The 144,179-nt window shown below is 42.8% G+C and overlaps 4 protein-coding genes and 1 long non-coding RNA gene across 6 annotated transcripts; 4 read left to right on the top strand and 1 right to left on the bottom strand.

Moving 5' to 3' along the window:
• The first annotated feature begins 11,513 nt into the window (after positions 1-11,513).
• On the top strand, positions 11,514-61,610 carry znrf2b (zinc and ring finger 2b). The gene is made up of 5 exons (XM_026183373.1): positions 11,514-12,531; positions 43,158-43,253; positions 56,022-56,127; positions 57,931-58,004; positions 58,079-61,610. The coding sequence occupies exons 1-4, from the start codon at positions 12,141-12,143 to the stop codon at positions 57,986-57,988; spliced, it is 651 nt and encodes a 216-aa protein (XP_026039158.1). The 5' UTR covers positions 11,514-12,140; the 3' UTR covers positions 57,989-58,004; positions 58,079-61,610.
• A 1,654-nt stretch (positions 61,611-63,264) lies between these two features.
• On the bottom strand, positions 63,265-75,922 carry nod1 (nucleotide-binding oligomerization domain containing 1). Its single transcript, XM_026183372.1, has 13 exons — positions 75,733-75,922; positions 75,539-75,622; positions 74,262-74,460; positions 73,646-73,820; positions 69,606-71,418; positions 69,451-69,534; positions 67,105-67,188; positions 66,934-67,017; positions 66,574-66,657; positions 66,405-66,488; positions 66,134-66,217; positions 65,947-66,030; positions 63,265-63,835 (listed from the first exon to the last, which is right to left on the bottom strand). The coding sequence occupies exons 3-13, from the start codon at positions 74,436-74,438 to the stop codon at positions 63,763-63,765; spliced, it is 2,826 nt and encodes a 941-aa protein (XP_026039157.1). The 5' UTR covers positions 74,439-74,460; positions 75,539-75,622; positions 75,733-75,922; the 3' UTR covers positions 63,265-63,762.
• Positions 75,923-85,863: 9,941 nt separating this feature from the next.
• Positions 85,864-86,559, top strand: LOC113031441 (uncharacterized). The gene is made up of 4 exons (XR_003273741.1): positions 85,864-85,929; positions 86,020-86,046; positions 86,138-86,279; positions 86,498-86,559. It is a non-coding gene; the product is annotated as an uncharacterized LOC113031441 (long non-coding RNA).
• Positions 86,560-108,171: 21,612 nt separating this feature from the next.
• Positions 108,172-124,577, top strand: LOC113031609 (uncharacterized). The gene is made up of 8 exons (XM_026183836.1): positions 108,172-108,640; positions 115,754-115,880; positions 116,705-117,365; positions 117,570-117,693; positions 118,091-118,263; positions 120,872-121,009; positions 121,126-121,343; positions 122,643-124,577. The coding sequence occupies exons 1-8, from the start codon at positions 108,636-108,638 to the stop codon at positions 123,798-123,800; spliced, it is 2,604 nt and encodes an 867-aa protein (XP_026039621.1). The 5' UTR covers positions 108,172-108,635; the 3' UTR covers positions 123,801-124,577.
• A 912-nt stretch (positions 124,578-125,489) lies between these two features.
• LOC113031610 (dysbindin-A-like) lies at positions 125,490-136,629 on the top strand. 2 transcript variants are annotated; one of them, XM_026183838.1, is made up of 10 exons: positions 125,490-125,757; positions 127,069-127,122; positions 128,071-128,121; positions 128,270-128,330; positions 130,644-130,776; positions 131,327-131,459; positions 131,793-131,815; positions 131,928-132,074; positions 134,532-134,657; positions 135,853-136,629. In XM_026183838.1, the coding sequence occupies exons 2-10, from the start codon at positions 127,106-127,108 to the stop codon at positions 136,119-136,121; spliced, it is 960 nt and encodes a 319-aa protein (XP_026039623.1). In that variant the 5' UTR covers positions 125,490-125,757; positions 127,069-127,105; the 3' UTR covers positions 136,122-136,629. The 2 variants fall into 2 exon arrangements, with proteins under 2 accessions (XP_026039623.1, XP_026039622.1); XM_026183837.1 differs by lacking the exon at positions 125,490-125,757 and adding an exon at positions 126,070-126,268.
• Positions 136,630-144,179: the final 7,550 nt, after the last annotated feature.

Here is a 144,179-nt window from a genome sequence, read left to right on the forward strand (position 1 = left end):
ATTGTCAGATTTATTTATATAGTGCTAAATCACAACAACAGTCAGCTTGGAGATATAAACGCGGACGCATACATAAGATATGATAAGGTACATTTTATTTATTCCAAAGTCGGGAACTATTTATTTTCAAAAGAGCTTTAATATTACCCAGCCTCTTACCCAAACTGGTCTCCTGAAACAACTAGAAACTGAAGGGCACATTAATGCAAGTGTAGCCTAAAAGCAAAGGACAGATAGGTTGTCTGGCTAAAAGCCTTATCAAAACCTCAGAAATGTGTATCCATCCATTCTCTTCTGCTTGTGCTTGTCAGGGTTGTGGGGAGGCGGGGGGCTGGAGCCTATCCCAGAGGCAGGGTGCATCCTGGCATTGACAGACTTGGTCACCGGTCTGTTGCAGGGTAACACATAGAGACAGACGGCCATTCACACTCACAATTTAGCAATGTGGAGTGACCAATTAAGCACACAGCCCACTAACTGCATGTCTGTGGACTGTGGGAGGAAGCACCTGGAGAGAACCCACACAAACACAGGGAGAGCATGCAAACTCCCCCTGGCCAGGGGTGGAATCAAACTCGGGAGCTTCTTGCTGTGAGGCAGCAGTGCTCATCACCATGCTGCCAACATGCTCTGTAGTGAATGTCATATGATGCTGTTACACTACTTTCATTTGTAGGTTTAAGATTCAGTTTTCCATGAATATGGACGTGAAATCATTTTAGAATAATAGTGACCGCACAGCCGTTTTGTTGATTTGAGTGGAAGCCATGCACCGTGTGCGTTGTGTTTGACTCTCGCTGCTGCACACAATAACACCATCACCACGGTGACAGATGCTTAGCAGTAACTGGTGTGCTACTGTACTTTGTCACTGGGGCATGGCTAAACACAGACAGAGGCATTCTTTTGTTTCGTGCCAGTCTTCGAGCTTGTTTTAATTAAAGCAACACTGCCACCTGGTGGTGACTTAAAGTATAGCACGCACATTTCCACTGACTGTGCTCAGGAGATTCTCATAGCCTCGAGGAGATATTTCCACACTGGCTGGATGAGCTGCATTCAGGTGTTGTCTGCTCTCTCTGGCATTGTCTCCACGATTACTGGCTGGAGCCTGGAGGATGTTTTTCTTCCTGTCTGAGACTTTGTCCTCAGGCTGGACCTGTGAGAGGACGCAGCTGCAGGAGAAGACATGGGTACGGGTGGTGGAGAGGGTACCTGTCTTAATACTTTGGATTACAACTGTCAAAAACAGAAAAGAAGAAAAGAAAATGTGCTTCCTTTTTTTCTTTTAACTCAAAGGTGACATGAATCGATTTAGAGTATTTCGATTATATAACCCAACCTTTAGCTCCGCTTTGGTTCACATCAGTTTGATGCTGTGGTGACACAGGAGTGGGGATTCATATATAAAATCAAAATTGCAAGTTTTCACAGAAACACAGGAGTGAAATAAGTGGTAGCACTATGTGCTGACTTCACCCTCAACAATTTGAAGTGCAGGTTTATCTTTTTTCCACTTTGACTGTCAGTATGAAACAAATCCCAGCCGAACCTGGAAGCACCAAAGCCTTTGTCTACTTTATGGCTAAAGTATAAATAAGACAGCAACCTTCTTGAAACTGGGAAAAAAATGTGGTTGTCCGGTGACTGAACTGAATTATTTTCACGTTAGATTGCAGGCTGTTGTGGAGTGGACCAAAAAGTTGCAGGAAATTGCTTGCAAAATGTTGTAATTCATTGGAGTCAGTGTGTGTTAATAAGCCGATATCATCTGCAATCTTTGCAATAGTGGATTCAACTCAACTGGTCGGATTTCCTCCATCAAAGTGAGCTCATTTTGTCATTTTGCAGCTCAATCGCTGTTTTGGAGCAATTGTTTCAAATCCATGAAGTTCTGCCTGGACTCTGAATGTAAACACTGAATGTGAATTTCTGTTTAAAGTGAAATCCTGTGTTTTTAGGCAGTAACAGATTTTCAGTTTTCACCCATTTATCACAGTAAATCTCCAAATTATCACAAACAAATTGCATCTAATTGCCAGCGTGAACGCTTTCATTCCCTGGTAAGAGTTTAAATGAGGTGAGATTTGATCAGGTAAAGGATTAGAAGTACTGCTGCTGGGTGAGCTGCAGTGTCTTCTTTAGGCCAGCAGGGGTAAGTAATAGAAAAGTGCCTGCTCAGTTTTATTCTAGGAACATCAACAATAAGAATCACAATACAGCACAGATTTCACTTTAACTCCCAGCGGAGACAAAGGCTTCCATTGTGTGATGCATGAATGATGCAATGTTGTGCTGTTGTGTGATGCAACTTGAAATTCCTGCCTCAGTAAAGTTGCGCTCTGTTCCTGATTAGGTGAAAGATTTGAAAAGAGGTATCTGCACTCGCTTCACGATCTCGAAGCGTTGCTGCTCGGTTCAGTCAAAGAGCGGATAGGATCACACGGATGTGAGGATTCACAGAAACCCGCTTCCACGCCGCTCCATATGATGAAACGCTGGGTTATTTAATGTCTTCCTGATACCTTGATCCTACTTTTCTTTCTGTTCCAAATGCTTATCATCAGTGGAGACGCAAATATTTGAATTCCACGGCTCCATTCACACACCATTAGGCCATGATTTTTCCATTCAGCATGGATGCTGCACTCTATTAATGCATGTATACTCTTTAAAAAAGTGCATATTTGTTAAGTATTAAAACATGTGTGTGTGTGTGTGTGTTTAAGGTGTGGGTTAGAATATACAGAGAGGAATAAAAGTGTTGTGACAGCTGTACTGGATCATGTAGGCACAGCATCACATTCATATATGGAAGTAACAAAACAGGATGACTGACTCCAGAACAGTTTCCAGGAGGTTTGCTGCTGGTGATGGTGGCAGCCCTGGACATTTGGGGAGGGAAGGCTTTTACTGTTACTGTGAAACGCCTTGGTCTGTAAGTAAGGGAAACCTTAGATTAGCAAATGCTACAGCTGAACATCACTGTACCAACGTGACACATTCTACCCTAAAAGTTTGTGAACTCTTGAGAATTTTCTGTTTCTGCATAATAAGAACCAAATAAAAAACGGCAGTTTTAACACAATACAGCCATTATTGGAATCCTGAAACCTTCCACCTCTATTGTTGTTTTCTTGGAAAAGGTCAGGCTGAAATACTGCTTATTGTCACTTTATACACTGAAAGAAACCTGTTTACACAACAGCTTTGTATCCTGTTTGTCTGGTCCGATGTAAAAGTGTCCTTTGGGAGTGCAAACCAGACCCTGACTCATTCTAAAATGAGAAAGGATGGAGGTTTTCAACCATTCTTTCAAGGAAAACTCTTTTCCAGAAACTTCCCTACTGGTAGCAGTCCTTCCATTGCATTGCCATTTGTATTTGCACCTGTTAAAATCACTGAAAGAGAAAATTAGCCAATTAGTCCACTGATAAAGCAAAAATGTGATGGTCTCAATATTCCAACAAGTGTTTTTATTGAAGCCTAGACTTTGTAACTAGTCTATCAGTGGTACAGGTGATCACACATGCTGTTTCATGCCTTCAGTTACAAAATAACTTTCGTGAGGAAGCCTTGAGTTGAGTCCTTTGACATTTTGGTGGTTAGAAACCAGGAACGATGATACAGCAGCAACTTTCTTAATCTGAAGGTAGACCCACCTCCAGGGCTGCGCTGGGACAAAACATCGGCCCGGGCATTTTGACCAGAGACCGGCCCACCAGGTATTAAAGCCATAAAGCCTTTGAATGATAACAAACACTGTTGTGACAGTGATGTACAGTCTTGTTGGTATATGTATGATTTCTATACATTTTACACATTTTACAGATAAACACTTTGGTTTTAAGTTTCAGATAATATTTGATATATTTGCTAGATCCGCCCCTGCACAGTTACCAGCTGTCAGCTACCTAAAAAAGGATCCTGGTGTTATTTGTCTCTCAGAAACAGTTCATAACTTCAACTCATCCATGTCACCTAAAAGGTAAACCTGTTTCTCCATCACCTGTTCAGCTCTGATGATCCAGTAAGGACATCTCCTGGTTTCATCTTCATGTTTCCCTCTCACCAGATAACCAAACCGACATCATGACCAGCAGCTTTACAGCTGTGGCTCCAGCAAACATCAGCTGATACTAGAAATTAATATTAAATAAATTCTAACAACAGCTGATCAAACCTGCTGCTGTTGTTTAGCGCGACATTCGCTGGTTTCCTCTTTCTGGCACAAAGTGGGCGATAAACAAACAAGAGAGAAAAGCCGATCAGCTGATCATTGATCAGTTTCATGATTGAGTATAGCAACAGGAGAGGGAGGGGCAGAGAATGAGAGGAGAAGAGGCAGCTGTGCAGCAAAGACAGAGAATAACTCCAGCTTTGTGTCTTTTTCCATTCTAGCTGAAGTCCGGGACAAACTGTTCCTTTTCACCTCGTTTTCTTCTTCTGTTTGTCTGTGATAGGACAGCTTTCAGAGCATTGCCCAAGCAAGAGGGAGGGTGCATCCCATGTCGATCACGACCAATTGGCCAATCCACCACCTTTCATTGTTTATACCAAAACAAAAACATTGGCCCATAAAAACGAAAAATCACCATCGGTCCACAGCTGTGTCCACCTCTAAATACAACTCGCTTTATCCTGTAAAATCAATTTTAAGGTTTAATCACCAAGATTTGAACCCCTGAACTCATCAGCAAAGTATTTCTGAGGTCATAGATCCAGAGAACTGAGGGCTGTACATCCCTCTACAACCATGCTGGCCAATAGAAATACTGCAGGTTTAACACACTTCCAATTTAGCTTTACATAAGCGACACCCACCTTCTATATACAGTCTAATTTGTACAGTACCACATAATGCATCACTGCAGTGTGCATCAACATTAATCTGGTGCATTATCAGGTAAAGAATGGGATGTAATCCACGTGTGCATATTTCTATATGGAGTGTGATTCATAAATGGAACATGGTGTGCATATGTGCATAGGCATGCTTGATCCATAACATTTTTAACACGTTTAGCTTGGAGCACAATAATACTACCACCCTGAAAGTTTATGGAAACAATCCCATTACGGCAATTTGCTGCATGGCTGCTACACTTCCTCATCCTCCTCTTCATTATGCAGGTGGAGATGGATGCTGTGGCCACTGATCAACCGTCGGTCCGGCCTATTGATTAAGAGGATTAATGCGGTTGAGGTTGAAAACATGACTCACCTTCCATGCTCTGTGCATAAAGAGACCGCTGTTGTGGGCAGAAGCATATTCGACACTCGAGGCTTTCAGAAAACCTCAACAAATCGCCCCTAATGTGTTTTCAGAAGATGCACTCGCCACCATTACATTTACATTCATTTGGTGGTTTAGGTCTCTCGAAAACAAACCGCAGCACTGTTAACCACACAAATCAAGCACTTGAAGGGAAGTCGAATCTTTGCACAGCTCTTCTGCTTTCAGTTCAACTGAAACCAATCAGAACAACTGCAAACGCTGTATCCTGGTAGAATTACCCGAGACTCAACATTTGTTGCTCCGTTTCAGTGGAAACCAGAATCAACTGTCTGGAATCAAAATCATATGAAAAGTCAAAGTTAAGATCATTCCCTTTTTTTGGTGTCTTAACAGCATGTTTCAATTCATTTCAATTTTATCTACACACAGTCAGTTATAGTGCAATAGAACTATACACTGCCAAACAACAACCTTTTTTCCATCGACCACCCAACAGAGATCCTTTATGGTTGTTTAGAGGATGTATAGTTTGTGCCATTCCTCTCCTTCCTGCTCTAATGTCACTGGTATGTGTCTGTGCGCTGTCAGTTCTGCACGGAAGCTGAGAAACGCCATGAAGAAACAGGCTGAAGAGAACAAAGTGTCACAATATAAACACGACCATCCACAATCCTGACAGCTGTAACAGGGAGCGTGGCAGGGTACACCCTGAACAGGTTCCCAGACTGTCTCAGGGCGAACACACAGAGACAACCACTCACACCCGCAGCCATACTAGCACCAACTAGCCGAACACATATGTCTTTGAATTGTGATGAAGCCAGAGAACCCAAGAGGAGAAAATGGAAACGCCACACAGAAGGACCCCGGCCGACCTTCCTGCAATGAGCCAACATCACTTACCATCACACGATCATGTCACCATGCAGCTTGAACGAACTACACTTAGTCATTCGTGGTAAATGTTAACGTCCGGCGCCGAATCAAATGTCAACAAACAGAATGTAGTTTTATCCAAAACACTGTTGCATGCATGCACCCTGATCACCAATCATCTCAAAGACAGGAAGTCAACAGATAATTCTGGTTTGTTTCCATTCAGCGTGGCTTTTAAGGTTCGCAGGGTTGATCTGAAATGAAACAGAGGGACTGATTGCTTTCTCGGTGCAAAATTCAGCAAGACCAAGAGCCACCATATCTACTGCCATGTCAAAATAACCTGAAGGTTCCTTTAAACCAAGAGTATCAAACTCACTGTACAGCCCAGCTTAATCTGTGCAAGCACAATGTAAGAGTGTATGGTATTCATTTTATTTCTGTTTTCATTTTTGTGATTCAAACTATTAAAATCAAGAAGTACAAAAAACAAACTTACTCCACTGTAGTAATGCTAGCTTGACCACACCAGGAACAGAAGTGTTTTTGTTCATTTCTTTAGCCTGTGGGTCATGTGTTTGACACTCCTGTGCTATAAATTATTTGAATGTAAATAATAAATAGTCTACTGCATTTTTAAAGGAGCCTGTATGAACTTATATATCTGCCTGCTCTTGAATCTTTGTGTTTTCACTTTGCTTCCGCAGGTTTACGTTCCTGAACATCTGCAGGTAATTCCTGGCAAATAACTTAAATTGTATGACACACGACTGTTTCTGCGCTATGACCACAGTCTAATTGTATCTGTACAGTGAGAGCTGTGAGGGCGGACATGAAGCAAGCTAATTACAGAAAAAGCGTCTCAGTGGCAAACACCACCTGCATGCTGCTGCAAACGTGAGCGAGGGATTCACAAGGAAGACCATAAATGTACCACGACACTCTCAGGTTGTTAATGACGTTGCTGCGCTGCTGCTGACGTCGCCCGACGTGTTAGTCCTAAATTTATTAAAGCCTTCTTTTGTTTACGCCGTCAGACCCAAAACAAGCTCATTGGTTTTCAAAATAAAAGCACCACTTCCGCGTGTTATGCCTAGGCTGAACAGAATAAACAGTTCTGTAGTTCTTATTCTGTGGAAGTGTCATAGTGTCGTGTGACTGTCTACACTGTAATATGGGAAATGTTTAGTACATGAAGATGACACTGCTATGACGTGTGTGCTGTATTATTTCACTAAAGCAGAAGATTCAGTCTCAGCTGGCTGATTTAATCTCTTTAATTGACAGCTGATAGCTCAGCAGATAGCACACATGCACAACATCACATACTGTAGTATATTGGGCAGACTTGCACACTGTATAATGCTGCAAATATGTCTTTAGAATTTGATAAGTTAACTTTTCTTAAGAACATTTAAACATGTAAAATAACCTTAGAAATAACGATCACAACAACAACAGCAATAATAAAAGAAGAACGCCTTATAGCTTCTGACTTTTTTATTTGGCATGTGCAGAAGGGATTTGTCAAATTAGCTTGAAATTATAGTAAAAATGCATTTTAATCACTACATGAGTCTCAGCTTAGGCGTGTTTCTAGCAAACACACAAAAGGAAATAATGAGCACAGCTTAGCCACATTAAGTCAAACATGAACTTTTAGTCTTTGCACCTGCCATTAGATAAATGTTCTCTGCTTAGGAAAATCAAAGATGCACCACTTTACTTCTTAATATCCAGGCAAAAAAATACTGATAACTCAAAGTAAGTACAATCAATATTATTTCATTCAAACTAGCCAGAAGAACTGCAAATAGTGTATCCAGGTAGAATTACCTGAGACTGAGTATATACTGCTAGAAAAAAAACAGTTAAATCACACATCAGATGAGCTTCAGTCCCTTTAGGGCCGGATTCAAAATCAAACTAAAAGCTAAGATTATTCAAGTGTCCCCTTCTTTTTTGTTGTTGTGATTTTTTAGCAGTGTATTTCAATTTTATCTACACACACACTAACAGTTATACTCTCATAGAACTATAACCTCCGAATTTACAACATCAGTCACCTCAAGGCACTTTGTACTATAAGACAAAGACCCTACAATAGAAAGAGACTCAAACAACAACCGTTTTTTCCATCAACCACCCAACAGAGATCCTTCGTGGTTATTTAGAGGATGCTGTATAGTGTCCTGCTCCTTGCATCTAATTTCACTGGTATGTGTCTGTGTGCTGTGCCAAAATGCCACTCCCGGTCAGCTGTGGAAGCTGAGAAAGGCCACGATGAAAAAGCCTCAGGAGAAGTCAGTGATACAACATAAACACTAACATCCACATTCAAAATTACAACAATAAAACAGGTAAAATTGTCTAACACACAGTCACATCAAAAGAGGAATGGGTTCCCTGTCACGATTTCACAAGGTCACGTCTTTTAAAGTCTGCAGGTGAATCATGTGGGAAAAAAGATCAATGTAGCCACCATGACATCACTCACATGACTGTGACCTCTAGATTTGAAATCATTATCATTCATGGTTTGGCTGACAGCATGTCGTGTGACTGCTGTGACCCTGTTTAGACAATAGGGTACCAAACTAAGTTTATTTAACGCTGCCAATCTTAGTTCACAAGCTGCACCCAAAACCTGTGTGGACGCCTCACACAGACACACATCCCTCAGTCGCTTACAGAGTTCCCAGGCTCCGGTTGCCTAGGTAACCTTCTAATGTATTTACTACCAGGTCATATGTCGATCAGCGGTGTATGTCACCCTCATTCGTAGTTGCTTCAATCACACACCTGAAAGCTGGGAAAAGTTGGCTTCTTTGGTGCCACTTTATTCCCTTTACCTGCAGTTATTTTGCTGAAGCTTTTATTTTTATTGTCTCATCACTTCCTTTTTTTTTTTTTTTTTGGCCTGTCCCGTTTGGCTCTTTTGCATCAGAATTGTTGTCTAAAGGCAAAGAAAGATGCCCAACGGATTTACTTTACCAAATTGACCATCCCAGCCTTGCCATAATGGTCCATTTGATTCACCTTTTATTGTTTATTTTATTTTCACTTACTGAATACGGGACAGACTTGACTGGGGGAAAGAAGGGGAGAAAGAAAGAGGGAAAGAGAAACAGCTGAGAAGAGGGACGGGGGAGAAGGGCAAAAGACAAAAACCAACAGAACGGGCAGAGAAAAAAAATGCATATATCAATCACCTGGGTCACCTGCTGAGAAAGAAAAAAGAAAGCAAGCAGAAGAGAACAAGAGTAATAGAATAAACAACATCACAATGATATATGGGAATATGACAGTAAATACTAAATATTAAACATTATTGTGCAGCACATAAGATCAACAGATGTGGGGGGGCCACAGCCCCGTCCTCCAGGGCATGAAGCAGGTATGGAGGAGATCAAAACTCCAGACATCCAGAGGCCCCCAGAATACAAGAGACCAAGGAAGACCAACAGAGGGGCAGCCGCGCCACTGTCCCAGAAAGAGCTGAGGAGAGCCCCAGATGAGGGCTCACTCAGCAGCCGCGGAGCAGAAGCCAGGGGGAGTTGCAGTGACGCGCCCGTGAGCTCCGCCGGCAGCCAGCCGTGCCTGAGTGACCGAGCCCCAGGCCGAGGGGCCGGGGGCACCCCACCTCCGAAGTGGCCCGAGCGAGCCCCAGGCTCCAGGCCCCGATAAGCGGCCGCCAAGGAGTGAGCCGGTGTGTACCTGGACGCCCATCCCCGGACACAAAGAACCACCAAGTGTCTCATCACTTCCAATGTGGATGCAGCTTAAGTAACCGGCCAGTAAAATTCTAGAATTTCACTCACCAAAACTGTAGCACTTATTTTCTGAATGTTGTAAACCGGGCTTCCTTTCACTTGTGAACACATTTCACCTCTCATTGAAGAGGATTCTTCAGTTCTAAAACCAGATTATGGAGTCCCAGTGATCTAGTTGGGTGAATCTGATCAGGCCTAGTGCACACCTGACACAAAAGGCAGCTACGCCCCTTCATCCAGGATCAATGAAGGGTCAGGCATCAGGCAGAAATCACAACAATTTCATTATGTGATGTGAAACTGTAAGTGCAGAGTGTACATGACTCTTACAGAAGGCAACACTATATTCACATTAAATGTGTGCTTAATATGTTGTATGTTACTAACTAGATTGTAATGTAATTTAAGGGTCTTTCAGGCTTTATGTGTGACGTGCTGGAAAGGCGAGTATATGCTTTAGAGCTACGTTGCATATTTTACTTTCTCTGCATTATAGCACACATTGCAAGTGACATGAAGATGAGTTGTTTGGTGTGAAAACAAGGCTCAGTGTGAAATAAACAGTAAACGCTTCAACTTGCCACATATCAAAATTCATGTCTTTGTCTGGAATTCAGTCTAATAAAATACAACCCTGGCTTATTTAACTGAATTGCTGAGTCATAAACATAAGAAACTTGGAAATAGATAATGAGGAAAGTAACATTTCAAGCAGAAATATTTGTTTTATTTTTTTTCCAAGTATCACTCTATTAGTGTTCATCTTCAAAGTAAATACTTAAAAATAAATACAAAGCTTGGATAAAACCTGGGGGTACTGGTTACTCTTGCAGTTTTTCTAGAAACAAACCTGTCGAAGCATTATCTAAACTTTCATTTGAATAAGAATATGTTAACCCCAAAGGGGTCACTTTAAAAAAACTGCTATATCACTGACACGTGCCACATGCCCATTTAAGCAGGTTACAAAAGTAGGCAAAACTCTCATTTTGTTGCACTCTGACTCTATCTCTGAAAAAATGCCATCATCTGCCGTCATCTCTGATGAACTTCAGGATTCTCTGCTTCTAGTGAGTTCCTGTTAGTTTGCCCCAAACCAAGAGATGAGGATGGAAAGGACCAGTTGTGAAATATAACTTTAATTCCACTGATGAATCTAAATATGTTCTTTGAGAAAGAGGGGATCTGTGAGTTTCACGTGGTTGCCGGTAGGTAGCATAACAACAGCGGTGGCTGCAGTGACTCCTGACATGCTCTCAAAAGTTCTAAGTTTGGACATATGCTGTGTGTCCAGAGGGGGATACATCGAGCGCTTGCGGACGTTGTAAGTTCTGTATGTAAGCACCTCTTGAAATCGGATGATTCTTTTTGATACACTCAGTCTATAGTGTTACAGATAACGCTACTCAGAAGTACATACAGCATGTAAAATCAACATTAGAGTTTTACATTAACTAATCAGTCATTATAACATAACTTGTGTGATTCTGAATAAGAAGTACTTTTATTTGAGATACCTGAAATGTATATTATTATTTGTGCTTACTTATTTAAATGCATAAATTGCCACTTTGTGGCTATTTAATAACATTAAACTACTGCTAAAGAGGCTTTGGTGCCTGGTGCCTCTGTGATGTGCAGTGGGGAGTTAAACTCGGCAGAGGCTTTATTTTGAAACTTCTGGGCGGAAGTCCCCGTGAGCCTGCCTAGCTTGGCAGCTAGCCTGCGCAGCAAGTCTCCTTGCCGCCGCCGCTAAAACGGTTCAGTGCAGGACTTTCTCCTCCATCACTTCCTTCTACTGAGCAATGTGTTGTGAGGCAGGGGGGTGTGAGGAGCGCCACTCTTCACTGCTTCACGCGGCTCGGGAGCCATGGCGGAGGGGGTACTGAGGACGACCCAGCGGCCGGAGCACAGCGGGTCACCAGGAGCGGCTCAGCGCACAAGGAAGGACCCACGTTCTCACCTGCAGCTCAGCCTCTAGAACCGTTACTGACGGAATACAATGGTGACGTCTGCTAAACTTTTCCGCACATCCCCAGCTTTGGTCACGCGCGGCCGCTTTAACTTTTCACCAACTGGCAGTTGTCGATTCTCGATGGTATCGTAGCGACGCGGAGTTTGGTGTGCTTTTCTCTTCTTCCAGGACCTGTGTCCTGTAAAGCCATCTGCCTCGGGCGGAAATCTGGCGTACTGTCCCGCAGCGAGCTCGCACAGCGCCTCGTTAATATTTCATAGCCGAATCAGAGGTTAACATGGGGGCAAAGCAGAGCAGCCCCACTGCTAACCCAGCTGCTAACGGACGGACCAGAGCCTACTCCGGCTCGGACCTGCCCTCCAGCACGTCCGGCAGCAGCGCTGGCAGGACTGCCGCCCGGGGGGCGAGGTACCACGGTGCGTCCGGAGCCTCCGGACCCAGCACCAGCCAGCAGATCGGAGCCAGGGCCAGGTCTGTTGGGGGCTCGAGTTTAAGACCCCACTCTGGCATTAACATTCCCAACAGCGGCGGGGGCTACAGCTCCCCGGAGTCCGGCGGCAGCAGCCCAGAGGAGGCGGCGGACAGGGAGCGCTCGGGCGGAGGGCAAGAAGTTCCCCGGCTGTTGATTGGATCATTACCAGCACACCTTTCGCCTCATCTGTTCGGAGGTAAGAGCGCAGAGCCGCTCCGCTGCTGCGGTGACGCTGACGCACGGCTGTTTACAGCAGGGTACAGCGGAGAGGTTAGGACGGGGGGCAGTGGTAATCAAACAGGGTTCATTGATCGCTAGAAACGTAGTATTACAGTCAGCTGGTACTACACGAAGCATAACTGATGTGGGCCAGTTAGCGTTATGCCAAGGTGCTCCTCAATCCGAGGGAGAGTCAAATGATCGCAGAGGCGATGAACACACACCGTGTTCGTTACCTCATCGAAACTTTACAAGATTAACGAAAACCAGAGGTCAGCTCCTTCCAAGAAAAATGATCAGACTAAACGTGGAGCAGGTTTAAGTGAATGTGAAGCTCAAATAAAACATGTTTGTTTGGTTACTTTTGCAGTCGCTCTAGAAGCAAGACTCAAATAAATGCCCACATCTGTCTTGGTAAAGTTATCTTTGAATTATAAGTGACAGGAGCAATAATTTGCCCTAATAATAATAAATGATGACATTAATTGAGCTGCATTGATGTTACAAACTGTTCCTCTGGTGTTACTGTTGAGTCTTCAGTATTGAATGTTTGTAATGAATGAAAAAGATGCATTCAAAGGTTTGATTCCAATATGCGATGAACAGGTGAATCCAAAAGTTACGGTCAGGTGGAACATTAAGTGGTCGTCATTAGAGTGAGGAAGAATTATCAGAGATGGGCTTATTGTGTGTCAGTCACAAGTCGTTACCCAGTATTGTCAGTGGTGCCTGTGAATGTGAAGCCTGCCAACTAAATCCTCCCATTATCAGCTAACATTAGAAACCATCAGCAGATACCTGCAGACTAGCTAAGTATGTGTGTAGCCATCAAGATGTCACCCACTGGTTAGTGATGTCCAGTTAGGAAGCCTAAAGCTGCTTGCCATGTGAGGAGGGAGGGGTGGACATTTATTGGCTGATTACATGTCAGTCATGGGTGTTTTGGACCAGGGTTGGGAATGCTGGTTAAAGCTGGCGATGTTGGGCCAGACTAATACAGGGGTTTTAAGAGCGATAGCATTTCAGTATTCCGATACGTTGGGTGTCTTCTTCTCTTTCTGTCAGACACATGAAGCACACAGACACACAAACCATAAACATATTTGCCTAACATTTGTAATAGCCATGAAGTTATGCCCGTGATTGCAGTTATTTATTTACTCGTTTATGCTCTGCCCAGCTCTACAAAAAAATCACAACTTTTTATTCAGAATGATACAAAATCAAAGTTTGAGGCTCTGGAAGGTGTTTCCAAAGGTCACGGCCAACCACTGTTTTCTCAGCAGTGCTGTTAAACCACAGGTATTTGACTGTGTGGCCATTAAAAAAGTGCTGCTTTTTGGCATTTCTGTGTTCACCTTCTAAACTGTCTGCGGTGATCTGACCAGCTCCCCAAACGACTTGTTAAGACTAGTTAATGTGATCCGTGGCACACATCAAACTGTGCAGCTAGCATTTCCTTTTACTGTAAGGGCCAACATGGAGGAAGTTGGTCACCCAGCTGTAACTTCACTGCCAAATATGTTTCTGAACAGTCTTGTGTTTGTGTCACAGTTTTGACTGAGCACAAGTTAGAAAGCTGACTGCAGTTCTCTGAACAGTGTCAGCGTTAATGGTTTTCTGAAGTAAAACGGCGCCTTATTCTAAGCTCGACGTTGTTACAGTGATAATAGAAAAATGATCAAAAAGCGATCCACAGCCTAGCTTAGCTTCAAAGCAGCGCTATGAATTAGACACAGACAGCGATGAAGATGCTGGCCCCTGAGTGAGCGGCTCCTGCTGGCTTTAATAACAAATAATGTGTGATGGTGATGATGACTCATTTGAGCCAAGTGCTAAGATAAACAGCGCGAGCCTCCTTGTGAATGTGCTCTTCTTGGTTTCATTGATCTGCTGTGAGGGCTGTAGTGACTAATCTTCAAGCGCTCTAATGCTTCGTGACCTGAGATTGATCGGGGAACTGGGGCAGAGGTCAGATACACAGCTCGGCATGTGGCACAGAGGGAGTCGGTCTGGGAGCTGATCGTCAGCGCAGGTGAGGATCGGCTGGGTGATGCTCTCGGTGAAAACGATTCGCATGGCGCAGCACATCATCCAGCACGAGCACAGTGAGTGTGTGTGCTTGTGTCTGTTCACAGAAGGAAGACAGAAACGCTGAGTTCATTCGGGGAAGACAATAGAGCCATTTGAGATGCATTGCCCTTCTCCTGGAGAGTATTTAGCAGCAGGCGGTTCAGGCTGGACAGTTTCCAGAAGGCATCATTTTTATATTTATTTACTAGCGTTTGCTGTTGTGTTTGCTGTCTGTCAGAACAGTGACAGGTTTTATGCCTTGATCTGATCATTTTATAATCTATAGCTTAAGCACGCTCACAGAATCTGAAGATGTTAAGACAGATCAAACCAATCCAGGCGAAAATAACCTCAAGTAAAATAAAATCATTCATCTGTCTGATAAAAGTACCTTTTAAGAAGATATTTAAAAGAAGTCCCAGACTCAGCTGGTCTCGTGTCCTCAGGCAGGCCCGGGGGCTCCGGCTGCAAATGCTCTGATAAAAGACCTCTGCCTCAGGACTACTCACCACATGCTGGCTTGTCGTCTTGTGTGTGTGAGGTCAGAAATGTTGGACTGAAAAAGGCCAAGGAGGAAGTAATAACGTGGTTGACACTGAGAGCCGGAAAGTTTAACGTCAGTGATATAAGCAGATCAATGCATGTTAAGTTCATGCAGCTTAAATCATTGCTGCTGTGAAGGTGTGTGAAACGCTCTCTGTATGTTTAACAGTCAAAATAGATCCTGTCTGTGAAACAGATGTTTGTGGTGTGCTGCTCAGAAGTGTTCAGATGATTCGGCTGGTGAGTCACGTAATGAGCGCTGAGCCCCGGAGGGCAAAAACAACACTGCAACTTGTTGGACCCTGACAGTTTGTAGAAGCTGAAGCATGCCAACATTTCATTGGTTTCATTCTTATCACCTCTGAAACGGAGGGAAAAACCGATGTGATAAAACTCGCAGGTATCGTTTGATCCAGGTGCAACTGTTGCTCTCCACTCTCTGTGTTTGTGCAACACTTTGCATTTTATCATTATTATTCATCTCTGACACTTTTCCACAGTGTGTCTTTTGTGCTGTTTATTCCCCTCAGCTGATCACAGCAGATGGCCCCGCCCCTCCCTGAGTGGTTCTTCTGGAGGTTTTTCCTGTTAAAAGGGAGTTTTTTCTTCCCACTGTTGCCAGGTGCTTGTTCATAGGAGGTGGGCATTTACTCAGTATTATTGTAGATAGAGCAGGGCGATATGGCCAAAAATTTTATCACGATATATATTTGAAACTTTGCGATAACGATATAACTGACGATGTAATTGATGCGAGACAAAATACAATTCCACAACTTTACTAGCGCAAAAAAACCATCCATTTATTTTCACTTAAACAAGCAGCTGTTTTTTATGTCAATTAAAGCTTTATAAACATTTAACAGTGCGAATGCAAATTCCTTACTGAAAGTTTAACCAAAAGGCATTTCCAGTAGAAATGGGCTGACATGTCCTGAGCATAACAACAACAATCTTTATTTATAGAGCACATTTAAAAGCCTTGGGCATACCAAAGTGCTTTACATAAAACAATAAAAAATAAAACAGTTCACACATTAACATCAAATACATAAGAGTAACGGATTATGTTCACAGATAAAAGCCACCAATAAGAGTAAACTGCAGCACATAGGTTATAGCAAGGTAAGACTGTACCACCATGATAAAAGACACCAATAATGGAAAGATAGCAGAGAATTTAATACAATACAATACAATAGAAGAAGAAGAAGAAGAAAGTGTGTACATTATTGTACTTTATTGAGCCCCGTGGGGAAATTGCTCTCTGCATTTAACCCATTCACTCAGTGAAGCAGTGGGCAGCCAAATAGGTCAATAGGTCACTGCAAGCAAGCCAGCATTTAACTGGTAGAAAAGGCAAGTTTAAAAAGATATGTTTTTAGCTGTGATTTAAAAGAATGAATAGAATCAGACGCCCGGATGCCAATCGGGAGATTGTTCCACAGCTCCGGTGCAACTAGAGCAAACGATCGATCACCTCTAGATTTCAGTCGAGATCTGGGCTGAACCAACAGTAACTGTGAGGATGACCTTAAAGCCCTAGCAGGAGCATATGGGTTTAAAAGTTCCTTAAGATAGCTTGGTGCAGTGTTATTGGTAATTTTAAAAGTAAACAACAAAATTTTAAATTGAATACGATATTTGACAGGCAACCAGTGCAGATCAGCAAGGACAGGAGTAATGTGGGCAAACTTCTTGGTTTTAGTTAGAATGCGTGCTGCAGCATTCTGAACTGTCTGTAATCTATGTAAAAGGCAAGAGTGGAGACCACAATAAAGTGAATTGCAGTAATCAAGCCTTGACGTTACAAAGGCGTGGATGAGCTTTTCTAGGTCTTTATACGGGATATAGTGCCTGGTCTTAGAAATAAGGCGAAGCTGGTAAAAACTGGATCTGACAACAGCAGACACTTGTTTATCAAGTTTAAATGAGCTGTCAAATAAGACACCCAGATTCCTAACAGTGTCAGAGAAAGAACTAGTGAGAAAACCAAAGGCATCCCGAAGTTTGGCACGAAGGGCATTACTACCAAAAATCATAATTTTGGTTTTCTTATCATTAAGGATAAGAGTATTTGCCAAAAGCCATTTCTTGACCTCACACATGCATTCTCGAAAGCTATTCAAAGACAGAGCAAGATCATCGTTTAACTCGAAATAGATCTGGATATCATCCGCATAATAGTGAAAAGCAATGTGGTATTTCTCAAAGATAGCACTTAAGGGAAGCATGTACAATGAGAAAAGGGTAGGGCCTAACACAGATCCCTGGGGGACACCACAGCAAACAGGTACAGCCGAAGAAGAGGATGTGGCCAAATGTACCGAAGAGAGCCGATTGGAGAGGTAAGATTTAAACCAATCCAAGGCAGTGCCCTTAATGCCTACAGTGTGCTCTAGTCTCGCCAATAGGATGTTGTGGTCAACCATGTCAAATGCCGATGAAAGATCCAATAGCACTAGGACAGAGGGGCGTCCATTGTCAGCCATTAGTAAAAGATCATTGAAAACACGAAGCATCGCTTATTCAGTGCTGTGATGTTGTTTGAAGGCCGATTGAAATTTATCATTTATATTATTCTCATCCAGGAAGGTCTGCAATTGAAGCAGGACCACCTTCTCAAGAATTTTAGCCAGGAAGGGAAGCTTAGAAATCGGTCTATAGTTGGCAAAATCACTATGATCAAGGTTCCTTTTTTTTAGAACAGGTTGAATTATAGCATGTTTGAAAGCTGAAGGTACATAGCCAGAAAGCAAGGAAAAGTTCAATATGGACAATAAACAAGGTCCAATTGCATTAAAACAATCCTTGACTATACGGGATGGAAGAACATGTCCTGAGCATAACCATGTATAATATCCACTGACGTTAAAAAGAGGTGCTTTGCAACATTAAACTGCAGTGTGCCAAATACGTCAAATACGTATTTTTCAGACCATAAGGTGCACGGGATTATAAGGCACAAGAAACAAAGCAGTCAGATAAATCAAACTTTATTAAACTCATTCTTCTTGCTTCCTCCACTTCTGTGCCATTGATTCATTAATGCTGGATTCTATCACAGCTGCTCTATTCCCATGTTGTTGCAGTATATTAATGACTAACCTCGTATTGTGGATGGATTATCTCAGTTGTTCTCCTGACTGAAGTTTGGTCCGTTTACAGCATCCTGCCATGCGATTGCATTTGTCTCTAACCATCAGGAACCTTCATGTTAACTTTTATCGAGTGGAAAAAAGTTAGCATTCATCCTGCAGCTTCACTGTTTATGCTATGCTAACATAGCTGTGTCGCTAGCGATCACGTAGCACATCATTATATACCAGCTAGCCCAACTTCAGTATCCCTACAAACGTCACTGCTGTTTAATTTCCTGTCTTCATTTATGTTGGAAGTGATAGCAGAGCTGTACGTTTGAATTTTTTCAGAAATCTCTCAGTCAGAACATGCAATATCATGCTTAGGTAACTAGCAAAACTAGCAAGCTAACTTCCGCTAACTTCCTGCTAACTTCTAACTCCGTTAAATGTAATAAATTCTGTTTTCATGGATGCCTGGATGTTAAACTTCATAGTTACACCTGGTAAAGCAGCAACACTGTGATGCTGCAGTGTTCGTTTGACTTTGGGACATGAAGCGGACAGAGTCTTGGACCCAGATTTACGAGCACCTTAGTCCGACAAATACGGCAATAACGACGGCCCGCTTGCATATTGTACAAAAAAAAAAGTGCTTTGTTGTGTATCTGATAGACAAACACCAAACCAGTTCCACATCACTGGAGCTGCACCATTTTTACAAACTAATTCTGGTTCATCCGTTTCACTCAACGATCGGCTTTCCCCCTTCTCATTCTCCGTTGCCGCCATGCTTTTTCGGCCATGTGCGTATGAAAACATGCGCGTTTTACTCATATTCTATTGCGATATTTTATTTTCTTATTGTTGCCTAACATTGTACTGGTATTACCGTGAACGGTATGATATGGCTCAGCCCTAGTTGTAGAGTCTTTACCTTACAGTATAAAGTACTTTGAAGCAACCCTTGTTTTGATTTGACACTATATAAATCAAACTGAATGAAACAAATCTGCACTTCAACATCTAGAGAATGTTTACACTGCTACCAGTACAAAGGTACAGTGTGTATTTTGGATCTGGACGGGTCAGTAACAATCCTGCTATTTCAGACTAAAGGCCAAGCGTTTTAGTGTAGTCCAAGTAAAAAAATATGGAGGTGGAAATGATCAGACTCACTTTAAACAATCTGATTATAACAGCCTTTAATGTAAATCAATGTTTTTATTTGATTTGAAAGAGGAAAAACTGAGCAACTGAATTTGACAGTGTCAGAAAACAACCCCTCCTGTGGACACGTTACTGTCTGAAAGCCTGGCGTTGGCACATTTGTCACTGACATTTACACTAATGCTGGTAAACCTGCTGTCAGCTGATCCACCCACATGGTGGTTCCACCTATCAGACTCTATTTAATAATAATATTATTGATTATTATTTAATCTGATTAATAGTAGAGTTAGTAATCACATTATAAGCATATTAAAAGTGTGTTGCAATAATATTTAAAGAGACAGCAGTTATAGTCGAGGCTGTTTTTAAACACTGGATCCAAGAATTTACCTGAGACTGTAAGCAGCAGGTGGATAACATGATGGATGATTTTGTATCTAAACATGAACGATAATATTAATGTTACCGGTGGAAAAGTCTGCATTAAACAGATAAATACGAGGAGAGGGTTCACAGATTATACGTTTCCATCTTCTTTAAGTTGCCGATCTGTTAGTGAATGGGAGCTATCAAATGTTTACAAGGTATGAAACATATCTATATGCATAAATTATTATCAAATAAACCAAGAGATAAAACACTGCAACTTCACACATTCGTAGTAATACAAGAAGCATATCTTTTTACATGAGACTCCCTCAACTTTTGACACATAGCACCAGTGTGTTTCACCATTCTAAGCTTTAGCTTTGACAAAGGCTTTTTCTCCTCAAGACAGCATGCCACTCTGTCTCTCCATCCATTGACCAATGTGCTGAGGATGGAAATGCTGAGAGTCATAATGCCAGGGTACTGAATGAACTGAATCAGGATGTTTTGGTCATTGTGTTTGACAGTGCTCTTCATGAAAAGACCAAATGGAGGAACATCCTCTGGAAGAATAGTACACATCCTTCCTGTAGTGGTGCAAAGACTGGGAGATTTCATGGCAGGAAGCAGAGAAACACTTCTTTGAAACCTGTCGTGTCTGCATTGAAATTTCTACTGCAAGTTAGCGCTGTTCCATATCATTTCATCCATAATACTGAATATAAACTTTTACATGATATAAAAGTTTCTTATCAATATATTAATTACAGAGTGACCATGTGTTTACGTTCTCTGGATGCACAAACACAAACAGATAGCAGACAAGTCCATGCATGTCAGTCAGCAGCGGCTCTGATGAATTATTAAACTACTCCAAGAACTTCCAACAAAGCACAAAGATTTGTGCACAATATGGAAGAAAATTGTTCACGTTAAAGATGGAAACTTGTTTCATCCACTGAGGTGGAATCGCTGTCAGGTCCAACCAGGAGGATACGCCAGCAAGCTGGTGATCGTGATAGAACTTGGAGGCTGTCTCACCACCTCTACCTACACCTACTACCAGCTGTGTCTGCATCAGTGCTTCAGACTGCGATCGTATATTTCAGTTATTAGGAAAGAGGAGGTGATTGTTGCATGATGTGAGTGGATGACATGTGGGCTTTGCATAACATGCTGTGGTGTTTACCTGCAGTTCATTCAGAGCAGCAATCAGACCTACATCACAGGAGCAGATTGAACCTGTTAAAGAAAGAACTCCCTCATTATCATCCACAGGGAGAACATGTTCATGTATCAGAGAATTTGAACTGATTTATTTGGACTCGCAGGTTTTAGTTCAAAATAGAAGAGAGTCGAAGAGAAAGAAAAACAGCACACACACTGTGGTGATCATTGCTTTCTGCACAGGCTTGGCTCATTTTAAATGAGTCTGAGCCAACCCGCCTTCCCACCGACTTCCTACTTGAATTTGTCTGTGAGCGGGAGGAGCGAAACAAACGGTACAGTATCTGTAAAACCTGTGAACCAAACGTTTACCATTTCGGTACATTTTTCGTAGTACCTTTAGTCTTTATTATTTTGGCGCTGTATGTGAGTGCATGTGAGCGTGTTTACTAAAACAAACACATTCATGCACCGAGCACCACACACACGTGTCAGGTTGTGTGCACAGGTTGTTAGTGCGAGTGTGAGTCAGCAGACAGGAGTGTAATAATTAACTTGGCTCGTTCAGTATCCTTCTTCTATGATGGCCGCATGCATGGATCAGTAGTGTGCACACACATGCACACACATTTAAACTTGTCTGCAGGCTGTGTTAGCAGGTGGCGTGATGGCTTTATTAAAGGTGCTGGATCTTCATTTAAAGAACAGACTGGTGGATATGCAGCAGAGCAGCTTTGCCACACTCAAGCCAAAAACAGTGTGGAAGAGTCTGTTTTTGCTGAAGAGTATGCAACGCTGACAGAAATGTAATGCAAATGAGGAAGAGAGCTTTAAATAACATGGTCTGATGAGCAGCATAACACATTCATGCTGTTTGTCTCAAACACAAACGGATGTGTTTGTTTCTTAGTGTCAGAACCACAGACTGTATATAAAAGATGGACATAGCTGCCGTGGCACTATGAAACGAGCCGATGGTTTTGGCCCCTGTATTTTTGAATGTCACTGTTGGGCCAGTGGGTGAGATTAGATATTAAAAATTAAATTTGATAATGCTGTCAATCTTGGTTAGCAAGCTGCATTCATAACATCTTTGCTAATTGGCATTTGCCTGAATAGCATATTCACCCCTAAAAGCCGTCGGGGTGAGGACTAGAGTACGACATTGCCTAGATGTTGTATGGAATTGCACTTTGTGAATACTTGTGCTATGGAGGTAGAAGTTAGCTGTTGTGTAGTGACCCGTGTTTGTTTTTTGTCCCAGACTGTGTGGTGTAATAGTTTGTGAATTTAAGTGGCTGTTTCCTGCCCCGATTACAAACACCACGCAGCATTCTGACATTATTTGTGTTCCTGCAGAAAACCTTTAAAGTGGGATCAGTCAGTAATGGAGCCTCTTTCTGCCAATCCAAGCAAGCAGATAAAAGCTGCCATGTATGCTCTTTTTTTTTTTCAGTACCTGCTCTGCTCAGCTCAACTCAGTTTTTTCAGGGTTTGCATTAGGTGGTAGTACCAGCCTACTCAGCTGGGGTTCCAAGGCGATCCAGAAATGTGACCTCAAGAGACTGCATGCCACCGATTGGCCAGTACGCAGCGTCAGTCGATGATTCATGAGAGTGACTTCTTTACAGAAATCAGAACCGCCATTTTTGAATCCCGGCAACAAGGGAAACAGCTGCAGAAAGTCAACACTGTGTCCAAGCAGCAGGTATACCATCGCCTCGAGCTCCTGCTTTGTTGTGTGTTTGTGTTGCATACAAAGATGTCACAGGCTAGGGCTGTTCGATATAACCATATATATCGGATGACGATATAAAAACGTCTGTCGTTTCATTTTACGCTACCGTTTGTTTCGTGGTGTCGCAAAATAAACTGTTTACGGCAACATTTGTTCATGGTTTTGATGTCACTGTGGTTATATTAATTTCTTAAAGTTCTCTCTTTCTCTTATATTTAATATAACCACACCACGGACGGACAAGCGCCTGTTTTTTATGTGTTGTGGTTAGCAACCACGACGGTAACACCATCGCGTGTCCGCATGTTTATGTTCCACATAAACCTTTCACAATAAAGCTCAAGATCCTGCTGAGACTTTTCAAAATAAACCCAATCACGTGAAAGATGCAGATTATTTATGGATGAGAATTAAAAAAGAGCCGCCAGGTGCTAAAAAATAAAGCTTAGACTCAAACTTTAGAACAGGCTTTCCCCCGCAGCACGCCGTGTAATAAATACTCACAAAGAAACGGCGCCGTTACAACTTATGTCTAAAAATGTATCGTTTCATGCATCGGTTACAACACTCGACTCAGCTACACGACGCGCAGCTGGAAACACTTCACGCAGGTCGAGCTGCCCGAGATTCACAGAGTTTACAGAAAATGTTACATTTCTGTGATTTATATCGTTATTGGGCGATAGATGTCTTATATCGGGATATGAGACTTTAGTCATATCGCACAGCCTCATCACAGGCTTTTGGACACATTGCTATAATGACCTCACGCACACATGAGCTACTCAGTTTTAATGGAAAGCGGCCATAACAGCTGAGGAGGTTCTAGTGGAAAAGAGATTAGAGTGGATCCCAGCTGAAACACCTACCAGCAAATCTGCATATTCCAGCCTGGTCTCAGTTGAAGCACACGTTTTATTGACGCTCCCAGAGAGCAGCCTTTATGTGCATCCTTTTTTTCCCAATAAGCTACTTTTAGTGATTGCACTTTAATCTGAAGTTTGAGTCTGATTGAGCCAGGTGCCAGCAGCAGTAGCTGCTTAACATTTAACAATAGCTAAAATAAAATAATCTTCTATTTTTGCAGGATCTGCACAATATTGTCTCATAATAACACTAAAAATGGGTTTCTACCTGGGATGTTGTCTTGGGTGAAGCTTCTTAACCAGCTGCTTAAAGTCCTGTTTGTCAGTCATTTCCATCCACCCTTTGCTCCTCCTGTGATATGGAGCGCAGCTAGCGAGGGTTCCAGCGGTGTTTGGTCATGTGTTTACATTTTGGTTGCATCTCACCAGCTGCTAGCGTCTCCTTTGTATCCTGGTTTTACTCGTCACTGTGTTTTTGCCTGAAGTGGTCAAACGTGTTTGTTGTTTCCACCTAAAGGTAAAATACTTTGCATGTTTTGCTGGGCTTTGTTGGAGGCTGTTGATCGCTCCCTTTTAGGTACTCAAGCTGATACTTGGCTCTCAGACATGCCCAGACTTGTGTTGTTGTTGAGCGCACTAGGGAGTGCAAAGCCATATGACATAATAATTTGACATTTTTATGCTATTTAAAAATGTGTATTGTCACAGATGATATGGCTCAAACTATCCAGTGCATGTAAGGTTCTCGATTCCAACGAGCAGCGGTCATTTTTCACAAACCACAGCACAACTACTGACTGAGAACTTCTGTGCGGCTGATTCAGTTATATATTAAAATCCTCACTGCAAAAAGAAAAGAAAGAAAAAAATATTTGTTTTTACAAAATATTTTTCAAAAGTCCTGTAACTTTCTGCCAGGAGTACAGCGCTATACAAATGCAGGCCATTTTACAGACTTTTAAATGCTAAAACAGAAAATTCTGTAGACTGGCAGCATGTTGGTCTGTGCTGCTTACAGATAGTCCCTTTAATTTTAACATGTTTTCTGTACCATTAACGGACCTTTCTGTAATAGTAAAATGTGAATACTACCATTTACAGCTGTTTCCTTTCACTGTAACTCTTTAAATATACGTTACAGTTACAACCTAATGCACCCTTTGCTCAAAAATCCTTAAATTAATCTGTGCTTAGTACACAACATGACTCGTGTGTTTAATGTGAAATATCCTTTTATTCTTCTCAACTCAAAAACGATACCAAAATATAACGACAGAATCCATTTTACCATAAAATGACTAAACAGCTGATACATGAATAATAAATATCAAAGTCATAATCTTTACAATTTGAGCATTTTATTTTTCCTGATGTCAGTTTGTAAATTTCTGCATAGTTCATATACATGTACAGTTTTCATCAAACAGGATGCCTCACACACATTTACACACATTTCATTTAACAATATGGAGAGCACCTTAAACTAGAATCATGGCTGTGGTTGTTTGTTTTGTGGTTGTCTGTATAACGTCCAGTATTACTTGTGTACGGCCAAAGAACACATTGATATCTGACACACCAGCAGCATCTGTCAGTGGCATTTAATGCGCTGGTTTGTGGCATTTTGGGGCTGATGCAGATGCAGGTTTTATGGGAGTAAAAAAATAACAATATTCATATTTCAGCTACACAGAGCCGTGAAATATGAGATACTACTTGTGACCTACACGGATTGCATTGCCCATTTTGTCCTCTGTCATTCTCCTCCAACTACAAAGCTCCTGTTATTCCACTTCACTAACATGTCTCAGAGTCTTTGTTTTGATGTATTGGGTGTATTCTCCTGTCCCCACAACATGTTTCCCCCCATCCTCTGTCACCACCAGCACGGGCACCTTGTCGGACTTTTACTTCACCTTAATAGCATTAGCCTTACTCGTCTGAGTATCCTGAGCATGAACATTGTTAACTTTTAGAGCCCGACAGATTTATTGGCAGGCTGATGTTATCAATCATTAGAAACTATTATCCTGTCTGTCAGAGCTATTGCAGCACGGCTGCCCCACCCTGAACCTGGTTCTGTTCATCCCACTTTCACCGAGTGTTTGCTCGTAGGGGTCGTCTGATTTTCTCTGTATTGTTGAGTCTTACAATATAACCTGCCTTGAGGTGACTATTGGTGTGATTTTACCACTGTTAGGTTGAAATTGTTAAATGTTGTCATTGTGTTACTTAAATTTGTAAGTCTTGGTTCAAACTGTATGATCAAAGACACTCCTGTTTCTATTGCCCTCCCCAGTCTGTAGAATGGTGGGGAGGCTGTAGTGTTTTATTACAGGCACAGCTATGTGAGGCTTCTGTTTTCTTGTTTAGTAAACTTCCTGCCTTTATGACCCTTTTGGTGAGCAGGAGGTCACACAAACGCACCCCCAAACACACACACACACATACATGCTCACACACTTTTGCAATGCTCCTTTTTGTGTTGAGTTTTGTTGTTGTTCTTAGCACAGGTCCATTGTTGGTCGACACAGACTCGATACAGGAGGGCGTTTATATGTGCATGGCTTCAGGTTCCCTTCTTGTGTGTAAGAGTTCCTGAAGCAGCAAAGACAGAGAAAGAAGCCACCAGGTATGCTCCATCTCTACAGCAGTCCTGGACAGTTGTTCCACGCCATCATTAGGCTGCTGCTACTTGTTCTTCTTTTGGCTGTTCTCTTCAGACCGGCTCAGCTGTCTCATCTCACTCTGTCCCTAGCATCCTCTTCTGTCACACTAAACCTCTGCACGTCCTTTCTTACTACAAACATGAACGTCTGCTGTGGTCCTCCTCGTTTCCTCCTGTCTCATAGCTGCATCTTCAGTATCCTTTGGCCAGTATATCCACTATCCCTTCCCTGTCTGCCAACAGTAGCACAGTTTCCATCGTTAACCTGTAAACCAACAGCACCAGAGGCGGTTGTTGTAAACCTGGGCTCAAACCAATCCAATGTTGAAATGTCATTCTTTATGATCCGCACTGGCCATTGTTTTACACCCTTACTGGCACAACCCTTCCCATTTATCCGGGCTTAGGACTGGCACTAGGAGTGCACTCGCTTGTGTGCAGTAAGGCTGCCATAGAAAGGTCCAGAACTCGACATTATATCAAATTAGAGAAAAACACCTTATTGCTGAAAGTGGTTGCACTCAGTGTGTCCAGAGACATCCTGACATAGTCGTAGTGCGTACCTATATAGTTTGAGGCATCTGTAGAATTTCTCTCACTATGTGCAAGCTGTAAACTCATGAAGGAAATGGCCACCTATTGATTATAGTGTGGCTATAACTCTCAATCAGTTTGATAACATGCTTGGCAGCAGAGAGGCACAGTTCTGAATTGTACCAATCTCTAGCTTCATGCAGATACTGACTGGACTGTGACCAGGTGGAGAAATTGGATTTTAGGACCTTTGAGAGACTTTTATGTGGGCAATCAAAGATATCCCATCTCCAACTCGGCTATTCTCCTGCTTCTTCCTGTATGCCAGTGAAAAGCAATTATAGTGGGGTCAAAGGTCTTAAATATTGCACGGGGTTGTAAATTCTTTGCTTCTCTACCTGTCTCTTTACAACAATAGAAATGCCAGCTACTGTCCACAGTGCATAGACAGTGCATTTGTATGTCTGCAAAAACCTATAAGAGCCAGTCTCACCTCTGCAGCATTGTTCCGATAAATGATTCACTTTGTCTTTTAAATTTGGTCTAACAACCGCAAGACACATTAGTCAGATCTCTGCATATCAACACAGGCTGATTTTTATAACATTTTAAAGAAGAAACTTTGGTCTTTCTAGATATTAAGTAGAGCAGGGACGACTTTGTAGCTGTGAATCCACAACAAGTGCTAAAATGAAACAGGTGCATTGTTACAGCAGGCCCGACTGCAAACAGCACATGCAGCATCTGTCCCTGTGTGACCTGGTTAAACAGCACAGTATCTCTGCGCTCCTGTGCAACACTGAGAGTCACTTTAGTCACATTCTGACCGGTAAGATCAGTGGTTATAAAATGTGATCAAACTGTTTTTTGATTTGTTTGTAGTTAAAGTTCACAGAAGCTAAACATGACAGAAATCAGAGGTTGCCGTGACGACTGTGAGGAGGAGGTGCTTTCAATCAATCTAAGATTCTTTGATGTTTGGTGATTCCTAATGAAGTCATTTCATTTCGGGTTTACTTAATATTTTCAGATGTGCTTACGATCCAGCTGATGTCCACTCACAATGCTGCTGACTCTGTCTGTAAATAGGTTACCTGAAGAAATCCCTCTAATAGGACATCACATTCTTATTCTGGGAACTAGCAATGATTAGTGTTGACAGAAGCCTCCTGTCTTGCTGTTGTACACAAAGTCTCCTTTGCTGTCAGTGGCCTGATGCACTTGCTGGGACATCTTTAGCTGCAGAGGGATGAAGGTCTTGTTGTCCTAAAGAGGACAATAAGCCCTTTGGCCAGGAGACCCTGAACTGCCTCCCATCAGGTACTGTGTGCTTTGAACTGTGGCTTTCACTACCTGCTTAGATTTAGACATTGTTTCCCACCAGGTTCGATCCATGTAAAAACTACACAGATCTAATGAAGTAGTGGTAGGATTCATTACTGAAAAGGTTACAGAGTCGTTTCTAAAGCTGTGGGACTCCAGTGAACCACAGTGGGAGCCGTTCTCTACAAATGCCAAAAACATGGAACAGTGGTTCACAAAAGACCCCAGAACATCATCCAAACTGCAGACCTCACTTGCCTCAGTGTTCATGGCCATTTGTTGCTCATCTGTTTTCTGCAAAGACCTAAAGCCAGATTGGAGCTGACAGAGAAACCCCTGCAGACACAGACCAGTCCCTGACAGTCATCTTTTTCCATCCTTGCTGTCATTATTCATGCACAAGGACACGGTGATCTAAGTCCTACACACTCTCTGCTCCCGAGATTGATAATATTGTGTCTTTCTGGAGAAATGTTTAACATGTCAGCATGAAGGTTCAGATGATTACACATCACAGGGGCTCAGTTCTGTGGTCAAGTCAGTCCAGGTTAGCAGAAATCTACCTTGAAGAGATAAGCTATCAGCTACTTAACCTGCTTTCTTAATCTGCGCCTTCATCTGAATACAGCAGCAGATGTGTTTTGGTGATTAACTGCATGGATGTGACGTCAGCCACAGGTTTGTAAAAAGGTGTTGTGAAGCTTGGATTGGGTTTCCTGCTGACCTTTACGCTGTAAAATGTCCACAGGACGAGGAGTTTCTCCACACTCTTATCCAGGAGACTCTTGAACTGAAACCTTGATGAAATAAACATCTGGAAGTTTAAGGTATCATCTCATGTTGAAGTGGTTGACTCCGACAGTGATTTTGTATAATTTGTAATCTCCACAATGATAAGAGTCATAACGGTCTCATTTTTAGAAGGGACTGTCCTTGTGACTGTTAGCTGATAACTTGGCACTTTCCCCCCTTCTGGTGTAAATATGGGAACTTCTGGATCCAAAAATCAAGCAGAAGCCAAAACAGTAATGTTAAGGCTTCAAAATGAAGAGTCAGAGCAAGTTTGTGCTACAATTACATATAAAATTACATATTATTATTATTGACATGATTTGATTGATTGTTAGTCATATCGTTCACAAAAAGGGTTTCATAGTACCAGAAATCTATACCGTTAGCTTAGTACCATATACTTAGAAAGCAGCTGGATTCTTGTGAGATGTCACATAAGGTTTCGTCTGGCTGGCTTCAAGCTGTGACCTCTGTGAAGAACTACTGGACAAACTAACATTAGACTTTGTAACCTTTGTTCTGCACGCAGCTGATTTCTCACCGACCTTGAATTCTGTGTGGAGTTCTGCTTTTTTTATACGTTTCAGTGACTATTTGCATCCTGGCATTTGGTTGTGTTGAACAGCAAAACTCATTACCTGACTGAAAATATTTAAATATCTCCAAATACAGCATAGTTCTGGCTGCAGAGCTGGGGTACTTTGGAGCAATGTATTGCCTTTCCTAAATTCTCTAGTTAGAAATGCTGGAAATACTTTAGTCACTGGGATTAGCAGCTGCTAACCGCTCGGTGTTTAAAGCTGGCCTACATGAAGAACTTTGTACCTAGAAAGAGCAACCACAGTGGGATAAAGAGCTATGTTACTCAGTTTCTCCTGAACAAACTTGTAACATTTTTGTAGTTTGGGTGTAAACGTCTCCACCATTCAGAACACTTTCCAATGATTCTAGTCACACTGTAACGGGCAGAGGACTTGCTGCTCTGCTTGAACACACAAAGAGTTTCAGAAAACACGCCTCATTCTGTCATTCAGCTTAGGCAGGTTAACTTTTCTTGAAATCTTCAAACATTTGCAATAGCAAGACATTTTTTTCCACAGCAGCATGGTAGCGTGACCAAACCCCACATCAGTATATTTTGTAAATGTCCGAGCCTCTTCTTCCTGCAGAGATTCTGCACCTCCTCGCCATCTTATTCGATAAATAGGCAGGTGTCAGCTGGACAGGTGCCGATCCTGCAATCTCTGCCCATTGTGCCTCAACGTACCTCCTGCTGCATGAAGACGAGCACTTAAAGGCCAAAAACCCCAGAACAGCCACATTTGAGTCGCATCATGCACACAGACTCTTTGTTTTATTTTACTCAGAGAGGCAAACTGCACATAAAGAGAAACTGAAAGGAAACTGTTATGATGAATGTAACCCTATGCCCTGTTATTTCACAGTGGAGTCTTTGACAAACAGAATCATTTACTTTGTCATCTATTTAACTATAAAGTGATGACCTTAATAATCGGACTTATTGTTTCACTAAGAATAGGTTTATTCTTCAACCAGGATAATATATTTGATGTCTCTGCTGTGTTATCAACCTGCAATATTATCACAGATTGACCAGAGTAGTAATGTCTTTGTTTGTTTGTTTCATTTTCATGATCCATAGTCTACGACCCAAGTAAATTCAACTTTTTCCTTCAGTAAAGCAAAGAAACGTTTTCATATCACTGCATGTCAGCAGTACATCTGTGACCAGCCACTAGATCTGTTTTACAGCAGCCATGTTAATATTTAATAATAAATAAACTCAGGTGACTAATCACATTAATCAAGGCTATGGTTCAACATGGAATAAAACTTGTTTCGTTGTCATTAACAGCCTATTCTGTCAGCACAACCATCCACGGTTCCAGAGCTTAGAGTATTTGCAGTGTTTGCCAGCCTTTATTAAACACACATAAAAGAACCACACATTTAACTTTAAAGTCCAACACGTGGAAAATAGATTTTATTGTACAAACAGGAGAAATATGCAACATCATGTGTGTGAAACTGCCACATCTGTGCACAGCTGTGCAGTGTGGATAGATTAGAGGAATATATTTATAATACTGGTACGAGTGTTTCACTGAAGATCGTTGATATGGGTGTACTGCTTCACAGTGTTGTCCTTTCACCTTGAGTAGTTGAACAACCTGTAATCTCTAAGCTGATGCATAGTCCTCTAAATACTGAATGTTAACTTAGGGTGACGTTTCTGGCTACTCGATAAATGCAAATCAGAGGTTCATTGTCCTTCGAGTTCTCTTTGGAGTGGCAGTGATTTCTCAGAAACATATCCGTGGTGGACCTGGGAACATTGTGACTGTAGTAGAGCAGGTAGTGTACACTCCACCGACTCCACTTTGCACTGTGTTATATTGTTCTTGGTCTTATGGCTGCCACAAACGATTGTTTTGATAGTCGACTAGTCGGTGATTATTTTTGCGATTAGTCGACTAATCAGATCATCATCCATTCAACGTAAAACGTACAGCTTATTGCACCAGCAGCATCTGCTCTTATATAACTATCATTAGCTTACAGCTTTAAGTGTTTCAGGTGCTAGCTAAAAATAAAGACAAGATGATAGTTTATTAAATTTTAATGAAATTTGCAGATTGTTTCGGTGGAGTTTAATAAACTCAGCCGTCTGCTCCTTGCTGTCTAAAATATAACAGGACACCGGAGTAGATTCTCACACTTCTGATAATCAGCTGTCTGCTTGACGTTTATTCAGCTGTGTAAAAACTATAACTTTAATCTCAGACAAACAGATTTACTCAGGAACAAATAAAACACTGAAAAAAGCCAAACAACATTTTTAAGTTATCTAAACGACTTATATATCATGTTTAACCTGAATAGCGAAAGACGGCGGTGGGTTTGAAAACGATTTGCCGGGAGTCCGGTGTTCTCACGGCGCTAGTGAGCCTAGCCCCCGGCTAACTATCGAGCTGGTGGGTAGCAGACGCCTCCGAAAACGTCGGAGCGCTTTTGAAAATATGCGGTGTCCTGATAAACTGAGCAGATATTTGAGGTTTACACAGCTACATTCTCACCTGATAATATGTTAAACGTTTATTTTGTGACCCAGAAAGAATAATAAGAGTAATATTAAAACTAACCAACTGCCACCATTGTTGGAAACTGAGCTGGGCTGCGATGGGCCGCGCTATGAATTCTGGGACACAGTTTCTTCTTCTTTGGTGTTTAACGGCAGCTGGCATCCTTGTACATGCAGTGCTGCCATCTTCTGTTTCAGTCCGTTATTACACTCTCAGCTTCAAACGACGTGTCGACTATTAAATTAATCGTTGACGATTTTGATAGTCGACGTAATCGTGACTAGTCGACTAATCGTGGCAGCCCTACTTGGTCTACATTTTGGATTTATGTGGCTGAACAGTTTTGCGTTGCTCCTGCAACAGTGACAGTGAAGATGATCTTATATCTTACTGCTCATGATTTATACAGTCTATACTGCATCTGATAGTGTGTGAAGGGAAATCACAGAGAAAATGAAAGTGGCTTTTAACCGTCTTGTTCTTCTAGTACACACGGTTCTCCCCTCATACTCCTTCCACATGTGAAGCATAAAGAGACAGTGTTTGCCACGGTTTTGTGTTGTTCTTTTAACCCCCCCTCATGCTGTTATTCTGAGGGCAGTCCATCTGCTGATCTCAGAGGGCAGATGATTAACAGCACACAGCACCTGCTGAAACCTTTCCTCACACTTTGACTTGTAAGTGGAAACAGCGGAAAGCCCCTTAAAGCCCACAGAGGTTTATGGTAGTGGTGGTGTGTTTGTGACAGATAAGACAGTCTCAGGTGCTCGCAAATACTGCATGTATTCACAAGATGGGAAATAAGTGCAGCCATTCAGTACTCCATCTATGAAGCAGTCACTTACTTTTATTACGATGCTGACCTCTAAAGAGCTTCTTTTTTGCTGTTTCACATACATGTAATGGTTCTTTATGACACAAAATCTCCTGGTTTAGAGAACTTTATTTAGTTGTTTCATTGTGACAACAGTTTCAGTGTTCTGACCCGTCTGTCTGCTGGCTGATGTTAGCTCAATGCAGCGTGTAAGCCAACACAGAAGCTATCTCACATAACAACATACGGTATTAAAGCTCAGCTAGTTCATCCAAACTTCCAGGGCCGATCTGGTAACGTAGTTGGCCATTTTCAATCTGCTAACTCTAACTAACCAACTAACTCTGCCAGATTCATCTAGCGTAATCCAGCTAGCTGGCTAACTCTAGTTTGCTTGCTATCGTCAAAGCTAGCCAAATCAAGTCAACAATAGTTGAGCAAAAAGAACCTGACCACGGTTTTACACGGTGACCCGACGCCAAGTCCTCCTCGTGCTCTGTGTTTGCGTGTGATACTAATATTTACTGAGGGGAGGACAGAAAGACTCAGGCTGACGTAACAAGAAGGCAGTGCTGCGTTAGACAGGAGCACTGCCTCGCATCGTCTCCACTACATCCAGCTCTTTCCTCAGCAAGCATGTTTATTTATACCCCTGTTGTTGCTGCTCTCTCCTGCCCACTCTTCTCTATATTCTTTTTATTCCAGTCACTTCCTTTTTTACCCTCTGCCTTGGAGTGAAAGTGCCAGTAACATGAACTATATATACATCAATGGGTCAACAATTCTTCAGCCCAACTATCAAAAGAATGACCCTCAGTGGTGTCCAGCATCAGTACAGCTCTGCTCCCTCACAGCTTTCTGTCTCAGGAGGACTCCCTTGCATTTTATCTAGATCCACTTACATACTTTGAAACATTTAGACTCCCCGATCACATCAATTTATTTTTAGTGTTCTGCATGTTTTAAATACCTAAACCCCGAAGTCTAAGGAACGACTGTATTTTCTTCAAGACATTTCACCTCTCAGGTGATCGATGACCCTGGTGCAGGTGGTACATGATCAATATGGGTTAATGACCCTGTTAAGGACAGTTCCCTTATATAACAGGGACTCTCCACCATTTGGTTTTAGAACGGAAAAAGCTGCTGGGATGAAAGATGAAATGTCTTCTTTCCAAGCGCTTATACTATCATGACCTGGATGACTGAGAACTTCCACAGACATAAACCCAAGGTTTCAAACGATCTGAGTATTTGTTGGCCAAGAGAGAATCAAAGCCTGTCTTATGCAGACTGCCTGTAGCTACTTTGTTACTTGGAGCCGGCGTAAGTTCCTCATTCAGTTATTTCATTATTGATTCATGCAGAAGTATTATTTCAGTCAAGTATGTTTCCATTACTGAGGATGGTTACTGCAATGAGGAGATGGGCAAAACAGCAGGTGATTATCATATGTCAGTGCAACTAGATCCGTATTAATGTTAACAGCATGAAGGAGCTCACAAGGCTAATATTGTTTCCTTCCTTTTTGTTTTTGTAATTGCTGCTCGTTCCTTGAAATGCACTTTCTGTGCAAGTTAAATCACCAAAATTCATGGTGCAGTCAAACAGTTTTGCAACTGTGTCCATAAAAAGCAAAAATCAAAAAAAAAAGCTAATTTAAAGTTTGTAATCTCTGTGGAATTCAGGCTGCTTGTGATCACAGAGTGATGTTAGAGAGCGGTCTCTGTGTTGTACAGCCGGGCCCATAAGTGTTTAAACAAACCATTTTTGTAATCTTGCCTGTGTACAACACCTCAGTGGATCCAAATCAAACTATCGAGTGCAGACCTTTTCTCTGGCCTTGGTTCACGAGCCTTAGGTTCTATGTATTTATGAATCTGTATGCTGGCCTCATTCCCCAAACTGTCAGTTCAGGTGGCAAAGAAGAGCAGTGAAAAAAGACAAAGGGGATTTACTTGGTCATGATTGATTACCAGTTTCTTATCCCTGCCAGTTCTCAGCTTAAGAATCTGCCTAGCTCTGGAAAACCTGACGTTAATATTAAAAGGACTGTGAGCAGTGGTGTTCATGCATATGCTGATGGATTCATGGAAGGCGTTTGTGTACAATGAGCTGGGCTACTGAAGTGCAGCCACACCGGTTGGACAATCAGTGAAGAGATCAATAAAATGCCGATTCATAAATCCCTTTTAATAGCATGGTGTGCAAGATGTGCTGACACAGGGACTACAGGAGAGCCGAGTTAAGGACAGTGGGTAATGAACACAGGGCTCAGGGATGCTCTCCAAACAGCAGATTAGATGGGAACAAAGATATGGTGCTTATATAGTCAAAAGTGTGAAGCATTCTGGGTAACAGTGCGTGAAGTTTTGAGTCTGTAGCCAAGAAGCTGCTGGCTCGCAGCTTTTCATGGTAGTCTTTGGACTTCAGTCCAGTCTGCTCCCTCACTCACCACAAGCCCTCATAACATTAACCTTTGTAACATTAAAGTGGCGACAAAAGTGGAACTGATTACCCGGGGCCCCAATGGTGGGAAGGGCCCTTGCAAGCCTAGAATGAAAAATTTGGGTTTGTTTTCATTTTTCATTTCAAAGTAATTAGTGTCATAATGAAGTTTCCGCAATAAATCAGTCGTGTAAATGAACTTTAATTCCAAGAAGTAGTGGAGACACTCATTTTTACCCAGGTTGGTTTAGTCCATCCGGAGCTGGACTGGCGTTTAGGTGTTATGAATTTATTCTAGCCGACATGCTGATGTGCACTGTGACTCATGTCTTTCTCTAAGAAAGCAAAATCATATGAAATAAAGCAACTGAGGGAAGTTGGCTGTTAACAAATTTCTATCAAAAGAACGGTGAGCACAGCAAAACTAACAGTTGTTAAAAACAATGAGCTAGTGTCATCTGTAACACTGTATTCATCAAATTCACACAACCTAACACCAAGAAACACACAAAATGTGAGAAACAGCTAGAGCAGGTCCTTCTCCAAATGATATGACATGAGGTGAGCTCATGTAGTGGCAACTAAAACCAGCAAGGACGACGTGAGTAAGGCACAAACCCAGTTTTATCTGATGCATTTTAACATACTGCTTTTAGCCCTTTTCAACCTGCTAATTTTAATTCACTGAACACCAAATGTGGACATTTACAAATATAAATACATTATTTACAGTGGTGTGTCCTGAAAATATTTAAGCAGGTTAACAGGCTAATTAATATCAGTCCTGTTTGCTTTATTCTTGTAGGTGTGTCAGTGAGCCCAGAGAATGGTGAAGTAAAAGAGGTTGCCCTTTATTTTACATTTATTTACCTTTATGTGCGTCAGGAAAGCAGATTCTTTTTGTGTTTCTGCAAATAAAACTCTGTCACTAGATACCATTTATGTCTTTATTATGAAGCGCAGGAGCCTGCGACTTTTGTTGCCATTTAACCTTTTCTTTTATACCATGAGACTCATAACTATTTCAGTGAAAAAGGCTAACCTGTTGACCATTACAGATATTTGTATACAGTTGTCAGCTCAGATGCTGGGTAAAAAAATACATAGATATGGTCCTACTCTACCTGAGCACCCAAAGCTGTTTATTAAGCTTACCTCATTTTTCTGTTTAAGCCCTTTCTAGCTAACCTTCATACACATTCATACTCTGATGGATGCATTGGAGAAAAAGATTGAGAGAAAACTTGGAGAGAGGATGAGAGAGCATCTTGCCCAAGGATACTTCCAGTGCTCATATTTACATATGGTGATCTAAGAAAGGATGCTATGAATGTCATTACCCCAATTTCATATTTTTATCTTTTTATACCAATGAGTTTTATGTGTTGAGCTATTTGGTTATAAGGCAGAGCGTCACAATTAGAGACAACAAACAACACAAAGCCCTCATACCAGGTGTACACCATGGTGGTGCAGGGGTAAGGATTTATGACCTGGGCAACTTGCAGTCAGTGAGTTGACCATCAACTGTATGCCAAACTTTTCTAGACCCAAATGTGAGGCCATCTGTCCAAAAGCTAAAGCTTGACCAAACTGGGTTAGGCAGCAGGACAGTGATCCACAAACAAGCTACGGTATCAAGATGTTACAGTGGCTCAGTCAAAGGCCAGACCTCAACCTGATTGAAAGACTTTGGCAGGTGAGCTTAAGAGAGCCGTGCAGTGCTAGATGGTTAGTTGGACAAATATACATGCACATAAAAGTTTGAAAGTTGTATCATAGGTAGCGTTATATGCCTTTACATGTCCTCTTTGCAAATGTGTCCACAGGAGCATTGTCCATATAATGAAATAATAAAAGGAGACAGTTCATTTCCACGTACAGTAATAAAACCGCAGAATTCATTCCCTGCCTCAAAAAAGCAGTTTGAGCTTCTCTCCCCTTAAAACTTAGTTTTTTGATTGGCCTGTGCCAACAAACAAAACAACAGCTTCAGGGGTCACAGCTGGAATGCCCACCATAATGTCACACGGCAGTTGTTAGTGGGAAGGAAGCTAATAGATAAGGATCAGCAGAAAATAACAGCTTTTACTTTATACAGCGCCTTGCAAAAGTATTCGGTCCCCTTGAACTTTCCCACATTTTGTCTCATTACAGCCACAAACATGAATCAATGTTATTGGAATTCCACATGAAAGACCAACACAAAGTGGTGCACACGTGAGAAGTGGAACGAAAATCAGACATGATTCCAAACATTTTTTACAAATAAATAACTGCAAAGTGGGGTGTGCGTAATTATTCAGCCCTCTTTAGTCTGAGTGCAGTCAGTTGCACATAGACGTTGCCTGATGAGTGCTAATGACTAAACGGTGCACCTGTGTGTAATCTAATGTCAGTACAAATACAGCTGCTCTGTGACGGCCTCAGAGGTTGTCTCAGAGAACATTGGGAGCAACAACACCATGAAGTCCAAAGAACACAGCAGACAGGTCAGGGATGAAGTTACTGAGAAATTTAAAGCAGGCTTAGGCTACAAAAAGATTTCCCAAGCCTTGAACATCCCACGGAGCACTGTTCAAGCCATCATTCAGAAATGGAAGGAGTATGGCACAACTGTAAACCTACCAAGACAAGGCCGTCCACCTAAACTCTCAGGCCGAACAAGGAGAGCGCTGATCAGAAATGCAGCCAAGAGGCCCATGGTGACTCTGGATGAGCTGCAGAGATCTACAGCTCAGGTGGGGGAATCTGTCCATAGGACAACTATTAGTCGTGCACTGCACAAAGTTGGCCTTTATGGAAGAGTGGCAAGAAGAAAGCCATTGTTAACAGAAAACCAGAAGAAGTCCCGTTTGCAGTTTGCCACAAGCCATGTGGGGGACACAGCAAACATGTGGAAGAAGCTGCTCTGGTCAGATGAGACCAAAACGCTATGTGTGGAAAACTAACACTGCACATCACTCTGAACACACCATCCCCACTGTCAGATATGGTGGTGGCAGCATCATGCTCTGGGGGTGCTTCTCTTCAGCAGGGACAGGGAAGCTGGTCAGAGTTGATGGGAAGATGGATGGAGCCAAATACAGGGCAGTCTTGGAAGAAAACCTCTTGGAGTCTGCGAAAGACTTGAGACTGGGGCGGAGGTTCACCTTCCAGCAGGACAACGACCCTAAACATAAAGCCAGGAAACAATGGGATGGTTTAAAACAAAACACATCCATGTGTTAGAATGGCCCAGTCAAAGTCCAGATCTAAATCCAATCGAGAATCTGTGGCAAGATCTGAAAACGGCTGTTCACAAACGCTGTCCATCTAATCTGACTGAGCTGGAGCTGATTTGCAAAGAAGAATGGGCAAAGATTTGCACATCTACAGACTGTAGATGTGCAAAGCTGGTAGAGACAGACCCTAAAAGACTGGCAGCTGGAACTGCAGCAAAAGGTATTGACTCAGGGGGCTGAATAATTACACACACCCCACTTTGCAGTTATTTATTTGTAAAAAATATTTGGAATCATGTCTGATTTTCGTTCCACTTCTCACGTGTGCACCACTTTGTGCTGGTCTTTCACGCGGAATTCCAATAACATTGATTCATGTTTGTGGCTGTAATGAGACAAAATGTGGGAAAGTTCAAGGGGGCCCAATACTTTTGCAAGCCACTGTATGTTTGTGGTCAAGTCAAATGACACAACTGCAAAGCTCTGACAACACCTTAACTGCAGCCAGTGTAACTTAACATTTGGTCGGTTTTTGACCTCACCTGGCATATTTCACCTCACATACATGAGGGAGAGCAGCTACAGGAGAAACACTGAGCTGTGATAACACAAGAGCAAATCTATTAAGTCAATAAGGTAAATGCACAAATTCAGAAAATAAAGACTCTTGGGTGGATTTATTTAAAGTTATTTGAGCATTTTTTCTGTCAAGCCTGATGTTGCCTTAAATATAAAGCAGCTTCCTCACAGTGACAAATGCAACCTTTTAAATAAACACTAGTAACAGATCAGGACTTTATAACAGAAGATACACAAAGCTGATTAAGGCTATCCTCTCTCTGACATCACAGAGAGTCAAGAGTAGAAAAAACAGTGAAGCCTGAGCTCACAGGGATTATTGTACACTGGCTTTATTATTTGAAATGTTGCCATGTTTAATATGAACATCCACCTCTGTGAAAGTAACAAAAAAGGTAAAGCCTAATGGGTCCACTGTAAAATATTTCACAGTGGGTGGGTGGGTGGGGTGTTCAAGATCAAAGTCATCCAGTCTTATTTGAACTAAAGAGGAAAAGTAGCTGAAGTTTGAGGGTTTCATCAGAGAAAGCAGTCGAACAGTTTCCCCAAACATATCGTACGATAGTGAAAGAAAAAAGCATACAAACTAACATTTACAGGCATCCGTATTACAGCAGTGTTGTACTGTGGCTTTAAGCAGGAGCAGCATGCAGAAACAACGTGTTAGAGCTGTTTTACACCCTTTGATGATGATGATTTTTCATATATACATATATATATGTAAATTCTACTTCTCTTCTGGTTTGTTTTGGGGAATTCAGAAATTTCAAACTTCCTATCTGGAGGAAACAGATGTTTCACATCATGTGACTTTGTTGACTGCAGCACTTTACAGGAAAGTAAAAGATGCAGATCAGACGGGGTTATAAATAACACTCATGTCATTATTTCAGTGTGTGCGCCTCATACTAGGAGGCATATTGTTTGAGAGTTTTAATGCGACCAACAGCAGGTATGACCTCAGAAAGACACGCACGAGGACATGTGCAGCAATTTAATGTAGTGGAGAGAGCAGCCCATATAGAGTAGCGGATGAGTCATCGCAGCCTCACAGGGAGGGCTCAGCTCGGGCTTTGAGCATTTTTCAGAATGAGCGGTGGAGCCGTGCAGAGCTGGATCCATCCGCATTTCTCCATTTCAGATAGACACACCTAGACTGTACATGCCTAATTGTCAGCATATGGCCAGCAGGTCTTAAAAGATGACACTGTGCATGTGTTGTGAGGTCAGGCAAACAGTGTTCTTTTTTGCCTGCCTTAATCCATTTATCCTTTGCACAGATTTTAACATTGTAGGAAGCTCCAAACACACACACACCTGGCTGTGATATGTCACACTCTGCCCCCTGCTGCAGAACTGCTGATGGATAGTGGAGGAGGAAATCTGCAATGTGACAGGAAACTGCAGAATTTGCTGTCTCCGCTGAGATTGTGACAGCAAGATTGTGATGGACGTCGGAACAAAGGGATAATTACTGGATGTGGGGAGTGTGATGTACAGTATGCAGCATAATTTATGTAATTATCTGCCTCCAACTGTCTCTGATTAATCATTTATTAATACATTTAGTGATTGAATCCATGGCTGTCTGTGTGTAAACACTGCTGTCACTGCTATACAGTTCACATATTGCACATAAATGACATTTATTTGTCCCAGAGGGGAAGTTTGATTGCAGCAGAAGTCACCTGGCATTTGTATACACCACATAAAAATAATCCCATCAACTCTGGAATCCTCTGTGCCCAGAGACCGACCGCAAAACACTGTGTTCCAACATTCAGATCATTGAGGGGCAACACAAATGCTACAGCAAGGGGGAGCAAGGACATCAGGTTAGGGGGAGTGATAATATCACCCCCACTCGAGATTGGGTACCAAGTCCCAAGTACTGAAAGATAGGCTCATGGCGAAGCTGGAAGCCTGGACCCTCCGTAGCCAATTACCAAGGCTACGTGACGTACTCTCTGAAGGTCTACTAGAAGATGTGAATGCAGCATCACGGACAATCCTTACTGCGACCATCACTGAGACTAATCAGCTGATCTACACTATGGCAGCAGTGATGAATGGCTACAAGATGAACAGCCACAAGGAGGAGTACCCCCCACGGAGAAGGAGACTAGAGGCCAAGAGCAAGGCAGTACTAAGGGAACCTGCAAGCTGCCCATACCCGAGACATTGATTCCCGCATGCACACCACTAGGACCTACAGCAATGGCATTGGATGTCATTCACACTGGAGAAGTGTAGTTGGATGGTAACAAAGCGAGGAAAGGTAGGCAGAAGTGTGGGGATCGAACTACCAGAAGGCAACATTGCAGACACTGAGGATAGCTGCAAGTACCTTGGAATCCCACAGGCAAATGGGAACCACGAACAGGCTGCTAGGAAAGCTGCAACCACCAAATACCTGCAGAGAGTTAGGAAAGTCCTGTATACCAAGGGCTGACAGAAGAACCCGAGAAGATGTGGAGGATGAAGGTGACAGTGGTCCCCGTGGTAATCGGAGAACTCGGGGTAGTGACCCTCAGGCTGGGCGAGTGGCTTCAGCAGATCCCTGGAATAACATGTGAGATCTCTGTCCAGAAGAGCGCAGTCCTAGGAACAGCTAAGATACTGCGCAGGACCCCCAAACTCCCAGGCCTCTGGTAGAGGACCCGAGCTTGAAGAGGGCAAGAGGGGAATTATATATATTTCCTAATTGGCCTTTGGCTTTTTGCCAAGTCACCATGTAACCACTTTCATGGATAAAGAAACATTTCTTTGATTCTGCACCATCTTATCTCATGGTGCCATGTGATATTACACAGAAGTTTAGCCAATCTTCAGTTGAACTTCCGTTGGTGTTACATTCACACTGGGGGAAACAGAGCAGGGCTGCAAGTCCAGCACAGCTTTAGCTTTTCTCTCACCTTGCTGCCCTTTTTTTACAAATTACAAATGCCGTCGTCACATGTGAAAGCCACAGTTTAAACTGAGAATAGATATTTAGGGCTACTTAATAATTAAACAATCTTGTATCGTAAATGGGCTGATTCTTATAAAGCGCTTTTCTACTCTACTCAAAGCACTGTATACAACATGCCTCATTCACCCAATCACACAAAGTGACGCAAAGCAACTCTTTCCTCGTGTACATCCTTTAATCTCACACTCAAATGTCTTCGGTGCATGGCTCAAACAAACAATTGGCCTCGCTATTTCAAATAGTGTTTTGTTCCATCAATATTATGATTATTATTATTATTATTAAGTGGGGGTTATTACTGAAATACATGTGTGGCTCTTGCGACTCATTTATCTGTTGAGTTATCACCTACAGTAACTGTGCTTTTCTCCTGAGCTCTAAATAGCATTTCTGTTCCTCTCAGCTTACCGCTTTAGTGTTCGCGCCAGGAAACTTCAGTCTTATCAAACCTTTGTTTCTGTTTTCAGAGAAAGATAAACAGCACTCATACATCCACAATATGATGCTGCAGCATTCTGGTACCGCAACTGAAAAGCAATAACAAGAAAAAAACAGGTCACTCCCACAACTCAGTATTATTACTGTGTTTGTAAAGGATGGCCTTTAAATATCTGTAAAAGTCTAACAGTGATGTCTGTATGTCTGTGCAATAATTTAGGTTGGACTAAATCCTGGGTGGGAGCAGTGATGTAATGAAAACTAGCAGTCTGTGCACAGAAATAAATCAAATGTATGAAACTATATGTGACTGCTGAAAGATTACAACCCCCTCTTTAATAATCAGGTGCACCGACCATCACAGTGTGCTCTAACACACTGGTCATCTAGTGCAGAAACGTGTCTGGTGATGCGTTATTAGGTGAAATCTTCTGCTAGTGCAGGTTTCTTTGCAGTAAAGTCAAGAACTGGCTGTAGCAATGCATTCTACCCAGTCTGGGCAGAAAAAGAGTGTTCGCAGTCTCTTTCACAGCACTGGGCAAAGTGGAAATGAAATGCAACAACACATCACCAACTTGTGCTGAGTGAGGAGAGAAGAAAAGACTCAGTGTTTGCCACTTTAATGCTGTTGCACATTCGTTTTTTCTCATCTTCCACCTTCCATGTTTTACTCACTGCTGGTGTCTTTCTCTCTTCCAGGCTTCAAGTGCCCTGTGTGCTCCAAGTTTTTGGCCTCAGATGAGATGGATCTTCACCTTGTGTTGTGTTTAACTAAACCCAGAGTGACATACAATGGTAGGACTTCCTTTATTGCCTTTACAACATATACTAGCATTTGAAAGTATGCTGTAGCTGAATGCAAAATTCCCCTAGATAAGAAGAACAAGCAGTTATGAAGGGTCTAAGTCAGGGGTGTCCAACTCCAGGCCTCAAGGGCCGGTGTCCTGCAGGTTTTAGATCTCACCCTGGGTCAGCACTCCTGAGTCAAAAGATTAGTTCATTACCAGGCCTCTGGAGAACTTCAAGACATGTTGAGGAGGTGATTTAGCCATTTAGATCAGCTGTGTTGGATCAAGGACAAATCCAAAAGGCTGCCTGCCCAGAAATGGGATGGGTCTACTAAGAACAAGGGTGTCCAACTCCAGGCCTCGCAGGCCGGTGTCCTGCAGGTTTTAGATGTGTCCTTGATCCAACACAGCTGATTCAAATGGCTAAATCACCTCCTCAACATGTCTTGAAGTTCTCCAGAGGCCTGGGAATGAACTAATCTTTTGACTCAGGAGTGCTGACCCAGGGTGAGATCTAAAACCTGCAGGACACCGGCCTGTGAGGCCTGGAGTTGGACACCCTTGTTCTTAGTAGACACATCCCATTTCTGGGCAGGCAGCCTTTTGGATTTCACACTGGAGTTTCAGCACACAAAACCGTCGTATCAAAACATGTATTTGCTCTGCAGTGAGTGTTTAGGCCATTTTATAGAATCTCATGGCTACCTTCAATGTACAGGCAAAATAAGGGGAAATCTGAAAGTAGACAAAAGTGCCTTGAACTGAGTTTAACCATGCCTGTTTGTTGTGTAGTTACAGCAGATTCTGTGTGTTAAATGACTCCCACGTCCAAGTTCCCTGTGCGTGTTTGAGCTCCTCGTTTAACGTCTGAGGCTGAGCCCAGTTTTTCAGCCTCTGCCACATTCTGTTTCTACCTAGAGCTCAGTATAATAGATGATCTATGGCCTCATGAGTATTTTAGAAGATGCAAGTAGGCACCATGATTTTACCTGCTGGTCAGTGAAGACCTGTTTTTAAAGCCTTGACCTGAGCGTTATCAGCCGTCTCGGTGTTTTGACAGCAGATATAATGACTAAGGAGTGGCTCTGACTGTGACACTGACAAAGCACGCTCACTGCCTAACACCTTTTGACAACTTAGCAGCCAACTTACCGTACCGGATCATTCTACTGTCTGCAAGCACGTGCAGAGGGGGGGGCTAGAGGGGCTTGAGCACCCGCCCCTTTCCCGATGAGTGCCCAAAGTGCCCTTTTGTTGAGGCAACTTTTTTAAAAATAATTTATTTATTTTTTTATGTGTGTGTGCGTGCGGAGTCCTGTCTGTGCCCCTCAGCAATAATATTTAACTATTAATCACAGTTTTGCTAAATAAAAGGATCTGGCTTGCATCAGTCACATGATCACATTTAACCAATGATCGCCCTTGACGGCAGAACGCGCTGGTTACGAGCCGGGAACGAGCTCACAAAGAGCACGCGCATTTTTAGCGGTCCGGAGCTGCAGGAGAAACACAAGTTATCTCAGAGACACAGACTGATGCGACAAAACCAGTAAGTAGGTGTACAGCGTACACTGTAGTGTGTAGCACCCAGGAGTATCAGCTTATTACGTACACGTTGGTAAGCTGTCTTGTTGCAACTGACGAACTGAAACAAACGAGCGTGCTGTGTGTGCAACAGCGCGACAAACATTACCTGTCCTTTTATTAACTGCACAGGTAGTGCTGGTCACAGCTGCTGGCTACCTGTGTAAGGCTGTCATGGGTCTGCAGCTCTGTCACCGTTTTAGGGAACATATTTAGTTTTAAAGGAAGTTTCCGGGCTTTTCCTGCCTTTCTGGAGGGATTATATTTCACTAAAAAACCATCTAATATGCATGTCCACATAATTATGCATTATTATAATATTTTAAAAAACACACTCTGTATTTTAAAGAACATACTTTAAGAAGCAGATTATATTAGATTTATATTTTAAATAAGACAAAATGTGGATTTTACAGCAGTAAAATTATTGTATCTCTACAGTTTAAACATGTAATAAGCTTTCCCCCTCCACAGAGTGGATAGTGAAACAAATGGAATCATCATAAATACATTATTTCATATTTATTACTTCCCCCTCCTCATTGCTTTATTATTGTAGCTCTAGTAATAAATAAATATGTAAGGATTCTGGATCAGCACAGTGATGCCCATAGTATATACAGTATTCTGAAGAAGGTCTAAAATGTCACTGTGTGTGCATGTGTGTGTTTTATTTAGATGGATTTTTAAAAAAAATATTACTCATGATATAACATTGTCCAGACATGGCTGGTAAGGACATGAGGAGGAAACAGCAGGAGCTGTGTGAGGCTACTAAAGGCAGGGCTATAACATTTTTCTGTCATCATTTTATTATAGATTAAGTGCTGGAGTTGTTAGGTGTGGATAATTAGATTATAGTTTATTGCAATAGCAAGTTGTGCCTTGTTCTCAGATAGACAGCAAGTGGAGAGTGATATATGAAATGATGGGATGGAAGGAAGAAGAGAAGCAAAGAGTGATTCACAGGCAGAGCCTAAATTATTTCTCACAGTTTTTTGTGTCCTTATGGTTCCAAGCGCTGTCACCAATCTTTGCATTTTGTTATTATCTCATGACACTTGTTTAATCAGCTACCATCTCTCCTATGGACTTTTTAATGTCTACAGTCTCAGATCAACACAGCCCTGCCCTCCAGCACTATCCACAGCAACCCCTCAACAGCAACATTGTACTGTGGCTGTAGCTCAGGTGGCAGAGCAGGTCAGCCACTAATCAGAAGGTCGGTGGTTCGATCCCAGATCATCTCAGATCATTTTCTGATAACATTTACTTTTACAATAATTGATTACACAGCGGTGGAGAGTAGACTTTATCACAGTAGATGTCTTTCTGAAAGCACTGTAACTAAGTTTAAGAATATAATCCACCCACTGTTATCATCTTCAATGCCCTGTACCAACACATAGCAGAGCAGCTATCTGAACGCTACACGTGCTGATGCAACACCTCTCTACTAGCTTCTCATCACTCGTGAATAAGATCCAGAGATTCTTAAAGTTACAGTGCGTAAAATGTCACCACTAGATGTCAGTAGACTGCAGATTCAGTAAACTGAATTCTGTTTTCTTACCTCTCACAATTCAAGTGCATAAGCCTAGCTGAGGTGGCCGCTTATAAGATGTCACTTTTCCACCCCATAGATAAAAAAAACAAGAGTTCCTGCAGCCTGATTCTTGCTTTGACTTCTAATGATCATGTACATAAATGTGTATTAAACTAACTGTACCAAACCAAAATAGAGCTGTCAGACTGAAATAACTAAAAGAACCTAACTGAAGTTATGTGAGCTTAATAACGTCACTCTCTTCCTTCCAGAAGGCTTATAATTATCCTCAAGATGATCATCAGTATAACGTTAAAAAAAACTTTTATATGAATTAGCCAGTCAGCTCCCTGCTTATGTAACAGGTTCTTCCTCCTGCAGTCTGAGAAATTTAGTATAATCTTCATGTAATATTTCCCAAACTACATAGCTGTGGTTGCCTGAGGGCTGCTTCTCCTTGCATTTAGCAGAGATCTCTTCTGTATTTAAGGATATCACAGCCACAGTTAGTGTGGCTGGGGGAAATGTTTCGTTGTTTCCTCTGCTAAACATGAGTATGGGCTTGTAAAATACTCCCCACAGTGAAGTTACAGGAAGCTACGAGATGCAGTCATGTTTCCCTGCAGATTTGACAGATGTGCTCTGCTGCCACTGTCAGCAAATGGTGATCTGTTTTGATAGATTTCTTAATTTGGTTTTCTGAGCTGAGAGGATCTTATTACTGTTCCAAAATAAACATGAAAACTCACTTTATGTAACAGCATTGCCTACATTTAAATGATCATTTAATCGCTTAACCCAGAGGTTCCCAAAGTGTGGGGCCCGCCCCCTAGGGTGGGCGCAGAGCCATTGCAGGGGGGGCACGGTATGAAAATTAAAAAAACGCATTAGGTTGTGTAAAATGCTTGGACACTGCTAGCATCATGGACAGGTTTTTGACGGGGCTCCCACACAAACGCAAAGCAGGAGATGAAGCATCGCCAAATATGTTTCCAAACCAACTTCCTTCCAAGCCAAAGACTAGAAAATATGATGAAGCAAATCTTCCCTTTGGCTTCACCTGCACAAGAACATTTTTCTTGTAAAACAAAAGGGGGCCTAGCAAAAAAGGTTTGGGAACCACTGACTTAACCTCTAGTTCACTTCAGTTTTTTTATATAGCACCATTTGACAACCAGTGTGAATGGTGTTTGCCTCTGTGTGTTAGCCCAGCAACAGAATACAAAATAAAGAGGAACGATGGAAATATGTGGCTTGGAGGTCGGAGGTCAGCTCTTACTGTCTTACTGGGGGTGGCTGTAGCTCAGGTGGCAGAGCAGGTCAGCCACTAATCAGAAGGTCGGTGGTTCGATCCCAGGCTGCCTCCTGGCTGCATGCCAAATATCCTTGGGCAAGATACTAACCTTGTTTGCCTACTGGTGGTGGTCAGAGGGCCCGGTGGCGCCTGTGTCCGGCAGCCTCGCCTCTGTCAGTGCGCCCCAGGGCAGCTGTGGCTACAATGTAGCTGCCATCGCCAGTGTGTGAATGTGTGTGTGGATGGGTGAATGACTGAATGTAGTGTAAAGCGCTTTGGGGTCCTATGGACTAGAAAAGCGCTATACAAATGCAGGCCATGCAGGCCATTTACTGTCATTATGTCAAAAAGTCCTTGGGCAAAATACCGAACCCCAATGCATCCATTAGAGATAGAAAGTTCTTAAATAAATAACAACTTAAGAACTGAATGGCTTCATGACTGCTTCATAGAAGGCACTAATGAGGCTTGTAGTGAAGCATGCACAGCTAAGAGTTGATAGGCACTATAAAAATACCAGTAAAAAGAAACCCATAGGAGTGGATCATGGGAATCCCCCCCCCCCCCCCCCCCCCCCCATGATGCAAAGCCAGTGCTGTTTAAAATGTCAATAAAAACAAAATGCAATGATTTGCATAAATGAAATGTTATACTGTAGGGCTGTTCCATATAACGATATATATCGGATGACGATATAAAAACGTCTATCGTTTCATTTTACGCTTCAGCTTTTTTACACATTGTTTGTTTCGTGGTGTCGCAAAATAAACTGTTTACGGCAATATTTGTTCATGGTTCTGATGGTCACTGTAGTTATTATTAATTTCTTAAAGTTCTCTCTTTCTCTTATATTTAATATAACCACACCACGGACGGACAAGCGCCTGTTTTTTATGTGTTGTGGTTAGCAACAACGACGGTAACACCATCGCGTGTCCGCATGTTTATGTTCCACATAAACCTTTCACAATAAAGCTCAAGATCCTGCTGAGACTTTTCAAAATAAACCGAATCACGTGAAAGAGCAGATTATTTACAGATGAAAAGTAAAAAAGAGCCGCCAGGTGCTAAAAAATAAAGCTTAGACTCAAACGTTAGAACAGGCTTTCCCCCGCAGCACGCCGTGTAATAAATACTCACAAAGAAACGGCGCCGTTACAACTTATGTCTAAAAATGTATCGTTTCATGCATCGGTTAAAACTCGACTCAGCTACATGACGCACAGCTGGAAACACTTCACGCAGGTCGAGCTGCCCGAGATTCACAGAGTTTACAGAAAATGTTACATTTTTGTGATTTATATCGTTATCGGACGATAGATGTCTCATATCGGGATATGAGGTTTTGGACATATCGCACAGCCCTATTATACTTTGAGAGACTACAGATTACAGATTACATGCCCTAAAATGTATTTTGTAACGTATTCCGTTACGTTACTCAACAAGAGTAACGTATTCTGAATACTTTGGATTACTTAACATATTATCATGCTTTTTACAGCTACATGAATGTACTATTGCTGTGTGATCTATTAGTATTACTGAAGGTTACTCTCCACACCAACACCAACTAGATGTTTAAATCTTAATATAAATGAGTAACAGTAGGTGGACATTAGGTAAGGCTGCACTTTTTGCAGCGATCTCGTATAGAAACTATTCAGTGCGTATATAAAACAGGTCCGCGGCTCCGAACCGTAGTATGGGGACCTCTGGCTGATACGTCGGGTTCATGTCGGGCTCGCAGCTGAAAACTAGCTTTACTTTGTTGTCTGGCTCAACTTTGCTAGCGAGAGACAGAGAGAGGCGTTGAAAGGCTGCTCCAACCAAACTTATTGTTTCAGAGGAAAACATGAACACAGCGTACAGCCGAGTCTTAACAGCTTACTTACAGCTGGGCTCGTCAGGCTCTCTGTTTGGCTGCAGTGGTTATTATTATATTTACATGCTTCCAGCTCCCGTTTCTGCTCCGTGACAGCTCGTACTTTTCCTTTCTCTCCCTCCTCGCTCACAGACACATCACGGGTATGGCAGTCCATTCTCCCTGCAGCACCGACTACACTGCCCTGCATGCTTTAGGGCGATGCCTGTAACACTCTGCTATTGCCTTCATATTAAATAATTTTTGTGAACACAACCCACCGCCGTCTTTTGCTACTCAGGTTAAACACGATATATGAGTCACTTAGATAACTTAAAAATGTTATTGTTTGGCTTTTTTCAGTCTTTTATTTGTTCCTGAGTAAATCGGTTTGGCTGAGATTTGACTTGATTGAGACTTCTGAGTTATTTTTGTTTCATGCAAAATCAGAAGTTAATCACGCAGACTGTTCTGTGATCTGCCGCCCTGGCTGTATGCATGTGCATCGTGGTCGTGAGCAAGTCTGTCCCAGCCCTAACGCCTAAGTGTAGTGAGAGCAGCAGGGATCGTGTCTGTTTTATAAGAGCATTCTTCTTACACACAACAAAACCTCATCTCGTACTCGTTTCACAGCATGGATGACCCACTTTCATTTCCTGATTCAGGATCCTGACAGTAGTGACGTTTAACATGCATCAAGCGCAGTGAGCGTAGTGCAGCAGCATCTCTGGTGTGTTCATGCCATGTCTTTGTTTGACAAAGGCCTGTTTCTCACTTCTTCTCTCTCTAAGTCTGAACACATTTCAGCTCATACCAACACTGCTCGGTGTTTCCCTTTCAGCTGAGTGCTTTCAGGCCAAGTTGAGTTCCTCTTTGAGTAAGCCCACTTCCTGTTCTGCTGGGACTGATTCCTCTCTGTCTTCCTGTCTCTCAGTCATGTGATGGTCCCTGTCTGAGCAGACTGCTGCAATATGGAGAACACTGTCAGCTAACGCAGGAATGCAAACAATGAACACGATCTGTCTTTGTTCCTACAGCCATGCGTCCATGCACCCGTCTTCTTCCATTGATCCAAAGTTGGGTTCAAAATGCAGCAGGGTATTCCAGACGATCACTCGCTCTCAGGAAGTGGAGATCTCGAAGCATTCCCAGGCCAGATAAGATATATAATCTCTCCACTGGGATCTTTTTCCAGTGGAAGGTGCCAGAAAAATGGTGATGAAGCTGCGAGGTGATCTACTGGGATACTGTGAGACGGGGCCTGGTTGTTGCTCACTGCTGTTTTCTGTTAGCTGGTGGCATCGCCTGGTGCGTTTAGGAGATCGCTGCATAGAGTCACAACAAGCTGCCTTTTTAGGCACTAACATGGCTCTTGCTTTCAGACATGCCCAAGCTTGTCTCGTTGCACCGACAGGGGAAAGTAAATGCATGGTGTTGCTATAGCAGTGATATTCTATTATGACATTTTTATACGATGTTAAAATGATCACAGTGTGATAGGCACGGTCTAAAGCCTGAGCAGGGAATATTTTAATGTTGTGACATTACACGTGTATCAAAAAGTAAAGAAAAGCAAAGCAGCTCTGCTAAGCTTGCCATGTTTCTTATTACCCTGTGTGGTTTTGTCTCAGTGATCACAGCCGCTCCCTGCTGTTTGTGGCCTTTCTAGGAAAATAATAAGCCGTTCAGGTCTTTCCACTCTTACCACACACTCACACACAGTCACATGACTGTGAAGATCTGTAATCAGCGTGTTTATATTCCTTTCAGTTGTTTGCTTTTGGTCGCTCAAGGACAACCCTTCATTATGTCACACACACTCACAAACACACACGAGCAGGTGCAGGTAACGATAGTGTAACCAGTCTGTTCTCTGATGCTGTGAGTGTGTCTTTGTGAAAGCAGCAGCACAGCAGAGACAGAGTAAAGGTGAAGGCCTCGTGTCACTGCACGCTGGGGTTTGGCCTTGAACTGCTATTTATTTTCACACACATGCACACAGACCTGTGCTCCCTAAATGTATGTGGCGCTGCTTCGAGACATGGACGCACAAGCACAGCAGCTGTTGCATGTTTATAAGATGACAGGTGCGGCTTGGCTGAAGCCGGCGATGCTCCGTTGACCTCGGTCCTGGTTTCTAACCTGCTGTGAGACAGACTGATGACGCTGTCAGAGAAAGTGCTCGTAGGCATGGGCCATATGATATTATTCACATCATATACTTCTATCATCATGTGCTGTTTCATGGCACAAACACGTCACCCCATTAAGCAGTGGATTGCGCTCACGTGGGTCATGCAGCACAAAGTTATTTAAGTTGTGAAGGTGAAGGCAAATCTGTCTGGAAGCGTTACAGACGAAGATTTAAACCCCAAAAGAGCAGCTACTTCCCTGTTTGGGAAATGATTTTGGATATCAAAGCAGGTACAGAACAGAACACTATACCTCAGTCTGACTGTGCACTATATTAACAGCAGGTGGGAGCTGTGCGCCTCAAACCGTGAGACCAGCTACTTTCCCGAGGATCACACATTTTAGATTCGGTAGTGGATTTTATTTTGTAGGAACCGGTGGTTCGGGCCTCTGACTAGGATGCCTCCAGGTCCCACAGGGAGGATGCCCCGGGGCAGACCCAGGGCACGCTGCAGAGATGGCCTGGGAACACCGTGGTGTTCCCCCGGACAAGCTGGAGGAGTTGGCTGGAGAGAGGGAGGTCTGAGCTTCTCTGCTTAGGCTGCTGCCCCCGTGACCCGGTGCGGATAAGCAGAAGATGGATGGATTTTATTTTGTAATACTATTTATGTTTTATGCTGACTTTTTCAATTCAAAGAACAGAGGGAGAATTTTTATTTTCATACTTGAATACACTGCTGAATAAACTATTCCACTAAAAGTTACATGTGTCATATATATTTTTTAAGTTTTTATCAAATATTTCAAGGCAGCCTGTTGTGTTTATGCTGTCGAATTAATAACACCCAAATTTATTGTGAGAATCCTCTGAAATATCGTGATGTTATGTTTGGCACATATCCCTGTCGCTAGCTGCTCGTTCTAAACTCCCGACAGACAGAAGCTGCAGCTCAGAGGTGCAGTGAAAGCTGCTCTGTTGATCACCTCCTCTTGTCCAAGGCCTTGCCACGGCGGATGGATCTGCATATTTGATTTGGCACAGATTTTACTCTGCGTGTCCTTCCTCACACAGCTCTCTTGTTTATCTGGGTTTGTGTTTCCTCACAGTCTCAAACTGGGGATCTTGTGCATGTTAGAGGGGGAAACTATCCTCGGAGGCTAAAGTGTTTTTCGTGTCTTGTTTTAGCTGTTTTGCCCTAATGCTTTTTAATGCATTTTAACCCTGTGGAGACCCACTCTCTGTAGGAGCCACTCTTGAGTGGCACTAAAGGAACTGCGCTGTGTTCTGTGTCTGCGACGGCTCATGTTTTAGCTCTAGAGATTTCCCCTTGGTAATAGCACGGTGGCTGCCTCCAACCTTTAGATACAGTCTGTGGTTCATCCTAGTGTGCAAACCAATATTAAGACAATAGACAGTTCTGCAGTTAAAGACGTTAATGCTGGAGGAGGAAGAGCTGGAAGGAACGTTTTGACTTCTTTGCAAAGGGTATGTCTGCAGTTAGGGCTGGGCCATATCATACCGTTCACGGTAACACCGGTATAATGTTGGGCAACGATAAGAAAATGAAATATGGCGATAGAATATGGGTAAAACGCGCATGCGCAGTGCCTTTGTTTTCATACGCACATGGCGGAAAAAAGCATGGCGGCGAATGAGAAGGGAGAAAGCGGATCGTTGAATGAAACCATGAACCAGAACTGGTTTGTAAAAATGCTGCAGCTTCACTGGTGTGGAACTGGTTTAGCTTTCGTCCGTCAGATACACAACAAAGCACTATTTTTGGTAGCGCATGCTAGCGGGCCGTCGTTATTACCGTGTTGTTTGGAAAATACGGCGCACTTAAAATCAATCCTTTGATTTTTCTGAAAGTCGACAGAGCCCCTTATAATCCCGTGTGTCTTATGTATGAACTCTGGTTGTGTTTACTGACCTCGAAACCATTTTATGTACACGGCGCTCGAAAATCTGTCAGATGTTTTAGTACGACTTTGCTAAGCTACGAAGCCGCAGCGTTTGATGGATTGTTGGAGCATTACGGCTATCGTAGGCAGGAGCCTCGCGGAGTGATACGTACTGTGCTTCAACATAATATTACCGTATTGTGTGTGTATAAGCTCTTTTTAAGTTTTGTGGATATTATACATGGTTATGCTGAGGATGTGTCGGCCAGTTTCCACTGGAAATGCCTTTTGGTTAAACTGTCAGTGAGGAATTTGCATTTGCACTGTTACATTTTTATATAACTTTAATGCACATAAATAACAGCTGCTTGTTTAAGTGAAAATACAGTGATGGATTTTGCACTAATAAAGTTGTGGAGTTGTAAAGTATTTTGTGTCAATTATATCGTCACTTATATCGTCATCACAAATTTTCAAATGTATATCGTGATAAATATTTTTGGTCACATCACCCTGCTCTATCAGCAGTAAATGGAATATGACATGAAGGGCAGCTGTTTTGGGGTTGTGTGCATCACAGTCCCAGGGGCATGGTAACAACAGATTACTGGTTTTGATCCGACACGGTGTGCAGATTTTGCCCCTCACCTGTAAAGGCCTGGTGGGGTATTAATGTGAGCTCATTGGGTGGAAACCATCTTTGTGAACATCATAACTTAGGAACAAGGTGACGTGGGATTTTCACATTGAAACCATAGTTGCATCTACTAAACGAGTTCAAATATCAGTTGTCTGAAAATGCAGGATGTCCGACAACTCAAAAAGACATCATCTCATCCTCTAGGATTTTCACATTGATTCAATAAGGTCATCTGCCAGGAGTCTGAGAGGGAGAACTGACAGCTACCAGCATTTTGATTTTAGTTTCTCATGCTCGCCCACACTCTTTTGCGTGCGTATGCAGAATTGACAAACATACATGTGGATGCACAGACAGACAGCGGCCTCACGGATGGGGCAGGACAGAGGCCCTCTGCAGCTGAAGCAAACATCATCTGCATGAGTATTACAAACCTCTCACTGACTGGCTGCCCGGCCCAGACTGTCAGTGTGTTAAAGATGCTTTTGCCCTCAGCTGAGCTGGATGCCATGTGCTGCTGCCCATAATAACAGGCTTTTGCAGGCCTATGTGGGTTAATCCACTGTTACATAAGGCCAATCCTAATGACTGCGTGTTTTGCTGCAGGTGATGGGTTTAATGGTGCACATGCTGAGTTCCACTCTAGAGCCGGACCCATGCTATTCATAGCATGAACACACACACAGTAACCTCGCACACTGTAAGGAGCGCTGAGCAGAGGTGGAGGCTATCCGGCAGCCTCCTACCCACAGTACAAAACTGAGTGTGGAAACACTGATAGATAAAGATTTAAATGCTTCTGACAAAGTCGTGCTGCATTCAGGGAAATCTAGAAATTTCAGCTGCTTGAACAGTATGACTTTAGCTCTCTACACATCACGATCATCCAGAACAGCCTGCAACACACATCCTAATCACGTTGCCTCTGATTGCCACCAAAAACCCTTCTCATGTGTTTGCGTTCCCGTATTTCTTGTGTCAAGATCTTAAAAGTTTTAAAGGAATACATGGAGTGACCTCATGGACGATGCGTTTGTACGTTATATAAATCAGGCAACGCTTCAGTTCAAACAGGTCATGAAGTCGAGCTCCACGCAGTCCCGGCAGATCAGCTGATCCCAGAGCCTGCCCATATCAGCTGATCCCCTCCTGCGTGAACCTCACACAGGTTGGGCTTTTTAAGCCGTTTTAGCCTACCAGGAGTTGTTGCATATCTGCAAGCCACTTTGTAGCCCAGCTCCACCTCTTTCAATGCTGTCAGTAATAATATCATTACCGCTGATGCCTGCTGTGTTCTGTGCTGAGATCTTCTTACAGGGAGGACAGGACAGAGCTGCGTTTCCCAAAACACAACGGTCCTGACTGAGATATAGGAGTAGCACCGTGCACACCTAGTAAACAGAAACACTGAAATGTGTCCCCACTGTCGGTATCTCTGAACAGTTTTGTCAGGATGACCTTTTTTTATGTAAATATAATTGTTGAACTGTCAAAACCAGTATGGACATGTGTGGGTGCGCTGTAATACTAACGTACAGTACAACAGAAACCTGCACGCCGTCTCTGCTTTTACACTCACGCAACCACTAATTAAGAAAGATCACATGGTCACTTTGGTTTAAACACACTAGATTTTACTGCAGCTCTGTTTTGCCAACAGAGGCTGTGTGTTGTGTTATGAGTCATCCTATAATCCCAATCGTGTGTGTGTGTGTGTGTGTGTGTGTGTGTGTGTGTGTGTGTGTGTGTGTGTGTGTGTGTGTGTGTGTGTGTGTGTGTGTGTGTGTGTGTGTGTGTGTGTGTGTGTTCCAGAGGATGTCCTGCCTCGGGATGCAGGAGAATGTGCCATCTGCCTGGAGGAGCTGCAACAGGGAGACACCATCGCTCGCCTGCCCTGCCTCTGCATCTACCATAAAGGGTTAGAACCTCGTTTGTTTTCCTTTTCATCTAATAGTACAGTAGCAGTATAGTGGTCCCAGCTGAGGTGTGGCCTTAGCGACACAGTTCAGTCCCAGGAGGTCTTTTTAAGGAAATACAAGCTTGCTTCAGCCACTTCACTGTCTGCATTTCCATCACAGTGACGACTTGTGAAGATTAGGCAAAGAAATGCTGGGATGTTCTTATTGATCTTACCGATTCCAGTCTCACGCTCATATCTGGCTGCAATGAACAAACCCTCTTTAGTTCCCTCCCTAAAAGTGTTCCTGTGCTGAGATCAGTCAGAGAGGCGGTAAAACAGAAGAGCGAGCACTCCTAACTTTGGAAGATACCCACTTGATTTGACTGCTGAAGCCTAAGCAAGCTTCAGAGGAGGGATGTGTTTTGCATAGTGGTGTGTGGCTCTTGTCACTCATCATGAAATGAGAGCAGCACGCAAACACGGCTATAACAGAAAGAGGAAGCAGCAGTGTCAGTTTAAACTGATGCAAAAATGAGGTTCAGGGTTAAAAAGAACAGTCATGCTGACAGCGAGGGACGAGCACTTGAGTCATGCACACTGTGGCGCTGTCACGTTATTTCACAGAGGGCCTAGATTGGGCTTAAAGTGGATTTATTGATATTACCTTCAGTATTTACTGAACTGGCCTGTCTGCTGGTATCAGCTCACTGTTTTAAAATCAACCCCACACTTTATCATGTCTTGGCTGCAGTTTTATAGCCACGTGGTAATTTTAGTCCTTCTTTAATAACTGAACATGAATCTGGCCTTTTCTGGCTGCTGCCCTTTCAGAGATGCTACAAACTTAAAGTGTAGACCAGCAGACACAGACATCCTTTGATATGACGGCACCCACACCACTGAACATTACTTCACCTTTGAGCTTTCAGTAGTTTCAGGCAAAGACTGTATTTAAAAGATGGACAAGTCTGACCTATGAATGCTAAAATGCTTTAAAGGCCAGCGATGGGTGACTCCTTCTCCGAGTTTGACCTCAGCAAACACTGCCCAGGTGACTTTATGGTCTCGGCTGGTAGTTTGAGGTCAGATTGTAGAAAACATGAGGTTCATTTTGTAAGTTATAGTCAGAAAGCAGGATAAACCGCTCATTGGCTAATGAAATGCGAGGGTTGCATCAGCCTTCAAGGCACCAAGAGCAGTGGTGAAAACCGTCAGCCTGAGGTTTTGAGGCTTCACTATCCAACAGGAAGTTTGTTTCAGCTGTTTTTCATATGAATGCTATCTGTGTTTGTAATGAACTGGACACAGCTGTTTGGTTCCTTTTAAAGTGTGGCTCTACATACATAAATACATGAGGATATTGTAAGTATGTAAAGCATGTTTGCTGATAGTTAATAATAATGTTTTGAATTCCAATCATTTGAAGGAGGAAAGTGTTTAACTGCTTTGTTCTTTCATTTTCGATACATTACATCAGACCCCACTGTGGTGCTCTGAAAGAGGAAACACGTGTGCTTTCTGTAGCCTGAGTGGGTCAAGTCCAACACGGTCCACTACATGTACATGTGACGAGACTACTGCACACCAGCAGGTGTCGCCAGACGCAGCAAAATGAGCTCTACGAGGTTTACTTTATTAATGCCAGGGAGAAGGTGCACGGGTAAATGTTCCAGTGTTAAAAATGCTTTGTACCACACGAACAAGTGAAAATAGCCGTAGGTGTAAAGTCTGATGAGGTGCATCGTGGCGGAATGACTCGGGCAGCATCGCTCTTCTCACGCTGTCTCACTGACTCCTCCCATCTTGTTTTCTCTCCTGCAGCTGTATCGACGAGTGGTTTGAGGTGAACAGGTCCTGTCCTGAGCATCCATCGGATTAAAGCTTTCATTGCACAGGTAAAATCCACATCCACAGACGTAAAGATGGTATTTTTTAAATGTCAGCATCTGGTTCTTTTCTGTGATTTCAGGAACATGAGACGTCCCCAGAGGGATCTGCAAAAATGAAATCCCTGGATTCAGGGACTCTGCTGGACTCTATGACCACTGTGATCAGTTAGCACCCTTCCTCCCACAACCCACCCACCCAATAATGTAGTACCACAGTGTGCCAAATGTCATTTAAGCAATCTTCAGGGATACAAACTTGTGTGTTTTATGTTTAAGTTGCACATCTACACTCAGCATCAGAGTTGACAGACTCCTCCAGCCCTGACGCTCGGGGCATCACCAGTATACACCAGTACACCAGTATGGAGGAGGAGGAGGGAGACTGTTGGCTGACGCGCTCCGACTCGCCCCCTCCCCTCCTCCGTCAGCATCAGTGTCTCCCAGTGCCTTGTTGTAGCGACGCTCGGCACGCAGCAGCCAGGACAGAGGGGAGTCCAGACTACGGCCGAGCTGGCTGTCCTCCACCCAACGCCCTACAACCCCCACCACCACCAGGACCATCTTACCACAACTGCCATTCTACCCGAGCAGGAGAAACAAGCCAGAGACGGCGTGTCTGCAGCTTCTCGCAGCTGACAGTGCTGCTGCAAAAACGGTGCCAGTCAACTGTGACTACTGTCAAACACTCAGTCATCAGTGCTTTTTAGACCCCGCCCACACAGGTACAGGAGCCCAGTCCATCACTCACCAGCCTAAACCCACTGCAGCACATTGCTGCTACTTCTCTGACACGATAAGTGTTGTGCATGCCAGAACAATGGGACACGACAGCATGTGGCAAAATGAGACTCAATTAAAAATCCACCCATCCTGTTTTTTAACTGCTTATCCGACTTCAGCCGCGTCCACACGGGGAGCAGTTCTTCCCCGTCCGAGTCTCTTCTTTCCCTCAAGTTAGCCCACATTCCTGGCTGGAAAAGGCTCCAGCCCGACTTTTGGATACGTGGTTAAGAAAATGGATGGATGGAGATTTTAACCCTCTGCTAGTAAAGCTGGAGCTTCACTTTCAGACATCACGTTCACCTCCACAGACCAGACCCAACTTCATCAGGACCTGAAATACTTTGTCCCCACCAGCAGATGTCAGTCTGTAGTTTTCCAACAAAGCACCAGGATCTTGAGGTATAACATCCAGGCTGCCGTACACGTGGCTGCAAACGGCTCCAGTGCATGCTGCAGAACCTGCATGAACCTGCTTATTCAACACCAGGGTAAAGAGCACGTGAACAGAATATGTCTGGACATAAATAATGTCTCGTTCCATCATGGACGGGATCTGGTAACGAGACAATGTGGGAAAACCTTTCAAGACCTTCAGTTTTTAGCTTTGTGTTCCTTCCTGTAAAAATGAGCTTCAGTTTTTTTTTATCACTTCTGTCAGCTCGTGTTCATTTCTGCATCATAACCGTAGCAGCTGCAGGTAAACCGAGCCCTCACGGTACAGTGTTGCACCAGACTGAGACGGTTTACTTGTGAGGAGCTGCAGGACTATAAAGGTCCCAGGAAAGCAGTGAGCTCTGTGAAGCTTTTTCAGGCACTGACCGTCACACTGGGAGTCAGCAACTTGATCTCGATCCTGGCAAATGCAGCAGTCCAGGTGCTGAGGCTGAGGGAACGTAAGCTAAACAGAACTGGAGGGACTAACTGGACCTGTCTGTTTGGGGTTAGGTGTGCCTGAAGACCTCGCTGAGGAACCAGTCAAGTCCCTGATACTGATTTCACCAACAAGCTCACGCTCAGCCTTGGAGGACGAGCTAAGTTCAAACCCATCTACTGATCCAGGGCTTGTGTGGATCCCAAAGCTCCAAAACACCTGAAACTTGTCATCCTTTTCCCTCAGTCTCTTTTGCCTGTGAAGACTAAATGCACCCCTTCCTGATTGCGCAGTCAGTCTGTGAGCGTTTGCTGGGGGTTGCAAAGAGGATGCTACACCAAAAACCTCCTTCCAGTTGCTCTGGTTGCGAGCAGATTGCCGTGGCCACCTTTAGATGATCGGTAAGTCGTTAGTGAATGTCTGAAGACAAGTCAGCGACCTCCATACAAACTGCGAGTGACCACAGCAGCAGCCTGTACCTCTCTGTGACCACTGACTACCACTACCACTCACCCACCAATCAGAGAACACACGTTTTTCTCTCGCAACACCAGGCAGCCACTCAGTGACCTCCAGGCTTCTGTGACTAGTTTCTCATCTTGTAATTATCATCATTAAATGAACAATATGCAGTTATAAGTGATATTTGGGATTTTCTTTTTATGCTTGAAATCATGCAGAAGCTGCATCGTGTTGTGGAGGTGGAGACTGGCTACGAACCCGAGGTTTTTTTAAGATTTGTCATTTTGGTAATTGAACTTATTTACATAGTAAAGTGTTTGAAATCAAACATTAATATATTGTTTTAAATATGAGAATAATGGGAGACAGAAACATGTCTGTTTAGATGTGTGCCTTCTAGTCTGTAGAGACAGGATCCTTTTTGTTTTGCAGTTTGTGTAGTTGCTGCTCTCCACCACTGGGAGGCAGTGCGCTCTCACTTATGATCTTGATGTGCTTGACGTTATTTTTGAGATTTTTATCATGAAAGCAGGACATGAAAGGTTCCTGTGTCGTCTGTGATCTTAGAGACCGTGAGAAAATGATGGCGGTGCGGAGGGAGGGAAAATGGTTTTAATAGAATAACCATGGTTTACGTTTTATTATTGCTTTCCTACACATTCCTCAAACGCTCACTGATTTGTGCGAAGTCAACATTCATTTTGTGCTTATATAAATATGTAAAAAGAATCACAGGCAGCAGTTTGTTTGGTTTTTGTATCTCCCAAAAATGATTCAATGGCTGAAAAGATTTTATAATGATGTTTTTATGATCATGCTAACTTTGCTTTTTATTGTGACTCTTGCTGCGTTCACCGTGTCTTCCATGACATGTAATGTGTGTGTTGGGGGGTGTATTCTGTGAAAGTATGACGTTTTTTAAGATGAAACACTGGACTCTGTGAAATGTAAACTTTTTACATCATTAAAAGTTTTCATGAGCAAATGACAGAAGTGCAGAACACGCCGACCCCTGTAGCCCCTCCTCTCACTGGGTCCCTCACTGAACACACACACGTCTCGTGAGTCAGCTGGGAGTCGTTGTTGAATGTATTGAAGCTAGTGTGGTTCTCTGGTGGGCGTTTGGAGTTTTGGGATCCACCCCGGCGCACTCATGACTGCTGAATCGTCACACTGTATTCTGGAAATCGGACGGCCACACGGAGATTAACCGAGCCCGGTGACACGCTCCCTTCGCACAGTGCGTGGAGGCAGGATCGGTGCGTTTGTAGCGACAGAGCGACCACGTGGCTGCTTGATGGACATCTCACGGGGCTTTGACTGTACCGTCATCTCTCTCTCTGATCTGAATTCTGCAAGAGATTACAACCACTGTCCCCTGACTGATCATGCAGCTGATTCCTGTGAGCAGGTCCGCCTGTCTTTTCATTTCTGTCTGTGAATTTATGAGGAAATGTGCAACAAATCTGGCCTTAAAAGATGACTTTGACGTTTCACTCTCCTGTCCGTGTGGGTTTTTGTATTGCCATCATTTTGCAATAACACAGACACCTCTAATACCACAGTGGCTCTGACACCACGCTGAATCCTTGAACTTTTACGGGAAAGGCTGGCGTTAAATGAGAGCATGTTACGAGTGCAGTTAAATTATAGTTGCAACTCTGTAGCAAAACATTTTCAGAGCTTTCTGCCACGTGGCGCGGTCTTCCTCAGGAGATGACGTTATATCTGAGCTCAGTACGGGACTTTGGTTACATCAGCACACATCCAAAAACTCCTGTAAATGTCACGGGAGGCTCGTTCCTGATCAGAGCCCACAGACCCACGCGTAAACACGCCTGGCGTTGCTTTACAGCTGGTACAAGAGCAAGCTGAGGAGTCAAAGTCACCAGCTGTCATTTCACCCATCGTCACTCGAAGTCACCCAGTGTCAGTGACCTTTCATACTCTGATGACACTTTAATCTCGATTCAGACTCTGTGGCTGTTTTCTGACGTTTCAGAAAGACCTCCACAGATAATTAAATAAGAGAAAAGTTCCAAAATTTTTAAGAGGCCACAATAAAGATCGTATAGATGAACTGAGACATAATGTTGACGTACGTCTTCTTCTTCTTTCATGTATGAACATATGTGAGGGATTCATTGCATGGTTAGATACATTTACACTGACGGAGGTGTGTCACAGCCCAGGCTGTAGCCAGGATCTACCCTAACGTCAGCCGAACGCCATCCAATCAGAGCCCTGTAAATCTGTCTTACAGAGTGATTAATAAAGTTAAACTAATGACAGGTGTTATTAGTTGCAGTGACGCCCCATTAGATGCTAAATGACAGTCCACACCATGATGGGAGCTGGGTGAACTCTTTCAGTGACCAGCCTCAGATTCTCAGTTCTCCAATGGCTTTTTGCATTATTGTGTAACTTGGGTCATCACGATGGGGCTTCCCCTGTTTGCACTGGCAGGCAGAAATCCCCTGCACAGCCTGCAACTCGCTGGAAAGAAAGAAAAGAAAATCTGGCACTTATTACTGTAGGCACATGGAGGCTGATCAATACTGGACCTTTGCTTATTCCAAAGAATAAAACAGTTCTAATGTGAATATATGAGACGGTCCTGCCTCAGACTTTATCCAGTTATTTGGTCTCTACTGTCTGAAGAAGCACAAGGTAAATGTGCTGGGTTCATGACGCTCCCAGCATTTTGGCCATCATCATCATCATCATCATCTTCTCATTTTGAAACCACACATGGTGAGCGAGGGAGGAGAACGAACCTGAAGCTAAGTAAAAGTAAGTGGTGGTGCAGACTACAGCCTGCAGCTAGCAGCCTGGGTTAATGTTCATACTGAACAGCACATCAAGGCACCTGTGTGTAAGGAGCTCCGGCTCTCTGAAACGACCACGCTGCCTGTTTGTTTATTAAAGATTACCTGGACCAATCAGACGGCTGCTTGGACAATGTTTTTTAACTGAATCGACCACAATGAAGCATTTTGCTTAGTTTTCTTCCTAAACAAACACGCACAAACATGGACTTGAGGCCATGTGTAAAACACGTTGGTAGTGATATACTGACGTGTTGGCCACGTCTGAAACAGTCGAATCAAAGTCTTCGCCCGTGTTCGACACAGGAACCGCATTCACACATTTGCCACTCAGGAGTGTTTGGGCTCCACTTATTTATTCTTGTAACACTTTAGGTCACATCTATGCAGGAACACAGGAAAGAGTTCGAGACCTTTGAAACACCATCAAGTGAAAAACAGCATTTGTGTAACAGTAAGATGAATATAAAAGAGCATTTACAGTACACACAAAACAAGGTGTGCATGTGAGGAAGTCAGCATGCTGTATACTTCTTGTTTAAGCTCCCACTTCCTAACTTTTGTGGAAAACTGTGAAACACTTGTTGAAATTTTAGGGGAAAGTCCCCAAAATGAAACACGGTGATGTCGTTCAGAGATTTCAAAAAGAAACATTCTGGGTTTTTCGCTTAAGAATATTAAATAGATAAAAACAGACAATGGAGGTGGTGCGACTTTATCCCCGCAGCATCGGGTGAAACTGTTTGCTGACACCAGCACACGGACCGAGCGCACTTCCTCCTTCACTCAGCTCCGTGCATGCGTCATGTGAGGTGCCCAGTCAGTGGAACCGCAGCCGCTTCTCCGACACAAACTGCTGCTCTTCCTCTTCAGAGAGCCGGTTTCCTTTCACGCTGCAGAAATACAATCAGACTCCAGTCATGCATTCACAGGGACAACGTTAACGACGGCCCCACGTAACCTGCAATTCACTCTGTGGATGCTGTCAAAGACGGGTGACGGGGAGAAGCTGGACCTAGTGTTGTAGAGGGCATCTCCCTGCTAGTCTGGGTCCAATGTGGATCCAGCTCAGCTCCAGATCGAGGAGATCAACACGTCCCCACCACCAGTTACTTCTGTTGGCACGTACTGGCCCGACACTTTAGATTATGCTGTGTTTTTCTTTCATTCATCATCGGTAATATCTCAATAGACCTTTTACTGACGAATCAATAAATTCTGTCTCCGCTGAACATCTGAATGATGTTTTTCCTTCCTCCTCAGTAATACAGAAAGCAGAAATTTCCTGTTTTTTTACTGAACCTGAAATGACTTGGGACAGCTTCATTCCTCTATTTTATTCGCTCGCTGTCGGTTTCAACAGAGAAATAAGGGCCATCAGCAGAGCTACACCCTTTGAGCCTATTTACGCACTAGTCCATTATTGTAGGGTCTACCTTACAGTAGAGGCGCCTGATGATCAGATCAGTGGTTCTCAACCTTTTCACAATGAGTACCACCTGATAAATTCTAACGTACCACCCTTATGACCCGCATTAAAGTACAGTAGTGTGTACATGAGACAATTTTATTTCTTATAAGAATATTATTTATCTTAACTGTCATAAACAGGATGTGACGTAATGATAATAAAAACATCTGTACCGCATTAAACCATCACAGCAGGTGGGATATCCAATCTTTAAGTCAGTGGTTCCCAAACTTTTTTTGCTGGGCCCCCCTTTGTTTTACATGAAAAATGTTTTGCTCCACTGCGGTTTATTTCACTCCTCAAACATTTAGTAAACAATTAAGCAAATACAATAATCTGCAATAAATTACAGGTAGTAATAAAATAAACTACTAACTCTGTTACGCTGCGTCCGCACCTACACGGGTATTTTTGAACACGCAGCTGTTTCATCCACCTAAACGGCGTTTCCAATCACCGAAAACTGAGATTTTTTAAAACTCCTTTTTTGCGTTTACGTGTGGACGAGGAATACAGAGTTCATCACACACCGTCAGAGGTATGTGCCTTTTTCCACGTCACGCTGTGTGCACGTTATTGTTTACATGGGATGAACTGCAGAATAGCAGATAGAGACAAAATACTGTTAATCTGACTGTCTGCAGGTTTACACGCAGTTACTGTCCCTCTGTTTACAAAGGCAGAGGCGTCACGGTGGGATTATTTTACGTGTAGTTGTTTTTTTTGTGTAATAATATTCAACATTGCTATCAAATCAAAAAAAATCCTCTCTGTGCAAAATGGGTTTAAAAACATAAACAGCTGTTGGATCCTGTTTGTCTGTGATTTGAACCGAGGGAACAAATCGTGGCAGGATCAGCCTGATGTTATTTGTATCCTGCTGTAACTTTACTGTATAAAGAGCAAACATCTCCAACATGTCAGGAGCAGTTAGTCATTACAACAAGTGTTTGTGAACTAAAGATCAAGAATGTGGGATCCTGTTTGTCCGTGATTTGAAGCGCTGCTCCTGACGCAGGGAAACCAGTTCTGCAGGGAGACCTACCTCAGCACCTGTGCAGGTGAAGCCAAAGGGAAGATTTGCTTCACCAGGTTTTCTAGTCTTTGGCTCAGAATGAAGTTGGTTTGGAAACATATTCAGCGATGCTTCATCTCCTGCTTTGGGTTTCTGTGGGCGCCTGTGCTAGCAGTGTCCAAGCCTTGTTTGTTTTTTTTCCCCTTTTCACACCGCGCCCCCCCTGCAATGGCTCTGCGCCCCCCCTAGGGGGCGGGCCCCACACTTTGGGAAGGTCTGAGCTAGCCCAACTTCAGTAACCCTGCAAACATCACTGCTGTTTAGTTTCCTGTCTTCGTTCATGTTGGAAGTGATAGCAGAGCATTCAACAGCCTCACAGTTACCGATCAGTCCCTAACTAGCTTAAGTTTGTGTCCGGAATAAGTTGGACTTCAAATAATCACCCACCCTCTGCTTGGTCTGACATAACCTTGAGGGGAGAATAAAAGACCAAGATGTCAATTTGAACTGATGCTCACCATATCTCTTTGAGTGCTTTGTTGTGAGCGAGGGCCTCAGCGAGCTGCCTGATCCCTTCCACAGTGAACCGGTTGCTGATTAACCTGCAGACCAACAAGCAGTGACTTACAAAGGACACTGAGCTGTGTAAGAGCTCCGATCCATGCTGTGTAAACAGGGTGCAGACTGATGCTGTGTTGTCCTCACCACAGGTGGGTCAGACCAGTGTTTGCCTGAATCATGTCAGCCAGGTGTGGAGTTGCATCATCGGTCATTTCATTCTCCACCAACCTAAAAAGCACAAACAGTAACGGCACACAGCCCTGAGACTGTAGTCACTCTGGAGAGGCAGCATTGACTGTGACGTAGCTCCACATCCATAAGGTCAACCATGCATTTAAGCGCTGCGAGTTCAGGTGGCGCATCCCAGCTCTCCTACATTACTGATGTCGACTGAGATAATACAGACTGCACGTACCAGAATATCCTGAGTGCCGTGTTCTCTTTCAGTGCTTCAGCCAGGCCCCGCCCACCTCTGGATGTAATGCAATTGGCCGACAGACTAGAAGACAAAAAAAGAGTAAAGATTTTAATCAGTAAGTCTGAATGGGCGTTTTTATTTTTGTGCCGTTTTTATAACTTCCTACCTGAGGTTGGTGAGGCTCGGGTGGTTCCTCAAAGCTTCTCCAAATGCTTCTGCTCCCTCATCGCCGAGACTGTTGCCCCACATCCTGCAAAAATGCACAGAAAGCCTGATCAGGCACCTCGTTACCAAGTCCTTCCTCAAATGTTTGCAGCTGGGCTAAACAACACAGCTAAAAATGCCTCTCGGTGGGATTTCTCTCTTTGTCACATCTGGTTTCAGTCACCAGGGTTATTTCTGTTGTGCCCAAACGCTCAGAATAAATGCTAGAAACTTCCTCTGTCACCATTAAAGCTGCATTTTTACTTTGTTTCTTACGCCTCAGCACTTTGCTGAATTTCCTGGATGAACACTGAATTCTTACCCAACGTCGAATATTGACGAGCTCTTCTTTATGGCGTTGGCCAGATGCCTCCCACCAACACTGGTGATCTTGTTTTTACCAATCCTACAAAGTAATGTCCAAGTATTCAAGGTTAGTAATGTTAGTAAGGTATGTTGGTTTTTTCCCCAAATGGAGATATGTTTAACTTACTTGAGAACTCGCAGTTTGGGGCATTCTTCGATGATCTGAGCAACAAGCCTGGCTCCAACATCTGTGATGTTATTGTTGTAAAGCCTGAGGACACAAATGTAAAAATATAAATCACTGTGTGTTTTTGGTTTTTTAAAAAGTGATTCAGACAGGTTTTGGAGAAAGTGGAATAACATAGCGAGCTGCTTCATGCAGGCAACTGAAGCTGCGGTGCATTATAGCACATTTAAAGGACATCAAGTGTCGGCGGAGTGCTGAACAGAGGGATAGTATCCTCAAATAAAAAGAATTACAGAAGATAAGATGAAAACATTATTCCAAACACTGTAAGACATCCATAGTTGTTTGTAAAAGTATATGTGTCTATATAAACACCAACGTCCTCGCTGACACCAAACACTCCAGCCCAAACTGAGCAGTTTTCTAACTGCCTCAGAAACGTCAGCAGTGCTGCTGCTGCCTGCATCAGCGTCAACCCCTCCACCATCTGCCTGGATCTACTGTTAGCAATTTGAGCGAGTTGCTGCACAGCTCTTTTAAATTTGATAAACAAGTGTCTGCTGTAGATCTAGTTTCTACCAATTGCGTCTCATCTCCAAGACTAGGCATTACGTTCCGCATAAAGACTTGGAAAAGCTTATTCAGGCCTTTGGGCTGGATTACTGCAATTCCCTTTATTTTGGTCTTCAGTCTGCTCTTCTTCACAGACTGCAAACTGTTCAAAAATGCGGCGGCACGCCTTCAGACTGGAGCTGGGAGGTTTGCCTCTGTTACGCCTGTTCTAGCTAACCTGCGCTGGCTACCCATTAAATCTAAATTAAAATACTGCTGCTTACTTGATCAACAACACAGTGCTGAGCTACCTTACTGAACTCCTTCGATCGTATATTCCTGTTAGAGCACTAAGATGATCTACTCAGTTACTCTTGGTGCAGCCAAGATCTCGGCTGAAGTCTAGAGCGGACCGTGCGTTTGTCTTGGCTGCACCTGATTTGTGGAGTAACCTACTGCTATCCAATCATTTAAATCACGGTTAGAAACCTATTTATTTAACCTTGCCTATCTGATTTCTTGACTTACTCTATTTCTCTTTTATACATATCTTTTTTTGTGCTTTTGCTATGTTTTTATTTGATTTGCATTTCATGCTATTCCTGTATCAGTGACACTGACCTGTTAGCATATTTGGTACTTTGTTGGTCTTATAATATTTATGTTCTATTTTCTGTCTTTTTTGTTAAGCACTTTGGTATAGCGTTGGTTTTTAAACGTGCTCTATAAATAAAGTTGTTGTTGTTGTATGTGCCACACGTGGCTGGAGTGATGAGCTCAGAGCCTACAAACCAAACCAAGGATATTTATTCACTGTGGCCTGCTCAACGCAGAACATGGAAGTGGATCCTAAAAGGAAAAAATGTATCACTGAACAAATCCTGTCACAACAGCAAAACCTACAGACCGTTGCAGGCACAGTGAGCCAACCCGTTGTTTAGTAACATTTCTGAACCTTGGCAATGTGAAACAAGACGTGTCGAGCACAGAGCGTTTCTATTCAATTCAATTTTATTTATATAGCGCCAAATCACAACAAAAGTCGCCTCAAGGTGCTTCATAGATACAGAGAAAAACCCAACAATCATATGACCCCCTATGAGCAGCACTTTGGCGACAGTGGGAAGGAAAAACTCCCTTTTAACAGGAAGAAACCTCCAGCAGAACCAGGCTCAGGGAGGGGCGGGGCCATCTGTTGTGATTGGTTGGGGTGAGAGAAGGAAGACAGGATAAAGACATGCTGTGGAAGAGAGACAGAGATTAATAACAGATATGATTCAATGCAGAGAGGTCTGTTAACACATAGTGAGTGAAAAAGGTGACTGGAAAGGAAAAACCCAATGCATCATGGGAATCCCCGGCAGCCTACGTCTATTGCAGCATAACTAAGGGAGGATTCAGGGTCACCTGAATTCTGACTTACTTATTTCGCTCAATGACACAAATCAGTTTATAACTTTATACAACTACCACCCAGATAACTGGATCAGAGAGAGTTTGAATGCTGAGTGAGAGCAGACAGTGCTGAGCCGTTACTCTCAGATTCCTCCATGCTGTGTTAGCACTTCCACATCATTAGCAAACAGTGCACTGCTGCTGAAGTGTGAAGGAGTGAACATACACAATGGAAAACTGAACTGAACAGACTGGGCCCCTGGGTGCTACTGAGGTGTCACCGATCCCAATCTGATCCAAAAATCAGATCAGTCGCTCCCAAATGTTGATGTAATCACATCCAGCACCCTGATATAGTCTGTTGTTACGACAATGACTGGCTTTACAACGTTTACTCACCCCAAAACCTCCACAACTTTGTGTTTGCACAGCTCCTCTGCAAGAATCTCGATGCTGCTGTCGGACAGGTGATTCACACACAGTCTGCAGGGGAACAGTTGTATTAGAGCTCAGAGTTAAACGAAGCAGGTGTTTGAAAGCACGGCCGTACTCACCTCACTACGGTCATCTTGCAAAAGGAAGGCTTGAGCTGCTTCACCCCATAGTCACTGATGTTGTTGTTATCCATGTCGAGCCCCAGGACTTTCTGACGGTGCTGCAGCACAAAGTTCAGGGCGGTGCAGTCACCCGAGTACACGTTACAGTAACCCAGCTTGATGAAGCCGGCCGTGATGCCTTTCGCCGTCATCTGAGCAATGTCTTTGCTTCCCGTCTCGAATATGCACCTCAGCATCCACAGGAAGTTGGGCAAGACGTGAACTTTCTTGCCTTCCTGGCCGTCGTAGTGGGGTAAGCCACGCAGGTGCAACTTGACACTAGTGGAAAGGTACGACTTCAGCAGGGCCCGTTTCTTCTTCAGTAAGGCGGGAGACACCAGATGTCCCATCAAGCCTCTTTGACTCTTGGACAGCAGGCCGCACAGGAACAGATTAGTGAACTGCAGGTGTTCGTTGGTTGCAAACGGCTTCTTTTCGCTGGGCTTTGAAGAGCTACTTATGCAGGAATCAAGAGGCAGACAAGACACCTTCCTTCTCCTGCTGCACTCTGTGAAGAACTTGAGGATGGAGCTGGCAGCAGCCTGCTCGTCCAACACCAGAGCAAAAGCCGCCAGGAAAGACTGAAGGGTGATGTGGAGGAACTCAAAGGTAGCGGAGCTCCCGCTGGCACCCTCCTCACTAACAGGTCTGAGAAAGCCGAGAGTCAGATCTTGCTCCATCACACCACACTCACTGATCTCCTCTTGGCTGGAAATGAAGCTGCCTCTCTCCATTCCCTGCAGCGCCAGCTTGGCAAACACAGCAAGAGGCCTGAGCCCTGCTTTGAACGTCTCCGAGGTGCAGCGGGTGCTTTTCTTCAGCAAAGACGGAGCAGGTGTAGCAGAGCGACTGAGGAACACTTCGGACAGCAGGAGGAAGATGTCGGTGAGCGTGATGCAGGTTTCGGGCAGATGAAAGCTGTCGTGCATTGTGTGCAGGTGTCCAAAGCTCTTAAATACAATCCAGCAGAACAGCGGGGTGGAGCACAGCCCACAGAGGTGGGGGCTGGCATCCAGCTGAATGGACACCAGCTCTCTGTGCTCCTGCTCCTTAAAGTGCAAATCAGTGTAAGTCTTCAGGTGATCTGGGGAGAACCCACGCAGAGCCACCTTCTTTCTGATCACCCTGCTTTGGATCTCAATCCCTGTCCGGGCCGTCAGCACTTTTTGAGAGCCCTTGAGTAATTTCCCACAGAGCAAGCTGATAAGCAGCTGGAGCGGGTTGGCCTTATCCTCCGGTGAAACCACCTCAGGCAGGTTCATCAGGTCGACGTCCTCCTGAATCTCATCGTAGCCGTCGAAGGTAAAAACGACTTTCTCTGGGAAGCGCAGGATGTAATCAAACACTTCATTGTCTGGATCGTGATCTGGGTAGCAGTTGTGTTTGAACAAAAGGTCTCTGAGAGAGATTTGTTCTGCGTCCTTGAAGGTGCTGAACATCCTACAGCGAAACTTAAAGAAGAAGACTGCATCCGTCTGCAACTCTTTTATGGACCAGAGGTTCTGGAGCTTCTGCAGAAGGATGGATTTTCCCACACCAGCATCCCCCATTACGTAGATGATTTCACCTTGGGGGTTGAAAGCTGCGTGATCTCCCAGGAGCTGGTCCACACTCTCTAAGAAGCCCAGGCTTTCATTGCAGTCATTTAGCAGTTCCATCACAGTGTCAGTGTAGAGGTCCTCCAGCCGCGTCTCCTCTTGCTGGCCATAGGACATGATGAAGCTGGTGTCCTGGCTCATGTCATGTCTTAACTTCTCACAGTATCTGCTGACTTAGTGCACATTAAAAAGTGTCAAAGCTTTGATCAAACTCATTCTTAAACAGATCTAGATCAGTGCATCTGTGCCGGATTCACAGCACTTCACTGGTTCCACATGCTGCCATGTTACAGCCTGATAACGAAGTAAATTCCAGTCAAGTTCAGCTCAAATTCCTGAACACAGTAGTCCATAATGACTGAAAAAACTCAGAACTGGTGCAAATGTATTGAAAATAAAAAACAAAACTTGACATGTGTAACTTTTTCCATGACACTCGGGTGCATCCTGTTTCCACCGTGGTAAATTCAGCTGATTGGGCATGGTTTGGCACACGGCTGTCTGTATAAGCATGTCAGTGGCAGCCATGAAGTCCAGTGAACGAATCATCTTCAGGTCTCTGAGACAGCATTGCACAGTGAAGCACTGTGAATACTTTCCAAATGCACTGTAACTCACAACACTACCACAATAACAGCAGGTATCCCAGCACAGCAATACTATAATAATAATAATAATAATAATAATAATAATAATAATAGATTGGATTTATATAGCGCTTTTCTAGGCACCCAAAGCGCTTTACAATACCACTATGATCTTCTAATCTAACTGTAGAAGACAAAACTCCTCTAGAAAGGCAAAAAAGAATTATGCGCACTAACATAGCTATTCAATTTTCCATGTGTTCACGTTTTTACAGGGTAGAGAACACATAAGCATGGGGGAAATCTAGAGTTTTATAAGGAGGTGTTGCTCTTTGTAAGAACTACAAAAAAAGTGAAGCAGAGAGAACTGAGGGAGTGGAGTGTTTACAACCCGAGTGCCGCCACTGCTCAGCTGTTTCATAAATGACCAAAAATAGCAAGAAAAACGTATCAGATTAAATAAGAAAACAAGAGCAACTGGCCCAGTGTGAGAAAGCTCCAAAAGTGGAATATTCAGTGTAAATAGCTCCAAACGTTTAAATAAAGACTGACTGCTCATCTTGCAGCGCTGCTGTGTGTGTGCGTGTGCGTGTGCGCGTGCGTGCGTGCGCGTGTGCGTGTGCGTGCGTGTGTGCGTGTGTGTGTGTGTGTGTGTGCGTGCGTGGGTGTGTGCGTGTGCGTGCGTGCGCACGCGTGTGCGTGTGTGTGTGTGTTATCTGTAGCTACAGACGGGGGATTTCTTCTGGGTTTCTAAAGAGAAAAAAAAGTGTGTTCTTTATGATTTCGGTGCACCGTGTTTTATTGGTCATCACATGATTTAAGGGAGAATTGCAGCGTGACGTTGACTGGTTCCAGGTAGGGAAGCTTTTGTGTGGCTTAATTACATTTAGTTAAACTTACATGAAATTTAGACCAAAAGCCTGAAAGTATACAAACAAAAGTTAAACATAACTGATATCAGTTCAAATGAATAATAAGGTAAAATGTTACAAATGTGTCCAAATGTGTTTAATAATGTGAAAAGAAATCATAAAGAATAGTGTGCCCACCTAAAAAATGGCTGTCTGGATATTTTGTATCAAATATTGTTTTGCGACAGAGTGCAGGTTGCCTTCTGTTATTAGTTGTTTCTTAGATACTGGCTTTAACCACTGCGTTAGTTACTCTAGCTTATCTTACTGTATCTGTTACCCTGTTTTATCCACACAGAAATAAACTGTGAGGGCTGACAGAGCTGCTTTACAACGTTTGTCTCATGTCCAGCTAAATCATTTACTTTTACAGTGCATGTTACATCATTCAAATCTGTGAAGTGGGCAGAAATGTGCACTGAAATTGTGGCATCACTATTAACATTTAAGACCTTTGCATACTGAACATATTTTGCTTTTCAAGTGCTTTTAAGATATTCTGAGACTTGAGGAGGTGGTAAGGCTGCGCATGTTTCATGCTCTCACAAACAAAAGTTCTACAAGTTCAAGTAAAAAATAACAAATAAAACAGCTTTAAGTCAATAACATTCAGGGACTCCTTTAATCCTGCTGCATCAGCCTGATGGTTACTGTCGTTATTCATTTAAAACACCCACATACTCTACATATAACTTCAGTCACTCAAAAAAACCTCGCTGGTTTCTACAATTACAGTTTGAAATATAACTACACTTTCTGTATAATCATGTAGAAAATATACTGTTACTCTTGTTATAGATTCTTATATTCTACCATAACGGCTCAACTGGTAACAGCAGACTGACTTCTTACAGATGTGAGAGCTGTAAAGTATGAAAGAGGTCAAAGATAATGACACCTACTTGGATCAGTGTTAACCACCTTCATCACTGCTACATCTTCACTTGGGTTGTAGTTGATCTCTTCCAGCCATGGCTGCAGGTCTATGTATGCATCACATACTTTATAAATTATGAAGATGAAATATTCACAGGCCTCCTCCCCTTTGCACTGGACCAGCTCCAGGACTTTGCGCACCTAAAAAAAAAAAGAAAAAGAAAAAAATCATGAAAGAAATTCAAATTTATATTTAAAGTTTTTAAATTGTGAAGTATGTATGCAATCTACTGACCTTAAAGGAGAGGTCAGAGGTCAAATGTCATTTTATACAGTACTTTCGATATATTCACAAAACACACAACACCTGTAGGAATGATAGCTGTCCACCAATGAATTACTAAGTTGACCTTGAAGACCTTGATGGACGATAGCTGACGTGGGTCGTTAGCATGACCTCACCCTCCACAGAGTTTTACAAACACACAATCCAAACTTTTCAAGCTGTCACGTTTACACACAGAGTGATGACACGCACACATGCAGACACTATCACAAACATCACCTCCTCGGAGAGGCAGTCAGGAGTCGTATTCAGAGATTTTTGAGCACAGTTTTTGTCTGGGATCTTCTTTTTTCTACCTGATCAGCCTTGGTGGCAGTTTGCTGAACAATCTCAACATCCTCCTGACAGAAGAAGCCACAGGTGAACAGGTTGTCCAGGATGCACTGAATGCTCCTCAGCCTGGTCACGAGCAGCTCTCTGTGGTAGGTGAGGAGGCTGGAGCACGGCACCCTGGCTTCTTTTATCTGATCCATATTTACAGGACAACAGTCAGCTCTGTGGAACAAAAGATCAGAAACGACACTGCTGACAGCATTTCAACATCACATGGTAAGTTTCTTTCTTCTCCTTCCTTATTCTCAAGGGGTCACCTTTGTGACTTGCACATGACACAGATGGTCACACCTGATGCCCTTCCTGACACAGCCATCCCAGATATTTCTTGAACCCTGTCATCACCCTTCGTGTTTGGAACACGCGCTAACCATGTAACCACTGTGACACGATTTTTGCTAAATCAAATGAACAAAGTGAGCAACAGGACTCACACAGGTTCACTTCTTATCATTTGAAACTGATGACAATTTAGTTACAAAATTGCTCGAGTACAAACAGCAGGGTCTCGTTCTTGCTTTCAGCCGAACCTTTGTGTGAATGTAAGGACTGTTTTATTGGCTCCTTTCTTTTAAACCCATTTTGCACAGAGAGGCATTTTTTGAAAAATGTATTGATGCAATGTTGAATATTATTACACAGGAAAAAACAACTACACGTAAAATAATCCCACCGTGACGCCTCTGCCTTTGTAAACAGAGGGACAGTAACTGCGTGTAAACCTGCAGACAGTCAGATTAACAGTATTTTGTCTCTATCTGCTATTCTGCAGTTCATCCCATGTAAACAATAACGTGCACACAGCGTGGCGTGGAAAAAGGCACATACCTCTGACGGTGTGTGATGAACTCTGTATTCCTCGTCCACACGTAAACGCAAAAAGGTTTTTAAAAATGTGTGTGCGCGTGCACGGGGCCGTTCCCTGGAGGTTACCGTTTGCGAGGTAACTTTCCGATTCTGACCACACGTGAGCAGCCTGCATCTGTGAGCTCGGTCTGAAACACTGAGTGCATGAGTACCGGTGGCTGCATTTCACAAATACTGTAAACACACAAAGGCTGGCAAGAACTTGTCTGACCTGCAGCTCGCCAAACGCGGTTTACAGGTTTATCACTTCCGAAGTTCGTGCTACAAATATCTTTCCCACCTTTAGTCACAAAGTAACACAACATTCGGGCGTATTTTCCCGCTTTTACCCTCAATCCTGGAATGGCTCCGTTTTGTTTACGGAAATACAAACCTAGTGAAGAAGAGTCCGTAACTGGCATGAACGCTTAGCCTCTACCTCTCTTCCCTCAGCCGTGCTGACCCTGTTAAAGAGCACCTGAAAGGTGCCAATAAGAAAAAATGATGTCTCCGAAGTTCATTGCAGCCCACAGAAGAGTTACCCGTACTGGACGGTATCGTAGGTACAGAACCATAAATCAATCCTACCATTGTGCTGGGTCCACACCAAAGTTACAGCCGGGTTAGAAAAGAAAACTAAAACTTCTGTTAAAATGCACGACAGCCATTAGGCTACAGTTAGTGCCTGTGCCGCGCCCCTTAGAAAGCATCAGCTGTAGCCACAGATGCAGGAAGTAAAAGCGCTGTGAATGGATGCGTCATTTCTTCACGGGTTTCTCAACCTATGCGTGCTGCGTTCAAGGTCCCGCTAAAGCTGTGGAGTCCTGCACGTTAGTATGTCCACCCATCTCTCTCTATTTTTAATTCTCTTATCCAATTGCTGGAGGAGAGGTGACGGGGTGGTGGTACACCTTGCACACGTCGTGTAAGTGTATCTATGAATGAATGCATAAATCCATAAATCCATGTGTAAATAAGCCCCTGTTTAAAATCTTTAAAATGAAATAAATGTGTTACAACTTGAATAAGAGTCAACACTATGACCAATGTATTGTATTGCATATCAGCTGAAGTTGAAATGGGGCTTCTTTTATAACAGGCCTGCTAATTTGATTAACTACAACTATCACTGTCGCCGTCCTCTCAGGCGCGTGGTTGGTCCTGGGCGTTCTCCTCTCTGCCTCCTCGTGTTTTTCAGTAATAAAAATAAATATTTAGTAAAGGAAAAGTGCGTTCAGACATCTGCCTATCACAGCGAAGTCACATCGGAAACACTATTTTGACCAAGCTACCCACCACAGCAGGTTGATAAAGCGCCCCCATGTGGCCGCCGTTACTCATCGTCACCTGCGCGCACAGTCTGAGAGGAGGAAAACACTCCCTGACTGTGAGCCGACTCGCCTTACTCCTGCTTCCATCATACTTTTAACATGTAAAGGTAGCTGGTGGAAGAGAGAGCAGTGTGTCAGGATTAATGTGATGAATTATATGTGAGCATTCTGGACTGTGATTCTGAATAGAATTGGTCAATTATTCTGCAGTTCAAGAGTAACATCCTCAGTGATTCATCAACAATTTCTAACTTATGGTAATAATTATAATAAATTATAATAATATTGTGGAGGTGTGTAAAGATGACAGGAGAGGTCTCAGTGTGGGCCTAAGCAAACGGCCAGAACAACTGAACCTGGGAGGGAGAGAACTGGCAGAGGAAGGTCCATCCTGTGAACGAGTCTGGTGTAGGCAAGCAGGAAGGGCAGGAGGAATTTCAAACGCAGCTGGTTGGGGGGGTGCTCCTGGGGGGCGACCTGTGGAACCGCTCACATTAGCTTACGGGTTGTATGCGGTTGTGTGGTGGACCTTGGCCCCCAGTCCATAGCTGACCAAAGCTCTAAAACGAACTGGGGGCCTCTGTCTGAGGTAATGTCCACGGGGGGGGGGCGAAACGCGAGACCCAGGTTGACAAAAACGGTAGTATAGGTAGTATACGCCAGGGGGACTGCACCGGGTGGTGCGGTCAACAATAGTTAAAAGGTGCGTAAAACCGTGTGACTGCGGCAGAGGACCCACCGGATCAACATGCACATGAATGATGATGAAGAACTGCTCCAGGGGTGCCTTGGTGTGTTTATGAACCTTCGCGAGCTGGCAGGGAATGCACGCCGCCCATTCCTTCACCGATTTGTGAAGGCCCGGCCAACAAACTTAGAGCTGACCAGTTTAACAGAGGCCCGGACCCCCGGATGAGAGAGAGCATGTACCGAGTCAAAAAACCGACGACGCCATAAAACGGGAACTACCGGGCGAGGGCGGCTGGTGGAAACGTCACAGACCAGGAGAGGGCCGCCGTCCTGCACAGGTCTGTCCTCCAGTATGAGGCTGTCTGCGCGGATTTAAGCGCGAGGATGTCGGGGTCACCGCTCAATCTTTGGACATTGTATGGGCTCAAATTGTGGTCATAAATATTTTGTACTTGTAAATCAGGATTTGTATGTGTAAAAAGATTTCTGTGTGGACTTAGCCAAAAAATACGTGTGAAACTCTGCACCAGTGTTGCCAACTCCTCAGTAAGGAAAATCGCTATTGGCTGTCCTAAAAGTCGCTAGAAGTCGCTAAATGATGTCATCGCCTAATTTGCATAATTGGTCCAGCTAATATAATTGTAACCTATGTTGTTGGAGAGAGAAATAACATCATGAAAGAGACAAAGTGAGTAAAGAACGTCCTAAATGCAGTTAGAATTTATTTAGAACTACAAATTAAATTTATTTTAGCAATTATTGATTTTTTAATGTCACAATTCCAACCCTGCTCCTTTATCCGGGCTTGGACCGGCAAAAGTGACCCGAAATGGGCAATCTGGTGGAGTTACTTTGTGTGTGTGTTTATAAGTAGTTTTAAACCTTGTGATCCACAAAACAGCATAAGAGTAAAAGAAGAACTGACTGCGTTACAGTCAGTGCGGGAGCAGCGGCTTCGCTCATGCGCGATTCATTTGCAGTTCGGACGCATAGGTGTGAACATCTTCTGCCCTGATAGCAGCGGGGGGAGGACTATCCTCCGCCCGTGAGCGCTTTGGAAGGGGCGAGGTACCCACGGCAGCACCCGCTGCTTGTTGAGAGTAAAAGCGATACTCGCTTTCACGTCAAAAGGTCGTCATAAATAAGTCTTCAATAACACCAGAAAAAGTCGCCAGATTTGTCGCTAGTCGCTTTTTAGAAAAAAAGTCGCTAAATATAGCGACAAAGTCGCTAAGTTGGCAACACTGCTCTGCACTCAAGTTTCAAGGTACAGCTATGAAATTTGACCCTATTTTTCTTCTTTCATCTGATTGGCCAATGTCATGTCAATCACAAATTTAACTATCCAATCAGAGAACAGATGGGTTTGGCTATTGGAGGACAGGAGATGGATCACAAAATAACCGTAATGGTATAAGCACATGTACTCAGTCCTGGAATTGATGAAAAACGGATTTTCAGCAGATATTTATGAATGCTCATTAAAAGATTAAATGATCTTACAGGCCGACAGGTTAACCCAGAAATGTTTCCAAGTGGAGATCAGGAACCAGCTTATGAACCTATTGGTGGTGTCGTGATCCTGAGTCCGTGACTCAGTGATTTTGTGTTTGGTGTATTTATTGTTATTATTTTCATTATTCTGTGTGGGCTGTTTTGGGATGGTTTGTGTTTGGGATTTTAGATACTGGGTTTCTGGGTTTGTGCTCCCTCTGTTGGTCCCTGGTGTTAGTGTTCCCCTGTCTCGTCAGGTTAATCAGGTCCAGCTGTGTCTCCCACCTGTGTGTGATTTCCCAGTGTTCCTCTGTGTATTTATAGTGTGTGTTTGCCTCTGTTCCTCGTCGCGTCGTCTGTGTTCATCCTCTGTGTCACCCTGCGTACTCTGCATTTCTCCGTGAATCCCCTGCGTGTCCTCCCTGCGTGTCCAGTTTGCTACTCTTTGGTTTAGTTTCTCCCAGTTTAGTTTATCCTTAGTCCTGTTTTGCCATCCCCACTTTATGTTCAGTATTCTTAATAAATCACCCTCACATCTGAATAAGTGCTGCATTTGAGTCCTCCTTTCTACACTTCACACGGCTGCGGCCCCAGTCGTGACAGGTGGACTCTTTGGCTTCCTGAACAATCTTTATTTTGCTCTCTATAATTTTTTGGAGGCTGAATGAGCTATTAGATTATTAGAGGAACGATATGATGATTACACTGACACTGACTTTGACAATGACAATGTCAACATTCAAAATATTAATGTGAGAGACAATAATGCCAATGTTGACAACAATGAACTGCATGATGATCACAATGCTGTTGTTGTTGTTGTTGTTGGTGTTGAAAATGAGGATTCTGATGAGGCATTTGAAGACTGTGTGGATGTTCACCAGTACATCCCAGAAGAGGATCCTCAGCCGGGTGTATCCAGGAGGAGGTCTAGAGAGCTGTATGAAGAAGATGTGGAACCAAACAAAAGAATCAGATGGAGCGAGGAGTTTTCTGATGATGACTCTGACTTCTTTTCTGCTTGTGACACTGATAGCGAGGGCTGTTTTGGTAATATTGCTGATGAGGACATCAATCAGCAGGTAACAGAAGAAGGGCCGCTGGCTGGTGGATCCACGAAAAGGTCCAGAGAGGAAGATGTAGATGAAGAAGAGCGTGATAGCAAAAATTCCAGGCTTGCAAACTCTGATTCAGGGACCAGCTCAACTGTGTACGATCACTCTGAGAGCAGTAGTGATGAACGTTTTGAAGATGCGCAGGAAGAGCTTGACAACCATGAAACTGGAGGCTCGAGGAAGCGTTCCCAAGAGGATTTTGAGGAAGAAGAGGAATACTTGCATGTTTGCAAATTTCGGAGGTGTTCAAATGAGTCCACCAGCACCTGTGATGACGACTCACTATTTCGATGGGTTTTTTCTCTGTCCTTTTAGTAGGCTGATGGCCTACTCAGGTGACCCTGATTCCTCCCTCAGTTATGCTGCAATAAGCTGGGTATACACTGTGCAATTTGTACAGTCGCGTTATTCAGCTCCTGCTCAGACTGTACGATTGACTCAGAGGTGAGTAGTAGGTCACAATGCTGGGTCTCACACTATACGGCCCGCTGCTCTGTGCGACCTGAGTGCTCACACTGTGCGTCCATAGCATGAAGGTTATGACACAAAATTTTACACTATTTTCACGGTTGTTGCGGTCGTGATAATTGGGGTGGCTGTAGCTCAGGAGGTAGAGCAGGTCACCTACTGATCAGAAGGTTGGTGGTTCGATCCCTGGCTCCTCCAGTCAGCACGTCAAGTATCCTTGAGCAAGATACTAACCCCAAGTTGCTTTCTGATACATCCATTGGAGTGTGAATGTAGTTAGAAAGCACTAAGTATAGAGACAGTGTTTGTGAGAATGGGTGTGATTGGGTGAATGAGGCGTGTTGTATAGAGTGCTTTGAGTACTCCGGGAGAGTAGAAAAGCGCTGTATAAGAATCAGTCCATAATTTTGTGAGGCCACATCGAAAAGGTTCGGACGAGCTTGCCAAAGTTCTACAAACCTCCATCGCTTGTGTCCAGATCACATCCGTGTAGCTCCATCCTTTCACTTTCATTTCTGTGTTTGTGCGTGCTGCGGTGACACCCTCACAACGGCCGACAGGATTTCAAACAGGTTTGATTTTCTTACGACCAAACGATTGTTGATTGGGAGGTGTTAATCGCTTCTCGTTACCCCATGTATACGACGCACAACACATGATTAACTCGGGCCGATCCCCAAAACAGTCACATGACTGAAAAATCGTCTCAAAATGGGCCAAAAATTGCACAGTGTATGCCCAGCATTAGGCTGCTGGGGGATTCCCATGATGCACTGGGTGTTTCTTCTTCACCCACTATGTGTAAACAGACCTCTGCTGAATCTTACTTGTTATTAACCTCTGTCTCTCTTCCACAGCATGTCTTTATCCTGTCTTCCTTCTCTCACCCCAACCAATCACAGCAGATGGCCCCGCCCCTCCCTGAGCCTGGTTCTGCCGGAGGTTTCTTCCTGTTAAAAGGGAGTTTTTCCTTCCCACTGTCGCCAAAGTGCTGCTCATAGGGGGTCATGTGATTGTTGGGTTTTTCTTTGTAAGTATACCTTACAATATAAAGCGTCTTGAGGTGATTGTTGCCGTGATTTGGCGCTGTATAAATAAAATTGAATTGAATTGAAAATGGAATAGATGTCACTGTGATGATTTCTTCCCTCCATAGAAGGCTTAGACCCAAATGCAGATTCAATGCACATGGTTAAACTATTTATGAGACTTTGTTTAAAGAGAGGGAATGGAGAATGTGGCTCGAGCTAGGAGTGTCAGCAGAGAGCAGGAACCAGAGGAAAAGCTATCGAGAGACTGATCATCTGGCTCCTGATGGAACAATCCAACGGGAATTCTGCAACAGAGGGAGAAGTTGTTGCTGGACGAGTAAGGGAGTTTGAGGGTAGGATGAGTATGCTTGCAGAAGAGATCTAAACACAGGGGAAACAAGGTTAAACACAGGGAAGGAGCAAGTGAGAACTGGAGCAGAGGTGAAGCTTAGTTACCACTGGAGATGGCAGAACAAACTGGCGAGGAGTAGCAGGCAGCGCCGGTTTAAGAAGCCCTCCTGCTGATTGTTTGCAGATGAGGCCCAGGTGAGAGGCTGGAAACTCCACCTGTGAAGTGTGGACACAGAATCCAAGTGGAAAAGCTCCTCAGACACTTCCACGGTGCATGACAAGAAGGATGAGGAAGCATTCATTGTCCATCCATCAGTCAGCGTAATGCCCAAAAGTTTATTCAGATGTAAAAATATTACATTTTTAAATAAATATCATTGAAGAATATGAAAAAAAATCTGTGTTTTTATTGACACTGCATTTCATTCATGTGTCTCTATTGGACAGTGTTGTTGTCACAGTTTGCCAGGGAAAACCTGGCAGGGCAAACCGTGGGGGTGAGGGAGGAGCACCCAGGTGCGGAGCTCTGTGAATAAGCAGTGCGTTTGTTTACAGTGATAAGGAAAATAACAATAAATCCTCTGTGCACTCCCGACTCCCGTGACGTGTCCTTTTCCCAGTGCTAGTGTTCCTGTCTCCGCTTCTCCGTGATGAGCACCCCGTGCTCGCTGTCCTCTCGTCTCCCCACTACTCCTGGGAACATAAAAGAGAGGCAGCCGTCAGACACACCATAATGCAACAGACTTAAACTAGGCAACTGGTCAAGAGACTAACGTGAAGCCACGCAATGATCCCGCGTCGGAGAGAGCTCCACCACATCCTCAAGTAGCTCCTCCGATCAGGCTGATCAGCTGCAGGTGTGTCGTGGTCTTCAGGTGTGGCCAATCACCAATGGTGGAAAGTAACGAATTACATTTACTTGCGTTACTGTAATTGAGTAGTTTTTTTTGTGTATTTGTACTTTTTAAAGTCATTTTTCAAGTCGGTAATTTTACTTTTACTTAAGTATATTTTTTTTAAAAGTATTGTACTTCACTACATTTTCAATCACACCAGTTACTGAGTAAATTAAAAGAACAAACAAAAAAAACCAACATTGCGCTTCGGAAATACTGCAGGGAATGATGGGTAGTAGAACAAATTGGCGTTGGGTCACAATAAAGATGAGTCTGACATCGGTGGTACGGATCCAGCGAAAAAAGAAACCCCGTCGAATTCTGCTGACCCTGAACTCGAAGAAACCGATGTGAACCCCTGGCCGTGTTTAAGGGACCATTTCGGCTTCAAGTGCAAGAAAGGCAACAGCTTTATTATGCAGTGCAAGCTGTGTTTGCCAGAGAGACCGAGTTAGCAGCTTTTAGAAATTCCACATCAAACCTGCGCAACCATGTAGAGGTAAGTTAGATGAAACCTGTACATTTATTTTAGCAAAAAGGCTGTGCTCAAGTTAATCACATTAAGACATAAGCTGTTATTGGGCACGTTGTTGTCCACGCAACTTAATTTTCTTTTACTGGATCGGTGAATTGCCAAAAGAAAATGTATTTACTTACATTTTTCCTGTTTGTTAATAATAATAATTTATTTTAAAAAAAATAGTTAAATTAGACAGAAGACAGAAGCGGCTACTTTCTTACTTAAGCCACATATGTTCACACATGTGCAGAGGTGTTTTTTTTCTGTTCTCAAACTGATCTCCCTGTTGGAGCTCAGTCTGGGGGGAGTTATTTTTTCTCCTCGTCTCTCCTCATGTTGTGCATTTTCCATTGTTATACCTCTCTGACCTGTCTTCCCCATGTGATGTTTGTGTAATGTATGTATGGTTGGAGGGCAAGTCGGCGCTGGCAAAGGTCGGCAGCCTTAACCCAATTTTCTTCGGGGTCAACCTAATGAAGTCATAATAACCTGATATTTAGAATCCCCATTTCCTTTATGCTTATATGTTGTCAAACAATGGCAGTAAAAACATAGTGTTACATTAGCTCTATATAGCATTATTTCTTTAACCATAAGATTAATCTTGAGAAGAGGTCAAAGGTCAGTTATTGTTATGGGGTCTTGCTATATGTTATTACACAAACATAGCAAAGTTGTAAGTATCATAGTTTCTAGGTTCTAAGGCTTTTTGTCAGTTTAATAGTGAGCTTTACAAGATTGATTTTCGTGCCAAAGGCTGGCTCGCTTATGACCGCTAGACCTGGAAACAAGACCTCAAGCAATTACTAAGGCTAATTAGCATGGCTAGCATTTTAAAAACATTTGTTAAATGTTGTCATTGCTAACATATAACTGTTTAAAAGCATGGGGAGTAGCGAGAACGCTAAGTTATTGTTAGCTTTGAAAAGAAAAATGTGAAGATGTAATATTAGCATGAGCTATATGCTAATGTTAGTCACCAGATGTTTGCTTGAGTGATTTGCTGCTTTCTAATATCTGTGTTTATTTCCTGGTATACCTATACCTACGTGGTTAGTATACATGCTGCATAAAGGCTGACAAAGGCAGTAAGTGTAAATGATCATGAATTAACTGTAAATTACACTGCGGTGAGCTCCATTTATATAGTTGTATCACGTGAATGGTTAAAAATAGCTTAATGGACAAAAATTTGTAAAATGCTCCAAAATCAGTCTCTGTGGTAACAGCATCTTCAGGATGTCATGACGTCAGAACACACAGGTGTAAACACACCAGATCCCGGTCTTCTCCTAACATCCTGTTCTTCTCCGGATCAAAGGCTTTATTGAAATAAACTATAACTTTTTCCCTGCTACAAAACGTGATGATAAAAAATAATAAAAATAAAAGAATATAAAAAAGAATATGAAAACAGTAATCATAGTATAGTAGTAATAATGGTATTAAGACCTTATGTTATGGTATTACTTTATAATATATCTTATTATATAGCAGACAGATATATTGTATTACACAGGGATAGCATGTGGTAAAAAGATTCAATGTATCTGTCCTTATGGCAGATACAGTCCTTGTGCACATTCCTAATAATGCAGATTTTGTGTTAAGAGTTTTTAGTTGTTTGTTTTTTTGCTTGACCATGGTTTTGAGACATACCTGCACAGCTTTGTGTGTTTGCAATTTTTACTTCTGCCAAGGAGGTTATGTTTTTAGTAACTTTTGCTTGCCTGTTATTTTTTTGTAAACATCATAGCTGAAAAAAATTGAATTAACCCTGATCAAACTTTGTAGGGGTATAGAGTGGGGTTATGTAAATTTAGCTTACATCTTCTTCAAGGTTAACTTTATTATTGGTCAAAAATGAACAAAAACCTTTATAATTTAGAAGCTATGATTCTTAAAAGTGTGGAGTCTGTGGTCAATATATAAAGGTACTGTGTAAAGATTTAAAATATCCCATTACATCTGACCTCTGACCTCTCCTTCAAGGTCAAATGAAGTCAAACTTGTGTCATTCAGTCTGACATAAATGTAGCCTAAAATGCTTTTCTCTCATCATCTGCTGAAACTAACAGATGTAGCTCTGTTCCTTTAGCACTTGGTGTTTATCACATTCCTAATGTTATTTTAAACTTGTTTCCTCACATGTCGTCTTGACTACGTGGTTGAACGTCCTGCAGAAGAAGGCCTTCCTGAAGTCATCAGGATCCTGGATGACAGTCTCCCGAGAACCATCTCTTCTGATGAAGAACAGGACACTGATACCCAGAGTGTCAGTTATGGTGAGTATATCCTTCTCTCATCCTCCCCCTCTTCTCACGAAGCTTCTCCTTCAACCTCAGTTCTCACCTCCTCAGCAAAGAGAAGCAGAGAAGACATCTGCACTGAAGAGGTGCAAGGTAAGTGATGACACGTTCTGTGGCCCTTCAACATCATCAGGCTCTTTTGGTGTCAGACGCTTCTGGGAAAGGCCTTTTAACCTTTCACTTGATGACAGTGACTGAATAGGTAATGTTAGAACTTGTTTTTAAACTTTAAACGTTTAAGTTGGTCTTTGCGTCTTGCAGTGTTTGTAAGACACTTTCTTGCTTTGAGGACAGCTTCTTGTAAATATGCTTTACTTTTTAATTAACTTTGTAATGTTTAAGTTAAGCCTTTGTGTCTAGTGATGTTTGTAACACAGCTAACTAAGAATATCTGACTTTTAAAGAATATTAACTAACACATGTGAAATGTATTGTTTTTTTCTTAATATGTGACATTGCCTGTGTGACTGTAAGGTAGTGTTTTAGGTGTTGTTACTTCTATTTTTGTTAATATCACAGGTAACTGTTGAAATGACTTGCATATTTTTTCTCAAGCTCTAGCTCACCATGCAGGACAAAGGTAAGTCCGTACTTAATGTCAACACAAATAAGTAGAAAAGGTTTAAAAATGATGTCGTGAACTGACTGTAGTCTCTTGTTTATACATAAGGTATAGCCTGTGGCTCAGGGATCAGAGGTAAGGTAAAAACACATAACAGAAGAAAAGTAAATTGAACAACTCTGTGATCTGTGAATTCATCCTTTTGTCTTTGTCTTTTTGTCTTCAGGTGCTTTACACTTGTCCTCCCAGCATTCTAGACGGCGCTAACACAGAGAGATGCTCCACCCAGAAGACAGCCTTACCCCAACCCGATGAGAAGGATGGATGAGCAAATGACAAACGGGAGAGTGGTGCTGTGTTCCAACCATGTAAGTTATCACCTCACATTGGCTACAAACTGTCTCGAAGACTAAATCCTTCCAAAAGCTGGTGTAAATCATCGTCCTACAGGACTGTAGGTCTAAGTTTATTTATTGTGTGTATATGTTGAGTTTAAAATAGCTTTTTAACAACATGCTGCAGCTGCCTACTATGGAAATGCTGTTTTGTGTTAAAATTACGTCTTTCTTGTGTTATTGCTTTGCAGGGAAGCTGAGAGTGGACAGAGCTGCACAGAGGACCAAAGATCCACTCTCAGCACTTCATGCCTGACTGGCCACAGCACCACCTGACACCGCCTGCACAGAGGGAGTTGTGAACATGCACTTCTGTGTCGGTGGGTTTAGGATCCTCCTCACACACACACGGATGAAGACTGTCACTGGAAGATGTCTCCATTGGATCAGCAGGACATAAGCATTTGTAAAATATTGCAGTTTGTGATGTTTTATACATGTTTTTATTGCTTCACTTCAAACTAGGAGACATAAAATAAACCAGTTTTCATAATAGTTTCTGTCTCTTTAGTTGTTTTCTTAATAAGTTATTTGGAACATCATTGCAACCCGTCAGCTTTTTATTGAGGATTTAGAAAGTTGCTGGTGGCCCGAGTGTTTTTGTCACATGGTGAAAGTGACCTCAGGGGGAGCAAATAGAACAACTGCACAATTTGGGGATTCACAGACTTTGGTAATCGTTAAAAAATGAAGAAAAATTGTTCTGTGTGAACAAGAAGCTCAAATATAAACCTTACTGACACAAATGATCTGCTATCTGTAAGCAGGAAAATGTTTTCATGAGCCTGGGTGAAGCTAATTTGTATGAGTTTAACCTCCTGGTCAGAAACTTTTAGAATATTAATACGTGCACCCGCTGATTCTTACTTGGCCTGAATGTTTGAATGTTTGCAGTTTCAGGTCCTACTGATCAGTTTTAAGTACTGTAGAAAGTGAGCAGCAATTTAATCGAGTTCTGGGATGAAATGGGACAAAAGGGTAATGTGACAGCCACATTAGTTCCCTTCCCTCGTTTAACAACGTGTAAGCAAACTGCTTTAACCTGCAATTTACTGCATGTTGTTAGGCTGCATGGTTCAACCACAGTCTGCTAACCACATGTGGTGAGCAAAGGTTTTGAGGTCTTGCTTGAGCTACTGATGAAGTTTTATTAATGCTTGTTACGTTTCCCAACCACATTTCATCTCGATGGTCCAAGGCTTACATCTTTAAGCTCACAAATATACTTCTGTAATTAATCAGTAACCAATTTATTACTTTAAGTTACAGTGTGAGGGGCATTGATGAACATAAATCAGATTTAACTGGATTATGTGTTTAGGTCAAGAGACACAGACCTTCATCTTCAAGAGGCTCTTCTTAAAAGTCTGATCACGATGTTTGTGTTTGTCTGCAGCATCACTGCAGCAGAGAGGGTATAACACAAGGCCACAGTCATGTGGTATTCTGTCCTGCTATTAAGTGAATAAAATACTGAAAAAACATCTAGACACTAAATACAGTCACTGGCCACTTCATTAGTTGCCAGTACTGTTTTGGACCTTCTTTCACCTTCAGAACTGCCTTAATTCTTTGTGGCACAGATTCAACAAAGACCTGGAAACATTCCTCACAGATTCAGTTTCATATTGACATGATAGCATCACACAGTTGCTTCAGATTTGTCGGCTGTGCATCCATGTTGCAAATCTCCTGGTCCACCACATGCCAAAGATAATCTGCTGGATTCACATCTGTTATAAAATGAGTATACTGTGGTCATAAAACGATGGGCATGGTCAGCAGCACAGCTCAGGGAGGTTGTACCTCTGGAGAGGCCCCTGAAGTTTTTACCAGTGAAAAGAACGGAGGTTTCCTCACAGTGTTTCCTAGTGTTTCATCAACAAAGGAGAATTTATTCCTCAGACTGTGCAAAATTTCTTTCATGGTTATCCTGCTGCAAGGGTGAGCTCTGAGATGGGCCCAAGCCATGCTTGCTCCTCAGCAGTCTTTATTTAACCTGATATGTCAAACCCAATTATTGTGGAAGACTGCTCCGACTCTGGAGAAGGAGTTATGCTTTCTGTTTTTTGTTTTTTTTAAATGAGCAGTAATGATACTTGTAATAAATGTAGCCTTTCGGCAGCTCTGGGGGCCTGGATCACTAAATTGGACACTCGAAATCCCACCCTTGAAAACTCCGTAGCTGGTCAGGCCCCTGTAGCCAGAGCAGTGGAAGGGTGGCGTAGGCCCTGCTAACTGTCTCCCAGCAGGTTATCCTGAGCAGACGGGAAAACATGATGGCTGGGTGACGGTGAGGAGGGAGTCTTAAACAGAAGTCCTGGAACACCACCAACGTGTTCATGTGTCTAACTGTTTCCTCCACTCAGCGACACACCCGCCAGGGATCAAACTCTGGTAATTGCTGATTCCGTTCTGAGACACGTGAAGACAGCAGCAACCATAGTCAATTGTCTTCCAGGGGCCAGAGCAGGCGACACTGAGGGTAAACCTGAATTCAGTAAAAGTATAATTCACATCAGCAATAATGACACCCGGTTACATCAATCAGATGTCACTAAAATCAATATTGAATCAGTGTGTAACTTTGCCAAAACAATGTCAGACTGTAGTTTTCTCTGGTCCCCTCCCCAATCAGTTGCAGTCTCACACACCTCTGCAGCTTCTCTCCTCCTGTTATCCCCATAACACCCCATCTCCACTGAGACTGTGTCAGCTCCCAAACACAAAAAAACAAACTAAAAACCAGCAAAAACATGACTTAACCCTTGTGCTCCCCTTCGGGGCAGCTCCGGACCCCGGGGGTCCCAGAGTACCCCTGGGTCGCATTTCACAGGCCCCGTACACCCACGTTTCCCTCCCTGAATGCTGCTCCCGTTTCAATTTTTCTCCTAGTTTCAGGCAGGCTCTATCACGTTCGTCCATGGGAGGCCACTGTTAAATGCAGTGTTGGGACTAACGCGTTATTAAGTAACGTGTTACAGTAACTACGTTATTATTGTGGTAACGAGCACGGTAACTAGTTATTATGCCAAAACCAGGAACGCGTTAGTCGTTACTGGGATTTAGATAGGGTCGTTACTCGTTACTTTGTGTGGTGGCTATCGCGGAGCTCCCACAGATTCAGTAACATTAGCAAGTGGTGGAGGCCAGCAGGTGGAGGAGGGAAAGGGGATGCAGGAGGAGGAGAGACCCGAAGCGGCCGCCGGTCCAAGTGTGAACTGAACTTCCAGTAAGAAGTTATGACCTGCAGTCCATCTGGGTCAGATATAAACCAAGTTTAGGTGGAGTTTATTTTCGTTGTGCTGACTTTTTCGTACTGCGTGCTAGCTAGCATGATGGAGTTTCTATACAGCTGGGTGGTGCTATGATGTTACTGATGTGGAACTTTATTTTGTTCATACGGTTAATTATTAGAGTTTCCAACCGTCCCGTAAAAAACGGAATCGTCTCGTATTCAGAGAAATTATTACGCGTTTCTTATTGAGGTGAAAAGGAACAGTTTGTCCCGGACTTCAGCTACAATGAAAAAGGCACAAAGCTGGAGTTATTCTGTCGTTACACTGCACAGCTGCCTCTTCTTCTCTCATCCTCTCACCCTCTCTCTCCTGTTTCTACTTCAATCATGAAACTTATCAATGATCAGCTGATCGGCTTTTCTCTCGTTTATTTATCGTCCACTTTGTGCCAGAAAGAGGAAACCAGCGGATGTCGCGCTAAACAACAGCAGCACGTTTAAGCTTGATCAGCTGTTGTCAGAATTTATTTAATATTAATTTCTAGTATCAGCTGATGTTTGCTGGAGCCACAGCTGCAAAGCTGCTGGTCATGATGTCGGTTTGGAAACATGAAGATGAAACCAGGAGATGTCCTTACTGGATCATCAGAGCTGAACAGGTGATGGAGAAACAGGTTTACCTTTTAGGTGACATGGATGAGTTGAAGGGAAGTTATGAACTGTTTCTGAGAGACAAATAACCCCAGGATCCTTTTTTAGGTAGCTGACAGCTGGTAACTGTGCAGGGGCGGGTCTAGCAAAGTGTTGCCAGGGGGCCAGGTAGGGCATTAACAGGGAGAGGGGGGCACAAAGAAATATTTTCTTATTCTCATTTAAAATGTCTCGCTGTTATTAAATAATTATCTGAGTCTTACAACAAACGATTGATAGATTGATGCATATATACCATCAAGACAGTGTACATCACTGTCACAGCAGCATTTGTTTTCATTCAAAGGCTTTATGATTTTTGCTATAATGGTGGGCCGGTCTCTAGTCAAAATGCCCGGGCTGATTTTTTGTCCCAGTCCAGCCCTGTATGCAGCTCATCTGCAGTCTGGTGTTACCTACATCTTCCTATTCAGAAGGCAGAATTTCTGAGTTCTGAGTACAATCGAAAGCACCACGACTGCAGTTTTTGTGTTGGATGTAAAAGGCGCACATGACTCTGTGACGTAGGCTAGAATCATGGCAGCAGTCAATGACGGTCCAGGCGTGGGACTTCTCTCGTGGAGATATGCACATTATCTTTCCCTTTCTGTTGGTAGGTGGCACAGTGCACTTGTGGCAAGTAAGCAAGCTAGAAGACTGGCACTCTTGCTGGGTATCCAGTTAGCAACACATTAACAAGAGAAGTCTGAGTAAAAGTTACTTTCCCTAGTAACTAGTTACTTTGAAAGTAACGAGTAACTTGAAGTAACTGAGTTACTTTTGATGGAAGTAACTAGTAATGTAACTAAGTTACTAATTTAAAGTAACTTACCCAACACTGCTTAAATGTAAAAAAATAAAAGAAAGAAAGAAAGAAAGAAAGAAAGAAAGAAAGAAAGAAAGAAAGAAAGAACGAACAATACAGTGTCCTCAACAGCACCTTGACTTAACAATTGATCAACAAATCGATTTACTCTGCCTTACTGAAACCTGGTTACAGCAGGATGATTATGTAAGTTTAAATGAATTAACACCCCTGAGTCATACTAACTATCAGAGCCTTTGAAGCACATTATTAATTAAACAAAGATCAATACAGAGTTTTAATTTATTTGAAAGCCTGATGGTGAGCCTTGTCCATCTCAGCTGGAAATTCAGATTAAAATTTTAAAAAGACCCCCGTAAAGCTAGAACATCTTAATATTCATCACTGATTGAAGAACATAAGAACAACCCTAAGTTTCTCTTCAGCACTGTAGCCAGACAAACAAAGTGTCAGAGCACTGTTGAGCCAACCATCCCTTTAATGTTAACTAGTGATGACTTCATGAACTTCTTCACAAATAAAATTTTAACGATTAGAGAAAAAATGACCCATAATCATCCCACAGATGTAACATTATCTACAGCTACTTTCAGTATCATTGACATTCATTTAGAGTCTTTTTCTCCAATTGATCTTTCTGAGTTAACTTCACTAATTACTTTCATCGTATCATCATCGTGTCTTTTAGACCCCATTCCTACAAGACTGCTCAAAGAAGTCCTGCCATTATTAATGCCATCCATCCATCTTCATCCGCTTTATCCGGGGCCGGGTCGCGGCCATCACTTGCGAACAAGACCCTGAGATACTTGAACTCCTCCACTTGGGGCAGGAACTCATCCCCGACCCGGAGTGGGCACTCCACCCTTTTCCGGCTGAGAACCATGAACTCAGATTTGGAGGTGCTGATCCTCATTCCCGCTGCTTCACACTCGGCTGCGAACCGTTCCAGTGCGAGCTGGAGGCCCTCACCCGATGAAGCCAACAGAACCACATCATCCGCGAAAAGCAGAGATGAGATTCTGAGGCCACCGAAGTGAAAGCCCTCCACCACTTGGCTGCGCCTAGAAATCCTGTCCATAAAAATTATGAACAGAATCGGTGACAAAGGGCAGTCCTAGCGGAGCCCATCACCCACCGGGAACGAGTCTGACTTATTGCTGGCAATGCGAACCAAGCTCTTGCAACGGTTGTATAGGGATCGAATGGCCCGTAGCAATGGGCCAGACACCCCATACTCCCGCAACACCTTCCACAGGACACCCCGAGGGACACGGTCGAATGCCTTCTCCAAGTCCACAAAACACATGTAGACTGGTTGGGCAAACTCCCATGCACCCTCAAGTATCCTGGAGAGGATGAAGAGCTGGTCCAGTGTTCCGCGACCAGGACGGAAACCGCATTGTTCCTCCTGTATCCGAGGTTCGACTAGCGGACGAACTCTCCTTTCCAGCACCCTGGCATAGACTTTCCCAGGGAGGCTGAGGAGTGTGATCCCCCTGTAGTTGGAACACACCCTCCGGTCCCCTTTCTTAAAGATGGGGACCACCACCCCAGGCTGCCAGTCCACAGGTACTGCCCCTGATCTCCACGCAACATTGCAGAGGCGTGTCAACCAGGACAGCCCTACAACGTCCAGAGCCTTCAGGAACTCGGGGCGGACCTCATCAACACCAGGGGCTCTGCCACCAAGGAGTTGTTTAACTGCCTCAGTGACCTCGCCCCCGGAAATTGGCGGGTCATTCCCCTCATCCCCAGACTCTGCTTCCTCCTCGAAAGACGTGTCAGTGGGATTAAGGAGGTCCTCGAAGTATTCCTTCCACCGCCTGACAATTTTCTCAGTCGACGTCAGCAGCGCTCCGCCAGCACTATACACAGTGCAGGTAGAGCACCGCTTTCCCCTCCTGAGACGTCTGACGGTTTGCCAGAATCTCTTCGAGGCAGTCCGAAAGTCTTTTTCCATGGCCTCTCCGAACTCCTCCCACACCCGAGTTTTTGCTTCAGCCACTGCCCGAGCCGCATTCCGCTTGGCCTGTCGATACCTGTTGGCTGCCTCCGGAGTCCCACAGGCTAACCAAGCCCGATAGGACTCCCTCTTCAGCCTGGTGGCTCCCTTCACCTCTGGTGTCCACCATTTGGTTCGGGGATTACCACCACGGCAGGCACCAACCACCTTGCGGCCGCAGCTCAATGCAGCAGCTTCGGCAATGGAGATGCTGAACATGGTCCATTCGGACTCAATGTCCCCAGTCTCCCTCGGAATGCTTTTAAAGCTCTGCCGGAGGTGTGCGTTAAAGATCTCGCGGACTGGGGCCTCTGCTAGACGTTCCCAGCACACCCTCGCAACACGTTTAGGTGCACCGGGTCTGTCCAGCGTCCTCCCCCGCCACCTGATCCAACTCACCACCAGGTGGTGATCAGTTGACAGTTCAGCCCCTCTCTTTACCCGAGTGTCCAGAACATATGGTCGCAGGTCTGGTGATACGATTACAAAATCGATCATCGACCTGCGGCCTAGAGCGTCCTGGTGCCACGTGCACTTATGGACACTCTTATGTTCGAACAAGGTGTTCGTTATGGCCAAACTGTGAGTTACACAGAAGTCCAATAACAAAACACCGCTCGGGTTCAGATCAGGGAGTCCGTTCCTCCCAATCACGCCCCTCCAGGTCTCGCTGTCGTTACCCACGTGAGCATTGAAGTCTCCCAGCAGGACAACAGAGTCTCCAGGTGAAGCACCTTCCAGCACCCCACCCAGGGACTCTAAGAAGGCTGGGTACTCTGAACTGCCACTCGGTGCATAAGTGCAGATGACAGTCAGGACCCGTTCCCCGACCCTAAGGCGCAGGGAGCAAATCCTCTCATCCACCGGGAAGAACCCCAACGTACCGGCAGCAAGCCGAGGGGATATTAGAATACCCACCCCAGCCCGCCGCCTCTCAGCAGGGGCAACTCCAGCCTGAGACAGAGTCCAGCCCCTCTCCAGGAGACTGGTTCCAGAGCCCAAGCCATGTGTAGAGGTGAGCCCGACTATATCTGTGTAAATAATCATTCTGTACATTCGATAATCTTTAATCCTACAACTGTTTACAACTTGCATAGTTCCCATTTCTGTATAGCTGTATATCCCAGATTCTGTAAAGTTATTTATTTCATATTCTGTATAGTTTTTCATATTTATATCCTGTTCATATCCTGTACATAGCTTGTACTCACTACAGCCTGTACATACTTATAGTTATAGAATATTCACAACATACTTCATACCGTGTACATTATAACATACCATAATAGACCCATTTCTGTAATATACTCACATATCTATATTATTGCTAATATATATTGTAATATATCTATATCACTAAAGCACTTCTGGATGGATGCAAACTGCATTTCGTTGCCCTGTACCTGTGCATGTGCAATGACAATAAAGTTGAATTCTAATTCTAATTCTAATCTAGCCGGTACCTCTCAACCTCACGCACTAACTCAGGCTCCTTCCCCACCAGAGAGGTGACATTCCATGTCCCAATTGCCAGCCTTGGCAGCCGGGGATCAGTCCACCAGGGCCTCTGCTCCTGGCCGCCGCCCGGCACACAATGCACCCAACCCCTATGGCGCCTCCTGCGGGTGGTGGGCCTGCGGGAGGATGGACCCATGTCCTCTTTTCGGGCTGTGCCCGGCCAGGCCCCATGGACTAAGGCCCGGCCACCAGATGCTCGCCCTCGGGCACCCTCCCCAGGCCTGGTTCCAGGGCGGGGCCCCGGTAACCCTATCCCGGGCAGGGTAAACTGTTCCCTCGATGTTTTTCTCATAAGGGTCTTCTGAGTCACTCTTTGTCTGGTCCCTCACCCAAGACCAATTTGCCATGGGAGACCCTACCAGGGGGCAAAGGTCCCCAGACAACATAGCCCCTGGGATCCCTGGGACACACAAACCCCTCCACCACGATAAGGTAGCGATTCACGGAGAGGCATTAATTAATGCTTCACTCTTAAATATAATCAACCTATATCTAATAATCAGCTGTGTACCACAGGCCTTCAAGCTGGCAGTAGTTAAACCTTTACTCAAAAAGCATCTCTAGACCCAGCAGTCTTAGCTAATTATAGGCCAATCATATAGGCATTACCTCGGCCTCCAGTAACACTGTGAGGAAACTGAGTCATTTTTGACCAGGAAATGTGCTTTAATGCACATATTAAACAAGTATGTAGCACTGCTTTATCCTGTCTCAGAGTGATGCTGAAGAACTAGTTCATGCATATGTTACTTCTAGACTGGACTACTGTAATTCATTATTATCAGGATGTCCTAAAAACACCTTGAAAAGACTTCAGTTAATCCAAAATGTTGCAGCAAGAGTCCTGACGGGGACTAGAAAGAGAGAGGTGATGGCGATGGCGTTCATTTCACTCTCCTTGAAGCTCGGTGTGCTATTCTGGCAATAGACTGGAGCGAGGCAAAGAGTATGTAAAGGGACAATAAGAGGAAATGAAGGGAGAAAAAAAACATATGGCTGAGAAAAGCAAAGGAAGAAAAAAAGGATTAGAACCTAAATTCTAAAGCTGCAGCTTTGCATACGGCAGCTCTAAGATCCCAATGACATGTAATCATAGACTGTATATAAACATGGGCCAGTGTGATGTCATTGATTTGTAGACTTTAATTTTGAACAAAGGGCAACCTCTGGGTACACTTCATCATACTATTTATTCATCTCTGGCTCTCACAGCATGTCTTTTGTTCTGTCTTCCTTCTCTCACCCAAACTGGTGCCGGCAGATGCCTGCCCCTCCCTGCACAGTAAATCCAGCATGTCCAAATTAACACTGTCGGATTTGATTTCAACACTATTAAAGTGTCTATATGGGTCCACACCAGAGAGTGTTAATTTAACTCTTTTTGGAGAGTTGGTACGTTAACTCTGATTTAGTGTTAAACACCAAATCTGTCTGGAGTTGATAATTTAACACTTGGTGCTAAGAGTTTATATATTAACTCTCAAAGAGTATTTTAGTTTAACTACGTAAGAGTTATCTTCTAATTCATTCTAAAAAGCGGGAATTTTACTGTTCTGATCTTCTAGAAATTTCTTTTGGAAATAAACATTTACTAAAAAGATGCAATGGTTTTTGAAAAACATTTATTCTGAACTGTGCACCACAATTTCAAAACATTTTCTGAAAGATGTAACAGTGTACATGTTCTCACTTTCATTAGAATTTTGTTTATCAAAAGGTCTGACATGGTTAATGCAAATAACAGCATCTCATCACTTATTTCTTCAATACAATATGCATGTCCTTCATTCATCACTTTGTGGAACTTCAACGCACTTCTGCTCTCCCCCATATTCCATCTTCACAAGCATATCCTGTGCGGAGATTGAATAAAAATTAGTTGACACTAATTAATGGCACAAATAATCCAGTAAACAATTGCAGCACAGAAAAAAAAAGGAATCCTCTTTGAGCCATTACTTGTGTAAAGTATTTTCCCAAAAGACAAGGACACAGGCAACAGGTAATACTGAACTAAATGTAAAACCTCAACCTTTTTCATTTTTACCTAAACTGTGTGCACAAAACTCTGGAGGGATCTATGCTAACGTAGAATCCAGTCAGGACGTCAGCTACTGCTGTTTGCTCGGGTTTTTTTTATGGGCGATCGTTTTCAGGCTTCAAGTAGCACCATTATACCAACATTTCACATTCTAGACATTGTTTTAGGAGTATTTGACCAAAAGTTTGACTGAAAATTCACATGCAAGCTTTTTTTCAAGGCTGTGGTATTTGCCTGCAAACAATACCTTTCAGCTAGCTAAAACAGAATATTATGCTATCAGCGAGCAACATGGCTAATGCCTTTCACACAGCTTTGTCTCAACTCCAAAGAGCCACAGAAGTAAAAGCTCATGATAATAATTGAAACAATCTTTGAAAAAATGACTTACCAAGCATGGCAAACAACTCAAATATGTAGAGCAAAATGTTCTGAAACGGCTTCACTTCAGCTTCGATTGGAGCCGTGCTGGGGGCGGAGTCTGTGAATTTACTCTGTTGGTGTCATAGCCCCTGTAGGAGTTCAGAGTTAAGAGGTCAAGGGTTAATGTTTCCATTGTAACGCCTCCAGATTTGACAGAGAAACACTCATTTTTAACACTCGATTTTAACTACTATCATTTTACACCTCAGAGTTACATTAAAAGAATGTGACTCTGCTTAGAGTAAAATTAACTCTACTTTTGCAAGGAGACTATTAACACCAAAACATTTAACACTTTTGAATTTGCTGTGTGATCTGTCACAGTAGCAGCAGCACACTGTATGATTTTGAGGAGTGGACCCAAAATGCAGACACCAAGGAACATGGAAAAAAAACGTAAATGTTAACAGAAAGCGAGCCATTACGGAGCCCCGCAGGGGACATGGGAGAAAAAAAATTAAGACGGACCTTTGCGAGATCTCGCAAAACAAACTCGGGATCTTGCAAAACTTTTGCGAGATCTCGCAAAAGTTGAATTCCAACAATGGCGGCAGCTACTTAGTTGTAATATTACTCTTTCTGGGTCACAAAATACACTTTGAAGATATTTTGAGGCGTGAATGTAGTTGTGTAAACGTCAGATATCTGCTCGGTTTACAAGACATCGCATATTTGCAAAAGTGCTCCGACGTTTTCGGAGATCTGACACCCACCATCTCGAAGCTAACGGGAGGTCGAGACCTACTACAGCCGGGAGGAACACCGCTTTCCTGGCACATCGTGCCTCGACCTCCCGGTCGGCTTTGAGCTGGCGGCTAAAACTTTTGCGAGATCTCGCAAAAGTTTTGCGAGATTTCGCAAAAGTCCGTCTTAATTTTTTTTTCTCCCATGTCCCCTGCGGGGCTCCGTAAGCCATTTATTGAGGATGATAAAAGATTAAAAAACAAAGGCAAAGGTGAAGCTAAACAATAACCCAAACCGGGGAAACTAAAGATAAACATTAAAAAAAAACATGAAACTTGATGTGGATATAAAGATACCTGGAAAAGTGGCAAAAAGGACAACAGGCAACCTTTTTAAAGCTGCATATCTTGCGTTATGTGGTGATTATTCACACGGCTCTGTTGGTGCCTGTCTGCTTGCTCAAATAAAATATTTAATCTCATTTTGTTCATTGTTCAATAATCATGTTTTTATGAAAAAACAATTAGATTGAGAAAAAGACAAACTTTATGTACATTAGAACTTTTCACAGTGGTCACTATTCAACATCAAAGAAAAAGGTGGTGTGAATGTGATGTCTGAGTAACGGCGCTTTATTACGCCCAACACAATACATAAGCCCTCAATCCAGCACACTGATATCCTTCGTGTGAACCCTGACTCTGGGCGATCTTCTGACTCCCGAGATTCATCCACGATTCCTCCACGTTTGAAAACTGGCTTGAAGACGCATCATATGTGCCAATGTCAGCGTGGAGCGCTGTCCCCCCACCCTCACAAGCCTGGACCAACGACAGGGACGAGGAAGAGGCGGTTCTCCGGAGATCGTGAGGGTGTTTGGAAATACAATGAAGGATCATCAATACTATGACCTGAAGATCTCAGATGCTGCTGTGCATTGTTACTTTGGGCATGTTGAGTTCCACCTTTGGAGCACTAACCCTTGGGCCTGATATGTCCCTTCATCTGGGGTTGTTTCATATTCAATTTTGCATTTGGAAGATTAATATCAAGATTTGTTGGACTTCTTGGATTTCAGAAGTCCAAAGTCAACTCCAAGGCGAGGCAGCCCCATGTCATTTCTTAGGTTGACCCTGCATGAGCTTTGTACAGGTCATTTGGCAGTAACCTTCCCATTCACATAGCCCCCTTCAACACTGAGTACATCATCTATCAAAAACATCTTGATTTTGGTGTTGTACAGTTTGCTGTAGGAATCAGTCAGCATCGAGAAACAGTGAGAAGTTGGTGATTGGAAAGTTTTAATTAATAGTATATAACCTACAGCCTTAGGACCCTAGGCACCCTGGTCCAGATTTCCAAGACCCTTCCTCAGTTTTCTTCGAGTGAGGACTTGAACTTTATCGTCAAACGGCTCTTTTTATTCGTATAAATGATTTGTACAAATCTTTTTATTTGTATAAATGCATTTTCACCCTTTTATTTTGAAAAAATATTTATTTTGAAAAGCGAAATGTGATTCTCTCTCTGATCCTCTCTCTAAAGTTAGAGAGTGGATCACATTTGGTGTTAATAGTTTCATTTGTTTAGAAGCAATATTAGTCCTGCCTTCCAGGCATCGGACCACTATCACGCATTAGCTAGGTCTTTCACTTGAGACAGGCTGCAGATGGTCCGTGCTGAATTATCGATCGATTTGGTGAGTTTGAATGCAGAAAAACAGTGTTATAAAGTAGTAGCTGAGAGTAAAGTGTTGGGTTTGCTGATGGTTAGTGATTTGTGTTTGCAGGTACAGTGAGCTGTCTGGAAGAAAGACTGGCTCAACTTCATTTAGCCACATCACCTGAGCAGGAGTCACCTGAGTCAGATCTGAACCATCAAAGTGTGAGTGACAGGGTGTCTTTAAGCACCTTTGAATCATACGTGAAAGGCATGGTGGGTAATGTAGTCTCTAATATTGGAAAATTTAATAGAGTTTGAAAGAAATCTCGGTCCCGGGTTTCTCCGTGGATCGGGTTTCCTCCGAGGCGTGGGCACCTATAAGCAGAGTTTTGTCTTTACCCTATAAGATTCAAAATTATTCAAAGTAACACTCAGGTATGCCGTTCAGCAGGTTAGTTACAGCGCCGGGAGTAGCTTGGGAGAACAAGGAAACACAGACTGCTTCAGGTTGCTTTCCCAAAATCAACTCAAAGGTTTATTCATCAGACAACAGTTTATATAGAGGAAAAAGGTTTGTGTGTCAGCAGATTCTCAGTTCAGACCGGTACAGACCAAATAAGGAAGCGTCTTCCTGCCCTCTGAGCAAAGAAGTATCCTTTGTATAGTTTATCAGTTCAGCTACAATTTATGATTATCCCAGCGAAATACACTCCTAGACACAGAATACAGAGTTCTTTCATTAGTGAATTCTGAAACAAACCACCTGGCCTTTAACAAGCTCTTTTCTAGGAGATAAAGAAGGGAGGATGGGAATAAGGAAGTGATCTCTGTGGTGTTTTCGACCTTGAGGTACCAGCCTGTGATTCTTACACATTAATTCTTGGGTCACAGAGAAAGAGAAAAACAACTAGTAAATGGGCCTTATTGAGTAACAGTTTTCCTGTATAATATCACTATAAAACAATATCCTGTAAATGCTACCATGGTATCAAAATATCACAACAGAGTTCTCTTTCATAGTGTGTCTTCTGTCCTGTTTTCCTCCTCTTCTGGGATTTTTTCCTTCCCACTGTCATCAAGTGCTTGCTCAGTAACAGGTCATCTAATTATTGTTTTGTTTCTTTCTCTATGGGTTTAGCCTGTTGTAGGGTACTTTACAATATAAAGTGCCTTTAGGGGACTGTTGTTGTTGTTATTTGGTGCTATATTATATTAATGAACTGATTTTAATTCAGTAGTTTGTTGAAATTAGCCTTCACATTTTCCACTGTTAATAACTGTTGAAGATTTAATATATTTTTTTCTTCTGTTTTTGTAGGGAAAGCAGACTCAAGGTCATCAAAGGCCCAAAGGACCGTCCTGTAAACCGGCAATAAACCAGAATACCAATATAAAGATTTTTCTTTATATTACCAGTGGCCAAGCAAGTTACAAAACTCAGTGGATCAAAAATTAAAAGGACTGCCACGCCCAGACCCAACCCCGCCCAGGCAAAGCCCACATCGGCAGCACAACTGATCAGGTGAGCTGACTTCTCATCTGATCAGTTGTGCTGTCTTAAATAGACCAAAATGGAACTTTTTGGCCAAAATGCAAAACGCTATGTGTGGAAAACTAACACTGCACATCACTCTGAACACACCATCCCCACTGTCAAATATGGTGGTGGCAGCATCATGCTCTGGGGGGGCTTCTCTTCAGCAGGGATGGGGAAGCTGGTCAGAGTTGATGGGAAGATGGATGGAGCCAAATACAGGGCAATCTTGGAAGAAAACCTCTTGGAGTCTGTGAAAGACTTGAGACTGGGACGGAGCTTCACCTTCTAGCAGGACAAATCACAACAGGATCCCAGCAGTGATAGGATTTAGGATGGGACTCCCCCAGAGATGAAGATGGAGGCTTGGATGGAGCTCTGAGGGAAAGCGGTGAGACAAAGGTTACACAAATGAGAGTCTGACAGGCAGGATGACAGAAGAGCAGTGAGATTTAAAGTATATGGAATGGGAGCTGATTAGCTCACACAAGGTGGGCAAGACAATGACTGGAGTATAGTAATGAAGTCAGCAATGAAACAAAGGCTTGAGAGCTATCAGTCCATAAAGAGAGATAAGAAGAGAGCCTGTAATAAGGCTCAGAGGTAATTGGAGGCCAGGAGAGGCTATTATACAAAGTTTAGAGAACAAAGTTTTTGTAAAGACGAACAGAAATGTGGATAAAAATGGAAAAGAGTTTGTTACCACCACCAGCTCCATGTCATGGCTTACCAGGACTTTTTTGAGGTAAAAATATGACATCAGAGTCAAAACTGATGTACGACAAATAGCTTGATGATGACCAGCAGCTCAGTCATTAAATATTGAGGAAATCTGGTTGCAGAAATAGCAGCATCTATTCCAAAAGTGTGATCTGAGCATCATTTAGGGGCTGATACCCCACCTGAGAAGCAGTTTTTAAAAAATACTAAGAATTTAAACATTGAGTGACTGATAAGAGTTGAAAAGAAAGGAAAAGATGTAAGTAAGGAAGTAGCTGTTGATTGAAGTCTGATGAAGCTACAGAGCAAAGTGGAGTCCCTCCGCCAAAAAATAAGACCAGTCATACCGTGGCAGGGAGAAACAACTCTAAGAAAAATAAGTCACATGACATTAGCTGCAGCTCAACGTTAAAGACAGACTGACATAATACGTGAAGAGAATATGGGGAGGAGAAGTTAGTGAGAAGGATACAGATTGAAACTGATGGCAAAAAGGCTTCAGGAAGACTTGAAGATGTCAGGAGAGACAAGACAAAGCCTCGAATAAAAGCCTGAGGGCCATCAGAGGCAAGGAGAGTTAAACCAGAAGTGGTGATAATCCTCACAAGGCCATCAGAAAGTCTTTGACTTTATTTATTTTCTGCTGTGTTTTACTTGCATCTATTTGTGAGTGAGTGTAAACACAAAATATATATTTTATGTGCTGGAATGTGCAGAAAATAGGTTTAAATGTTAAACACATTTCTTCCAGTCAGAGAATGTTGCATATAATTAAGTTTTTGCTTGATGCATAAAGTTAAAAGATTAAAACTAATAAAACAAGTTATAAAAAGGGACTTTTGTATTTTTGTATGTCTACATATTGTATGATGGATTATATAGAAAAAGTAGACAAATATATAGACAAAAAACTCATTAATATCAAAGCTGAATGTTTTTGGAAGTAGTTTTTAGTTTGTTTTTAGTTTGAGCTATTTTAGGGGGATATCTGTGTGTGCAGGTGACTATTACTGTGCAGAATTATTAGGCAACTTAACAAAAAACAAATATATACCCATTTCAATTATTTCTTTTTACCAGTGAAACCAATATAACATCTCCACATTCACAAATAGACATTTCTGACATTCAAAAACAAAACAAAAACAAATCAGCGACCAATATAGCCACCTTTCTTTGCAAGGACACTCAAAAGCCTGCCATCCATGGATTCTGTCAGTGTTTTGATCTGTTCACCATCAACATTGCGTGCAGCAGCAACCACAGCCTCCCAGACACTGTTCAGAGAGGTGTACTGTTTTCCCTCCTTGTAAATCTCACATTTGATGATGGACCACAGGTTCTCAATGGGGTTCAGATCAGGTGAACAAGGTGGCCATGTCATTAGTTTTTCTTCTTTTATACCCTTTCTTGCCAGCCACGCTGTGGAGTACTTGGACGCGTGTGATGGAGCATTGTCCTGCATGGAAATCATGTTTTTCTTGAAGGATGCAGACTTCTTCCTGTACCACTGCTTGAAGAAGGTGTCTTCCAGAAACTGGCAGTAGGACTGGGAGGTGAGCTTGACTCCATCCTCAACCCGAAAAGGCCCCACAAGCTCATCTTTGATGATACCAGCCCAAACCAGTACTCCACCTCCACCTTGCTGGCGTCTGAGTCGGACTGGAGCTCTCTGCCCTTTACCAATCCAGCCACGGGCCCATCCATCTGGCCCATCAAGACTCACTCTCATTTCATCAGTCCATAAAACCTTAGAAAAACCAGTCTTGAGATATTTCTTGGCCCAGTCTTGACGTTTCAGCTTGTGTGTCTTGTTCAGTGGTGGTCGTCTTTCAGCCTTTCTTACCTTGGCCATGTCTCTGAGTATTGCACACCTTGTGCTTTTGGGCACTCCAGTGATGTTGCAGCTCTGAAATATGGCCAAACTGGTGGCAAGTGGCATCTTGGCAGCTGCACGCTTGACTTTTCTCAGTTCATGGGCAGTTATTTTGTGCCTTGGTTTTTCCACACGCTTCTTGCGACCCTGTTGACTATTTTAAATGAAACGCTTGATTGTTCGATGATCACGCTTCAGAAGCTTTGCAATTTTGAGACTGCTGCATCCCTCTGCAAGATATCTCACTATTTTTGACTTTTCTGAGCCTGTCAAGTCCTTCTTTTGACCCATTTTGCCAAAGGAAAGGACGTTGCCTAATAATTATGCACACCTGATATAGGGTGTTGATGTCATTAGACCACACCCCTTCTCATTACAGAGATGCACATCACCTAATATGCTTAATTGGTAGTAGGCTTTCCAGCCTATACAGCTTGGAGTAAGACAACATGCATGGAGAGGATGATGTGGACAAAATACTCATTTGCCTAATAATTCTGCACTCCCTGTATGTGTATTTTCATTTATTGAGATTGTGTACTGTACAATGTTTGTGGAATGTTAGAATTTGGTAAACTCACCTGAGAGTAAATAATGGTTTAGTCCTTAACAGCTGAGAGTATTTAAGGCTGTCATTAGACAGAGGAGTGATTGCTGTTAGAAGGCTTGACCTGCTATTGACTGTCATGGTTTAGATATATGTAGGCAAATAAACACCTCTTGCTTCCACCATACTTTGTCTTAGTCTCCATCTTCACTGTAAATCAAGCTACAAAAGGTTGCCTTGTTACACAGAGGGAAGCAGGAATCCAGGAGAGAACATAACAAAACATAGCAAAAAGGGTTGGATGGTGAGGACCGACAGACCATGACCCTTATGACCTTTGATCTTATTCAGTAAACTGAGTAGCCATTTAAGAACAAGACTGGTTCTTCAGCCATGGGGGGAATTAAAAGATTGAGGGAGAGCTAAAGCACTTTTGCAAAAAAGTACAAAAGAGAGAGGGAAAAACCCCAACTTGAAAATGTGTGCACATCCATTTCAGCCAATGCCATATGTTTGTTTGAGAGAGGGGGAGGCAAGTTATGAAAACACGTTTTAAACCCATAAATACAAGAGATTTAGAGAGGAAAACTGAGTCCACCAGTGAGAGTCGTCAGTTTCAAATGTATCATCAGCTAAGCAGCAGGCAATGGTCGTTCTGTGTGACTGGCTGAAATCAATCAAAACTGTAAATCGCATCCAGTTGGCTGTGAGTGTCCCAAGAAGTTTCTTTGCATATCTGTAAATGTTTCCTAGTTCTTAGTCTTAAAAACGTGGTCATAAGAGTGATGGCACCGGTGTTTACGTTTGTCCTGGTCTATTGTTTGCGCTCCGTATCAATGATAGACGCTGTTATCCAACTTATCTTCAATGATGGGCCTCATCCTCTTGTGTCGGCATTTTCCATCCTCTGCCGGTGGCTGGATCCTTGTCCGGCGACCTCAGCAGTGTCCTCAGACCACGAGGGAGAAGAGCAGGTGTCCATGTGAACCTCAGGCTGTTCTGGCAGCGGGGTGTGGCTGGTACGCAACATCGAGGTGTCTTGTTTCCTGTACTCAGAAAATTTTCATGGAGGGGAATTTGTCTTTCACGCCCCTGCTTGGATACACAGGGCTCGGGTCTCTGGGATCATGCGGTGAGTGGAATTGGCCCAAACCCTGAGTAATTGCACCCCCTAACTCGAGATCCTGCTAATAATAAGGCTTCTACCTCGCACACCCTGGTGCTTTTCAATGCATGACGAGACTGCCTGTCCCGTTTGGTTCTTTTGCCATCAGAATTATTGTCTAAAGGCAAAGAAAGATGCCCAACGGATTTACTTTACCAAATGGACCATCCCAGCCTTGCTGTATTGGTCTATATCAGGGTTCCCCAATCCCAGTCCACGAGGGCCGGTGTCCCTGCAGGTTTTAGATGTCTTCTTGATCCATCACAGCTGATTTAAATGGATAAATCACCTCCTCAACGTGTCCTGAAGTTCTCCAGAGGCCTGGTAATAAACTCATCATGTGATTCAGGTGTGTTGACCCAGGGTGAGATCTAAAACCTGCAGGACACCGGCCCTCGTGGACTGGGATTGGGGAACCCTGGTCTATATGATTCACCTTTGCTTTTATTGTTTATTTTATTTTATTTTCACTTACTACACGGGACAGACTTGACTGGGGGAAAGAAAGGGGAGAAATCACCTGTTGAGAAAGAAAAAAGAGAAAACAAGGAAAAAAGAGAGCAATATAATAAACAACATCACGATAATCTATGGGAATATAACAGTAAATACTAAATATTAAACATTATTGTGCAGCACGTAAGAGCATGAGCGCGCTTGTTTTTTTAAAAGGTTCCTTCATGTAATGATCTGTTAGAGGGTGTGGCCATAGCCTATCCATGACTAATAAATCTTTCTTGCTGAATTATTTGATATTTTCCCCCCAAAAAATCATTATTTATTTCTGACTGAGCCCTGGCAGAGTGACTTAGACTATTTGTCCCTCATTGAACTTTGCCCACACAGCTATTTCTTCATCAGCAAGCCTCGGGTGTCTGGTCATGGAGGAGGTCTTGCTGTGGGGGTTTTTCACGGCTGTTTCTCCTGCCGTTCAGCGAATGTTGGACATTTTCCTTCGTTTGAACTAGAGCTGATTAAAGCCGAGAATAAGGATCCTTTTTATTATGCTGTGGTGTATCGTCCACTCGGCCCAGCAGCTTTTTTTTGGAGTTCATTGACTTCTTATTCTCCACTATGAAGCTGTCCAGACTGCTTATAGTTGTTGATATTGAATGTATTACTTATATTTTAATCATACATGTTGATGATGACACCAACCCCTTTGCCAGAGGTTTTATCAGCATTATGGATTCTTTTCATTTTAGCCAGCATGTGTCCAGCCCCACACAACACAAAGGACACACACAGGACCTTGTTTTTACTTTGGGTTTAAATATTGTTTCTATTTATTCTGAGGACATTTTTATCTCTGTTCAACACCCGATTCTTTTTGATTTGTCTTAGCCTCTGTATATTCTTTGCTGGATGGTCTTAACTAAAACAAAAATCATCCATCCTTCCGCTTCTCCTTTTCAGGGTCGCAGGGGGCGCTGGAGCCTATCCCAGCTGTCATAGTGCGAGAGGCGGGGTACTAAATATGCAAGCAGATAGCTGTCACTAATACATAGGAAAGCAACAGGTTCAGAGCAAACAAGAATTTAAATGAGCATAAAAGTGCGTGATATAAAATCATAAAAGAAATATTAACTAGAGGGAAAGGCAAGATTGAATAAGTGGGTTTTTAATCGTGATTTGAACAGTGCAATGGAATCAGATGCGCGGAGGTCGAGAGGAAGGGTGTTCCACAGTACCGGGGCAGCCAGAGCAAACGCACGGTCACCCCGAGACTTCAGTCGAGATCTGGGTTGGGTCAGAAGTAGTTGAGTGGCAGATCTGAGTGTTCTAGCAGGAGTATGTGGTTTGAGAAGTTCACTAAGATAACTTGGCGCTAATTTATTAATAGTTTTGAAAGTAAGAAGTAATATTTTAAATTGAATACGGTACTTTATGGGCAGCCAATGCAGGCTAGCTAGGACAGGGGTAATATGGCAAAATTTCCTGGTACCTGTTAAAAGGCGGGCTGCTGCTGCAACAAAAAAACAAAAATCATCCTTTTGGAGTTGCATTTGGTTAACTTTCTTCTGTTTGCTTTCTTTTAAATGCTCTGGTATTTTTTGTGAAGCACTTGTGATCTCTGTCTTGAAAGCTGCTAAATAAATATAATTTTACTTACTTAAAAATGTTTCTGCTTATCTCCTTGAAGAAAATATAATAAAACCATGTGACTGCAAACACAATAATAAACAAAAAAAAAGTTGAAATTGGGAATAAAAATGCAATAAATACAGGATGAACAGAAAAAAAATTTTTTTTAGCTAAATGTGTAAGATAGAGAGACTTTATTTGGGGCTTCGGGGGTCTCCACCACAGTCCTATGTAAGACCAGCGAGCCTCCTGCCAATCACTGAGCTGGCTTTTTTCACCAGCTCGTCCAGCTGCTTGGTGTTTTTGTCTGTCACGCCGCACCACCAACACACAGCAGTATAATAGAGAGCACTGCCCACCATAGTGTGACAAAATATATGCAGCATCTCAGCACACAGGCCAAAATGCTTATCACATTTATCTTAATAACCACAGTGTGACCCGTCCCATATGGAAAAGAAATAGTAAAAACTTATAAAAGACTTGCATAAGATTTCCTCATGAAAGTGGCCACTTTCTCATTACTTTCATATATTGTTTTAGTAAGTTTCCAAAACATACAAGTTTCATTTATATAATTTTTCAATGGATCTTATATCTGTTTTCACTCTTGTATGCTTTTCATGCAGGTTTCACACAAGCCACAAAACTTTAGATTTATATCTTTTCCATGTGGGGTGGTAGGTGCCTATTTCAATAGGACAGAGCGTAGGCATACAGTCAGTTAAAATGGGTTTAATGTTAATACAAAATCAAATGAAACATGTAACAGTAGTGTGTTGATAGGAGTCATGTGGGTAGTTCAGCTTCACCACTAGGGGGCTGTCTAACCAAATTGTGATATAGACTGTGTCGTAGAAGCAGCGGCAGGTTATGTTTACGTGCGTGGATGTGAGCCACGTTAAAATAAAGAAGCTTGCTCACTGCTACTGATGTTTTATTGAAAACACGTGGGACGTGGGAGACAGGATAAGTGCTGCGGGGAACCTGTTAAAATCAAAACATATGACCCACGTGAAAAGGGACGGAAACTCACGCTGAACCACGTGACGACTCTGCGTTCTGAGCGTCTGCTGACGCGGCTCTCGGTTCAGCGGCTCTAGCCTGTCTGGCAACTGCGGCTCACATGACCGCAGTCGGTGCTTCCTCACTGCGCTGAGGAGCCGTGCAGGGGCCGACTCCAAGCTCCAGCTCTACGGGAATAACAGCCCAGGGGAGCGGGGGGACAGCTGACATGAGCTGCTGTTAGTCGGTGAAGCTGTGAGCCGTTCTCTCAGATCCTAGATGTGTCCATGCTGCAGGCCGGGGATCCTGGATGGGGTGCGTGTTTTCTTTTATTAATGCCTGCTTTGTTAAAGGGAACATGCTCAGTGGAAGACACGTTGTATGTTGTTCGTTCATCTGCGTTTGTTTAATGATCCGCAGACTGCTCAGTCGTCAGGGCTGGAAGCGCCTCAGAAATAAATCCATCCACCCGCGCATGTTAGTTCCCGCTGTAGCGGTACGGGAGTGTCCGTGTCAGGGTGTGGGAGAAGCCAGAGGGCTGCAGGCCGGTGTTGTGCCAAAAAGTGATTGTCTGCCAAAAACTGATTTCCGGTATTTGCCAAAAACTGATTGCTCGTATTTAAACTGCTATAAGTAACTTGTTGGGCTATAATATGTGAAACATATGTCAAATGCATCCCTCATGGATGACATAAAGTCATCTTGAGCCACAAACAACATTCGTGTAACAAGGTAGAAGCCGCAATCAGTTTTTGGCAGTGACTTTTATATAACCTTTATTTATGCAGTTAAAAAAATCTCATTAACATTAAAAATGTCTTTTGTAAGAGTAAGTTGGCCAAGAGGACAGCAGACATGGCAGCAAATATTACAATATTTCTGTAAAAATATTTTAAGTGGGGATAAAGGACCGGATTGGTTATAATGTAAGTACAATAGCAGAGAGTTGTAAATATACTTGAAAAACAGATATTGTTTTAATTCTCTATATAACCCCTTTGTAAACCCTGTTCACCGAAGTCTATTTACGAACATACGTAAAGATATTACACATAAAAAATACACAGAAACACTGGAAATCAGTTTTTGGCAGACAATCACTTTTTGGCACAACACCTGTACTCGGCTATTTGCAGCACGTTGTACTGCACGCTACATGTGTGGTTTGTTACAGGTGCTGAGTGAGTGTAGATGATAGGATTACATGAGGTGCAAAATCAGTGAGTGAGACACGAAGCGTGGTCCTTTCTAGGGATGGACTGATCCGATATTACGTCTCGGTATCTGTCCGATAGTGACCTAAATTACTGGATCGGATATCGGAGAGAAATAAAAAAAAATATATGTAATCCGATTAAATTAAATATCACGAAAGCACCTCACAAAACTTGCGACATAACTCAGCTCATAACCTTAGCAGTCGGAGCAGTACACGTCACGTGATAGAGCGGCTGTGGCGCGAGACCTGTCAGAGCTCTGGTTGAGTATTTGTAGCCTCGCTACCAAACCAGCATTTCATCAGGAAGTGATCCCAGACAGAAGTAAAGCAAGTGAGTAAGTCCATCTCTGAATGTTAGTAAAGCATTCCTGCATTAAGCTTAACAACCATATATGGAGCGACTGCCTCTCTCCCTCCCTCTCTCTCCTGCTGCTACTTCAATCATGAAACTGATCAATGATCAGCTGATCTTGTTTGTTTTTGTCTCACTTTGCACCAGAAAGAAACCAGCGGCTGAACAACAGCAGCACGTTTAAGCTTGATCAGCTGTTGTTAGAATGTATTTAATACTTTCTACACCAGGATCTATTTCTACAGCTGACGGCTGTAACTGTGCAGGGGCGGATCTAGCAAAGTTTAGCCAGGGGGGCCGATAGGGCATTAACAGGGAAAAGGGGGCACAAAGACATACTTTTCTTTCTTATTCTCATTTAAAATGTCGAGCTTTTAATAAATTGAATGAATCTTAAACCAAAGTTTTAATCTGATGTAAAATGTATAGAAGTCCATTACTGTATATAGTAACTGTTAAGTCTAATATACCCTAGTAAGCTAGAGTACTTTTTCCTTTGGGAAGGCACCATCTGTGCAGTCTGCAGTTCTGTTGAAGAAAGATGTTGAAACTATTTCATTATTGTAGAAAAGTTATTGATTTCTGTGCATTTTTTTTTTTTTTTTTTTTTTTTTTTTTTTTTTTACATGTGCATTAAATTAAAGTTGATTACGTCGATTAAGCATCACAAGGTGGAGGGTGGGAGGGGGGGGGGCTCCCTATTATTTTTTTGCTAGGAGTTTGCAACCCTATTATTTAGGTTGTTTAATTTTTCTGCTAAGTACTCTTTAAAATACCAGAATAGGGAAGATGGTGCAGGGTTAAGTTTATTAGATTGATCAGCTTTGCTGATCAGTGGGTTTTTTTTGCATACAGGTATAACAGAATAGCTTTAGTGTTTGGTTGTTTTTTTAAACTTGTCTATGAACTTATACAAAATGCAGCAAGATATTTATAAAAAACAGTTTTATTGATTATAAAATGCACCATATTTGCATATCGGCAGATATGCAAATTTATGATATCTGTATCGGACATAAAAAGAAGTGGTATCGTGCCATCTCTAGTCCTTTCCACGGGGATTTTAGAGGAGTGCCCGGCGTTATTGCTGCTAATGAGAGAATTAATCACAGCATAATCACATGATGATTTAACTGCCTTAGGTTAGCTACCTCCATTATAAGAAACAAACTTGAGCCTAGGGTAATGGTTGTTGTAAATCTGTCTGAATGCATTTACAGTACAGCTAGGCTCTTGTGTTAAGCGAGGACAGAAGTATAGTGAGAGGTTACAGTAGTGGGGTTGGGAGATATTATTTGATTCATATTTCATAATTCCCACTGTAAGCTATTGAGTTTAAATTAATGTACTGACTTGGCAGTATCAATATGCTGTCTCTGAAAGCCTTTGAATTGAACAAAATGCTATAACCCACATAAAACGCTGGCAAAATAATGAAAGTCAGCTGAATGGAGCTTTGTTTATGCTCTGAGTCCTACTGTCCCTACAACCTCTTACCACATAGGTCTTTCGTATGCTCTCTCATAGCCTACCATATTTCCAGTTTCACCCGTTCATTAGAGCTTGTAAATATGTTGGCCGAGAGAAGGTGTGTGCACAGAACAGGACTAGATATAGAAACATACTGCAGATAGCCCAGAAGGAGACAGACATCTGCTGCTAGGATTATTTACATTTGAAATCATTGTCAAACTTGACTTGAGTCAGGTCTCAAGCTGCAAGTCAGTGAACAACAACAGCATGCTGGCCTGGTTCCTCTGGTCCCTGCACTACAAAGCAGGCTGAACATACAGTGGGGCAAAAAAGTATTTAGTCAGCCACCGATTGTGCAAGTTCCCCCACTTAAAATGATGACAGAGGTCAGTAATTTGCACCAGAGGTACACTTCAACTGTGAGAGACAGAATGTGAAAAAAAAATCCATGAATCCACATGGTAGGATTTGTAAAGAATTTATTGGTAAATCAGGGTGGAAAATAAGTATTTGGTCACCTCAAACAAGGAAAATCTCTGGCTCTCACAGACCTGTAACGTCTTCTGTAAGAAGCTTTTCTGTCCCCCACTCGTTACCTGTATGAATGGCACCTGTTTGAACTCATCATCTGTATAAAAGACACCTGTCCACAGCCTCAAACAGTCAGACTCCAAACTCCGCCATGGCCAAGACCAAAGAGCTTTCGAAGGACACCAGGAAAAGTATTGTAGACCTGCACCAGACTGGGAAGAGTGAATCTACAATAGGCAAGCAGCTTGGTGTGAAAAAATCAACTGTGGGAGCAATCATCAGAAAATGGAAGACATACAAGACCACTGATAATCTCCCTCCATCTGGGGCTCCACGCAAGATCTCATCCCGTGGGGTCAAAATGATCATGAGAACGGTGAGCAAAGATCCCAGAACCACACGGGGGGACCTGGTGAATGACCTGCAGAGAGCTGGGACCAAAGTAACAAAGGTCACCATCAGTAACACACTACAACGGCAGGGAATCAAATCCCGCAGTGCCAGACGTGTTCCGCTGCTGAAGCCAGTGCATGTCCAGGCCCGTCTGAAGTTTGCCAGAGAGCACATGGATGATACAGCAGAGGATTGGGAGAATGTCATGTGGTCAGATGAAACCAAAGTAGAACTTTTTGGTATAAACTCAACTCGTCGTGTTTGGAGGAAGAAGAATACTGAGTTGCATCCCAAGAACACCATACCTACTGTGAAGCATGGGGGTGGAAACATCATGCTATGGGGCTGTTTTTCTGCCAAGGGGACAGGACGACTGATCCGTGTTAAGGACAGAATGAATGGGGCCATGTATCGTGAGATTTTGAGCCAAAACCTCCTTCCATCAGTGAGAACTTTGAAGATGAAACGAGGCTGGGTCTTCCAACATGACAATGATCCAAAACACACCGCCCGGGCAACAAAGGAGTGGCTCCGTAAGAAGCATTTGAAAGTCCTGGAGTGGCCTAGCCAGTCTCCAGACCTCAACCCCATAGAAAATCTGTGGCGGGAGTTGAAAGTCCGTGTTGCTCGGCGACAGCCCCAAAACATCACTGCTCTCGAGAAGATCTGCATGGAGGAATGGGCCAAAATACCAGCTACTGTGTGTGCAAACCTGGTAAAGACCTATAGTAAACGTTTGACCTCTGTTATTGCCAACAAAGGTTATGTTACAAAGTATTGAGTTGTATTTTGTTATTGACCAAATACTTATTTTCCACCCTGATTTACGAATAAATTCTTTACAAATCCTACCATGTGGATTCATGGATTTTTTTTCACATTCTGTCTCTCACAGTTGAAGTGTACCTCTGGTGCAAATTACTGACCTCTGTCATCATGTTAGGTGGGGGAACTTGCACAATCGGTGGCTGACTAAATACTTTTTTGCCCCACTGTAGCCAGGATAGCTTTCCTCTATCTGGCTTCACTTTGCTGACACTGACAATCAGGATATGTGGTCCAAGAGTTTATCAGCTCGATAGCTTGAGCCACGTTTTCCAAACCAGTCATGAGGATGGCAGATTTGACCAGTCACATACATGGTCTAACCCTGCAAATTAACTGGTTTTACAAAGGAAGTTAAAATTGTGATATTATAAAAATATGAACTACTGAAAGTAACACAGCTGCTGCAGTTCATCAATATAAGCATTTTTAACAGCAAATGGACCACACAGTAATAAAGTGCTGTATCAACATGTGTGTGCTTTAAGCACTTTGGTCAGTACCCCCATAGCTCCTGTTTTTATTCAGCCATAATGGCTCCTGTGTGGCTGCTTGCAGGTCCGTTTGATGCTCGCCTCTCCGTGTTTAACCAATCTGCTGCTCCCTGTGCTCTCATCTGTCCTGGTTATATGAAGAATGTAATCAGCACGTGTCAATCAAACTCCATCCAGATCTATAGTTTTTGATGTGATTATTTAAGCCATGCTATGTATTAACTTATTTTATATTCTGACTCGACCAATTATTCAACCAGACTGCAGAAAAGCTAATTAACGTGGCTCAGTCTGTTGCTGTTTATTCCTACTGAATTGACTGGATAACTGTGGGTCTGATTATTGGGGGGGTCATAACCCCCCTAACCCCCTAGAAATTACGCGCATCTGAGACAGTATACTTCTTTTATGAGGTTTTAGTACTGGGGTACAGTTGGATTTTGCATCAATAACCGGAGCTCTTTTAGATCACGAGGGTTTGAGAGCATCCTCCTGTAACCATGGTTACTTCCTGTCAGAAGTAGGCCATGTGAGAGGAAAAACGGAGAGCGACCGTCCTGCAGCCTGACAACGCTCTGAGCAGCTGCACGATTTCATGTTTACAGCCTGTCACCCTGATGTTTATAATAACGTCATCATGAATTATAAATTGTCAATGTGACCTACACGAGAAAACGGACGTGTGACAATTAGGGTAGTTATCATGATTAGGATGGCTTGATCAGACAGAGATGGTCTTGTCTAGAGGTGGGAATCACCATACATCCCATGATACGATATTATTGCAATTTTTTTAAAATATTTTGCGATATTCAGATTCTGTACATAAAGGTAAACTTTATCAATATTCATTTTATCTAATATCAAAGTCTCACACTCAGTCTTTCTCTCATCTCAGTCAGTTTTATTGTTGACAAACTGAACGGTTTGTATTACAGTCTAGTCCAGCTTAACTGAATGCAACCATCTGGTACAATTACAGCTATTCTGAACTATGCAATTTATGAAAACTATGCGGCCCCTTCAGCAACTAAAGAATTTGAAAGTAAATTAAAACAAAATATAATTTTACATTAAATAAAATTTTTTGTAACAAAATATCGATTTCTACTGTCCCTGTATCGATACATTATTAGCAAACAAAATATCACGATACTACACAGTATCGATTTTTCCCTCACCCCTAGTCTTGTCTTGGTCTCGCTGTCTCAGATCGACATAGTGGTCGGGAGATTTGGAGTCAACAGTATCCATGACACACACCGTAACGTTCGATAATGTGTCATGTGCCAAAGCATCAGCTCTAAGAGCCGTGCTTACAGAGTGCTTAGTAGTGAATCAGAAGAGTCGACTCCCCTTGAGCGAGAGCCGCTCCTCACCTAATTTCCTTTGGCTGCTCAGCTCTCACACAGCGGCTCAGCTATGCTCCAATCCCTCCATATTGTGGCCAATCACATGTGAGGATATAGGATAATATCATTGTGCGAAAAACAGAGAGGGTGATGGACGCAACAGAAAAGTGAAGCGTTCGTCCGTCCTCTCAGTAAGTGAGTGAGACAGCGGTGAGGAGGGCTGTGCATCGCAAAAACACATAAATATGCCTGAGACCTGTAAACGAAGCAGCATCTGGCTGCAGTTTAAAGACTTTTGTCTCGGTCTTGGTCTCGTCTCGACTTTGTCTTGGTCTTGATACCCTCTGGTCTTGGTATTGTCTTTGTCTTGGTTTAGGACTACAAGTCTAGATCTCAGCACAACTTCATGTCTATTGAAGAATTGTCTGTTTCCGTGGCAGTTGCATGTCTTCTTCCACGCAATCTGCACTTGGAATTGTATTTGAACCAGGCTGTCTAATTTATCCTAATTAAATCTTTTCCCCTCAGGTATTGAAGAGTAATCAGTGCACTGGCTCACCTGTGTCATCAGATAGACGCAGTGCTGCTGTGTCTCCAGTGACATTCACTGCTCCTTTAGACGACTGTTTCTTGACTAGCTGGTGGTTTTGCACACCATGAGTGACTCTGTGCCACATAATGGACTGATTTTAAAATTACTTGAAGTCATATTGAATAGTGTGACTCTCTACTGCAGCCCTGTCCAATGGCTTTTTTTAATTGGAGCATTTCGTAATTCTTCTCATCTAGAAAGAAGCAGACGAATGTTTATTCCAGCCCCTGCAGTGAAAACATAGCACAGGCAAAACACAGAGACTCTCTGCTGGGCAACATGAGTACAGACAGACCCAAGCGGAACGTCATCAGAAAAAGATATGTAAGTAAACTGTCTTTCCTCTTTAAAGTGTACGTGGCCTGTTCCTGATTACTTTTTTGTTTCAGATCATAAAAGAAATTTTAATATCAGACAAAGATAATATAAGTAAATCCAAAATGCAGTTTTTAAATAATAATTAGATTTATTAACGGAGGAAAAAGTCATTGCACCTGAAACCTAAACATTGGTTGTGCCAGCAGCAAGAACTGCAGTCAGGTCTGAGGCAAGTAGTCTTTTCACTTGGCTGTGGAAGGATTTGGCTCTCTTCATTGGAGGGCTTTTTCGGCATGAACAGCCTGTTTAAGGTCATACCAAAGCATCTCAATTTGATTTAAGTCTGAACCTGACTGGGCCACTTTCTGAGCCTTTCAGAGGTAGACTTGCAGCAGATGGCCCCGCCCCTCCCTGAGCCTGGTTCTGCAGGAGGTTTCTTCCTGTTAAAAGGGAGTTTTTCCTTCCCACTGTCGCCAAAGAGCTGCTCATATGATTGTTGGGTTTTTCTCTGTGTCTATATCATTGTAGGGTCGACCTTACAGTATAAAGCACCTTGAGGTGACTGTTGTTGTGATTTGGCGCTGTGTAAATAACATTGAAGTGAAAAGTGTATTTGAGTAAATCCCCACATAACTCAGTTTCAGACTAGTCAAAGAAGTCACAGCTGGCAGAATGTTCCCCACAGGCCAAGTATGTTTCAGATTTCAGGATGAAACATTTCACTTGTACCTGTAACATCAATACGTTTTAGTAAACAGATAAAATAAAAATTGTGTTGATGCCCCAAAATCCGTGGAACTAAAGGTGAAGACACTGTTTTTGTGGTGCAGGACATCAGTGACGGGATGCCGTGGTGTGAAGAACGTCTGGTCCGCAAAGTTCTCTTCCTTTCTCTCAGGGAATACAGAGACAAACACCGTGCTGCACACACTCACTCACACATACACAAGTGTCCACATGCTCTGCAAAAGACACTGACAAAACCTAATGCACACAAGAAAACACAAGCAAGAAAAAACATGCACACACAACAGCAAAGACTCACATGCAAACAGCTAAATACATACACACAGGCGAACACACGTACTGCACAAAACCTGCACGTTTCAAAGCGCCTGCACGCTGAACACACAAACAAACGGCAGACAGCTCACTTGAATTGGGTCTCGCACTCTCCAGAAAGTAAATGTACTCGGATACTACGGAACACACAAACTCAGATGAAATTGTGTAAAAGGAAAGTTGCACACACTCGGCAGCGTACTTGCACGGACCAGAAGACGTCTTCTACCAGGACACTACGCTCAAATAAAACACAAAACACGCTGTCGCTGCAGAACTCAAAATACCCCAAACCTGCAAAACGCACAGACACTGCTCAACACACACACTCACTGAACAACATGTGCAGATCTAAAAACACAAAGATGCCACTGAGAGCTGCTCTCTCAGCCAGGACTCTGAGGTCGCACACCCCAACAAGTGTCTGTGGTGAGTAACACAACAAGCGTGCATGTGTGTCTAATGTTGTTTTTGGGGTTATTTGGAGGCTCCCTGGAAGTAAACAGCGTTTTGGTCCCAAACTTTAGCCACGAGCAGATTGTCTGTGTCATCACGTGTTATTACTTTGATTGTCATGACACTGTAGGTTGAGGTCAGTTCTCACACAGCTGGGCTTGTGCCTGTTCTCTTCAGGCTCTGTAGTTAACACTGCGATCAAGCGTCGGGCAGCTGGTCCAAACTGGAGCTGGTCCTTACAGACGCAACAACGCCATCCTACCAGCAGTCGTGGTGATGAAGATGATTGTGCCAAAAACAGGTAGGCACCAGTGTGTTTTTGTGTGTGTTGTGATTATGCTTCTCAAACTTGTGATGTTCCAACATCAGAAGCTGATTTTTAAACAAAAATCACATCCCAAGAGGTTCGAATAGATTTTAATAAACACAGTGATGCTGTATCACTCACTGAACGCGAGTTGGTGCAACAGATGAATATTTATACTTTGTGATTTGCTCCATCTGTGTACAACAGCACAACAGTTTCTAAAACGAATCCTGTCATTGCGTTTCATCAAGAAAATGAAATTCACTTTGAGACTAAATTCATTTAAAGTCTCTGTCGTCACTGAACTGTGGCTTACTAGAGATTAGGATTAAATGTTTGTTGCATTATTAATAAATGCACTTGTTTGGTTTGACTTGATGTATGTATGCAGACCTCGGCTGCACGCACAGAGAAAGTTTGCTCAGTCCCCACCCAGCTCTCCAGGACCATTGGTGCTGATGAGGTCTGCACAGAATACCCACTCCCACAGCCTGGCTGTAGTCACCTGTCTGACCAAACGTCGCCCTAAGACTGAGGACTTTTTGTCTTTTCTCTGTTTAAGAGGTAAGCTGAAAACACGGAAGCTGCTCTCACGTGACCAGGCTGTGCACAGGGGTGGCTGTAGCTGAGGATGTTATCTACTCATTGGACGATGGGTCGTTCGAACTCCCAGCAGGATATTTGTCTCTGTGTCATCCACGTTGGTTTTTTCTGTGGTTTCCAAGCCTTTGATGTTGCTGAGCTGGCCAGGATTCACCTTTTTGAGAATGTAGACCTGACTGCTCCTAAGCTCTTTGGTAACTCTGATGGGTTTATTTTGGTCTTACAGCCGAATGCACAAAGATCCCTTTGGCCTCATTTACAATGAAAGCTGTAAATACCATTCGAATCAGCGTATCATATCATATGATGTCATATCGATTTTTTTTAAACCCACTGAATTAAATCTGAAAGTCTGCACTTCAGGCAAATATCGACAAAAATACTTTCTTTGTCTAACTAACTTTGGACATAATTGTGAGCATACGGAGATTAGGAAGAAAGACTGCAGCCTGAGAGAGATCTAGTTATCTATCCGTCCGTCCGTCTGTCCCTTCCCTCATTTCTCGATCCCTGCCTATTTCCTCTCTAATCAGGAGTCCCACTGTGGACAATCTTCACTGGTGTTTAAACAATGACCCCTTTTGGATGCAACCCCCTGTGTAGCCAGACAAAATGTAAAACCTCATAACCTTGGATGCACTCCAAGCAACCTGAACCTGCAAGGAAAATAAAGTCTAGGCTCATTTGTCACGTGAAACTCAACACAATTTTTTCATTTAAATCATTTATCCATAAATCTGTAGGGTCAAATATAACTTCTGTTGTTTCACCAGTTCCCTGTTCTGCAGCATTTGGCTGTCAGAAATGTGCACTTTTGATGACTTTTGGGTCATCTAGATGTTTCCTAGGTGGCATATTGATTGTGGACCAGGAATATCAAACATCGGCCCGGCTAGGGCTCCAATCTGGCCCATTGGACTTTTTTGTGGAGGGGTATTTCAGCTTTGGACTTTTATCTGTAATTTTAAAAGTTTTGTTGACTGATAAAAACTCTTACATGGCTACTCACAACACATCAAAGTAATTTGATTATAGATTTCTGTGATTTTACACATTTATTTCTTTAAGTTTAAGCCCAAAGGGTTATGCTGAATGAATGAAGCATTTGTTTATAATGTAGAAAGACTGACACAACTGAACTTAGTTTCACTGGTCCGGTTCAAATAAGATGGGCTGTGTGTGGTAATTGTATCTGTTGACATTCCCTCTGTGAACCCTCCTGCATTAGCTTAAGCCATCAACAAAGAGTGTAACCTCATTTTTTTGTCAGTGGCGCCAAATAAATCAGTGCAAGGGAGTATAGCTGCTTCTAGGCAAGGATTGCCATTTTCCCCTCGTTTGGGCCGGGCCTTGTGATTACAGCATGAATGTTTGATACTTCTTACACACATTACACATTAATCACATAAATATTGTATATTATTCATATAATCGTAGCACGGTGGCACGGTGGTTAGCACTGTTGCCGCACAGCAAGAAGGTCCTGAGTTCAATTCCACCATCAGGCCGGCGTCTTTCTGTGTGGAGTTTGCATGTTCTCCCCGTGTTTGCGTGGGTTCTCTCCGGGTACTCCGGCTTCCTCCCACCGTCCAAAGACATGCAGCTTATGGGGATAGGTTAATTGGAAAATCCAAATTGCCACTATGTGTGACTGTGAGTGTGAATGGTTGTCTGTCCCTGTGTGTTGGCCCTGCGACAGACTGGCGACCTGTCCAGGGTGTACCCCGCCTCTCGCCCTATGACAGCTGGGATAGGCTCCAGCGCCCCCCGCGACCCTGAAAAGGATAAGCGGAAGTGAATGGATGGATTATTCATATAATCATCATATAAATAATACGCAGATATGTTACTTGAATAATTACCATCATGAGAGAAAGTGAGGAAAAAACTGAGACTATTCACTCATATCAGCAGAGAGGGCACACGGCCTGTTTTCAGCTCTCTGTCTGCTTACTCGTCTTTTTCCACACTTTTAACAGAAAAATGTGCTACTCACATAATTCACCACCGTACAGAATATATTCTGATTTATTGCGAGCAACACAACCTGATGTTGTTGCAGTTGTAGTCATTTCCAGCCTGTCCTTGTTTGTCCTGCCTTTGCCGCTCCTCTGAGTTCCCTGTTTGACATAAAAAAATGGATGCAGGAAATGAAATTGTTTTAAAAGTTTTATCCGGCCTGTACAGCTCATCTACTAACTGGAGGGTTGATGGTGCGATCCCTGGCTGCTCCGGCCTGCATGCCAAATATCCTCGGGCAAGACATTAACCCTAAGTTTCCCTCTATTCATGCACATGTTGAGCATGAGTGCTGGAGGAGGTGTGGGTTACATTGTGTTGCTAAAGCTGTTAGTGGAACATCAGTCGACAGTTAAGTATAACAGTGAAGTTAGCTGGTAGCAGCTAGGTTGTTTGGACTGTGTTGATAGCAGAGTCAGGCTGCACAGTGTTTCTCAGAGCATCTTTAAACTGTTTTGGTGAAGTAACTCTGTGAGAGACTACGGAGATTAAAAATAAAAAAGGGACATGCCACGCACACTTGATGATGCCATTTCCTCTTTCACTTCAGGTTCAGCAGCATTACCGCGCAACATGGCATTCTTAACAAGTAAGCGAGACAGGGAGCCAGGTGACAGTCAGCGTTTGCCTTCCTGTCACAAGGCTCCAGCTGAGGAGAAGAAAATCAGGATGTTATGTAGAAAAACAGGTACTCGCCTGCTGGGAATGTTTTTGTAAACTTCTGCATCTTTCTTTGCAAGTGTATTATTCCTCCTTAAACTCTAGCTGCTATTTGAAATGATAGTTTCTGTGCCTGTCCTGCAGTGCACAGTGACTCCAGGTCACTGAAGAGGAGGCCTGCCAGCCCTGCTGTGCTCAGATCCACCTGCCCTTTAACAGCTCGAGCACAGAAAAGGATGGACAGCGATGAAAGAGAAGGGAAGCAACAGAAGAAGGGAGTGGAGGGGGACAGGCGAGAGGGCGCTCAGATACACCTCCTGAGACCTCGCCAGCACTTACTTCATGTCAAGAGGGCTAACAAGGTCTGGTCATGCTTTACTACACGTTTGCTTGTGTGAAAAGTGTGCTGTTGTATCATCGGTATGGAAACCAAACACTAATAAACATACAGGTCCTTTTAACACCCGGGGTTGTTCCTTTTGGACTTTGTCAACAGTTTTTTACTAAGTTCGATGAGAAGAGTAAAAGGTCTTGGACACATTGTCAGTGGCACCTGATGGTGGCTGAAGAGGGCCACTGACTGGAGTGTGTGTGGATTAATAAAGCTGCTCTTTGACAGTCACAGCGCTGCTGTCAATGCTGCCAAACAGCTGAAACAGTCACAGTGACATTTAACCTGACATGTGCAATATTGAATACAAATGCATAGAGAGCTGTCGCCTCTCTGACATCTAGAGCTAAAGTTAAAGTTGCTGGTAAGTGATACAAACAGTCCAAACACTGGGTCTGCAGATATGAATCAGCTTTAGTGTACACAAATGATGGATTCTGGTTTGTTGTTATCATACACCAACATAGCATTATTTTATTTTGGTGTTGTGTGTTTGTATATTTTTGCTACAGCTTATATGTCAAAGGAAATCTGAGTATTTCTTCACCCGTGTGTGTGTGCACCCCTTGTGCATTTGAGATTAGCATTTGTTAAAAAAGAAAATCCCCAAGACAGACTGTGGGGGTTTGGAGGGTCCTCCCCCCAATGTCATACATGTTAAATAATTCTCCCCGGATGCTCTGATTTCCTCCCACAATCCAAGGACATCAGTGTTAGTTTGATGGAATTACGATCACTAATTAATGTAAATCGTCGATCGGATGCAAGTTTTACTCCATGGGTTAGTCCTCCGATGGACGTGGGAACTATCTGTTGTGTACCCCCCCATAGTTGGCTATAGTTGGATCAGCACTAAAAATAAATGGACAGAGAAACAGGAGCAGTGGTGACACCTCCTTCCATCATCTTATACACAGATCTCAGAAACAAAAAACAGTCCAGAAAGTGACTAAAACCTTTAGAAATTTAAGTTGTGATCAGACTGAAAGCCTCTCACCTTGTCTGTGTGTGTGAACGTATTTAGTTTCAATCTCTGGGCTATGTCATCACGGCTCAGTGATGCCAACGCTAAAGTCATGTGATGGTGGCGTTGTTCCTCTGGATGCGTCGTTGACTTCATATGTTGCCAAATGCATTTAAACAAAAATTGCATGGTTACTGTGAAACCAAAACATCTAAGCATCATAAACCAGGGTGATGCTAACTTCAGGCCTACAAAAATGATTATCCACAGAAGTATGCAGACTATCACAATTTCTCTCTGTTGCAGGTTGCCATGGTTACTAAAATCTCTGAGCAAAGAACCTCCTGTGTAGCGTCAGTCATTCCTTTAACGCCGAGAACTGGTGTTGGTAACAAACAAGGCACAAGGCCAAGCAATACATACAAATCAAGGCGCCATCCCCAAAGCAGAGCCCAGGAAAGCAGCAACAAGTACCACCCCCTACATCACAACCACCGTCGGGCTAACAATCAGCACCTTCGCCACCCAACGCTTTCTAAATACTATAGCATCCACACAACCTTCAGTATTCTCCACAATTCAGGAAGAAATTCATGCCAAACTCCATGTTTAAATAAACGTTCAGTGTCTAGACGGCTGAATGAGAACCCTGTGGTCCTGAGGTTATCCAGACGGAGGAGAGGCCTTCCACCAGACACCAGCCCTGTCCTTCCGAATCGGGTTCCCTTGGACAAAAACTCATCAAATGAGTGCCAGACATCTCAGGACAAAGATGCTCGTGTCTCACAGGAGAGTGATATTTACGAGATTCAGCAGAAAGGGGACAATGTTAGAGAGGATTATGTGAACATGTGTAAACACTCTGGTAACCACGATGTGAAAGCTGTAGGAAAAAGATACGGGCATGTTGGAGATGTGAAACTTGAGAGGGGAAAGGGAAATATAGAAAAGCTGCCTGTGGCAAGCACAGCTGCTCTGGAGGCCTCTGATCAAAGGGAAAGCCTCACTAATGTCAGCACTAGCTATAACCTCATGCCTGCTGGTGAGGTTGTATGGAAACACCTGAGAGAGAAAACACTCCAAAAACATCAGAACTCTACAATCTTAAAGCCACCTGCCAGGGCTAATGAGTCCAGGGCTGCTGCTAGGACTAGTGTAACTAAAGCTGCTATTAACTCAGTGACATCTGACCCACCAGCCAATTCTTTTTCCAGGCACAGTGCCAAGGGTACTGATAACAGCAAGAAAATTAAGAAGAGTAGTTTACGAGCCGGCACCAACATAGCCCATGAATCCAAAAGTGCTACAAAACAGTCTTCAATGAGCACCACGAAGGACACATGCAAGGATGGTGCACTTACCATCAGTTACTGTAGCACTTCCAAAGAGGGGCTTCTCCAGGCCAAGCCTACTACCTCAGCCATCAAGACCAGGTTCAGCTCTAGAATCCTTCTAAAGCACTGATTTTTAAACAGTATCCAAACATGAATACACTCACTGTTATGTAACTAAGATTTTATGATGACAAGTACAGAAATGTTTTTAAAAGCTTTTATTGTGTTGAATAGTGGCAGAGCATGATGATGGGTTTCCTGTCAGACAGTACATGTCCTGTACTGGTGTCATTGTTGAAGATAAAATAAACTGGAAGTCATGATACTGGCTGATGCACTATAACGTGGACTGTATGATGCAGAAGTGATAAAGCTTAAAAGCTGCTAGCTTTCAGTTTTTTCATTGTTTGCTTTTTGTCTGTTTATTTTCTTCTTGCTTGCTATTTCTCTTACTGTATCTTGGAAAAAAAATAAAAGTATGGGGGGGGGCACCTTTTAGCACATTATGGTAAATGGACTACTCAGTGTGAGCTGTCAAAGCACTTTTTCTACACGTTTCATTCACTCATTCACGCACAATGCGTTTATCTGTCTAAAGTGCATTTACATAACAATCGCACACACTTTGATGGGAGATCCATGAGCGGACCTCGGGGTTCATTATCTGCTTGAAGGATTCTGTGACACATGGACAGCTGGAGCCAGGCATCAAGCCGCCGACCTGGTAGAGCACCAGCTCTGCCTCGGAGCCGCGGCCACCACGAGGTCAACATTTTGTTTGAACAGCTACAGTAGTTGGTCTCCTCGGCTCCCAGCTGCCCTCGGGCTTCTGTCCTAACATTTCTGAAACGTGTTGCTAACTTGAAATTTATGTATTCAAAATAATAAAAACAGTTTTAAAATTGAAGCTTTAACATTTGACATTTTTATACTACTGCTACATTTTGACCCAAGACAGTTTGTTGTACTACATAATGTCGCGTTTAATCAGTCTGCATATTTTATCTGCATTGCCAATAATAACTTTTGCACTATTTTAGGACCATAATAAACGTTTCAGCTAACATAATTTACTAATGCTAGAATGTAAAGAATGCAATAACAGCACCACTGCTGCATCAAGCAACGTGCAGCATGACCCCTGGGTGTTTGCTACCCGGGGGATCAAACCCTCTGTGGGGCAAGTGTTGCCATCTTGGAGGATGGAGGTTGGTCCTAGACGATGGAAATACAAGATTTCCACTGATATGTTTCTTGAGTGAGATTAATGACAAGCCTCATTTTTCCAGTAAGGACTATGCTACCCTATATTTCTATGCTGCCTCCACCAAAAGCTGTTGTTCTCCGAGCCTTCCTCACACTTTGACCCTATGATCAAACTGCCATAGGCGGAATCTGGACTCAGTGCTGACAGACTGTTCCTCTCAATGTTCATGTCCCAGAACATGTTACTGACACCAGCACAGACAAGTCAAGCTCACAAGTATTAGATCTGCTCATTCGGAAAATCATCGGCTGCAGGATTAGTGAAGCTGAAGCAAACGCTGAGATTACAGCTGTAACTGTATCCTGATGCATAGAAAGTGGTTGATTAATAAAATAAACATTTAAATACATAAGCTGTTCAAATTGTTATACTCCGGCCCAGTTTGAGGGTTTTCCTGCTTTCTTCTTGTCATAGAGTCAATTTTATAATCTTTTCTCTTTCTCAGCTGGATGGTTCTCTATGACTCGACCTATAGGCAGTTTCCCTTTTCTGGGTTTGCAAGCACCTGTTTTATATTACGTCATCAATCTTGGCTTCATGGTTACAAAAAGCTGGGACCCACTTTGTTATGTTAACCCAGGGTTTTCCCTGCATGTTTGCATGAAAGGGCTGGTGTGACAACATCTGACCAATCTAAAAGAGCATCTCACAGTTCATAACACTTTTCTTTCACAGAAAAGGATTCCTCTGCGTGTCACCTGTAAAGAAAATAAAAGAAATATACCAGTAAAACACCACAGGATTGTAAAAAGGACAAGAGGTGAATCGTTCATCTGGTGATTTAGCACACAGAGCAGCAAAATAAACACTTTAATACCAGGTAATTATCTTGTCACTGAGCTGCTGTTTACTTTTAAGGTGATGGAAAGCTAAACTGTCCCACAGGCTGATAAAGGAAATGTGGAAATCACTTTAATGTGTCACAGATCAAAGTGAAATAATGTGACTGACTGAACTGATGCTCTGTGTCCTGTGTTGTAGCTGCTTTTTCACCACAGAAAAAAGACAAGACAGCAACTCAGTCCAATGAAAGCTGAACTCGACTTATCGACATAAGACCTCAAGAAGTGAAAATGACGAGACCATGTTCAGTCGTTTGTTCGATATGATTTATTTGATTTATTTTGAGCACATTTTGTCCACACTCCATAACAGTGGGTGGCAGTAATGCACCGTTCTGCTGTTTGCAGCCGCTAATAAACGTCAACAAGACGAGAGCGAGCGGTGGCTGCAGCTAGCTGTCAGGACCGAAATCGCGCGTGTCCGAGAGGAATCATGTTTGAAAACTTCAGAGAAAAGCTTCACATCGTCCAGCAGGATTTCACAACGGGGTTGGTCCGCTGTTTTCTGCACTAGTGAACTTTGGGTAACGTTAGCTGAGTTCGTGCATTAGGTCTTGCCAGCGTGTAGCATAGCAGGTAACGATAGCTAATGAAAAAACAACTGCAGTGTGTGCTACAGAGAGCAGCGGTTACTCAACCAACCAACCAACCAACCAGTTCTTATTCTGCTTTTGTGCTGGCTGAATGCGTCAGCATACCCAGTACTAATTTCCATTTGTTAGCGTGCCAACTGGTGCGATCCCAGCTGTTTACGTTACTGCTGTCAGCTGATAGTCATGTGATGACCCCCTCCCACAAACAAACTTTTGGAGTGCAGCTGTTTTGTGTGTTTGAGGGAGAGTGTGTGTAATCGGGCTCTATTCTAAGAAGCAGGTTCAGCTAATAACGCGTTTGTTATCTCATCAAATAGAGTTAGCGTTAACTCTGAGTCAGTTACCAAGGTAACAGACGGTAGTTACCTTAGTTTGTTACTTTGTGTTCTTGACTTAAATGCGTTTTTGTAACAATGTGGTCATGGAGATGCTGTCAATATTTGAATGAATATGAGTCTCACACTAAACTGAAAATAATGCAGCCTGCAGACAGCGTGTGTTCTGACTACAGTTCATGTTAACTTTAATGGATGAATATTAAACTTTTTGAAATGTTCAGAAAGTTAGAGACCGAGCCTCGACATATTTTGCACTAAAAATCACCTGAATCAGTCTCAGTGGGTTGACCCAAAAATCTGATCCGCTCTAAGAGGATCTCGGCTAAGCTGACTTTTTCCTTTTCTTGTCTCCCCACAGCTTCAAGACACTTGGAGACAAATCAAGAAATACCAAAATGAAGAGGAGACCCAGGTGAGAGCTGGGTCTAAAAAAAAGTTTAAATAAATATATATATATATATATATATATATATATATATATATATATATATATATATATATATATATATATATATATATGTATATATGCCGCAAATTTAAGCGGCATGATTCATCATTTAGTGAGTTCATTAGTTCGACGTTTTCCATTAAACAGTTCTCAAACTGAAATTAATATCTGAGTGTTTCTTAGTTTTAGTCTAGTGGGTTAGTCTATGTTTTTTTCCTCATTTAGTCAATTAAGAAATTAGTCACCAGGAACATCCATAGTTTGAATCTCGGGGTGACCTAAAGGTCAGAGGTCAAGATTTCTGAAAATCTTGTGAATGTGATACTGAGAATTGATAGCATACATGCATTTACTAAAAATCTTGGAGGAGATCAAACCTCAGTGACCTCGACCTCCAGGTAAAGGCCAGAAAACAACTTCCCTGAAATGTTGAAGTTGATACCACAGGTGTGTCTGCTGGGAGGCTGAGAGGTAGTCGTGGCAGGTGCCAGTGTTTTTATATCACTGAATTCTTCAAAAAAACAAAACAAATAAACTGTTCAAAACTACTGACCCTGTGTGAGAAAGTATTTGCTGCCTCCTGTTAAATCATTAAGTAACGGTGACCAGCCACGTTCTTGTGGAAGGCTGAGTTTCACCAGCCAACCAGCAGGTTTGATTCAGAACCTGTTTTGCTGTCGGGTAACAGTACTAACCACTTCATCACTGTGCTGCTTATCCTATGCCTGAAAAAGGCTTAAGATTCCTCAGGAAACTCAACTTAGTGTCTGGATATAATGCAATAAATGCAGTGTTGTTTCATTGGAGTATAAGGATTAGCAGAAATGGCTAGCCATAACAAGCTGACCATGTAAGTAAGCAGCTTCATTTGTGACAGACAAACATTGTGTGATCCGTCTGTCTGTTGTCCAGGTTTGAAGAGCATGTTCCTCATTTCAGTGCTGGCCTGGAAGTCCTGAACAGGTGTCCTCACACACACACACACACACACACACACACACACACACACACACACACACACACACACACACACACACACACACACACATTGAGTGTATTAGGAAGTTTGATATAAAAGTTGTGTTTATGCTGTTAAAATGATTATTTGTAGGTATGAGGAGAGTTGGTTTCTGCTGCATAAAAGAACGAAGGACTGTGCTCAGGCTGCAGAGGTACGAGCTATTTCTCTGTTTTTGCCTTGTTAGAAATCTACTTTCACGTCTCGCGGCATCGTTCGTTTACCTAAATTTAAGAGGTAGAAGAACTAAAAAACCTCTTTTAAAATTATTATTGTGTAAGTAAAACAGTAGGACTGAACGAGGGTATGATACCTCTTTTCTTTTTTCCACTGTTTGTCTGGGGTTGCTTGAATATCAGTTGTATAGAGTTTGCGACTGTCACATTAATGCAAAGCTGGGTCGTTTTAATATTCATTAGTGACTGAAGAAAAGTTATAGTGTCCGTCTCCTGAATCCAAACTGGAGCCAAAACAGGAGAAATCTGCTCTCTCTTTCTAGTCCCTGTCAGGACTCTTGCTGCAGCATTTTGGATCAGCTGAAGGCTTTTCAGTGAGTTTTTAGGACATCCTGATAATAATGAGTTACAGTCGTCCAGCCTGGAAGTAATAAATGCATGAACTAGTTTTTCAGCGTCACTCTGAGACAGGATATTTCTAACTTTAGAGATGTTGCACAAATGGAAGAACGCAGTCTTACATATTTGTTTAATATGTGCGTTGAAGGACATGTCCTGGTCAAAAATGACTCCAAGGTTCCTCACAGTGTTACTGGAGGCCAAGGTAATGCCATCCAGAGTAAGAATCTGCTTAGATACCATATTTCTAAGCTTTTCAGGGCCGAGTACAATAACCTCAGTTTGATCTGAATTAAGAAGCAGAAAGTTAGCGGCCATCCAGGTCTTTATGTCTTTAAGACATTCCTGCAGTTTAACTCATTGTGTGATCTGCAGATGATCTGTTAGGTACGTAAGACTGGAGCTCTGCTTCCTGGTCCCAACTCTGGATCGTCACTTTTTGGGGCGTTTAATAAATGTGGCCAGATTTCTAGAAATGAGAGCTGTGCCATCCAAAGTGGGATGAATGCTGTCTCTTAACAAGACCAGGTTTCCTACACAAAGTTGCTTCCTCCTCATCGTCACCCAGCCAGGAGTCTTAGCTAATTATAGGCCAATCTCCAACCTTCCTTTATATCAAACATCCTTGAAAGAGTAGTTGTCAAACAGCTAACAGATCATCTGCAGAGGTTTATTTGAAGAGTTTCAGTCAGGTTTCAGAGCTCATCACAGCACAGAAACAGCTTTAGTGAAGGTTACAAATGATCTTCTTATGGCCTCTGACAGTGGACTCATCTCTGTGCTTGTCCTGCTAGACCTCAGTGCAGCGTTCGATACTGTCGACCATAATATCCTATTAGAGCGATTAGAACATGCTGTAGGTATTACAGGTACTGTGCTGCAGTGGTTTGTATCATATCTATCTAATAGACTCCAGTTTGTGCATGTAAATGGAGAGTCCTCTTCACACACTGAGCGTAATGTAGAGTTCAGTGCTAGGACCAGTTGGCCTATTATACATGCTTCCCTTAGGCAGTATCATTCAAAGGTGTTGCATTACAATTTAATTGGTGTGCAGATGACACTCAGCTCTATCTGTCCATGAAGCCAGATGATGCACATGAATTAGTTAAACTGCAGGAATGTCTTAGAGATGTAGAGACCTGCACTTTTGCTTCTAAATGCACATGTGATTGAGGTTACTAAAAATCTGAGAAACATGTCCAACCAAATACGGACACCAGATGGCTTTTCTTTGGTCTCTAGTCTGTTGAAATTTCCAACTGTGAACTCTTAAAACCAGGCTTCTGTTCTTCTTATCATTTTCATCTTTCATTACATTCTCATTCATCATATTAATCAGACTTATAGTTTTAGCTCTTTATTGTTATTGTACAGTAACACTGGTGAAAGTCGAAACTAGTTCATGCATTTATTACTTCCAGGCTGGACGACTGTAATTCATTATTATCAGGAAGTCCTAAAAACTCCCTGAAAGCCTTCAGCTAATCCAAAATGCTGCAGCAAGAGTCCTGACAGGGACTAGAAAGAGAGAGCAGATTTCTCCTGTTCTGGCTTCCTGTTAAATCCAGAATCAGTTCGTAGGCTCTTTAAAAGTAGAACGGCATAAATAAATGTTTATGTTTGTATTTCTTTATAATTTTTTTTAAGCTCAGCACTTCACAGATACAGTGATTTCTAGCAATTCATAGATTACAACTAAGGAAGTGGCTGCAGGACAACACAGTGACTTCAACCTGAAAAATAAAAACAACGACTCTGAATCAGCTCTGCTTATATTCAGTTAGTTAACAGTTAGACAGCCTGTGGTTTTGTGCCGGTGGCGATCACAGACGACCTAACAGTTCCTACTGCCTCTGGTCTGCTCACGGTCACACCTCTGTTTGTTTCAGGCACTGGATGGTGACATAGTGATGCTCTCAGCACACTGGGAGAGAAAAATGACGTCACTAACACAACTGCATGAACAACTGCAAAGCTTGCCAGCCTTTATCAGCGATCTTGATGCCATCACTGCTAACATAGGTTCGTGTTCATTTCTGTGGTCAGATGACAGTCAGCGGGTCAGATGATGATATGATGTCAGCCGCCTCAGCGTTTAGAGCTTCTACTTTAAGGATTGAACACAAAACCTCAAGTTTCCATGTTGAGTAATGCTTTACACCGAGGTCTGACAGCTATGCTACGAAGCTTAGTCAAGTGTTGATACAAAATAATAAGATAAACCTTTATTAGTCCACGTGTGGGAAATTTGTTAGATTGTTAACCTGACTTAAGCAATGAGAGAAACTTAGTAAAGGGATGATAACAATACGTTAAATGTAGTCTTATTAACAGAGATTGTATTAAAAAGCAACTTGTATGTGAGCACCTTAGTATATCAGTAATTCCAAGGACATGCAGTTTATGGCTTCACATTTTCCAGCAGCTCTTCCTGCACTGCTCATATTAAAGTGACCGAAACAATCTGGCCAACAAAGACAACAGAATTTGACTTTTTACACATGGGCAGTGTTTTTGACAAAATGGAACAAAGATGCAGGTTTTTGTGGTGTTTATGTGCGATTGTTTCCAGCTCATTTGGAAGGCGACTTTGAGGAAATGGAGAGCAGACTGGTTTACCTGGAGGTACTGTGTTTGCAGTGTGAGCAGCAGACAGCCAAACAGCAACATATCAACCAATCAGAAAACTACAAGAAAAAAAAAAGGTATGACAGTTTATTTTTCCTTCTTAATGAAAAACCTTTATATGTGAGATATTAAAATCAAACTGATTTAAAAAGTGATAAAATGATCTTTATGTAATTATAAACATCAAAAACAGACCATTTATATAGAAATAGGCAGGCATCAGTGAAATGTATTGTCTTAGATTTATGGCTGTCATTTTTGAGTGTCTTTGTGACTCCTGTCAGTTTGATTACACTAATTACATTCAAAGTGAAAAAGCAGAAGTGTCACCACATTATTTAAACGGTCAGAGAAACAGAATGACCTTAAATGTTTATGTGATTAATGAAAATCTTCCTTTCTGTAAATAGGAGGGAGTTGGAATTACTCGAAGGTGAGTTTCTGCGTGTTCATCCTCCAGTTTCTTACATGTTATTCTCAACAATGGTAAACCTGGTACAATACCAGCAGATGTTGTTTAAGCTGCGTTTCTTCCTGTTTTGTAGAGGAGTTGGGTTCTGAGCATGCTCAGAAAGTAGCAGAGCTGGAGCTGGTCATGCAGCAAAAACTGAGAGAGCGACAGAAAGTCTACGAAGAAGCCTTTAACCAAGATGTGGAAAAATACCTGTCCACTGGATACCTGCAGAACAGAGGTAAGACAAATGAAAGATTGTTAACACTACTTTGTCTAACTATATGAAAATGTATAAATAATGAAATGACAAATAGCCTTTAACACCCAAACAAAGACATCTGCTAAGAAAATGACTAATGGTGAATAACTTCAGGATAATAAAAAACAATCCATATCTTCCTCCAAATGGGCTTTTTTCATCGGCTCCATCTCTTCATATATAAGATGGAGCACAGCTTATCTTGTGGAACCAGCTTCCAGTTTGGATTCAGGAGACAGACACTATCTCTACTTTCAAGATTAGGCTTCAAACTTTCCTTTTTGCTAAAGCATATAGTTAGGGCTGGACCAGGTGACCCTGAATCCTCCCTTAGTTATGCTGCAATAGACGTAGGCTGCTGGGGGATTCCCATGATGCACTGGGTGTTGCTTCTTCACTCACTGTGTATTTATACACCACTCTGCATTTAGTCATTATTGTTATTCTCTCTTCCACGGTGTCTTTGTCCTCTCTTCCTGCCATCAGCCCAAACAGTTCTGCTAGAGGTTGTTTTTACCTTGCAATACAAAGTGCCATGAGGCGAGTGCTGCTGTAATTTGCTGCAAAATAAATTGAATTGAACTGTATCAGCCAGGACTAGTTGGGGGTTAGGAGAGGAAGACCACTGTACCACAGTACCTTTAATACCTGCAGCTGCACTGAGGTCTAGCAGGACAAGCACAGAGATGAGTCCACTGTCAGAGGCCATAAGAAGATCATTTGTAACCTTCACTAAAGCTGTTTCTGTGCTGTGATGAGCTCTGAAACCTGACTGAAACTCTTCAATAAGCCTCTGCAGATGATCTGTTCGCTGGTTTACAGAGATAAAAGGAAGGTTGGAGCTTATCCTAAGACAGCTGAGTCAAGTGATGGCTTTTCAAGCAATGGTTATTTACTGCTAATTTGAAGGCCTGGGGTATGTAGCCCATTAAAAGAGCCCACATACAGCCTCTTTTACATTTTTAGAAGTCATGTGAGTAGGGCTGCCACGATTAGTCGACTATCAAAATCGTCGACCACTAATTTAATAGTCGACGTGTCGTTTGAAGCTTTGTAAGATCCCAAAAGACGCAGGAATAAGTAGCAGGATTTAAGAGTGTAATAACGGACTGAAACAGAAGCACTGCATGTACAAGGATGCCAGCTGCCGGTAAATCCCGAAGAAGAAGCAGCTGTGTCCGGTGTCGTAGCTGTGTCCAAATTCAGGAACCGCATCCTACTGTGCCCACTTTTGTAGGCCGAAGACTCCGACAAATGCATAGCCCAGCGCAGTTTCCAACAATGGCGGCAGCTAGTTAGTTTTAATGTTACTCTTATTATTCTTTCTGGGTCACAAAATAAACGTTTAACATATTTTCAGGCGAGAATGTAGCTGTGTAAACCTCAAATATCTGCTCAGTTTATCAAGACACCACATATTTTCAAAAGCGCTCCGACGTTTTCGGAGACGTCTGTTACCCACTAGCTCGATAGCTAGCCAGGAGCTAGGCTAACTAGAGCCGTGAGAACACCGGACTCCCGGCAAATCGTTTTCAAACCCACCGCCGTCTTTCGCTGCTCAGGTTAAACATGATATATGAGTCACTTAGATCACTTAAAAATGTTATTTGTAATATGTAATGTTATATTTTTTTTAGTATTTTATTTGTTCCTGAGTAAATCCGTTTGGCTGAGATTAAAGTTTTTACACAGCTGAATAAACGTCAAGCAGACAGCTGATTATCAGAAGTGTGAGATGCTCGAGAGTTTACTCTGGTGTCCTGTTATATTTTAGATAGCAAGGAGTTTATTAAACTTCACCGAGACAATCTGCAAATTTCATTAAAATTGAATAAACTATCATCTTGTCTTTATTTTTAGTTAGCACCTTAAAAGCTTAAAGCTGTAAGCTAATGATAGTTATATAAGAGCAGATGCTGCTGGTGCAAGAAGCTGAACGCTGTACGTCCAATGGATGATGATCTGACTAGTCGACTATCAAAACAATCGTTTGTGGCAGCCCTACATTTGAGTCTAATGATAGATTAAATGCAAAGGCTGTCATTTTCAGCAACTGCATGGATGTTAAAATCACCCACTCTAATTATTTTACCTGAACTGAGTACTAAAAAAAAGTCTGAGACAACCGAGAATTAAAATAAGGGCGAGGTGAGGGGATCAGTCCCGTGTTTGCAGTGGTGATTGAGAGGTTGCAGGGGCATCCATATTGTGTTCTGGCAGACAACACTGTGATCTGTAGTGAGTCTGGAGAGGTGGATGCATGTTCTGGAGAAACGAGGAGTGAAAGTAGGTGTAAAGACAGAACGTGTGTGAAATATACACCCTGTTGATTGAAACGATGCACTGTTTGCCACATGTAGTATGTATCAGTAACTGTAGAGTTCGTATATTAAGTTTAGCAAATTGCATAATTGGAGTGTACGTTTACTTTTGCAGAGCCAGCAGGTGCTGATGTTTGCTCTCTGGATCAGGTGACACTAACTAACACAGACCAAGAGGCTTTGGATGACTTCCTCAACTCCAGTGGAGATGAAGTCACTACTGAATCATCATTGACATCAGGTAATCTCAACTCAAGACATGTTGTCATAGAGTACAAAGCAGAATTATTTATCCTGACAAAACAAAATCAGCTTGGTAAACTCATACAAACATGTCAAAACATCAGCATGTTTAATGTTCCAATACAATATTTCACACTTGTGGTCAGACGTGTACATGTAGTGATCGTGGACATGGCTGTCATGGTCATTTTGGACTTTTCATGATTTCTTTGAACTGTTCTTTTCCAATGGTCCATACAGGGGAAGTCAGTAAGTGCATAAGAACAAGCCAGGAAATTGATCCCAAACATCCATCTAAATGGTTTTATAATGAGTAAAAGAAGGTGAATATAAAGCATCTGGAATGACCTGAAGCATTTAGAAAATGCATAAAAGCTGTGTCTGTGATAGTAAACCAGCCAATTTAAATGAATGTTACCAACTCTGTCAAGAAGCGTGGTCAAATATCCTGCTTACATCATGCCAGAAGCTTGTTAATAGCAACATTGAGTAAAACTTGCTAAAGGACATTTAACCAAATATTGAAGGTGTATTAGTGCAGCTGTATGGATATGTACTAATGTCAGTACTAATATCCATCATTCTTTCAAGTAAGATGTATGCTGTACAATCATTCCACCCTAAAACAGAAAACAATCTAAGAGCTCTTTTTGAGGTTGACCCCTGCCCAGTGTTGCCAACTTAGCGACTTTGTTGCTATATTTAGCCGATTTTCAGACCCCCTTTGCGTCTTTTTTTCTAAAAAGGTGACTAGCGACAAATCTGGCGACTTTTGCTGGTGTTATTAGGAAGACTTATGACCACTTTTTGAGATGAGAGCACGTATCGCTCTTACTCTCCACAAGCACCGGGTGCTGCCGTGGCCACCTGACCCGTGCCAAAGCGCTCACAGGTGGCGGTCCCCACGCAGCAGTCACCTCCAGCTGCTGTCAGAGCAGGAGGTGCTGACCCCTACGCATCCAAACTGCAAATGAATCGCACATGACGAAGCCGCTGCACCCACCCTGACTGTAACGCAGTCAGTTCTTCTTTTACTTTTTGTGGATCACAAAGTTTAAAACTACTTAAAAACACACAACTCGTCTCTACAGAGGAGCTATAAATGATGGAAGCATTAAATATTACGGTCAGATGAGGACTGAAAATTAAGCTTGTCGGGTACTCTGTGAAATAAGGCTCGTCTTCTCTAATAGGTCCAGACCTTACACGTTGCTCTTCTGAATCTTCGAACCAAACCTCTCCCCCAAACGACCAGCTGTCCAACAAGGATGTATTCTGGCAGCCAGAAGAGGAACTGGCCAGTCAGGAGAGCGATGAGCCTCTGGTGCAGTCAGACGAAGAGGATATTCATCCAGATATGGCGCTGGTTGGTCTCCATGATGTTGGTACACTCAGAGGCTCTGACGACAGTGACAGTTCAGCAGACCTGTGCACTGGCACCTACGCCCTTGGAAAGGCCTGAATGTTGGACCTGTGGCTACTGCATTGATTTAGCAGGGCTTAGAGCTTTTTCTGGTCCTCAAAGATCTTCCAAATGTTAGCCTACAATGCTTTTTTTTAAAGATATATTTTCTTTGTTTTTTCAAAATGTAAAGCTTTTGAAACAATGAATTGATTCTACTAACCACGTGTAGGCAGGTCAAAAATGTATTCGAACCAAAATCATTGTTGGTTTGTTTAAAAAAAACAAACAAACCCAATTTGATGACCTGAGCCTTTAACATTAGGGCGCTGTATGCAAAGTGTTTCACAATCATAAGTATTTATCACCTGTTATAAAAATATCAATCTGTCATAGCAGTGTTTTGCATGTTTATGTGAAATTTATGATCTTTTGTCAGTTTTGAAACCCGGCAAGCTGATGATGATAAATTCTTCTGACTCAGACAAATGTCTAATGGATGGTTTTCATATTGTAATGTTTTTGTTTTTAATGAATTACATTTGAGGATGATGTGGTTGCACGTTAATTTCCTCTCTTGCACGTTATTGTTTAGAATATTTGATTCCAGCAATATGTGGATGACAACCAAAATGTTCTGAAAAAAGTGCACTAGCTTGGGCCAAGGGACAGACAGGGGACAGTCTACACTGGGGGAAAAACACCGGTGGAAAAGCCCCAGAGACGAGCAGACCAGAACACTCGATAGTACCAACTGCTGCTGTACGAGCTGTCTGTATTTCTGTGCACGTGTTCTTGTTCTTTCAGTTTTTTCTATCAAAGGTTCCACTGTTGCATTTTAAGTCTGCTCGTGCGTTCCTGCACTGCTTATCTGTTATCTGTATTTTCTCAGCTGCAAATCAGGAAATCAGGGACAGGACGCCGTAATCTTGATCGATAAGCTTTGCTAGAAATATTCTTTCTGCAAAGAGAAACTCAGTGAGGCTCGAAGATTTGGAAGATTCAGAACAGGAGGTTATTTGCCTTTATTGGATTGACAGTAGAGTTAGACCAGGCACCTCTAGTAATGGGTCTATCCTTCAATACAAGAGTCACCTGCTCAACCCGGTGAATGAAAGCAGCGCTTTGATTAGACAGAGTCTGAAAATCCGTTTTAAGACGAGGATGAGATTGACCATTGGTCAGCTCCTAAACCATCGAGAGCCAGCAAGGACAGAAATATGTATGTCTTGTGAATCTCAGTGACCTTTCCCAAGGAATGAGGCACGCTGCATGGCTGCCAGTATGCTGCAGCTCATTTAGCAGTTGCTTGTGTGCAGGTCATTAATTCTTATTTTGGACTTTCATCCCAGATGTTTCCTGGTCTAAATCCAATAGCAACAAAACTAAGAGCTATAGCGTATGTGGAGCCAAGATAGACAGCAAGACAACGTGCGCCACAAAGCTTTAGCTTGTCTTTATAGAGTGGCATGAACAGGCTGAATTGTACAAATTGACATGAATCTGATGCACTTCAGTGAATTAACCTTTGCAGTGATCAGAAACCTTGGATCATTTTTATTTCTTCAACATAAAAATGTTTTTCCACCCCTTTCATCGTTAGGACAAAATGATCTCAGAGCAGTGAAGGTAGAGCCAGCTGGTCTCCCATCAGTTTAATATCAGTCCATAGGTTCTTTCTTAATGTGCACGCGCAAACAACCAGGAAAAAGCTGCTGGCTTGTCATCTTCATTAGCTCAAGCTAACAGGACATGGATACACATCGGAAATGGAGACATTATGCAGCAGGATCCACGGAGACCAGAGCTATACGCAACGATAACTAACTGCAACCACAAGATGGCTGTAATCTCAAACAGGCAAGTAGCTTTATGGAGCAGTTTGAGGTGAAAGTGGATTGTTTTACGATTTCACTAGAAACACACTGCTCTCCTTGGTGTCCTGACAGAATGCCTCTGTGTAAAAACCCTCTTTTAATTTGAATAACTTACTAATAAGGAACTGAACTTCTATCCGGTTGTTCAGTCTGACGTCACTAGCCGTGTCTGGGCCTAAACTCCGCTGCAGGTCCATATATCAAACGATCACTGTGGCATTACTGAGAGTTGAAAAACTGTCTAAAGTCTTTCATCTTTAATAAAATGATCAGCGTTCTGCTCTACCAGGTGTAACAATTGAGTTTAACATCCAGGCATCCATGAAAACGGAATTTATGACATTTAACGGAGTTAGAAGTTAGCAGGGAGTTAGCTCGCTAGCTTCTATCTAAATACAATATAGCATGTCCTGACTGCGGGGTTTTGGAAACAAATTCAAACGTACAGCTCTGTTATCACTTCCAGCATAAATGAAGACAGAAAACTAAACAGCAGTGACGTTTGTAGGGTTACTGAAGTTGGGCTAGCTGGTATATAATGATGTGCTACGTGACCGCTAGCGACACAGCTATGTTAGCATAATATAAACAAGCTAACTTTTTTTCCACTGGATAAAAGTTAACGTGAGTGTTCTCGGTGGTCAGGAACAAATGTAATCGCATGGCAGGATGCTGTAAAAGGACCAAACTTCAGCCAGGAGAACAACTGAGATAATCCATCCACAATACGAGGTTAGTCATTCATATACTGCTGCATGGGCTGGGCTGTAGCTACATCCTAAGGTTTTAAAAACTGAGCTTAAATAAATGATTAGCGGTAATAAAGGGAGGTCAACAGTGATCACTGACTGTTTTAGGAGCTTTTTGAGATCAAATAGAAGAAAATACAAAACATTAAACATGTTAACAACACAAAAGCCATATTAAACGCAGACTACTTTAGACCCGGAAGTAGGATTCATCACGTCATCACTGAACAACCGGATAGCACTGTGAGTTTATTATTGTTTATTATTTGTATTATTAGCTTGGATCTACTGGCACTGTTGTAATTATCAGGTGGGAATGTATGCCTCATATTGTTTTTACATTCTACAAAAAGGAAAACAGCATATTATTAGATTTGTCTTCTGTAAAATTGATGCATAAATTTCAATAAAAAATATCTGGAAAAAGAACCAGTCATGTGATTTCTTCTTTTTTGCTCATATGCTGACCAGCCTGTGAACTTTGAGTCGCATACAAACTATTTCATGTTGCTGCTTCTTTTATTTAAGGAACATTTATAAATTGCAAGCTATAATCTCCTCTGAACTAGAGAAAACTTTATGCATCCACTGCCTTTTTATAAGCTTAGACAAATCATCCCTGTTACACCAAGCAAGCAATGCAAAGTGCTGCAGCCAGACTTTTAACACACTCTAGCAAGTGAGCTCACATTACCTCTATTTTACTTTCTTTAAATTGGCTCCCAAATGATTTTGGAGTTTGTTTTAAAATTCCTACCCTTACATAGAGAGTGCAAAATCCACAAACTCCAGAATAATTTTCTCAATTTCTTGTTAAAAATTGGTCTGCCATTCTTTGCTCAGTTGCTCTCTTCCTGAGTCTGTTGCAGGTGATACATTTATGGATAATCTGATACGGAATTCATCATCCAACTCGGGGCCCACACAGTCATAGGTTTCAGTTTCTGTTGTAACACTGTAACAAGAAAGCAGGTCCCTTGAGCCAGGCACTGTCACCAGGGCAACAGTCGCAGAGCGTGTGCCTACGTCAGCAGTGTTAGCGCTCGTAAAAACACAGTGCCATTGTTTCGGTTCTGAAATCCTCCGGATTCGCTGCACCGTGTTAGTGAGATATACGTAGAAATGCTTCGTCTGGTTACGTGTTGACAAACACGTGAACCTTCATGCGATGCTCACAGAAGTCATTGGCAGGATTGTTGGTCCTCTCTAACAGTGAAACTGTGAAACATCTGTCTATGTCTGCGGTTACTGCAACAGTTTCACATCTGAATCTCAACAATACTTCCAACAAGCTATTATTGAGGTCAGGTCCAGAGAGGAGGGCATCTTTAAGAGAGACGCCATGACACTTTGCACTTGAGTCAAAACCAACTCTGATCTGACCCGGCTTCTGAGGATGGTGCACCCCAAAGGTAGGTAAAAACCAACACTGGTTGTCCACTTCAGGTGGAGGAGCCTGTTCAGCATGGTCACAATCAAATGTATTCTGCATGAAGGCAAAGAAATTCCTCTTCATTTCAGGCCTTTTTTCAAGGGTGCGATAAAGAGAGGATTAGCATTTGACCACTTGGTCGTGACTGTTGGGCAGCCGCTGGCGAGGTCCCTTAAATGCAAGTGGTGCCACCCACCTGCCGCTGTCATCAATGAACATCTGTCTCTTTATGACCTCTAGGAAAAGTTTGTCTTCAACAGAAAGGCCGATTTTGTTATCGTCCTCAGATGTATCAAAGAGAGTGCTTCCAAGAGTGCATGCATTAACTCTCAGTATTTCAGTGGTAGGAAAGACTTCCTGCTCAGGCTTACACCCATAATTTTCTTTGATATGAACCATGGCCTTGGACATGGGCGATTGTTCTCAAGCAAATTAGTGTGATAGGCATCGACAGTTGCAGGCTTGTGAGCATCACCTAAACAGACAACACTAATGATAACCCATCACAGGTCTGTGCGTATGGGGCATTGTGAGGACCATTTCTACGCTGCCTCACCTTATGGAGACTAAGTAGGTCACATGCCAGTAAAAGGAGGATCTCATCTTTGTTATCGAGTGGTGGGATAAGGTGGGCCTTTGAAATGAGCATGTTCTGCTGCCACCTCAGGGGTAGCTATCTCAGCTCTGTTACTCAGGATGTTATTACATTCAATTATTCTCAGCAGCGCGACTGATGTGGCTCCATCCAGTGACTCCACTACAAAGCCTGTGGCTCTTCCACCCATCATTTCTGTTGTTCCAGCACATGTACAGAGTGTGAATGGAGACTCTGATCCCTTTATGTCATAAACATCAAAAACCTCTGTCCTGGCAGGGGACCGATTACTCTGATCATCAAGCACAACATAAGCCTTTGTCACTTGCTCTTGCTGCACTTTCAGGAAAACTTTCACCAAGCAGACCTTAGGACAGGAAGCTTCTCTCTTAGCCTCTCTGTACACTTCAGTACAAGTGGATGTTACAGCAGGCTGAGTTGTCGCTTCTGTGCCCCCCCCCCCCCCCCCATGACCAAAGAGAGTTGGAAGGGGTGGTCCTGGATGAAGGACAGAGATATGGTTCCTCCTTTCACTTCACTTGATTGTTGTGTTGCAGTTCTTGGCGATGTGACTGTTGGAAGAACAGCATCTAAAACAGATACCGTTGTCCTTCAGTAAGGTCTTACGCTCCTCAGTAGGTTTAATGTGAAACCCTCTGCAGCACTTGAGGGAATGTGGCTTTTTATGATGCCTTTCTATATCACAGATTTTCTCTCTCAAACTATCTTGACCAGCTTTCTCCTCTGATATTTCCGTCTTGTGTGCAGAGACTAAACCCTTATGAGGCATTCTCATTGTAATATCTGATCTAAAGTGATCTGTTGTAGATGCTAAGAGACTGAAACCTCGGTCATTGCAAGCTTGGGGTGAGAGAAGGAAGACAGGATAAAGACATGCTGTGGAAGAGAGACAGAGATTAATAACAGATATGATTCAGTGCAGAGAGGTCTGTTAACACATAGTGAGTGAAAAAGGTGACTGGAAAGGAAAAACTCAATGCATCATGGGAATCCCCCAGCAGCCTACGTCTATTGCAGCATAACTAAGGGAGGATTCAGGGTCACCTGGTCCAGCCCTAACTATATGCTTTAGCAAAAAGGAAAGTTTGAAGCCTAATCTTGAAAGTAGAGATAGTGTCTGTCTCCTGAATCCAAACTGGAAGCTGGTTCCACAGAAGAGGGGCCTGAAAACTGAAGGCTCTGCCTCCCATTCTACTTTTAAATACTCTAGGAACAACAAGTAGGCCTGCAGAGCGAGAGCGAAGTGCTCTAATAGGGTGATATGGTACTACAAGGTCATTAAGATAAGATGGGGCCTGATTATTTAAGACCTTGTATGTGAGGAGCAGGATTTTGAATTCAATTCGGGCGACCGTGGCTCAGGGGGTTGGGAATCGCATCTGTAACCGGAAGATCGCCAGTTCGATCCCTGGGCTCTCTGTCCTGGTCGTTGTGTCCTTGGGCAAGACACTTTACCCGACTTGCCTACTGGTGTTGGCCAGAGGGGCCGATGGCGCGATATGGCAGCCTCGCTTCTGTCAGTCTGTCCCAGGGCAGCTGTGGCTACAACTGTAGCTGCCTCCACCAGTGTGTGAATGTGAGAGTGAATGAATAGTGGCATTGTAAAGCGCTTTGGGTGCCTTGAAAAGCGCTATATAAATCCAATCCATTATTATTATTAACAGGAAGCCAATGAAGGGAAGCCAAAACAGGAGAAATATGCTCTCTCTTTCTAGTCCCTGTCAGGACTCTTGCTGCAGCATTTTGGATTAGCTGAAGGCTTTTCAGGGAGTTTTTTGGACATCCTGATAATAATGAATTACAGTCGTCCAGCCTGGAAGTAATAAATGCATGAACTAGTTTTTCAGCATCACTCTGAGACAGGATATTGGTAATGCCATCCAGAGTAAGAATCTGCTTAGATACCATATTTCTAAGCTTTTCAGGGCCGAGTACAATAACCTCAGTTTGATCTGAATTAAGAAGCAGAAAGTTAGCGGCCATCCAGGTCTTTATGTCTTTAAGACATTCCTGCAGTTTAACTCATTGGTGTGTGTTATCTGGCTTCATGGACAGATAGAGCTGGGTGTCATCTGCATAGCAGTGTAAATGTATGCTATGTCTTCTAATGATGCTGCCTAAGGGAAGCATGTATAATGTAAACAGAATTGGTCCTAGCACTGAACCCTGTGGAACTCCATAATTAACCTCAGTGTGTGAAGAGGACTCTCCATTTACATGCACAAACTGGAGTCTATTAGATAGATATGATACAAACCACTGCAGTGCAGTACCTGTAATACCTACAGCATGTTCTAATCGCTCTAATAGGATATTATGGTCGACAGTATCGAACGCTGCACTGAGGTCTAGCAGGACAAGCACAGAGATGAGTCCACTGTCAGAGGCCATAAGGAGATCATTTGTAACCTTCACTAAAGCTGTTTCTGTGCTGTGATGAGCTCTGAAACCTGACTGAAACTCTTCAAATAAGCCTCTGCAGATGATCTGTTAGCTGTTTGACAACTACTCTTTCAAGGATGTTTGATATAAAGGAAGGTTGGAGATTGGCCTATAATTAGCTAAGACTGCTGGGTCTAGAGATACTTTTTGAGTAAAGGTTTAACTACAGCCAGCTTGAAGGCCTGTGGTACATAGCCGATCATTAGAGATAGGTTGATCATATTTAAGATCGAAGCATTAATTAATGGCAGGACTTCTTTGAGCAGTTTTGTAGGAATGGGGTCTAAAAGACACGTTGATGGTTTGGAGGAAGTAATTATTATAATAATAATAATGGATTGGATTGATATAGCGCTTTTCAAGGCACCCAAAGCGCTTTACAATGCCACTATTCATTCACTCTCACATTCACACACTGGTGAAGTTATTGAAGTTAACTCAGAAAGATCAATTGGAGAAAAAGAGTCTAACTTAACATCAATGGTACTAAGAGTAGCTGTAGATAATATTACATCTGTGGGATGATTACTGGTCATTTTTTCTCTAATGATAAAAATTTTATTTGTGAAGAAGTTCATGAAGTCATTACTAGTTAACGTTAAAGGGATGGTTGGCTCAACAGAGCTCTGACTGTTTGTCAGCCTGGCTACAGAGCTGAAGAGAAACCTGGGGTTGTTCTTATTTTCTTCAATCAGTGATGAATAGTAAGATGTTCTGGCTTTGCGGAGGGCTTTCTTATAAAGCAGCAAACTATTTCTCCAGGCTAAATGATGATCCTCTAAATTTGTGACACGCCATTTCCTCTCCAGCTTACGAGTCATCTGCTTTAGGCTACGTGTTTGAGAATTATACCACGGAGTCAGGTACTTCTGATTAGAGACCTTAGTTTTCACTGGAGCTACAGTATCCAGAGTCGTACGTAGTGAGGAGGTGAAATTATTAACAAGATAATCGACCTCTGTTGGGGTAGCGTTCAGATAGCTGCTCTGCTCTGTGTTGGTA

Source organism: Astatotilapia calliptera, chromosome 11 (genome assembly GCF_900246225.1).
Source record: "Astatotilapia calliptera chromosome 11, fAstCal1.2, whole genome shotgun sequence".
NCBI classification, from domain to species: Eukaryota; Metazoa; Chordata; class Actinopteri; order Cichliformes; family Cichlidae; genus Astatotilapia; species Astatotilapia calliptera.

Coding starts and splice junctions, on each gene's coding strand:
- znrf2b (XM_026183373.1), top strand. CDS start 12,141: ATGGGGGCAAAGCAGAGCAGCCCCACTGCTAACCCAGCTGCTAACGGA. Junction 43,254..56,021: donor ACCCAGAGTGACATACAATG/GTAGGACTTCCT, acceptor TGTGTGTTCCAG/AGGATGTCCTGCCTCGGGAT. Junction 56,128..57,930: donor CTCTGCATCTACCATAAAGG/GTTAGAACCTCG, acceptor TCTCTCCTGCAG/CTGTATCGACGAGTGGTTTG.
- LOC113031609 (XM_026183836.1), top strand. Junction 117,694..118,090: donor GATGATTGTGCCAAAAACAG/GTAGGCACCAGT, acceptor GTATGTATGCAG/ACCTCGGCTGCACGCACAGA. Junction 118,264..120,871: donor GTCTTTTCTCTGTTTAAGAG/GTAAGCTGAAAA, acceptor CTTTCACTTCAG/GTTCAGCAGCATTACCGCGC.
- nod1 (XM_026183372.1), bottom strand. CDS start 74,438: ATGGATCAGATAAAAGAAGCCAGGGTGCCGTGCTCCAGCCTCCTCACC. Junction 67,189..69,450: donor AAAGTTGTGGAGGTTTTGGG/GTGAGTAAACGT, acceptor TTGTGTCCTCAG/GCTTTACAACAATAACATCA. Junction 63,836..65,946: donor AAAGCACTCAAAGAGATATG/GTGAGCATCAGT, acceptor GTATTTCTGCAG/CGTGAAAGGAAACCGGCTCT.
- LOC113031610 (XM_026183837.1), top strand. CDS start 126,213: ATGTTTGAAAACTTCAGAGAAAAGCTTCACATCGTCCAGCAGGATTTC. Junction 128,122..128,269: donor GGCCTGGAAGTCCTGAACAG/GTGTCCTCACAC, acceptor GATTATTTGTAG/GTATGAGGAGAGTTGGTTTC. Junction 131,460..131,792: donor AACTACAAGAAAAAAAAAAG/GTATGACAGTTT, acceptor TTCTGTAAATAG/GAGGGAGTTGGAATTACTCG.